The sequence below is a fragment of the Topomyia yanbarensis genome, chromosome 3 (assembly GCF_030247195.1).
Source record: "Topomyia yanbarensis strain Yona2022 chromosome 3, ASM3024719v1, whole genome shotgun sequence".
In the NCBI taxonomy this organism is placed as follows: Eukaryota; Metazoa; Arthropoda; class Insecta; order Diptera; family Culicidae; genus Topomyia; species Topomyia yanbarensis.
In genome coordinates this window covers 5,144,936-5,273,527 of record NC_080672.1, presented here as the reverse complement: position 1 = coordinate 5,273,527, position 128,592 = coordinate 5,144,936, and the positions used below count along the sequence as shown (strand labels likewise).

General features: G+C 38.0%; 4 protein-coding genes across 6 annotated transcripts; 1 reads left to right on the top strand and 3 right to left on the bottom strand.

Annotated features, from left to right (window-relative positions):
- Positions 1 to 7,348: 7,348 nt before the first annotated feature.
- LOC131691957 (uncharacterized) lies at positions 7,349 to 24,886 on the bottom strand. 2 transcript variants are annotated; one of them, XM_058978748.1, is made up of 2 exons: positions 24,630 to 24,886; positions 7,349 to 7,837 (listed from the first exon to the last, which is right to left on the bottom strand). In XM_058978748.1, the coding sequence occupies exon 2, from the start codon at positions 7,801 to 7,803 to the stop codon at positions 7,378 to 7,380; it is 426 nt and encodes a 141-aa protein (XP_058834731.1). In that variant the 5' UTR covers positions 7,804 to 7,837; positions 24,630 to 24,886; the 3' UTR covers positions 7,349 to 7,377. The 2 variants fall into 2 exon arrangements, with proteins under 2 accessions (XP_058834731.1, XP_058834730.1); XM_058978747.1 differs by lacking the exon at positions 24,630 to 24,886 and adding an exon at positions 17,627 to 17,942.
- A 161-nt stretch (positions 24,887 to 25,047) lies between these two features.
- Positions 25,048 to 35,585, bottom strand: LOC131693240 (uncharacterized). The gene is made up of 2 exons (XM_058980901.1): positions 30,263 to 35,585; positions 25,048 to 25,529 (listed from the first exon to the last, which is right to left on the bottom strand). The coding sequence occupies exons 1-2, from the start codon at positions 35,583 to 35,585 to the stop codon at positions 25,048 to 25,050; spliced, it is 5,805 nt and encodes a 1,934-aa protein (XP_058836884.1).
- Positions 35,586 to 50,814: 15,229 nt separating this feature from the next.
- On the bottom strand, positions 50,815 to 94,739 carry LOC131690357 (juvenile hormone esterase-like). Of its 2 annotated transcripts, XM_058976065.1 has the most exons (7): positions 94,723 to 94,739; positions 80,423 to 80,754; positions 70,623 to 70,772; positions 52,780 to 53,325; positions 52,354 to 52,704; positions 51,923 to 52,215; positions 50,815 to 51,259 (listed from the first exon to the last, which is right to left on the bottom strand). In XM_058976065.1, exons 2-7 carry the CDS (start codon positions 80,684 to 80,686, stop codon positions 51,082 to 51,084), a joined length of 1,782 nt encoding a protein of 593 aa, XP_058832048.1. In that variant the 5' UTR covers positions 80,687 to 80,754; positions 94,723 to 94,739; the 3' UTR covers positions 50,815 to 51,081. The 2 variants fall into 2 exon arrangements, with proteins under 2 accessions (XP_058832048.1, XP_058832047.1); XM_058976064.1 differs by lacking the exon at positions 94,723 to 94,739 and having other exon boundaries at positions 80,423 to 80,879.
- A 13,622-nt stretch (positions 94,740 to 108,361) lies between these two features.
- LOC131690069 (juvenile hormone esterase-like) lies at positions 108,362 to 121,166 on the top strand. Its single transcript, XM_058975549.1, has 5 exons — positions 108,362 to 108,599; positions 108,685 to 108,828; positions 119,690 to 120,574; positions 120,633 to 120,925; positions 120,995 to 121,166. The coding sequence occupies exons 1-5, from the start codon at positions 108,363 to 108,365 to the stop codon at positions 121,149 to 121,151; spliced, it is 1,716 nt and encodes a 571-aa protein (XP_058831532.1). The 5' UTR covers position 108,362; the 3' UTR covers positions 121,152 to 121,166.
- Positions 121,167 to 128,592: the final 7,426 nt, after the last annotated feature.

Here is a 128,592-nt window from a genome sequence, read left to right as displayed (position 1 = left end):
TCGAATCGAATCGACCGGAAGTGTAATTCTGCTTGAATAGCAATATGCTTCCGCGACCCACTATAGGTAGCAATGTTTTCCTTTCAATAGCCACCACGAGTAGCGATCTGTGACTCATGCCTACCGGCTATAGATTGATTATGTTTATACTTATGGACACATAGAACTCAGCTCCGATAATATAGACCCCAGCCGGGCCAGTATGTAAAAACGAAGGAAAATAATTGGGCGTGCCGCTAATTCTGGACAAATGTAATTATGTTAGTAGAAGTTTCGGGTAATAGAATACGATGACATATCAGATAATAGTAGGTAGAACATATTAGCAGTATTTTTAATGTATTTACTTTCGGTGGAGCTTCGGAAAAAAGTAGGTGACGGCATGAATCACGTTAGAATGGAGAAGAGGGGTATATTACGAACCGAGGAGTTAGGAGTAATAAGAAGAGAGATAGTTAGTAAGTATAATTTGTGCGGAAGTACGCAAAAATTTTATTATTTAAGCTTCCGAAGATCTAGAATCAGGGCGCTAATGTTTACTTCTTTCCTTTTCAAATTGAGAAATTGACGATCGAGGCTTGGTCCCATGTACTGTGCATACCTCTGGCTGCCAAGTACTTAGATAAATAGTAGTGTCAAGATCGCGAGTTAGGGTAGCTTAGGAAGTGAGATCGTTTAAGAGAAAGTAGGGAAAATACATAGTGTTCATTCTCCACAATCCTATTGTGTCTTCTTTCTGCGCTTTTTTTTAATTTATTGCGTAAGTGTTACGGTGCACGTGGAACACCTTGCAACTCGGTGAATTTACACTGGAACACTCTCTTACCCATTTCGGTGCGTGTCGGAAAGATTTGATTTATTTAGGTACTCGTTCCGCATAAAAGATTAAAATTTTGGCTAATTGATTTGTGCGTATCGAAAATGTTGAGCCCTAGTTAACTCGACCCATATCGTAACACTACCCATTGGGGCCGTACTCAAATGATGTAGCTTTTTTCGCCAAATTTCGACCCGAATTAGCGAGCGTCTAGATGAAAAAAATCCGTTCATAAATTCATGGAAAAAGATCACGATAGCGTGAACTGAACGATTTACGAAAACCGTGACCAAATTCTTGAAATTATAGATTATAAACCTCGTATTCATTTTTTTTTAATAATTAATATATTTATTTAGGCCCAAATGCGGTAGCTCGACGAGGACGATTGTTCGTTTTTTACAATAAATAAAAAAAACAACTAAGTCAAGTTTTTTGTCTCGTTCAGACGCAGCTTTCTGCTGCGTGTTGAGATCCTTTTTCTAGGGGGCAAAAGATTGCCAGTGTTGTCCCCTGCAATTTGAGGTTCGATCCGTTTGTCTTCTTTCGCGTTGTCGTTCATGTCCATGTCCTCATCCGTAGTACTTTCCTGCTGTTCGCGGTCAGATGTTCCAGTTTGTGTCTTACTCTTATCGGTCGTTATTGTATGTTCGTATTTTTCGGCATTCGTTTTGTTGTTGTTGTTGCTTGACCCGGAGATGTTGGTTTTGCAGCTGTTAGTGGGTTAGCGTAAGATGGTTCTGGGCTGATTTCAGTTGGATTGGTTAAGTTGCTAACCTCGTATTCATGAAACTATTTGTGTTTCCAAAAAACTTGTTCGCCGCGAATATATACATAGCGCTACATTCGAATGTTTGGTTGGGTTACTGTTGTTATTCCCTGGATATGTTAGGGTTTTGTTGCGATTCTTGTTCAGAATTTAAGCATATCAGGCCCTTAGCCAGGATGTTGTTTTGGGAGGGGCTAAAAGTATGCAATTTTTAAAATGTTTAAGATTAGAGATGACCGAACAAGTTGCAAACCAAAATAAGGTGCAGGAGACAGTAAACCTAATTGTCATCACAAAACTTCGTGTTCGGAAATGCAGTTACTCTCCCATTCGATATATATTGCGATCGATGACAAAATTTGTGTAAAAATTACTCTTCAGTTTTTTCGTGAACAAGAATATTTCAGCGGGACAATCTAAAAGCATTTCAGAGTAATTTTAGGTGTGGTAAAAGTGGCATTGAATTTTACTTGTCACAACGAATGCAACAGCACTATTTACATTCCTATTACGAGAATAAATCTTGCATTTTTTTTATTTTCCTTGAATTAAAACAAGTAAATATTTGAATTATCGCCTGGACCGATAAACTATCCAACTCAATTCATACGCCAATATCTAAAATGAGGTGGGAAATACTAAAACATAAATGACATGTGGCTTTAGGCGTTCAAATATGTCGTGTGAACTGTTTGGAATTTTTTGTGTCTAACTAGTGCTAATTTGGGTACTAGTTTAGATACATCGTCTAACTAGGCACCCAGATAGTGCTAGTTACTGACGAGATGAATTCGAAACACGAAAAAAGCAAAACTTAATAAATGAAACTACTCTACTCATTAAACTCACGTGATACATATTCGACAAATCTTAATCGCCTTCATGAATTTTTTATTACCACAATCTAGGGGCAAATCATTCTAGGGATGTATAACAAATTTGCATCAAATCAGCAAAAATGCATTTAATTTCCATTTTTGCATCAACTTTACACTCCATCGCAGAAAAATTTGTTTAACAAACGTTCAACGCTGATTCACTTTGTTCGACGTTTTGTTGAGTATAGGGCTAATTTTTATAGGGTTTTGACGTCTTACACGCAACGCAAAATACATGACGAACTTCTATTTTGATGGAAAGAACTGCATTTAATTTCGCTGATTTTTAAAAATGCTTCACAAGTGATCTGCCCCTAGACTACAATACTAACAATGCACAACCACAATTAAAAATAAACGGTTTATTTCTAAATAATATAAACACCAAATTATTAAAAGTATTATAGTCAGATGATTCTGATTCGGTTAGTGCATAAAAGAACACAATCTACCGACAATCTGCAAATTTTAATGTCTCATAGCTCCTAACAGTAATTTTAGACATCTTTAAAGCCAAGTAGCGATGTTTCGCAAAGTGTTAAATATTTGAAAAGTATCGTCGATGCCCATGTATTTGCGAGCCATTTAAAGACCTTACCACTCGTAACATGGCTCAAAGCGCTAGCTTAATGAAGCCCTAGATCTAATATATTTTTTCTAATATGTACAACTTAAAACAAAAAAAAATAAGTGGGTATCCGACAGATCACGCACACGCAACCCACTCTTTTGCGTGGAGATCTTTCATCTGGGAGAAAAAGGGCTCTCGATGCCGTTACGTTAATGCTGTGATGGTGTTTTTGTTCAGATCTTATTCCTTGTTTCAACTCCTGGATCACAACCCGTCTTTGATATTAGCTTCCTGCTGGCAGAGTATTCGGAGGTACCGGGCGCAGCTTTTGACTAACATGTTAGTCTTGGATATGAGCACCGCTGGTTTTAGACTGATTATGTTTTGCTGTCTCTGAGCTGTTTCATTATACATTGCGCATGTGTGTATATATATTAGAGTGGGACATGGTTATATGAAAAAAATAAAATTTCGCTCCGAGTAACTTTTTGGGTCCCATTTAGCTCCCAGAACAACTCTGCAAATCACAATATATACGCGAACGGAGGTCTTAGTGGAATGTACGTAATGTTTCAAAGATTTTCTTCCATTTAATTCCACTATGTTTCAAGTGGAATTAAATGGAAGAAAATCTTTGAAACATTAACTCTGCAAATTTTTAGTTCGATCGGTGAAACTATATTTTTGCGCCCACTGTTTAAAGTTTACATGGGATTTCGTATGGGGAAAACGTCTTTTGCAAATTAATTCTTCCAAGAGTCACCCGTTACCTCCTAAAAATAAATAGATGTATGATTTTTATAGGAAATTTGGAAAGGGAAACAAAGTCGAGAAGACCACGAAACGATCTGATGCTTGTGGAAAAAGTTATTAAGCAAAAACCGATTTATGCCCTGAAGATTGATGAAAAATTTACTTTTCATAGCATCACTGCTTCTGACGGTTTTATTATATAAATTTTTTTAACTTTCTCTTATTATGTACAAAAGAAGCCTCAATTTATCCCTCAAATCCTTGCGAAGTGGCCAAATAGTATAGATAAAAGATTTAGATACGTTAAGAAAGGATTAAAACAAAATTGCGTATAATTGGACAACCAACAACAGTGGTGCTAGAAAAAATGAATATTTTATCAATCGTCAGAGCATCAATTGGTTTCAGCTTAATAACTTTTTTCTCAAGCGTCAGATCGTTTCGTAATTTTCGAGACTTTGTTTCTGTGTTAAATTTCCTACAAAAGCTACATAACGGTTTATTTTTAGGAAGCAATGGGCTACTCCAGGAGGAATTATTTTGTGAAAGTTAATTTTTCCATATAAAATCCCATGTAAACTTTAAATAGTGGGCGCAAAAATATAGTTTCAGGGATCAAGCTAAGAATTTGCACAGATGTTCTAGGATCCAAATGGTACCCAAAAAGTTTCTCGGAGCTGGAATCTATTTTTTGTCCCACCCTAATATATATATAGAGTTAAAAATATTCAAATTCATTGAATGAAAATTGATCATATTCAGCCGCATTCATTTTCAATATTCAGTGACGCAGCTGAAAGCGTCAAACGAACAAACCGTCCATTCATCCATGCACATTTTCATTCGTCTACGATTATTACACGAAGCGACCGTGCAGCAACGAATCAAACGCATCAAAGTAGGCACTGGCAAAATGAAAGCGATGATGATTGTTGTTTTATATGCTTTACCGGCATTTGAAAACATTTTTCTTGATAATTAGTGAAATGAATATATTGTACGATATTCAACTGAATGAATAACATGGATATTTGAATGAATATTTTTTCTATTCACCGCGAGTCGCATCAGGTTCATTTTCAGCCGTCAATAAAGAGCTTCGATTATTTGTAACTCTGATATATACAATCATGTAAAGCGACTAAAATGTTGCTACTGATAGCCACATAAGGTTTCTCATGATAACATTATCTAAGAGCGAATGATGGAAGCAAAAATTGATAAATATTGACGTGACTAATAAATCTACATGTAATCGGCATCCGACCAAAAGAGACGACTGAATCACGTAGCTCACTTTAAGGGGAGGTTTTCATTCAACTGACCAAAAAGTTAGCAAAATTTGAATTTTTATGTGGGCCAATGAAAAATTATAGAAGGAAATAGATTTAGGATTCACTTACATTTTCGTCTTCATTTACAATTTTTTTCAAGACGAAAAAACAAAATCGCGCCCGTGGTGACAATCTGTCTAAGGTTAGGTGCGCGTGGAATACCAAAACTGCGTACAGCCTGCTAGATTTTATGGGTTAATCTTCCAATTAAAAAGGTTTTCTATCGAGGGATCAAAAGATGTAAACTTTAAATTGAACAGTTTTCAAATGAAATTGTAAGCAGTTTTGAAAAATGTTTTGAGATAAACACGTTAAAAGTTATGAGCACACTACATAGAATTATGGGTTTTGGACATCGCTGATTACGAATCTGAAGTGAGCTTTTCAAAATTCAAAATGGCCGAACCAATACGGCGGATTAGTCCTAAAAATAAATGGTATTTTATCCACAATCGTCAAAAGAAGGATTTGTGGTCTATAAACAAGAATTTAAGTTAATATGTATCAAAATTTTAAAAAAGAAAATGGCGATTCCAATATGGCCGACTAAAAAGTGACTTTAAGAATTTTGACCAAATTTTTTCGTTTTTCACCGTTTTCTGTGATAGTTTGATAACTTACGTTTAGTCTGCGTTGCCTCTACAGATCAAGCCGTGAAATACGTTCTCGAGACGTGTACACTATACTCTTCTACCTGTGGAGCGCGTATTGACCCGAGAGCGTTCTATGGCGGCCTGTACGCCGCTTCGGACAATTGCCCGTAGGAGCTTTTTTGATGCGCCGTTTAACACAATATAGTAGACACTAATACCTTTCCAAAAATGGAAAAATGTCAAATTTTTGCAAATTTTGAATGAGAGCCTCCCCTTGAACATTTTGTCTTATACACAATATACGTACTCAATTCTTCCTAACATAAAAACATCACAGGCTCTTATGACTAGATTTGCAAACCGCTTAAGTTTTATTGAATACCTGCATAAATAGTAATCTGTTGTTTATGATTGTAGCAATCAATAACGAACTAGAATTGATTTTAGAATGTTATCGCTAAGTCTTCTATATAATATCTTCTACACATTTTCACGTTAAGATGTTTGAACCAGTTCTTGAGTATTCACTAAACGGAAGTGTATTACAAGTTGTTTAGGATTAGTCAAAATTTCGTAAAAAAATTATTTTATCCGAAAAGTTTCGGGAGGGGCTTCAGCCCCCTAGCCCCCCTCTGGCTACGTGCCTGATACACAACCGATAGTCAAACGATGTTCATGATTTCAGGAGCCTTGTCTCATGTTCCCGTGCTATTTTATTCTAGAGTTTACTATCGGCTTTTTCTGTCAGATTAGCGGGATTTAAGGTCATGATTTGAGGATTTCGCAGTAGCTATTTTCTTAATTTCTATTCATGTCATCGTGATATTTTCGTCATGAGTACAGTGACGTTGATTTGGTAATGACATGGCAGAAACCGTGACTGAAGTTAACAAAACAAAATAAATATTTCCACGTTATGCAGGCGTTACTGAAGGTATATTAAAAATAATTAAAAATATATTTCCGTAACGTAAAAATATGAGTGGTGCAAAATTCGCGATCTTTATTCACGATTCTGGAAAAAAAATTTTATCCATGACCCCACAATATTCCTTGTTTTCTTCAGCACATCCAGTCCAGAGATATAATAAGTAAAGGATACAACTGTCACCAGTTATACCGACTATGTACCGTACCACTAATTATTACTACCAGCAGACCGAGGAAAACCCTGGCATAGCACTTACCTTATTGTCGTGATTACCTGTCCGCCCTCGGTTGCATTTTCTCACGGGTGTGGAATGTGAGGTGCTCTCAAGCGGCCAGAAATGGTGTCAGTGTTTTTCATCCGGGTGGGATTATTAAAACAAAAATCTTCACAGCTCTAATGCTCAACAGATGCAAAATTTTGTGTACAAGCTGAGCAGCAAGATGAACAGAACAAAACTGCGTAGCCGTGTCAGTTTAAATTTAGCACGTTTGTCACAGCACCGTGAGAATTACTCGTGTATGACAGATACAGCCACCGGTTGTTTTATTACCGAGATGAATCAAACAAGGTATTTTTTCGCATGTTTTTATTTCTTATAAAAGATACACATTTTTTATTATAAATAATTTCTAACAGGAAACAGACGAAATCGAAAGTAATGAAAACAAGGGATCTTGTTCGCGATTAAATTATATCTTTATAAAAAAAAATCTCTTAGTAATCAACCAAAGTTAGTTTTTGAAAAATTCATCAATGGCACTGCTGGAGTCGATAGAGGACGATTTAATGCTCGACAGTGATGAAGAGGTGGACGAACTGAATGAGGAGGAAACCACTTTGCTGCTGGTTACAGAGCTGACCACCGACGACGAGGAAAGCAGCGACGATGACAGAGATCCCGTTTCCGACACCTTCTGGGACACGTTCCGCTCGGAGGCAAATGAGGATTCGGATTTCTCCACCGATTTGGAGATGGAATTGTCACTTTCTTCGGTGATTTCCTTTTCACTGCTGGCACCATAGCTCTTGGACTGGGTCACACTCTTCTCGGAAACACCGGCCGAGGACTTTTCCACGACAACTTCCTTCGAGATGACGGGCGTCTGCGACTCAGTGATTGTCATTTCAGTCTTGGTGGTACTTTCGACAAGGGCCATCCTGCTATAAGTGGTTCGACAGACGGTTTTAAAGCTGTACGGGATGAAACAGAGAAAAAGAAATAAGTAAAGGTTAAGTCGTTACCAAGAAAGCGTGGAAATGTTTTTGGTGATTTCACGCGGAACTGCGCGTCATATGTAACCTAGATTCCTAGCCTGAAATAGTAGCAACGGTGATTCAAGTATACTTCTAAAAGTTTCTTTCCACACGAGATGGGTAAAAAAAATTAAAACACGCTGTCTACGGATGTAGTGACGAGGTATTTTTAGTGTTACAACAAAATTTACTTTGTCTTTGGAATTTCTATCGCCACCCGGTGCGTGCAGAACATGAGAAAAACGTAACAGAGACAGTCAGGTAGGGACGAGTTTGAAAGGGAAGAAGCATTTGTGTTGGAATGGCACTTATGAAAGTTAAGCATTCGCAAATTTTATCATAATGATGTCGAGGGAATCGGGAAAGAAATGCAACGCTATGAGCATAATAAAGTTTTAATTGGAGAATCTTCTCTACGCGTTATCATGTGGAGAGCCGCAGTGATAACTTGTTCTGTAACTTTTCTTGTGTGGTGAAAATCCATGATAGTGATTTCATCTTAAAGTTCTTTTGATAGCTTACACACCAACTACTGACAACTATTAAAATTTATTTGAGTTGTGAGCAGCTTTTATGAACTGACAAATATTAAAGGGAATTATGCATCTTTTCCTTAGTGGAGAAAATTTTCGACAAGATCTATTTTTTCTCCATTAAGGAGATAATTGTTAAGGGCACAAAACCTATAACTAAATTAGTTACGGAATTTGCGTCTCGACTTCGTCTCATCAGAATCCGACATTCACTTAGTGACAGGACTAAGCTCCTGAACTCACTTTCTTGCGGGACATCACGTCAATCGGGTGCTAAGACGAATCCAAACGCTAATTCTATAACTAATTTACTGAAGGAATTATTAACAACTAATGTTTAAAAAATAAAGGAACTATTTTCAATTGCTAAAATTTCCGCAAAATATAATTTTGCTGCCACATGAATCAAAATATGTGGCAACGAATAACACCATTTTCGAACAAAAAAAATGTCTCGCGCCATTCACATTAATCCCACTAACACTTTCACTGCCAGTAACTGTCACTGAATGCATTTAAATTTTTATTAATCGTTTTGCATTTTCACCGCATCCAACGCAGCTTGCTGCACCAAACGAGTATTTCCTAGCTGCCACGATCTGCTGCCTGCTGGATGGCGGACGTCCCGAGCAATAATATGAAATGAAGAACGTAGTGGAAAGCCGGATTCAGACGGCATTTCGGATGTCGTCATTGTTAGACCTTCGTCAATTACTGTTACCAATGAGCGACGTGGCTCAGTCGGACAAATGGCACATAAACTGTTTGCTTGACTGAGGTCAATTTGAAGAGTAAATAACCCGTAAATTATTAGCGAGTAGACATGGGCAGGAAAGAAAAAAAAAGTTCGATAAGGACTGCAAGAAATTGTGGTTTGACTTGTTTTTTGCTTGGAGAGCATAATCAATTGAAATGTCGCCTTATCGTACTGGAATAAACGGATTCTTTATTGATATCAATTTTGTTCGAACGAAAAGATAATGTGATGGATGGTCTAACTTAGAGAAAACAGTAGGTTGGGTTCTTGACTAATGGGATGCATCATTCAAACCAGCAAATTCCTAAAAAAATCGAACTCAGTCTATCATTTGAAACCAGGTACGGTGCATTCAAAATTATCGATAAGGTAGGGTGATCATACTTCCTGTTTTTCCAGGACATGGTCTGGTTTTACATCCAGGACATGTCCTGGTCCTACAGAACAGGTAGAATGGAACGTTGCGCTCAAATTGATATTACTCACACCCAAAATGGCAGTTACTAAAGTGGATTGTATTTGTTTCGAACCTTGCTCACAGATTGGGAGGCAATGGTTTTCATTGGAGATTACCAGACATTTATTTTTACAACCCAGGGAGGCTACTTGGGACCGTTGATGTTTCTACTCTACATCAATGACGAGTATTTAGTGCTAAAGACTCCTCGGCGGTCCTTCGCAGACAATTTAAAAATCTTTTATCTCACCCGCTCGCTCAATTGAGAATTGCTGATTTCCCCAACAATAACTTGAAATCGTCGCTGATTGTGGTGTAGCAAGAATCGCGTGTGTATAAATCCGAAATAGTACCCGGGTGGCGAATTCTCACGAAAGACATTCTGACAGAGTATCGCCAAATATGTTCGAGCCAGACGCACAATGTCGCCTGACTGTACAAAACCTCGAAATTTCGTTTTGGATTTTTCCAAATTTGATATTTTTAATGTGAACTAGATGTTAAAATTCTAAACAAAATTGTATTGAAACCACTGTTATTCAAATCAATATATCTTTTAGTTAAGGTTCCGCTTATGCTCCAACCGGTTTCAACTGAAAGGTTATTCCTTTGGTTTATTAGTCTATAAAACCTTTCCTTTTCTCTCAAACATGTACGAGAAAAATAAATCGTGTATTATAAGTCATAATGTTCAAAGTTGTTATTTTTTTAAACAGTGCGGAAAGATTGCTTGTAGTGCAACCTTCTCGAAAATTATTGCACCTGTTCAATGCCAAGAAGGAAATATTTGTGAACTGTGCACGTCTGGTGGATGAATCAGTTTGTGTCTTCACGTGCTATTAGCGGAGATTTTTTGATTTCCGATGGGTGGAAGGTAGCATACAAACACGGAAAAACCGATTATAAATCATCTGACAGAAGCTCGTTCGTGATCGGTTCACGCTAATCTCATGCACCAAGCCGCAAATCTTGAACAGATGGAATTGTGATTAAAGTCGGTTTCAGCAAGTCAACCAATCTTGTCGGGTGACTGTATGTCAACACCAGGAGAGAAGGTGATTATTAGGATTCGCCTCCATGGATTAGTTTGTGCAGCTCCGTGCTAGTTCCCAAGGCCAATAGGAATAAAATCTCCCACCCGAAGAATAATTTCTTTGGCAAACAAAGTAGCCCTTATCAGTGCTATCAAACCACCCAAAATAATTAAATTTGAAAATCGTTTCCTTCACCAACTATTATTTTTATTTTTGATAGGTGGAAAGAAGTATGCATATGAAAAAAAAAACCTTTCCTGTTTACAGTGACAAGTAATATCGAATTGCTTTGTTTTGTTGTGAAATTGTTTCTCGTGTATACCCCAAACGAACACAATACAGCACAATTTATTCCAAAGCGGCTTTATGTAGCAGTACGGCTCGCCAATTCACGATAATTCGAAGGAGTGATTCTCAAAAAATTCCTGTATATCTTGGCTTATTGCTGGTCTTTTCCGCTTGCCAACTAGTGACGATGTAATGCCATTTTATGCGGTTCATGTACCTGTCAATTCCAAAATGAAGAGCTACTAAATCGGTGTTTGTTCTTTTATACAGAAAAAATAAAGACATTACTTGCCCCACACAATGAATAACGGAAATTATTCCAGGGTTACTTTGGATCGTTTACTACTAAACATTCTGCTTTCCGTAATTCATTTCCTATTAAACAATGCTATAAATAATGATTTTCCGTTCCGTTATTTGTAGAACAAGAAACTTTTGCATAGTACCGAAAATACCGGTACTTATCTTTGTTCAGTACCCGTATCTCGGTGCCAAAAATGGGTCGGTATTCGCGGGATTTTTCGTACCGGTATTACCGGTACCACAACCCTAATGCGAGTGTGACATCATTCGTGTGTTACATTCGTGCTGGCTACACCACACATACACTCGATATGTTCGGATGCGGCAACGAGAAAAGGTGAAGATAACACCAAAAACCCGCTCGGTTCGTGTCTGTCTTCAGTTTTCTGTTAGTCGAATCCACCGCCTGATGAGAAAGGGCAACTGTACTGGAGCTGGCAGGAACAAATTGCTCTCCGGTGTTCACATTTCCCAGGGTGGAGTGCTGATCAGCATCACCTTTCTGGCCGAAACAACGAAAAAATGCCCTTGTCAGAGCGACTATTTTTTCCCATAAATAATTCATTGGATTTTATATCCTTCTCTAACTAATCTACAAATCTCTAATTAATCTACATTTCAAGCATTTCACAAGTTATTTTTTAAAATGCCACCCTAAATAGTAAAAAGTCCATCGTCTAATGATCCGTTCAGTGAAATAGTTGCTCATCTACCGGGCTTACTATTAGGATTAAATAAGATTTTTTTTATATTGTTGGGTGTAAAAAATATGGTGAAAAGTGATAAAACGTCCGATCGTAGCTCAATCGTAATTGGTTCCGTGCTAATTTCATGCACCAAGTCGCAAATCTTGAACAGAAAGTTTTGTGATTTTGGTCAGTTTCTGCTATTCAAATTTGTCAGATGGCAGAAGACTACATATAAACATCGAAAGAGTGATTATTAACATTAGATTGGCTCCATGAACTTGCTGTAACAATTAGTTTGTGCAGCTCCGTGCTAGTAACCAAGTAACCAGGACCAATAAGAACAAAAATCTCCCACCCAGAGAACATTTTCTTTGGAAAACAAATTAACCCTTATCAACGCTATCCATCCATCAACCAAGAATTAAATTTTAAACATCTTTCCATTAACCAACTATTATTTCTATTTCCGACGGGCATACACACATGGGACAAACCGATTTTAAATAATTTGATTCTAGCACGTTCCTGATTGCTTCTCGCTAATTTCATGCACCGAGCCGCAAATCTCGAACAGTTATCGAAGCTTAATTTCTTTGGGAAGTCACTTGATTTCATTCGATTGACTTCGAACGTAATCTGAACCGAGTACAAAACAAGAGGTCGTAAGCGAGAGCGGCATCATTCGTGTGTTACATTCGTGCTGCCCATACCACACATGCGCTCGCTATGTATGGATACAGTAAAGGAGGAAAGGTGATAGGAAAACCAAAATTCCGCTCGTTTTGAGCCGGTCTCCAGTTTCCTGTCGGTCGAATACACCGTCTGCTGAGAAAGGGCTACCACGCCAGAGCATCCGTCTAGTTGGCGGCCGTAATAGAATATCTCGCCGTCGAAATATTAGAACTACCAGGAAACGGTTTATTCCCCGTCAGCTGCAGCTGGACATCCGAAATGACGAAAAGTTGAACTATTTGTTGTTCGACTGCGATTGTTTCTGCTATATAGTTGGCTTTCTATGCCTTGTATGTATAAATCAAACGACATGGTTTTGAATTATCCGACGTTTGCGAGAACCAAATGGACGATTAATCCACCCGCCACTCCGCATATGGGTAGTGTGTGGGAGCGGCCTCTTCGATCCATCCCAACAAGTTGCAGACAAGAAGAGGTGGATTAAAGAATACGTTCCATCAGTGAATCAAAGAACGAAGTGGTTTGAGGAGTCGAAGCCATTGAAAACGGTAGATTTGATCTACGTTTTTGAAGGGAAAAACCGGAATTCATGAGCTAGAGAGATAGTTAAGCGGCCAATAGTCTTCGTTGATGAAAGAACACGTGAGACTTGGGTGCACACCAAGAACGGTGTGTTCAAATGCTGAAACTAAATTTTTGCGGCCATTATTTAAAGTTGACATGCAATTTCGTAGGGGAAAATTGCTTTTCACGAAAAATCCTTCAGGAGCGACTCCGCAATCGGCGACCCATTGCCTTCTGAAAATAAATCGTTAGGGGGTTTTTATTTAAAATTTAACAAAGAATCAATGTCTCGAAGACCACGAAACGATCTGACGCTTGTGGACCTAAACCCAAATTTGGAATCAACGGTAGTTTTGCGGTTGTTGGATGGAGAGATAATGATTGTAAATGGAGATCGCCAGGTATTTATTTTTACATCATGAATTGCGTACGGAAGCTACTTGGGACCGTTGATGTTTCTGCTAACAGATATCTTTATTACTGCTGGCTGAAACAAATTAACTACCAAATTTCGAACAATATCAACTTTAATTTCCAACTACTTATTTGAAACCCATAAATTGATTACGAAGCTGTTACGATTGTACTTATTTAACGACTCCTTACCCACATTGACCTGCGCGAATAAACGGGTACCTAGTAGGCTGGGAAAAAAATGGATGATCGAAGTTGGCCTTGATCAAAACTAGACGTGATTTTTGCATCGGTCGTGTTTTTTGCCAGTTTTTTCAGTGGTGAAATTAAAGAAACATAATCATAGTCGAGAAGTGAAGCCGTCAGCCGTTGTCCTCGCCTTGGTAGTAGCAGCAGGTTCTGTCTTCGCGGCAAATGCCTACCAACAATCAATATATGGACGTTGCCGGTCGGAGAAATCGAACGAAAGCCACTGGGTCAATCACGAATATGTGGACGAACATTTGAATTTGGTGAAGTCGTTTTAATATATCATTATTTCTCATATTTTGATATTTTGACTGTATTAAATACATGCCAGAACCATCGCCCCAAAACCATACCCCATTTCCTTCCCTACTAACAAAATCTAACATCCGAAATACCAATGAAGATTGCGTGGATTTTCCGCATCTTCTTAAGTAGGTATATAACTAACATTTCCTTCCCTTTAACCATCGCAAGGACATCTCCGGGTGTCCAGTGAACTATACTATTTTATAAAGGGATTTCACGGTATCAGCCACCTATGATGAGTGCGGTCGTTTTTGCTATGCTATGCTACCTGGTAGGCTGAGAAAAAATGACATCCAGACGAATAGCACTTTTGCTCCAAGCAAGTCATCCATTTTTTCGTGCTTCACGGAAATGTTGCAGTAATTCAAACAGTAGCTTTGTCAGCTTATCGTAAGCTGACCGTTGGTGAACTATTGTACCTGGACAATTTTGTGTGATCCAAGGAATTACCGGAACAGTTCGTACCGTTACTCACGAAAGAAAAAAAAAAAAGGCCAGCAAGCAAGAACTTTTGAAACGATAAGCTGGGTTGCTTCGATTGATTTTTCCGGCTTTGGTGTTTCCCTATCTGTAGCTGCTATTGTTTGAAGTGCGAACGGCACATTCAGTTGAGTATAGCTACCAACTATTTTACATTCTCGTTCTGGTCTCTTCTTTTTATCTTGTACTAGGCCCTAGACCCGTGTAAAAATAACTACCCTTAACAAAGAGTCATCTCAAGATGTGATGGATGTTGAACTAAAATCGACTCCTCGGCTCAAGGTTTATTCATACTCCTCGAGAAATCTGCAATAGATTTAAAAACTTTTTGTCTTTGACCCGGAGAAAAATCAGGTAGGGCCCTGATTTTTCTCCGGGTCAAAGACAAAAGGTTTTTAAATCTATTACAGATTTCTCGAGTTCTAACGGAACGATATTCTGCCGTGAAAGAAATATCGAAAATTTGCCCTGATAAGCTTCGGTTAGTAGTATATAGTTTGAAGCAGGCAAATAATATAGCTGACTATGGGCCCTTTACGAAAAAGTACAGAGTATATGCACCAGCTAATCGGGTTGAAATATGTGGGGTCGTCTCCGATTTTGTACCTTGGGTCATGAACTGCACTAATTGCAAAACAACTGGGACATACAGCCTCCCATTGTAGCAATATAGTTCGTTATGGGAAATGCGGTGGGAATCATGTGGATGATTACTGTGGAATGGATGTTGAAACGTGTCTCTACTGTGGGATAATCTACATGATCTCCCGACATGTTTCGCGTACAAACAGCGTGAAGAGAAACTGAATCGTTCCCTTCAGGGACGCTCTAAGCGATCTTTTGCAGAAATGCTAACGATAGTTGACCGGTGGGGTACGAATATCTATTCTAACTTATGTGGTGACGAATGTGACTCTGATGACCCCAAGGAAGAAGAATCTTCTACTGTGACTAGAAGTAATAGAAAAAGGAGGACTATTTCCTCACCTAATCTTCTTTCTTCTTTGGTCGGCAGGTGTCTTATCTAGGTCCTCCATAAATAACTGCTCTAGGAAATACTGGTGCAAAACCGTAGCTAGTAGCTCCTGGTCTCAGTAACCTGAGTTCAGAAACGGAGTTCCCAGGAAGTCTGTCGGAGAAAGAAATCTACGCTAGCTTAATAAAATTCTCTGATTTTGTTGGCCGTATTTTACAGCTCACTCCTCAAGCTTTGTAACAACTTCAATATGAGCTTTTTGAACACGGGTGAAATGACACGGATTTCGTCTTCCCCAGCGTGCCAACGTGCCTTAGACTTGTCCCTCTGCTCGACAACGCTGCGGCTGCAGCTGGAAGGTAATCTCTGATCCCCACGACAGCGACCATCTGCCAATCATAAAAACTATTGCTAACGGTTCAGGGTCGCTGAATACAATTAATGTTTCGTATGACCTCTCACGAAAAATTGATTGAACGAACAATGCGTCCGCGATATCAAAACAAATCAAGTCCACCCAAGAGCTTCCTCCGGAGGACGAGTACGGGTTCCTGGCTGGCTTGATTCTCGACAGCTCAATTCAAGCTCAGACTAAACGCGTTCCAGATACAAACTCTCGCGGACGGTCTCCCAACTCATGGTAGGACAAAGAGTGCTCAGACGTGTACACGGAGAAGACCTTCCGGGACGACGGGTTAACCGCTAGCTATCGATTGTACGCGATGTTAGAAACGCGAATGAAGAGTTTGATGAATGCCAAGAAACGTAACTAATGGCGCCGGTTCGTTGACAAGCTGACGAGAGAAACATCGATTAGCACTCTTTGGGACACGGCACGGCGGATATTCGATTCGATGGTTTGCCCGGATTCCACCGAGGAACAGAAAATCTACCGCGCCGCGTACCCTCACGATAGCACGAATGGAACACCTTTTTCGATGGTGGAGTTCTCACTTGCTCTCTTATCATGTAACAATAAAGCCCCAGGGCAGGACAGAATCAAATTTAAATTGTTAAAGAAACTGCCAGACTCTGTCAAGAGACGCTTATTGAATTTAAGTTTCTTGAAGGTAACAGTGCTCCTCGTGACTGAAAGCAAATGAAGGTCATCGCCATTCAAAACCTAAGAAAAACCAGCCTCCGACCACAACTCATATCGACCGATTGAAATGCTGTCCTGTATCCGGAAGTTGTTTGAGAAAATGATTCTATACCGCTTCCACGATTGAGTAATTTAGCTTTCGCAAAGCAGTGGTACGAACGATTGTCTTGCGTTGCTCTGAACAAAAATTCAAATGGCCTATGCTAGCAAAGAGCAGATGGTATCAGTTTTCTTGGACATTAAAGAGACTTTCGATTCCGTTTCCATCAACATTCTTTCTGAGAAGAGGCACCAGCGCGGTCTTTCACCGATTCTAAACTACTTAAGTCCATAGTTTACTAAACTGAAACAAAAATGTTCAGCTTACGAACAAAGAGCACTCTAAATTCCATTCACCATAACTACCGCAACGCGGTAAGTTAATGAAAACCCACATGTTTAGATTCAACGTTGTTAAATTGAAAAGGCTGTTGTAACACAAACATAATTCTTTCGGAAAAGAATTTTGAATAGAAAAAAAACTATTTTACTGCTAAGCTCAAGATATTTTAACGACTTAAACAAACATTTATTAAATTCTTTGCCACCGTAGAAAATTCTTTGTTCTACATTCCACTGCGAAACATGACAATCACAAGGCTAATGCACAGAGGTGATACGCTATGAATAGTATAACTGGTGGTAATTTTTCACACCGGCAAAATTATATCTACAACGGCTGAAGTCAATACACTAGATCATAATTGACATGTTTAATTTACCCTAAGATAAACAATCCGTTCTTCACGGATCTATAATTAATCCCTAAAATAATCAAAACGTCGTTCCCTTAATTCACGCCTAACACAATCGGATGCACTTGGATCTTTGTGGAAACTCACCTTTTAGTGGATTAGTTCGAGAACAACTGTTCACTTTCACTGCCCGGATCAGACTAACGCAGCGATGCGTCGGGAGAGTACCGGCTTCTTGGGGCTAAAAGTATTGTTACGATTTAAAAATAACCTCGCGTAGTTACACACTACCGAACCGATAAGCTTTTAAAGTATGAGGAATCTCTTTTTGGCGCGGGCAAGAATCACACGAACACACGCTTTACTTCACACTGCTATTTTGTACTGCTAAAACACACTGATCATTAATACCTTAAGCGTAGTTGAGATCACGACGGTTTGGCAAGTTCTACTATACCCGGTACCGGTTGCAGCTTGCTTTTATTCGAATGAGATTCTCTCGAACCGTTGCAATGGATTGGGTGTGAATGGGACGCCTATACACTAAATGTGATGCATCAGTTCGGAAAACTCTTGTTGTTTTACTTGCATTCGCGACTGATAGAGTCATCGCGTCATCAGACGTTATTTTTGCGTGGGGTGCCGTTTCAGACAGACTTGGCCATTCGTATGTTAGATTATCGTTGGCAAAAGAGACAACAAATTAAAGCATTAGTATGTTTCATGTTTCGATATGTGGATTTACCGGTTTGAAAAATGAAATCCACTGCAGGCGGTGAAACTATCATAACTAGTTTACTTAAATTGCTCTCATTTTCCTGGAAGCTTTCCCTTAGACGGATTTTCGCGATATTTTATCTGATTTTGCACATACTCTCTTGAGTAAAAGTCAATTATAGTTCCGAATTAGCCCACTCCTGTTTCAATTCGGACCTCCGCAGGTCAAATTCGGACCAGACTCTGATCATCGTTTTACATAGTATTGTTGTGCATTGGATTCATTGGATATCTTAATTCGTTTTTGTCTATGTTTTAAATGTAAAAAACATAACTAACGGTGTCACAATGGCTGAAAAACAGCTGGTAGTCCCAATTACTCAATTATTCAAGGATCCTAATTGCTGGTGCTGATCAACTTTACCGGCTACATTTTTCAGTATCTGGTCATAAAATAGCATTTCTAACCATATTACGCTTTTCTTCAGTTTAGTTTTATTGCCAATAGTTTTCGATTGGGTGAGACTGTAGGAAGTTTGGGGAGTTCCTTTCCCGTTTTAATGTCGTCTACGCCATTATCACGATACCACTGTTGCGCATTCAAATTGTAGGGGCAACTGGCCTAATCTGGTCTAAACTTGACGGGGCTCCGGTGGAATCTAATACACGTTATAACTGTCCGTTCATATTATTGACTGAGATGAACATAGAAATCTTTCGGCCGTAGCTACAGATTGCCTGCCAGATCATCAGTTGCATCATCTGTAAGAATGCATCAGTTAAATTTGGTATCCATTAAGACTTTGACCCGAAGATTTTTACTGATATGGAAGTGTAACACATGAGTATGCACTGAAATCAGACAGAATATCGAATCAAAGCGTTTGCTGGATAAAATTTGGGAACACTTTCATCGGTTTCTATTACCTAATGAGTTATAAAGAATCAAGTATGTTCTCTTTTATTTTTTCTATAACCCGGTGGAAATTTCGCTTTTAAGATTATTACGAATTTGGGCGAATGACCATACAATACAATATTTCGAATTGGCGTGACTGATAACAAAAAAAAGTTATTGACTGATTGGAACAAACCTATTCTTTAGAACTGAATTCTATTCTAAGTGAAGTAAACCTATATCTTTGCTGGAATCCGATCCTAAATATTTTTAAAGAACATTATAGTCAAACTTTCAGGCCCAAAAATACAGAATTTGCAGATAATCTTGGAAAAAGTTACAAGTTCACGAATATCTCCAGTTTTTGTAAGTTCGAATCGAAGCTATACTTATGTTAATTGGAAATCTTTGATGTTTCATTGTTTTCAAACAAATTACGAGCTGTACTTTTTTTGTACTGTACTTGAGTTGCGAGTTGTACTTTTCCTGTCAATTATTAATTTGAGCTCTACCCATCCCATTAAAGAAAGTCTAGAGATGAGAAGGTAGACTGCCACCTTCTCATCTCGCTCAGTTGCCTACCCGTCATACAAACAATAAAGTATGGTAGTCCCTCGTTATGTAATGAAAATTAGTTTGACACAAAAGAATAGAGAAAAAAATTAAACAAAGTTTGATTTGAATCGAAGTTTTGTGCTTTACAAATTGTATTAGAAAAATCTAGCAAAAAAAAATTATGCATAAAACGAAATCGTTAAGGTGGAGAAAAATTAATTACGAATAATTCGAACAAAAATTTGGCATTTTTCGGCAATCGTGAACACGAAAAGGCCATTTTTGAAAAAGAAAATATTTCGAGATAATCGTGTTTAAAGATTCTAGCAATCACTGCCCTTGGCAGTCGAGGCGCGCTCAAAACACTATAACTTTCGATATGTTGCTCGGATTTTCATGAAAATTTCGGAAAATATTTCAAACGAGTTGCACTTTCAGATATTTATTTTGAAATATAAAAAGGTAATCCCTTAAAAACGCGTAAATTTACCAGATGGAACAGTTACTCAAAGTGAACGCGGCGCTTGAACTACCGAAAGTATCCTAAATACAAATTCCCCGCGTGCGTGGTGCTGCTTTGGATAAGTTAGATGAGACATAGCTTTACTAGGCAGAACAAGATCGAACATTTCAACGACAGAATCAGGATCCCCGTATATATTGACTATGACTCAGCTAAAGTTCGGCTGCATGATCTTGCACTATGTACCACCGAACATGTCATTACACACCAAATATTGAAAGCTACCACAACAACGAAAAACCTGTTTTAATCCACCTAGCGGAATAATTGTGTGTTTCTCAATCACGAATATATTCACTGTAAACTTTCAAATGTATATATTACATTTTAATTATACTGCCCATGATCGCATATTTGTCGGATTTCTGTGGGTTTTCCTATCTGTATGGGACTGATTTGCGATCACGGGTAGTATACGTGGCAAGAAAACTATATATAAGAAAAGAAATCAATATTCGAGTACTAAAATGTTGTAAAGGGAAAGGGCCAAATCGAAAACTTGAACCATAACAACTAGTAATCAGCGGTCTGAGACTTAGTTTAGTCGTCTTGATCAGCTGGTGGGAGAAGAATGGCAATGTTCGCAAAATGTGTAGGAAGGATCCTATATGCCTAAATGGTCTAAACACCACAAATAGTTTACGAAAAATTTTCGAAGCTGCCACGGTATTATTAAAATGAAAAACCTACTTATTCCACCTATCAGTGAGATGAGACATTTCTTACACATATCACTGTTGCATCATTCATTAGTTTACCGAAGTCATGCGAAGTTTGTAAGCAACTATGTGTGAGATAAGCACAGTTTCGAGTCCTGCATGAATAACACTTCGAATAAACTGAAATTATGGAAAAATAATAAAACACATTCAATTAAAATCATTATGCAAAACAAAATCAAAAATGTTAATCATAAAATGGGTAGAACGATTAAAATAACTCAAATTAGCTCAAATGAAAATTAGATTATATAAAAAACGTTATAAAATTAAGAGAGTAAATTAAATTGTTTCAAGCTGCCAAACTGTCATCCAATAATAAAAAAAGAACTGACTAAACCGAAGAAACTGGGAAAAATAACAATTTAATAAAATAATTAAAACAAATGAAATAAATAATACGAATAAAATCAAAAAATAATAAATTAAGTAATATAAAGTAAGACAAATAATTTGAATAATATAGATAAAATCAACCTTTTCATGCCTAATATACACATATGGTCGGTGTTAAGTCACACCGGACTAAGTGACATTGTGTTGATTTCGAGAAAAACGAGTTTAAAGGTTAGATCGCAGCATCCTCTACTTTATAATTTGAAATTCATTTTTGCCATAACACTTGCTTATTATAACATATTTCAAATCTGGTAAAAGTCGAATATAGCTGAAGAAATTCTTTAACTAGTGCTATCATTATCTCATTTTTCATGAATTTGTGACTTAGTCCGGTCTGACTTGACACCGACCATATAAGGTTGAATGAAATAGAATGAAAAAAAGAGTTACCGTCGAGCTACATAATTACCGGGGGGTTTATTTAGTGGTTTGTGACGAAATGCTACGATGGGGGAGAGGGTGTTAAAAATACTCAAAAAATGCTACGTCATTTATGGATGGTCCCTTTGCCGGAAAAAGATAAAATTCCATAAAATGAAAAAAGTGAATAAAATAAGTTAAATGAATGAAATAAATACAATGCATGAGATAATAAACTGATCGGATTACATACAATGAATGGAATGAATACAATGAGCTCAAATAAACAAAATGAATAAAAAGCATGCTAAATGAAAAAAAATCATTGAAATGAAATGATCATATATTTAAAATTAGTCAAATATTCAAAATGAAAAAATAAGCAAAACGAATATAATCCATGTAATGAATGAACTGGAAAAAAAAGTTATTTAACCGAAGTAAAACGAATTGTACGAATTCCAAAACCATTGTTTTAGAATATTCTAAAGTGTTTGTGAAAATCCCATTATTCTTAGCACGTTTTTGTTCTTCTTTTCTTGACGGCGTTTTTAAGATTATCTACTTTATTAGTGGACCTTAAGGAAATCTAGAAATCAGGAATTTGTTTTGGATTTAAAATATGGGTTTTTGGTCACAGATTTCTGAAAAATGATTTTTGTACAGAATAGAGTTTTTAGGTCTAGTATTTTAACGCGTAATTGGAAATAGTAAACTGAGATAATGTCCTAGCGTATGAAATTTCATACGCAAAAACAACACATTTCTGAACCATTCTTGTTATACAATAAACGCGTCTTCAAACTTCTAGTCTTCGTTGAACGTTAATTAATACCCAATAATTTATAATGTGTATGCTAAATCATCTATTTTTATAAAATTTAATTGTGTTTTTGAATATCAAAGTTGGACAAAATGCGAACCTAAATATGAACAATACATATTATTAAATTTCTCTTATAAATCACCAACTCTTGTTTCTGATTGAGAACAAATGGCCACGAGAAATGTAAAAGATGTGACTCAGTGCGAAAAAATGGAAGAAATTGGCGAAACAATTGCGAAAATTCTGCTGGTAGTTCAAGGTATGAAATTTCATACGCTGGGCTGAACCGATATCTTTTTTTCTAAAGCGAAATTATTTCCTCTTTAGGGGCCGGAGGGAATTTACAACATTCTCGCCGATTTTAACGTTGAATCTGTGCATTCAAAGGTATCAAATTCTTAATACGTTGCAAATTATGCTTGCTTCTAACCAGAATATGTTTTTATGTAAATTCTCGTAAGTAAATGTTCTTTGTCTTAAAATAATCACAAAGTTTAAGGGAAAGATGGTTTGATCCAACGAACCTATCATGAGACGAAACGGTACGAGAGAGGGGGGAAGTGTTAAAATCATTCAAAAAAGCTGATAAATGAATGATCTCGCAAGGTTGAATATATTATTCGATTTCCTGCTAAATAGAAGAGTATTACACGAATTTTCTCTGTAATGATTTTTTGATACCCTATCAGCCCAGCGTATGAAATTTCATACGTTGGTTTTTTCCGCAACAAAACGTTCCGAAGTGATTATTTTATTTTTCCCATACTTATTTGGGCATAATATGACGCTTCACGAAGTATTGTATAAATAACCAAAAGTTTTAACATAGCTGGGTTATAATGGGTTAAGTCGCTCAATAGACTGCCCAGAAAGATAATGAATTTTTAAAAACTCTATCGGGCCACCCCTGAGTCGATTTCTACTCCCACAAGAAGTACTTGCTCCAAATTTGAAGCAAATCGTATTTTCACTGCAAGTGAAAATAAGAAAGAAAATTTAATTGTCTACAACTTTGTCGACTGCTAGTCAATCCGGCTTTTTATAAAAGAAGTTATAACCTTTTAACGAAAAGATGTCTGAGTCAGTTATGCATGGGACCTAGCAGTGCATTATTGTGTATCGGTACTCAATTATACATTTTTGTGAGATAATGGTTAGAATTAACTGAATAGAACGTTCAGAAAAATTGCAGTACATAATACGAATTATGTTTTGGTTAGAAAATTTTAGTTTCACCTGTGATCGCATAGAGGGCGCTAACACTAACTTAGCTAGAATGTAACGCCCACTGGTCTTATCAACAACAGGTGCTTTTAATTTTGAGCATATTTGAACATATGTTTCATTGAAAATTCAGTAGAGATATGAAAAGTTCAAAAATGCACGTGGGATGTCTCTTTTCAAAATTTTCGTCTTCAATCAACCATATTACCCAGTCTGAAATACCCAAGGATTTCCTTATTTATAGTATATACAAACACTCTGTATAGAATTGAATGATATTAGAGTTGATGTAGTTTTCGGTTTTGGGTCACATAATTCTTCTTAGTGCAACGTTTCGAAGGAATAGCCCCTTATCTTCAGAGGAAAGCGAAGTTTGTTATAGTTTTCTTATAATACAAATATTTTGCAAATTTTGTCAGGACTACAAAGATTTTCATTTTCATGTAGAATGTAATGATAAGTTTGTTTCCGCAAGTGGCTCTGTTCTACACTAAAATGGAAAAATATTTGTAGGGAAACAGAAGACAAAAATAGATTTGTCCTGCACAAATATATCGCAATATTAAATTAGCTTGGACACTAACAAATATTTCAGATTAGTTGAAGATCTTATGACACATCTTAGAAATGGATGAAGTGATGTGAATTCATACATTGCTTTGTCTTTGAAGTGAACTTGCGTATTAGTTTTTTAGAAATAGTTAATTATTTATTAAAAAAAATTCGCAAAATGTTTTCGACATCGAATTCCTTGAATCACGCTGTTCGGATCAACAATAACACCTCTTTGGCAATCGACGTTTACTATAAGCCGATCAAAGCTAAAATGTATTTTAAATGTTCACTGTTAGCAAATAAGTTTTACTTGTTTTAACAATGTTAGGTTTAAATTTAGAAATAGGCAAATTTTACTCAATAGTTTTACTCACATTTAGTGTTTCTTTAGTCTGATTTTCTCCTCCTCACTACTTCTCCGTACTATCCAAATTTTAACCGTAGTATAAATTTTATTCTCCGTTCCGAACGAAGCTGATTTTAACCGTAGTATAAGTTTTATTCTCCGTTCCGAACTTTCCGATGCGAGTTGTGCGTACTAATTAATCGCCTTTGTTTTTACTGGTATGACCGCTAACAATCAACGTTCAGCAAATTAATTTTAATTAGTCTTTCCTATCACTCGCTTTAATCTAACCTCCTTTATTTTTATTATTTACCTTTTTCCGTCCACTGACAACTAAATCATTCTATCACTCTCTATCTCACTCATCTATGTCGTTTGACGTCTTCCTTTCCTTCTGTCAACACACCCTTGTGGCGCATATTTATCTCTTCGCAGCGGCACCCATCTTATTGCAGCGGCATGGCAGTGTTCCCAACATATTCCCCGACCCGTAACCCTGATCCGAAGGTATCATTCGGTTCAGAGTTACCATCGTCTAATTCCAACACGGCCAAGTTTGCTGCCGCTCGTCTGTACCGCTTGGTCCTGGTACGGACCCATGCTTGCCGTATACGACCATCGCTCGACACTATAGGTTCCTCCACTATGCCGCGGACCCAGCATTTCCGATTGTTGCCTTCGACGATGTACACCAAATCGCCTGCTTTCAACGGTTTCGTTTCGCCAAACCACCTGGTTCGTTGGTTTATTGATGGAACATATTCCCTGATCCAGCGCTGCCACAACTCACTAGCTAACTGCTGCGTTCGTTTGTACGTATCACGAAGTGCTTCAGCCGGATGCGGTGGTGGACTCGTTACGTTTCGTTGCTTAGATGGAGGACCTCGCAAAAAATGGTTTGGGGTCAACGCATCCACTTCTTCTGAGTCTTGTGACACGTATGTTAGCGGACGTGAATTTATTATGTCCTCTGCTTCTACGATGGACGTCTGAAAAATCTCGTGCGTAAGCCGTCTTCCGTCGTTAATTGCTCTCAATATCTCTTTCACCGATCGTACCAGACGCTCCCATACAGGCACGTAGCCAGAGGGGGGGCTAGGGGGCTAAAGCCCCCCCCGAAAATTTTCAAAAATAAATTTAAGAAACAACATGTTTTTCGGTGACTCTTAAAAAAATTGTATCTTGTTTGGTTTCAACAAATTAATGCGAGAATTGTGAGGAAGATTGCTATTTCGAACCACCGAAGACAGCGGTCAGGATATCTACTCAGTATGCTGAGTGTGATAAAACAGTTCCCTTCATATTGTGTGACTCGTCGGAAGACAAACGAAACTGTTACTTTAATTCTTGCTGTGGGGATCTGTCGAATGATTGAGTCGCAGAAGCAAGAAGTAGTGCTCCAGCCAAATACGGAGGCTATTGACTTCAGGTCTTTTCGCATAAGATCGATCTTATGCGAAAAGACCTGAAGTCAATAGCCTCCGTATTTGGCTGGAGCAACATTAATGATGTGAAATATTTGCTGAAGGTGATTATGGAGGTTATGCTTACGAACATCGCCTTTAACGAGTTTAACCATGTCAGGCGTTCAGTGCTGATGCCATTTAACAAATTAGCCCAGGCGAAACCAGTCATTTTGCATAACAACTTGTAACATGTGGTTGATCCTCATATATATGGACGATGAGAAAATCAATGCTCGGCTACAAGATCTGATACCACTTACTTACACCGTGGCTATTAAAAGATTCCTGTCACATTTGGAAAAAATGGTATTCATTATAAAGGACACATCTAAGAAGTATACTAAATGGTGTTTTTGTGGTGAAAATCTAGGTTAACAGACATATTTCCTCCAACCTGACCCTGCACGTAAAACCTGAATGCGATAGTATTATTTTACACATTATATCTTTGCATATACATAGTCTCCAAAACCATTTCCTGAAAAACAAACATTTGCCAAATTTTGGCTGCTGTTCGGATAATATTGACGGCAAAAACTGCGTCTAGTATCTCAAAATCAACGGTCGGCACCATCATTGAGGAAGTCGACACTCGTGACCCGTCAGAAATTCGCGAACATGGACATGGCAGTAACCACTATGATGATAAGGAAGTGTACGAGATAGAAATGAACACCACCGCGACACTGTTGGTTAGGAAAAATATTTCTCAGCCTAGTAAATAGTTCTCCACATGCAATCGCTAGTTGTTCGCACGAGATCTGTAGGACAACCATTTACGTTTTATCACTTTCATTGTTCACATCATGGAAATATATTGAAGACACAAGGCTTCATTTAGCTAATGCATTGAACCGAATAAAATAAACGAAATATATAATAAAATTGCAGAAGTTTTATAGAAAAGTGAGCTCAAAAACTGTCCCAAAATGAGAACTTTATCGCTAGTGGTTGTGTCTAACAAAACTCAGATATTATGTTATATATTAGCCAGAATAAAGTTAGTTAAAGCATAAGCAGATTGAATTTCTGTAATAGGTTAGTGCACTGTACGCTTAGTAGAAACATCAGGCATCTCACTCAAGCGTGCTAGACAAAAACATTTCCGTTAGTTGATGACAATATAGTCGAGAAGACAGTTTTTGTTTTCGCGTCATTTTAATGCAATAGTATTTCTGTTGACACTCAATTTCATTTTATGCGGAGAATGCGGTCCGTATTTAAACATTATTAGTCCGCAAAGTAGTGATATTTTAAACAATCGAACAATAAGCAAGAAAAATGCCAAAAAATAAACAAGCCAAAAAGTGGTAAAACAGCGGTTTTTCTGAGGTGTTCATCAACCCAAGAATTGTATACCGTCGTATATTACTAATGTTGTTCACATACAGAAACGTACATAGTAGCGGTAGGACTATCTGTTGTGATTTTATCCTTACTTTTCAACGGATGTCAATAGATGCTAAACCACATATTAGTCAATCAATCATAATAAACTTAATGTTGTAAGCAGCAGCATTTCTGTCTCTTTCGATGGTTTCCAATTAATGTCCATGTAAGTCTAAAAACGACGTGACGATACAGTGAACAAACATCAGTATCCTATCACGGAGAGCGACTAAAATGTTGTAACTAGTTGAGTCTACAGTCAATAAATTGGGATTAATGTTTCGATTTCATGTTTTCGTTTTATTTGTGTTCGTTATGGAATAAAATGAGAGAGATGAGCAGAGATCACGAAGAAAAAGAGAGAAAAAATAATAAATAAATTGAAATCGACCCAAGAGCAGCTGTTCTATATTTTCTGGGCACTCAACTACAGAACAACAGAAATCATCAAAGAAAGTTGGCCTTACACCTACGTTACTCTTCGACAGAGGTGAAGTTAGTGCGATGTATACCCGTCCATATGTCGGAATAAAGAGATGCTGAAATTATTGAGCTTGTTCATATTTATAATATTTCTTTTTTTTCAATCTAAAATTTTATTTGAAACGGCTCAATGCGTTAGCACAACTGATCCGTGGGTCTTTTAATTTTTTTTACAATAAGTAAAAATAAAAAAATTCTAAGAATGTCGGTCTGCCAGATCTTGTTGACGCAGTTTGCTGCTGCGTGTTGAGATCTTTTTCCTTGGCGGTGAGGCCGCTTGGTGGTCATTCAGTCTGCCTTCTCTCGTGTTATCGTTCCCGTCTATGTCGTCATCGGTACTGCTTTCTTCCTGTTCACGATCAGAGGTTCTTATTTGTTTCTTGTTCTTATGGGTCGCTGTTGTATATCCGTCTTCATCGGTATTTGCTTCTTTATTGGCGATGCTAGTTGTTGGTTTGGGAGCGGTTGTCGTGGTCGTTGTACCTGTATTATTGGGTAATTGGATCGTTGTTTTAGGTTTATCTGAAGGTATCGGTGGCTGCTTGTTAGAGTAGTAGATGAGTTTTGACTAGTTGCTTCGGCGCATGTTTTTCCGTAGTAGGCTGTATAGTTACAGAATTGACATGTTGGGGTCTGCCCGGGATATGTAATTAGCGTTGTTTGCTTATAGGTCACGCCATCCTTCGGTGATTTGCATTCGATAGTCATGTAAGAAGGTATTGGTTTAGTCACTCGCATTCTCACAATACGAACGCCATTGGGAATGCCGGAGAAAAAATTTCTCCAGGTGTCATTCGTAATAGATTCTACTTCTCCATATTGCGACATGATTTGTTTGATGAAATCCTCCTTCGTGCGCGGGGCCAAATCATGGATACGCACGTCCACCATGTCGTTTTCCATATGCACGGGGATCTTGATTCTGGTGTTATTAAATTCGACCTCGTGTTGCATGTTGTTCTTTGCAATAAAGTTTTCGGCCTGTGCTAAGCTTCTAAACGTGATCAAAATACAGTTTTTACGTGATGTAGCTGAATGTAGGTAACTTCAGCGAGATTAAGGGCAACGATACAATTTGTATGTGCACTGATATAGAACAATAGCTAGCTTGATTCACTGGTGCCTGTAGCCTGCTATAGCGTAGCAATTTTTTTTGCTTCTGCTTTTTGCGACATCAGAAGGTAGACCTTCTAATTCTTTTGGTAATACATTTAACAAATTTCACGTACCATCAAGTCCCCAGTTACCGTGCGTTTAGGTGGATTTGACGTGACTTCAAATCCTGTTTTTTTTATCAAAATGAAAACCGCCCTCATAGTCATCGTAAAAATACCTATCTAAATACGTCACAATTTAGAAATAATATAAAACTATTACCAACAAAACGAGAATAAGTAGTTGAGGACATTTGTTTGGCACCAGTGCACGTTATATGATCAACTTACGGTGTATTTAAAATTTTGATTCAACTTTAGCTGGAATGTTTCAATAAAACGATGAAACGAAAGGATTTGGGATCTGGATCTCTCCGATGGATTTAGGGAGCTAGTTCTTTAAATTTCGTGATTTTGAAACTGCACGGTGAACGACACATGCACGGCGACTGGCGATTTGAAGGAAAATTAGAAGATATTAGTAATCAGTGTTTTCATTCGATTTGTAGACAATTTTCTTTAATCAATTAAATTGTGGGCAGTTTCCTTCAGTTGATTTAATCATTTAAATTTATATTTTGATCCTATTGATTACCAAAAATCCTTCCTAACTGGGGTTCTAATCTACCCGACCAAGGCTAGTCTTGAAAATAGTTTCATTTAAATAGAATATATCAAAAAATTGTGTTAGCATGATGCCTTGGAACTGGTAATACTCGCAGAACACCAGACAAAGAAAATAGAAGTTGAACCGTCTCTGCGCATCTACAAATCGCTTGCTAAATCAGAAGATTTTGTACGAATTTCGACATTCTCTTCGTTCGAACATTTTATGGATATTTTTCTACTCATTTCGGTTTAGCATCTTCTACGCCTTTTAAAGGTGTAGCTTGGAACACCTAGTGTTTTCCAGCACCGTCAAGCATTGTCATATTCGGTTAGCGCATAAATACTGTGAACTCTAGAATATACTTTGTTGTAACGAGAGTAAGTACTATAACCTTTCTTGTGACAATGAACATATTTTTAGGATTGTCTTTGATTTGGAATTGATTTCATTATGAACTTTTCAAAATTTAATTTAGTTTCTAGTGACTATATCAAATTGTCAGAATTAAAAGCTTTATGCAAATTTTTTTAAGCCCCTCCCGAAACAAAATCCTGGCTACGGGCCTGCTCCCATACGCCACCCATATGGGGTGCCGCGGGTGGGTTGAATGTCCACCTCGTTCTCGCGTTTGTGTATTGTTCAGCGCAATCAAACTCAATTCCTTTGAGCTGTGCCAACAACTCTTTGCTAGCCCCTTGGAAATTGGTCCCGTTATCCGAGAGGAACTCAATCGGCCAATCTCGTCGCCCGATGAAGCGACTTATCGCCATCAAACAGGATTGTGTTGTTAGCCCGTGCGCCACCTCTAAATGCACCGCTCGAGTTACTAAACAGGTGAACAATGCGATCCAACGTTTTTCATTCCGGCGTCCAACAGCCACTTCAAAGGGTCCCATGTAGTCAACTCCCACAAAGCTGAAAGGGCGATGATGTGGGGTAAGTCGTTGCAGCGGCAACGGAGCTTCTCGCGGAACACGAGGCCGATTGCGATGAACCTTACACCATATACAAGCCGACGATACTTTCTTCACGACTGCGTCCACGTGAACCACATAAAACAGCTGCTTCAGTTTGTTTTTAACCATGAGTCTATATCCATGTCCACATTCTTCGTGCAGGTTTTGGACGATCATGTAGGTAATTCTGTTGTTATCCGGAAGAATTACAGGAAATCGCAGATCAAATGGTAGTTCATCTGCTCGCTCGCAACGGCCTTCCATGCGAATCATGCCTGCTTCGTCGATCAACGGTGTCAGCTTGCTCAATGGACTAGATTTTTCAACTGCTAACCATTGGTTTACTGGACGATCTTTATTTCGTTTCAGCACCTTTAGTTCATCAACGAAACTCTCCGCCTGCGCCATTTTAAACAGACATTTCTCTGCCTTCTCATACTCGACTTGCTGTAACGGCACGCGGACACAAGCCACATTTTTCGTACACCGAACCTTCGCCTGTCGGTCCGTCGCTTTCAGTGTTTCGATCGGTAGCCCCTTGACCTTTTGTCTACAGTTCGAGATGAAACGGAATACGGACGCCATGGTACGAACAAGCACCGTCCACTTAGATATGCGCGAAGGATCGATGAGAACTGCTTGCACCTTCACATCGTGCAACAAGAGATGAATGCGTAATTCTTCGGTTGTATTAGCCGGAGGTAGTGCCTTCTTTGGCCACTCCTGCTTGTTCGTGTACAGGAATTCCATCCCCTGGACCCACGCGCTATCAGCGTGCATATCCGGATCTTTACCCCATTTAGTAAGTTGGTCCGCTACGTTAAGTCTAGTTGGTATCCACCGGCAGTCGGTCAATTTTGTCAGGCTAAGAATTTCGCCAATTCTAAAGCCAACAAACTGTTTGTATCTGCACTGGTCAGACCGAATCCAGGACAACACAACGCTCGCATCAATCCAGAACACCACTTTTCCAATACCAAAGTTGTGGTTATCGATAACTGTTTTCGACAATCGTGCTCCAAGAACTGCTGCCAGTAGCTCTAGACGCGGTATTGATGTCTGCTTCAGTGGAGCCACCTTGGAACGGCTCATAACTAGGGCGCACCTTACCTCGTCTCGTACGATCGCTCGAAAGTACGCCACACAGCCGTATGCCTTTTCGCTGGCATCAGCGAATATATGTAACTCCAGATCGTCTATTTCGTTCGATTTGGCATTTCCGAAATAACTTCGAGGCAGCTTGAAGGACCCTATGTTTCGCATCATATTTATCCAACGTCGCCATTTATCATGCGACTCCTTATCAATTTTGGAATCCCAGTCGCAGCCGGTTCTCCAGAGATCTTGGATCAGCATCTTCCCGCGTACAGTTAGGGGACCGATGAATCCCATTGGATCAAATTGTGCCATAACGAAACTGAGGACTATTCGTTTCGTTGGACATTCTCCTTCTTCCAGTACCTTCGTGAAATTTGCATTTGACACAGTAGCAAACGAAAAGATATCTTCAGCTGGCTCCCAAACAATACCCAGCACACGCTCGTACTCTGTGCCTTTGTCTCGATTGAAATGCACTGCTCCGTTCGAGCTACGATCACCAAGCTCTTCTAGAAGCTTTACCGAGTTCGACACCCAGTTTCTGATGTGGAAGCCGCCTTGTGCATGTATATACTTCACTTCTTTAGCCCGTTGTATTGCTTCTTCTACTGTGTCTACACTGTCGTAGTAATCATCTACATAGTGTTTCTTAACAATAGCTGCTGCTGCCTCCGGGTACTTTTCCATAAAATGTTCCGCGTTTAGATTTTTTACAAACTGCGCGGAGCAGGGCGAGCACGTGGAACCGAAGGTAGCAACGTCCATAACGTAGACCTGTGGCATTTCCCCTTGGTCAGGCCTAAACAAGAATCGTTGCGCTTGCTTGTCCTCGTCTTTGATTCGAATCTGGTGGTACATTTCCTGTATATCTCCTCCAAACGCGATTGGACGCTCTCGAAAGTGGCAAATGACCCGTGGAAGGGGTATCAACATATCCGGCCCTTTCAATAACTCCGAGTTCAAAGAAATTCCTCCGACCGAAGCGGCTGCGTCCCACACCAGTCGCACTTTTCCTGGCTTGCGCGGGTTCAACACCACGTTAACTGGTAAATACCAGACTGCCGAGTTTGGTGTGTTTGTAATTTCTGCGTTGGTTATTTTGTGTGCGTATCCTTTCGCCAGATAGTCGCTTATCTGCTGACACACAATCTGCTTCAATACTGGATCCTTCTCCAGCTTTCGTTCCAGTGCTTTCATTCTTCGCAATGCCATTGAGTAGCTGTCAGGGAATCGCCGAACGTCATCTCGCCACAGTAGCCCTGTTTCGAACTGTTCGCCTACACGCTTAGTCGTCGCTTGCAGGATTGCCTTTGCTCGTTGCTCCTCCTTCGGCTCCGGTATGGCGAATGATGTAACACCCACATCGTCCAAAACGTACTGGTTCCGCATCAAGTCATGAAGCTTTGACCGCACGGCGATCGGCTCATTCTGTTTACCGACTCGTGACTCCAGCGGCGCAAATAGATGTAGGTTATCCAAGCCGATAAGAATTGTCGCTTGTCCTCCGAGAAGATCCTTTACCGGCAATCCCGCTAAATGCGGATAGTGCTTCGCTACATCTGCAAACCGCATATCTTGTTTAGGAAGCAAGAGCTCGGAAACAGTGCGAACATTCTCTAACGGAACCTTTTCCTTTGATCCTTTCACCGACAGCAATAAGTCGACTTTCCGGGAACCATTCTCGAAACGGTTGATGTCACCTGTCCAGGTTACGATCAGCGGCTCAAGCTCGCCTTCCACTTTCAGTATCTGCGCGATTGCCTCATCCATTAATGTGGTGGACGAACCCTCGTCCATAAACGCTAGTGTTTCGTAACGTTTCTTTCCATAGTGCAACGTCACCGGCGCCATGCGAAATATGACTGAACGATCTGCATCTCTGTGTGCATTACATTCCACCCTCTGTAGCTGTACGGATTCTTCAACGCGATGTAGAAGTGTATGATGATTCCCCTTGCAATTCTTCACCGTACATCGAACCTTAGAGCCACAGGGATTGTCACCGTGCCTATTGAGGCAAATGCCACACAACTTCTGTTTATCTACTGCTTTCAACCGCTCCACGATATTCATCTTCCGAAAATCGTCGCAGAACCTGATCCGATGATCTGTTCGCTTGCAAATCCAACAAGATTTGCTAACCCTTTCCAATTGCACTCCCTCTTCTCGTTTCGATGCCGAATCATGAACGTGTACAAACTCCTTCTTCCTGGCTGGTTTAACCTTGGAGTATCGCGCTACGTCATTTACTGTCGACGAATATGCTGCTGCTTCGGAAGCGACATCACCAATATCTGTTATGTAATCCGTGAACAGTCGCAGTGGTGTTCCTTTCTTGCCGCGCTTGTATTCTATCCATTTCATTTGATATTCTGGGGGCAGTTTTTCGGCGAGCTGCTGCACCAGAAGCGGATTACGAAGATGATCGCGAAGCCGAGCTGCTTCTAGATGGTCGCAGAGCTGTTTGACCGTTATACCAAACCTAACGAAGGTTTTTAGATCTACCGTTGTTGGCGGTGGAGCGTTCTTGACCTTATTAAGCAGCATTTTTAGCAACTTCTCCGGCTGGCCAAATAATCTGCGAAGATCCCGAATAACTTCCGGCACGGAATCAGGAAGTATCAGCATGCTTATCACGGCGTTGAGCGCTTCTCCTCCCAAGCTATTCAGCAAACGATCCAGGTTCTCAATGTTTGAGTAACCACAAGCCCTGGTTGTGTTTTCAAAACTGCTAATAAACAGTGGCCATGTTTCCGGATCTCCGTTGAACTTCGGCAGATTTCCGGATACCACCTTCCTCGTGGCAATCTGCTCTCGGGTTAGCCGAAATACTTGCCCTTCCGATTCATAGCGACTTCTGCCAATTTCACTTGGAACAGCTTGCTCTCTAAAGGCGCTAAATATCTCTGATCCGCGCGTTCCAAAATTTCCGTTCGCAATTCGCGAATGTCTACCCGCGCTCATGTTTTCATCTGGTTCACCTTCAGAACTATCAGAGTTGTCTTCCTCGGAAACCTCATTCACTACCTTTTCGTTGACTGGTGTTAAACTTTTTCCGGAACAGTGACTTCCCGCACCTTTTAGTACCGGGGTAACAATCGGTTTCCCACCCTTATTGTACGCACCGCGAATATCTGCTGCGGGAATTGTTACGTCCTTCTCTTGCTGCTTCAGCCAAGAATCAACTTTCTTGTTCTGCTCCGACGTACCACCGACAGCAGCTTCCTCGTCCATCCACGACTGAACTTTCTGAAGACTGTTGTTCATCTTGCAACGGATGGCATCACGCTGCTTGAAAAACTCTTGCTCAGTTTCCAACTGAGCGTTTAGCAGTTCTTGCTCTTGCTTTAATTTTTCTTCCTGCATCCGACGCTGCACTTCAAGCTCCTTCTTGCGTATATTTCGTTCCATCTCCAGCTGCTTTGCGTTCCATTCCAATTCTCGTTGCAATCTTCTCTCCCGAATCTCAATTTGCTTCGCAAAGGCTCTTTCGCGCGCGAGCTGTTCTTCCTCAAACTGCTGATCAGCTAGTTCTAGAACAGATCCATTGCCGCGAACAGACCCTGAGTCGCTTTTCGATCCGGTCTTATTTTTAGTCGACCGCGTCTTACCTGGTTTGGGGACATTCAGCTGCTGAACGATAAACTGGGCACATCTTGAACAGTCCCAATCTTTCTCCGCAATACTCTCGTTCACGCCAGCGCACGAAAAATGGGCCCACTGCTCGCAAGTTTTACATTGGACCCAGTTTACATCCTCCGACTCATGCTTGTTGCAATACACGCATTTCGATAAAACGGTAGGGGGGGGCCTCGTCATGACCCACATCTTCCCCTTTGGAATTACGAGAAGCCATTATGCGAAGAACAATCCACACCGAAATAAATCTTTGATTTTTTTGTTCGGATCAACAATAACACCTCTTTGGCAATCGACGTTTACTATAAGCCGATCAAAGCTAAAATGTATTTTAAATGTTCACTGTTAGCAAATAAGTTTTACTTGTTTTAACAATGTTAGGTTTAAATTTAGAAATAGGCAAATTTTACTCAATAGTTTTACTCACATTTAGTGTTTCTTTAGTCTGATTTTCTCCTCCTCACTACTTCTCCGTACTATCCAAATTTTAACCGTAGTATAAATTTTATTCTCCGTTCCGAACGAAGCTGATTTTAACCGTAGTATAAGTTTTATTCTCCGTTCCGAACTTTCCGATGCGAGTTGTGCGTACTAATTAATCGCCTTTGTTTTTACTGGTATGACCGCTAACAATCAACGTTCAGCAAATTAATTTTAATTAGTCTTTCCTATCACTCGCTTTAATCTAACCTCCTTTATTTTTATTATTTACCTTTTTCCGTCCACTGACAACTAAATCATTCTATCACTCTTTATCTCACTCATCTATGTCGTTTGACGTCTTCCTTTCCTTCTGTCAACACACCCTTGTGGCGCATATTTATCTCTTCGCAGCGGCACCCATCTTATTGCAGCGGCATGGCAGTGTTCCCAACACACGCTGATGTTTTTTACACCCGGATATTCAAAATTGGATTGTTTTTGCCCCCAAAATACCAGTAAAGCAACACTCCGTAAGTAATGGTTTCATTTTTCGTTAGTGAAAATTTTCAAGCGAGGAATAAAACTACAAAATGTTTAATATTTCTGCCGTTCGTGAACGGATTTTGACAATCTATAGCTTGTTCGAAAGTTATTTTCACAACCTTTCTAATTTTATTTTCGTGGTATGACTACATTGCTTTGTTCGAAAGTTATTTGCTTAAACCATGCTGTGTTTTGACAAAATCATTCATATCTCAGAAAGTAAACAACATCTCGAAAAACAAAAACAATAGTGGGGCTTTCATTTAAAACAAATTTTATTGGGATAATTACATGACATTAGTGTACATACATACAAATCCACACACACATGCATACAGACATTGTCCTAATTTGTCGAGTTGAGGCGATTGGTATATAAGACTCGGCCCTCCAGGCCTCGGAATAAATTTTCAAAGTTTGAGCGAATGCTATATATTTCTTTCTAAAGAAATGTAAAAAGGTGCAAAATCGGCCAAAAAGTCGATTTTTATGAATAATTTTTTTTCGAGATAACATAAAATATCGACGTTTCATGCATTTTAAAGATATTTGGCATCAAAAATTCGATTTCTGAAATTTCATGGGGTCCTCCCCTTGAAAAAATAATTAGTTCCGGCTTATATGGGTATTTCATATGTGACTGGACGGTTAAGTCTATATTTCCGGATTCATATAAGAGATCCGTACAAAATTTTATGGTCATATATGGGGATAATATAGCTATTATGAAAATCGGCCCGAACATTTCCGGGAAACTGATGCGAGTTTATTAATTTTGAAAGATGGCCACTTTTTCCGGGCACTTCAGGAACCGTCAATGGTGGTCAATGTAGTCAACGAAAATTTCGGTTGGCCGCCAGTGAACTAGAACTGCAAATGTAATTTGTTTGCCAGACATTTTAGCGAATTTTTACCTCTTTTTTCCTTCATCGGAGTATCGGTTTGAATCAGAATTTGCTTTCTGAACGCACGCCACAACCCGTAACTCCGGAACCGGAAGTCTGATCGGGATGAAATTTATTAGCCATTTACGGGTATAAAACACCTTTCATTTAAGACTAAGTTTGGTCGAATCGGTCAAGCCATCTCCGATAAACCGATGTGATTATTATTCTGGATTTGCTGCGTGATCGTACTCATCATCCTATAATTCCGGAAGTCGGATCGATTAGAAATTCAATAGCAACCGATGGCCGTTGTACCTTTCATTTGGTACTAAGTTTGTGCAAATCGGTTCAGCCATCTTTGAGAAAAGTGAGTGAGCTTGTGGTCACATACACACACAGACGCACATACGCACAGACATTTGCCAAACTCAACGAACTGAATCGAATGGTATATGTCACTCGGCCCTCCGGGCCTCCGTTAAAAAGTCGATTTTTAGAGCGATAGGCAAAAAGTCAATTGATTTGAAAACCGGTTTCCGCCTGGGCTGTGAGATAACTTTATGGAAGCCGGAATGTTTTAGAATGGGAAGGAAAGGAAGGACTCAAGTAAACCGAGGATCACTTTCTCCCGGCAATTGAATCAATGGGCCCCTATCATTTTACAAGTGTTAATAGATCGTAAACGGCTCTACTATATTTGAGCCAAGTAGGCAAACAAATTATAGTAAAACACAGTCACTCTCGTAAGAAGGAACTTAGCCGATGTCCAATTTTCCAGGATAAGAATAGTCGCACAATTCTTCATCTCCGCATAAAGTGTGATTTTATTTTTTGTTCTAGTGAAAATTAACGAGTGTGACAAAGTAACCACCCCGTTAGCAAGCTAACCAATAACAAAGCAGATTAGACTTAAATTGAGATTGAATTGAAATAAAACTATAGTCACCATTTACTCTAAGTTTGGGTTAGCTCGTTAGGCGTTAGCTAAAAACACATCTGATGTGTAATACTGTCGGAGCAGAGCGTTAGATCTGACACATCTCTTCCTTGGCCGTGCAAATGTTGTGTTGTTCTCTGCATTGAGTATATGCAGTTACGTTCTACTTTAAGATTTTATCAATTTAAAGACTCCTAAATTGATACTTGAGCAGCATTAAATGATAGCATTTGCGTCACTACTGATTGCGCGCGAAAAATCATTTCTAACAGAGTTTGATTCAATATTTGGCAATTATGGCGAACAATGGACGAATTTTCTTTCAAATATATTAACAGTCAGAGTGACTGTACTGAAACAAATATCGGGAGTTGTGAGCTCAGAGAAAAGGTGTCAATATCGCTATTCGTAAGGAAAACCGCAAGTTGCATTTCTCGTTGATTTGTCGTACCATTTTTGTTATAATCAACGACGATAGAGTTAAACAATTTTCTAATATAGAATTGTTCTTTATGGAAATACGAATTTTGAACGAAAACTACTGGAAATTTTTCTCTTTGCAAAAGACGGGTTAGATGCTAAATTTTAATTTTTACTACGAACCCTGCAAGGCTTTTGATGCAGCTGGAGACTGATTTCGTTGCTGTTCGCGGCTGGAGTAGTTTAGTACCTCGTATTCGTTTAGTCTTTGGCACGAAACTACGCATTGACTCACTAGTAGGGATGCCTGCTTCCGTCGCCTTCTACGACATGGGATGCATAATTTCATTTTAGGTATACTTTAACCATCCGGATTCCATAGTTTATTCCAGATTGAAGCAATATGACTTCTGCATGCAAATCATTCTTTCAAGATGCAATACCAACATAACCATTAACATAAAGTTATTTTGGCCGTACATATACCGTATTCAATTTAGTGGAGAGTAAAGGGTATGAAAAAGTCCGCACTTGTCCACAGGGAGGGGTGATGAAATATATGAATTATCCACGTAGACCTTCTTTAGAATTTTTAAAAATCACTATCATAGGCATATCACTTGACTTATCCCGTCAACTTTTTCCAATCCCATGAAAAACTTGTTTATCATAATAATGAAAACAGCGTCGCTTCACAAAATTTTGCTCTCAGAAACACTTGATCTAAAATCTACTGTAACTGTGTCACATCCCATTATTTAGTGGAACCAATCCAAGTTATTCATGTTATTATAAGCAGAGTTTGAAGTTTTGCTACTCGTGAACAGAAATAGGCAATATTTCATCTGCCTCGGCCAGCAACAGGAAATCGAGCATGTGGTTTAATGATTAAAAGGTAGCATTCGACCTCATCTTTTCATGGTAAAAGATGAGATGCAATTTTTTAGTCTTAAGAACAGTAAAATGTCTTCGCAAAAAGTATAGTGAGCAAGATGAACAGAGGAGCTAAGATAAATTAGGGTACAGTTACCCTACCGCAACTCTCACGCATCTTACCGATTATGACAATAATTAGTCAACTAAGCTCTACAGGTGACTCGTATCGTCATGAGAATAAAGAAAACTATAATATACCGTTCATTGCCCCTACCCATTAGCCACCCATCCCGTGATGAATCAGCGTATCAAAAATGTGCCTGTTGCGGAGACATAACTAATAGAATACTCATTTAATTCATAAATATCAGCATGACTCACGGGAAAGCGAATGATCCTGCAGTAGGAAAAGAAGGCAACAACGGGCGGAAAATCGCTGTCCCCGCTGTCGTTGTCTCGTTGTATATTGTAATCGGATTTCAGTTACATTCCCACGAGTGTTGAGTTGTTGACTTTGCCACAAATACACACATCACACAACCGGTGTCGGTGTCTATAGCAAACAGGAGAGAGGCGGGGGCGGATGTGGAAAAGCCGTGAAAATCCATTCGTATCGTTCTCAAAACAAACGATCAATTTCCCGGCTGCTCTGAATTCAAGTGTGTGTTTTTTTCTTGTATCTTCTTGAAGCTAATGGGAATTGTTTGGTGCCGAAGCGAGTATCGATATTTGAGAAAGTGTGGAGATTATGATGGTTAATGTTGGGGATTATGGGAGGAGACAGCTTTTCTCTGGAGTGATATGGATTATTGGAGTTTTCATTGCTATATTAATGGATAATATCGACGATTTTTCCGGTTTTCGATAGAAGGGTGTTGTGTGGTTCGCCTTTCTAATTAAACATTACATTTGACATAATGACGTTGAAATGTGAGAGGTTTCAGAGAATTTCGTTAGTAGCAAACAAAATATTCTCACATGAAGTCAACATACCGTTCGCCGTTCGATTTTTGTATTTTGAAATAGAGAACCCGTGTACGCAAATTGATAGAACAGTTATGATCATCGTTAGAAAATATATGAAAAATAAACGATTTCCATAATTATATCAGAAATCCATCGTCATAAAACCCCCAATCAATTGTACAAAAGATTACCATTAACAACATTGCATTACTTGACTACTGAAAACAAGAATCAATGAATAGGGTTCAAATCGATATAAAATGATGTCCTTGATCTAGAAACAGTGTAACCATATTTTTTAAAAACTTTTTCCGATGCTGTGTAACATAAGTTAATTAGCCTATTCTGGTCCTGTTTCAATTATCAACCATTTGACGCCGCCTCTGCTATCTTTGTTTAACGCATTGGCTCACATGGACGGGCGACAATTGGGCACTAGATTAAAGTTTTCGTTGCGCTCAAACACGAGTTTTAGGCACGTTGTGCTATTATATTGGTTCTTTAAAACGAAGCAAAGCTTTTGATGATAATTTATATGCCTTCCGTCGACCTTAGGCCAAGTAAGTAATGAAATAGTGAGGCACCCTGTATCATACCGCCAAAATAGGCACTTTACTCTACATGGCTTTAACCCTGCTAGCGCATGCGTGGGTGGTCAGCGGAGGGTTAATAACCTTCATTGGTTTTTTGTTTAGTTTCCAATTGGTTTTTATAACATGTTACAGACCAGAAATACTTAGAATACCAAAAAATATAACAAATGCTTTGAGTACGATGAGCAGTTGTTAACATTAACCCGCCGCAGACCACGTGAGATCCCCAAGCATGCGCTAGCCTGCAACCAATAAACATGGGGTCTGCGGAGGGCTAATCAAATATTTTCAGATTAGCATTTCACTAGCATTTCCATTTCCATACAATATAAGAAAATTCTTAATTACTGTATGTTAGTCAGTGCACGCGTTTACGATAAAACATACATGTATATTATTCCTCATATAACTTGTACACCGTTGCGATACAAACTTGAATGCAAAGTAAACATTGAGTAGAAACTTGCAAACGATTTATAACGATCATAAATAGGTAGTCATGTAGCCTGCTGCGCTGGCGTATTCTTGCTGTTTATCCATTTAATGCCCTTCGGAAATTAATTCTGACAATTTTTTCGTTTTACATTAAGTATACAAAGCAGACTCGATCATCGAAAATCACTCCAGATAATCGTATCATCCGGATAAAAGAATCAAAACAATTTTTTTTTTCTTTCGTGAACTACATTTCTATATTTTTATTTTTGGTCAACCTTTTCACATTGGTCTCCTGAGATGTTGATTTTGATGATAAAGTTCCAGTGATTGATACCTTTTAAACCGAGAATTTTCAAACAGTTTTTATAGCATGAGAAACAAGATAAAGTCTTCAGGAATGTAGAAGAACTTAACTAAAACCCAAGTCTTACATTGGCAAATCTGCAAACACTTCAATAAAAGCTCGTCCAGCGTATGGCGACATAAAATAAAAATCGGAAGCGCAGTACCGATTTTTACTATGAACTAGGGTTACCAATAGAGATTCCAGGTACACATATTAATCTATTTTTCTATTTTTCCCTCTCAGATTCTAATGAAACTTTCTGTACATGAAGACTTTATCACGACAAGCCACTTTGCATATTTTGCTTTTCCAAAAATGATCTAGACTGTCTTTTGAAAAGGGCTAAACTTTATTTTTACCATTTTTTTTTTCAAATGGCTATAGCCTAAAAATAACAAATCCTACAAAAAAAATGTTGTAGGAGTAATTTTCACAAAATTAGTCAAATTTTTGAAAAAAAATGTTGAAAAAAATCCTCATTGACTCTTACACTGAAAAAAATCGATTTAAAAAATTTAAAGTCGATTTGCAAAAAAAACCATTTTTGATTTCGATGAAATTTTGTTTCAAGATAGATAATTATGTTTCCTATCTACCGTCAAAAATTCAAGTTGGGTACTTTTAAGGAAAAAAAAGATATTTGGAAAAAACTTTTCCATGTTCAAACTGAATTTTTTTTCTTCAGTGTATTTTTATCGAAAACTAAACCAATAAAAGTCATAATCATCTCAGAATCCAATAAAACTCAATTTGTGAGAAGATATTGTCTAATTTGGCAACTAAGCATATTTTTAAACTACTACTTTTTCATTTTTCATGAAATCGATTTTTTTATTATTTTATCTGAAAGTAGAACTCCTTGAGAATGTTTTCCCAAATTTTTATAAAGATCCGAGAAGTAGATCGAAAGTTGCAGCGCTTCCAAGCGCGCTTCGTCTACCAAGAGCAGTGGTAATTTGAAATTTTAAACACGAATATCTCGAAATGTCTTTTTACTAAAAATGGTTTTTCCGTTCTCACGATTGCCGAAAAACTACTCAATCAATTTTCTTAATTTTTTTCAATCGATTGTAATTAATTTTTCTCGTACTTTACGATTCTTTTTTTATTCGTAAATTTTTGTTTCATGGATAAGAATTTTTAATACAATTTTTAGAGCTTAAAACAGCGATTTATTACTAAAAACGTTCTCGTATGCAGGAAAAAATTATTATTTATTCAACTAATCGTTAAAGTACGAGGAATACTCATATACTAATGGAATTTTTCGAGTTTTGGGATTTTAGATGATCTATTGGTTTCCAATCGTGATCACCGCAAACCTTTTAAATAAAAAAGGGTTTCGGGGAAAAAGCCATAACTCCGCCAATTATCGATTTATGTTTATAAACTTATGCTTGTTTATTTTACTGAAAAATGTACTACCAAAATATTATAAGTTTGATGTAATAAAATCATTGCTTCATTCCTTTACGTAAATTCAAACTTTCTTGACATTTTTATCACTAAAAGGTATGTAACCCCTTAATCAAGAATCCTAATGGAAAGAATTTATGTCGTTAAACAAATATTCCATCATTACTTTTTTGTTTTCTTGTTGTGAGGAAGAATCAGAGAAAAAGATTACCACAACAACATTGTGTATTGAATTTTACATATTTTTTTTATTTATTTCTATTATTCTATTATTTATTCTTAAAACTATCTTCATACATGCTATTTTGTGTTATTTCTATACAAGAAACATATTTTTGGTCCATCTTCTGAATTAGAATACCATTTCGTCTCTACTTTGCCCCCAGGAATAGGCACAAAACTGTGGAATTTTTGAGTTCCGGATATTGTTTTGGCGTTATTATACATATTTTTATCAGTTTGTTCAACTGCCCAGTTATATAACTCTCGGGGACTTGTAATGGTATTTCCGTAGTCACGAGCAAGACTGACTCTTTTTGCCATTCGCTTGAGAAGGCCACCAATAGCATCGCAGGGTCCTTTTCCATGGGATGCTGCAACAAAATGCCATTCTGCGCTTAACTCATACTTTGACTGGAATCTACACAAGCTTGCAAAGTTTTTCTTATTTTTGTATTGTGCTGCTGCTCCATCAGACATAAAATGAATTTTAGAAAAGTTTGTCAATTGTTTCATGAAATTTATCAGTTTTGAGAGGAACAAATGAACTGCAGTCTTCAAGTCTTCCAATCTTCCAGTCTTCCGATCTTCCATTCTTCCAGTCTTCATTCAAGTTTGTTATGAATATATACTAAATTCGTTACTGATACTTACTGCATGTATCACGCAACTAGTAGATGGGAAAATGGATTCTGAGATGATTATGACTTTCATTGATCTAGTTTTCGATAAAAAATACACTGAAAAAAAAATCAGTTTGGACAAGAAGAAGTTTTTTTCAAATAACTTTTTTCCTTAAAAGCGCCCAACTTGAATTTTTGAGGGTAAGTAGGGAACATAATTACCTATCTTGCAACAAAATTTCATCCAAATCAAAAATGGTTTTTTTTTGTAAATGGACTTTAAATTTTTAAAATCGATTATTTTCAGTGTAGAAGTCATTGAAGAATTTTTTCAACATTTTTATTCAAAAATTTGACTAATTTTGTGAAAATCACTCTCACAACATTTTTATGTAGGATTTGTCATTTTAGACTATAGCCATTTGAAAAAAATTGGTAAAAAAGTTTGGCCCTTTTCAAAAGACAGTCAAGATCATTTTTGGAAAAACAAAGTATGCAAAGTGGCTTTTTGTGACAAAGGGTTCATATTCAGAAAGTTTCATTAAAATCTGAATGGGTGCTGCCAACATTTGTTCGAGTTGGCGCGAAATTCGTCAAAAAAAGGTCGCCAGCTCTTGTTTTAAAACAAATTTGTACGTTTTTCTTAACACAGATATGTACAGATTTTTACATACGCTGCACGCAGATTTCAAGAAATATGACCTGGCATCCCTGGTTACCAAATTGGTTGAAAGCAAATTAAGGACATGTGTAATCAAACGATAAATCCTGTTGTACTTAGAATTTGAACACTTTATTAATTCTGTAACAGCACCTCTAGCGGTCGGATTTGGTAAATTCTTGCAGTTATTTGTTTAGAAAATATGTATACGCATTTCGGTGGTGAAAGCTTAAAAGTTGTGATAGACGAGAACTGAAAGTTAATCCGGCACACACCCCCGACAAAAACCCGTTTCTGCAGGCTCCCGGACAAGCGTTTTATCTGGTTCCCAGAAATTTCAATCTGTTTTTCATCGATAAATTTGCCCCGAAACTGATAATCTGGCAAAGAATTTGCGGCTGCAGTCTCAAAACCAGCTTTTCATTCTCAAATTAAAAAAAAGTATGGACTCGAAGTTCTATAGGCGAGAGTTCCTGGAGAAATGTATTATCTCATGAAGGCTTACAAAGGCTCAATGATGCTCTGACTAGCTGCCGAGAGGTACTACAGGTGTACCTAGAGTATGAAGTGTATTTCGAACACAATGATATTTATCCACCCAACTGAGCGAAATACCGCCTAATCGAAATGTATTGTATATGGTCGGTGTTAAGTCAGACCGGACCAACTCGCAAAACATCAAAAAATGAGTTAATGATAGCACTGGATAAAGAATTTCTTCAGCTGCATTCCACTTTTGCCAGATTCAAGATATGAAACAATAAACAAGAATTATGGCAAAAAAAATTTCCAATTATAACGTAAAGGATGCTACGATTCAAACTTTAAACTCGTTTTTCTCGAAATCAATACATTGTCACTTAGTCCGGTCTGACCTAACACCGACCATATTATCAAGCGGATGTTAAAGAAGAGTGGAAAGACGACTCAGTACGCTGTACAAATAGCTCGATGTTAGGACACAATGACGCTGTGGTTGAAGGGCCAGTCTGCAGGATGAATTTTCTTTTCTCGTTTTCCATCTTGTACAACTTTTCTAAGATCGACCGTTTCTAGGCGAAACTTTCTTAAATGGAAAACGTGCATTTTCCGAACAAATTTCTGCTACAGAATAAATGATGTGTCTGAATTCTAAGTGACGCTAACTTTTTTTCAATTTTGAGGATTTTTGAGTCGCGAAGGGTGTACATGTAAGCAAAGTTAAAAAAAAAATCGAAGCATTTTATTGTCGACTGAAAATGAACCTGATGCGACTCATGATGAATAGAAAAAAATTTCATTCAAAAATCCAAGTCATTCAAATTCAACTGGATATCGTACACTAATATGTCACTGTTCATCTAGGTAAATGTTTTCAAATGTTGGTAAAGCACTTTGATCCATTTGACCCATTAGATTCGTTGTTGCACCTTTGCTTCGTGCAATAACCGGACAAATGAAAATCTGCATTGTACGAATGGTCAGTTGGTTCGTTTGACCTTTTCGGTAGCGCCACTGAACGTTGAAAATGAATGTGGCTGATTATGATCAATTTTCATTCAATGATTATTTGTAACTCTGCATGTATGTCACTTTATTGACATTGACGCATTGAATTCAGTCATTTTAAATTTTTTGAATATTTCGAAAGAGTTGTATCAGAAATATGCAACCTTGACAGGTATCTCGATAGTTCGCCCAGATAAGCACGTGATTATGATATTTTGTCTAAAGTAAGCAAATGACATCACTGGCAACAAGCCTTTTATGAACCACTACCGCGTCTACATGCCCGCTCACTAAGTTGAGATCGACGATGTGATCACCATTTCAAGTTTGTCAGGCGGGGAAGAACGGAGGTGGCTGTTTCAAGGGCCCCTTGCTGAGCAAACATTTTGAATGATAATCGCACTGCATGGAACTAAATTGTGTATCACTTCAAACTCAGATGATTTTAGGCGGGACTTCTGTGTGTTTTACTTCGTCTTCTTCGACAAGGATCGTCTGCCTCTTTGGCTATTTTTATATTACGTTATGCATTGTAGAATTGTACGTAAAACAAACAAACGAGTCATTATAGCAATAGAGCTCGGTGTGACAATTGCGTAGAGAACCATGAGTATGATTCTTGCATGGGAATGCTGAAAAGTGCCCCTATTGTGGGGAGAATCTATATGATCTTTTGTCAGACACCGGATAATAGAAATCTAAAGCGTTCCCTTGACATTTACAGTACCAGGTCACAATTTTCTGAAAATTTTATTTATATTTTGTTCTCATTTCCGATAGTAAGTTCAAGACAAAAATTTCACGATAACATATTTAGAATTACAAAAATCGTGACACGAATCATATTACTACTCATGAAAAATTCAAGAGTGAACACCTTATCACAATAACACGAAGGAAATTTCCGAAAATTATGACTAACCTCTTAAAATCACGATCATCGTTGGATGCTCGACTCTTTTAGTCGATAAATGTAATACAAATCAGTGTAACTTCAAATTATTAACTAGAATCATAAGAAAACTTTAGTTACTGTAACCACAAAAAAGTTGAGTCTAACGCCATGCAATTTTGGCGTGAACTAGTCCTGTGAAAATTAAAAAAATGAATGCGAGGTTTATTATTCATGATCTCGAGAGCTTGGCCGCGATTCCGGGAAAATTTTAGGAAATCGTGATATTTTTGTTAAGAAAGTTAATAACAGCTTTTTTGTACGTAAACAATATTTCCCATAGGAATGATCCTAACTTTTCGCAACGCTTGGGCACTAATATGGCGGAACAGAGGGCAAGTCTCTGGTCTCGTTGTCGAACCACATCCAGAAAAGATTACTAGTGTCAGTAGCACCAACCTTGTATGTTGCTAAATGTGTTTCAATAGAAGGCGAACATTCTGGGAAAGAATTGTAGTGCCAAAGCCTTTTTAGCTACATAGGTGTTAATATTCGTCACGCAGATAAACGCTGGACTGTCATCGCCGATAGGTATGAAGAGCGTGACGCTACCAACGCTGCAGCCTCCAGATTAAAATTTCGTCCACGTCCCCGCCGATCAAAAATACAGCAACGCACATATCTTCTTCCGGTTACCACAAAACAGTGAAACCCATTATCAGTGTGAGTGTCATTTTAAAGGGGTAGTCAGAAAAAGACTGAAATGGTTGATTGACACCATTTTGAGAACCACGATGGCGGCTTCCAGTTACCACAAAGCAGTGAAAACTCTCATCAATATCGGAGTCATTTGGAAGGAGGTGGTCAGTAGCAGACAAGAGCTGATGGTGAATCATGCGCTATACCTGATGACTACAGGGGAACACAATTATAACGCAAATGATTTTTGTTCGGGGCCTGTTTTTGTTACGTAAAAATTAATCAGATTAAATTCACGAATCTGGATTTTTTCGTGCGATATCTTCACCATAAATAAAACAGAAGAAGGGCATTAAAGTCACGGGTGCGTTTCGACTTCGTCTAATCAGAAACCGACACTAACTTTTTGTCGGAATAGATTAGCGCCGGTTTGACGCTAGATCCCTAAAACTAAAACACACTTTGTGTTTCAATCGAACGACTGGTCAAACGTGATGTACCGTCCGAGCAGAAGTTCTGTTTATGCCGATAAGACACAGTGAAGCAGCAGGCCTATGCGAAAGCACTATACTATATTTCACCCTACAGAGAAAAAATTGGTGAACACCAAAAATTTTCGCCCTAGTGAGAAATTTTGGTGTTTACCCAATTTTTCTCCTTAGGGTGAAATATAGCATAGAAGAAGAGCAAATAATCCTCGTGGGAAACAAGGCGCACGGCCACCCGCAGTTACCAATGGTTGCCGGTGATGATTTTCACTGTTTTGGGGTAACCGAAAACCGCCTACTCTGGTTTCAAAATGGTGTCATTAATCAATTTCAGTCGTCTACTGACCACTCTTTTTCAATTGACACCCTTATTGATCATGGTTGTCACTGTTTTGTGGAATCGGAAACCGCTTTTCTTGGGTTCCACAATTACATCAATAATCAATTTCTATCGTCTGCTGGCTACCCGCTTTACAATGATACCATTATTGATGGTTTTAACTGTTTTGAGGCAACCGGAAGCCTCCATATTAATTCAATTTTAATTAATCTTGCATCAATCATCAATTTCAATCTTCTACTTACCACTCGCTTTCAAATGACATGTACATTGATGGTGGTCTTCACTGTTTTGTAGTTATCGAAAGCCGCCATATGGGTCTTCAAAATGGCGTCAAAAAGCAATTGCTGTTTTCTACTAACCACCCCTATAAAATGATACTTATTTGATGATGGTTTTAGCGGTTTTGTGGCAACCGTAAGACGCCATCTTCGTTTTCAAAATGGCATCAATCACCAATTTCAGTCTCCCGCTGACCACCCGTTTTACAATTACAATGCATCAAAAACCAATTGCTGTTTTCTACTGAATATAAGTTCGATGAGTTAAAAAAACACTTTAAAAGGACACCCATATTGATGATGGTTTTCAGTGTTTTGTAGTAACCGTAAGCTGCCATCTTGGTTTTCAAAATCATCATTTTCCGGCTTTCTACTTAAATTTATGGAATGTTTCTTCAAAACTCGTCCGTCACCGCACTTGGACTCCGAATAATTCCGAAGTCGGTCTACGGATTCGAGCGCTAATAGGGACACAGAAACTAGTCTAAATTTGAGATCTCTTAAAGCCGGTTCCATCCAAATCGGTCAGAAATTGTTCATAAAATAGGGCCATCGCAGAACTTTGCAGTTGTGCTTGGTGTATGAATCTACATGGTTTCCTCAGACAATTAGAACAATTCAACACATAAGCATTTTTTTTAATAGGGCGTAGAAGTTTTTGCATGCAGCATTTCCCCGAAAAATGTTCGATTGCCGTGTTTTAAATAGCAAAACTATCTGAGAAAAAATGACAGGGACTGAAAATTTCCGAGTGAAAACACTACACTGAAAAAAAAGTTGTGACATTTTTCACAAAATCAAAAATTTTCGTTAAAATATGGAATTACAAGAAACCCATTTTAATTTTTTTTTATATTTACTGATAAAAACCTGAAGAAACTAGATTTTTTTTTAACTTTTAACGTCATTTAATTAGCTAGAGACTACTGAGTACGGAAAGTTACGAAAATTTAGAGCCATAGCACTCAAGTGAGAGCAAGGATGGGAAATATACAGATCAGAAAATTAGAAGTGGCAGGATCATCAGAAACAGGCTTAAAATCTAACTAATCTTTTGTCTTCTACCTGTAGGAGTCCAGCTTAGGCAGCATTATTACGAATCGCTCAAGTCTACCAGCATGTCTCAACGGCAAATCACCTAACTTGGAAAAGTTGCACTTGAATCTTTCGTGTTCCACCCGTCAGTAACTGATACTAACGTACTGCCAGTTAGACGATATATTCAAGCTAACACTAAATTGGCGCCAGTTAAACACTAAATCCAAACAGTTCACACATATGTGAACGCCTAAAGCAACTGGCTGGTATCGAGTGATGTCTCAGTTAACCATGCGCGGAAGCTCTGGGTCGCTGACGAGTACAGTCGTGATTCGCTAGTTGGGCCTCTGTCCAACTAACGAATTTGATTCGCTAGTTGGAACGAAATTCATCTGCACACATATCTAATTAATGTCAGTTTGATTGTCAAAATTAATTTGACAGGATATTTTGACATTCAGATGCTTTTTAGTTGGAAAATGGTCCAACTAGCGGAGGTCCAACTAAAAAGCGGTCCAGTTAAAAAGTAATTAACCATCGAATCACGACTGTATAGGGAAACGGCGTTTAGGCGCTCATACATGTTGCGTGAACTGTTTGAATTTAGTGTCTAACTGGCACCAATTTGGTGTTGGTTTGGATATATCTAGCAGCACGTTGATGTCAGTTACCGACTAGTGAAACACGAAACATTTGAATCCAACTGTTCAATCCTCAACAATTGATAACACACGTCATATAACCTTCTCCATTCTGCTTTACAAAAAAATAATTTCGGATCCACCAAGCTCATTATTTTGCTCTTGTATTTTACTCTTACACATCGCTCGAACTTAAACAAAAGTTTTAAGTATCAGTAAAAAATGTATTTCAAAACAATATTATAGAAAAAACGGTATTCAAGAAAATATGAACGTCCGGAGTACATTTCTAACCATACAATCGAGTCTAAACATAATACATTCCAAACATTCTGAGCTGCTTCTTCTGAAAATGGCATTCCATAATCAGCTCACTTACAATACTTTTGCGCAATTATCACAACGTCTTTTCAACAGATACTACTACAACTAGCAATAAACCAGGTCATCGACCATCCAACAAGTACGTCCTAGTAGAATTTATTCCAGAAAGCAAACAAGTCCTCATTCCGCCCATTGAAAACGCGCACCTCAAAGGGCTTCTCCGGTTCTTCCGAGTTGACAAACTCGAGCACATCGCAGTCCATTGATTGGTAGATTTCGTTGTCGTTGCCGCAGGATCGGTAAGGCTTCAATGCAGTGGCCACTCTGTGTCAAAAGGGAAAATGAAAATAAGTTCACACACCAATAATAATATTGTCTCTTTTCTAATAGCACATGTAGCATTTTCAATAGCTTTGCTCGTAGCAATCCTCAACAATCGATTCTGGCGTCATAAGATTGTTCAATATATTTCAAAGGAGAGAGGTGGGAGCTAAAAAGCGACTGCATGGATGCTAGATAAGTAGTTTCTTTGTACATTGTGAGGACACTCTACCAGACTTTGTAAGAGGGTTCCCAACAAAGTCTTCGAAATAGAATTTTCTCACACTCAGAGTCACATCATCGAAGCTGATCAATAAACCCTATTCCCGCAGGATAACGAAGAATATACACTACCATAAGTCACACAATAGCGCCACGCTTCGTTGTCTTCGCCAAATATAGAAGAAGTAATAAATCTGTCACCTACTCGAGCAAGGCGAAAAAATAACTCCTCTCCGAAACAGAACCACCATTAGCCATAAAGAAAAATCGTTTTCCTTCTATTATTGCCCCCGGAAAGCAAAGATTATGGTATAAGCTAATTTCGAACCAAGCGATATGCCAAAATCTCATTATAAACTTTTTTTCGTTTCATTTAGCCTCGCATTTTCCGGCTTTCTATCTAGCTATAGCATCTAGCTATAGCACTCAAGCATCGAAACCTACCCATTGATTGCGAAATCGATGAAAAACTCGACTAAATTGTGCGACATCCGTGCCTCCTTCGATTTACGCGGAAAGTCCTGGAACAGTGCTGGCGCGCGGAAAAGATAGATCAGATCATCACAGTGAACCACGCCGTAGTCCTGATGCGTGAAGGTGTAGTAGAACGAGTAGGAATAGCGACCTTTGAAGCTGAACTTGTAAATGCTAACCGGCGCCTGCTTGGTGTCGGCGAACGTAACGTGCTGCTTCACGGCTGACTGGATCGGATAGGCAAAGCCCGCTTCGGTGTACAGCTGTTGTAAATGATCAGAATGAATGGTTTTCAGTTAACTATGTTTGTTTGGCATCTTTAAACATGTTTTAGGGAATCAGTATGTATAATAAAGTTGTACATTGAAACATGTACGTATGTCGGTAGGCCGTGTACTTACATCCAGTAGTCGTTGGGCATTTTTTTGATTTATCCATTCCTCCTCTGAGCTTCCATTGAAGTAGCGAGCCTTTAATACCCGCAGCAACTCGGTGGATTGTTCTTTCTCTAGTAGCTTTGGCAGCAGGTAGCTAATATTAGCGTTTAATTCTTTAAGCAATCGTTCGTTTGAGGTGATTGCGATGGCACGAACGGCCCCTTCGTTCGGTACAAAACTAGTCATCCACGGCAGCTGCTGATAGTTACCTTTCTGCCACGAAACTCGGGGGTCTTCTACGAGAAAGGTTTGGTCCGACCAGTTCGGCGATTCTATCACCGGCCGGTAAAGAGTCAAAGGGTCAATAGACCAGAACTAACACGGAGTAACGAAATCGAAACAAGGGCAAATCAATTTACGTTGCTATTTTTGGATCTCAATTAGACTTACCTTCAATTTATCGATACTTTTTGTGAGCGCAATCGCATCTACATTGCGTAGGACGTTTACGATTTGTTTGGAAGAAAGGTTTTTTGCACATGGGATATCAACGGCTTCCGCTTGTTTTACTGCTAGGGCCAGCGGATCTTTCGTTGGAATATTCCAGGGTGCAATCGCATTGCCACTCATCATTATGGCCCTCGAAAATAGACCATCGCTCATCCGACTAATCATGTGCATGTGCACTGAGGCCCCACCAGCACTCTGTCCGAAAATTGTTACCAAATCCGGATTGCCGCCAAATTCGGCGATGTTCTTTTTCACCCACTGTAAAGCCATAACCTGATCCTTGAGGGCATAGTTTCCTGGTGCCGCTCCATCTCCAGTGGACAAAAATCCAAACACTCCCAAACGGTACTGAAATGTTACCAGAAGGCAACGGTTTGCGTTCATAAAATATTCCGGTCCAAGAATCGATGGGCTGGCGCTGCCCGAGAAAAAGCCGCCCCCATGGATGTAGACCATCACCGGGAGGGCTTTGGTGGCATTGTGACTCTGTAAAAAGAAAGCGATATGAAGAGTATGAGTGATAAAGGGATATCATTATTATTTGAGAAATTTTAAATTTGAAGTCGAGTTACAGGTTTCTCCAGCAACTTCAGAGCTTTACTGTCTTATTGAATAATAAACTACGAGTAGTACCAAGAGATTTTGGTGCTCGAACATTCATGCGCAACTTCATAAACTTTTATGAAACTTGAAAGCTGCTTAAAGTTCTCATTGAAGTTCAGATATTCGGATAGATGCTTAAAATGCGAAAATTAAGCAGTTCTTTTGTACAAACTTCTAGTTGTTTGTACAAACTTCTAGGGTTATTATGTAATATTTCATTTCTCACTGAAAGAACATGCTGTAAATCGAGAGATTACTACAAAAAACATAGGAGCAGCGATTGTCTTCTCTGAAAAGCTTTTACAGTTTATAAATTTCAAGATATTCAATCACGAACTTTAAAAATCGTTTTTTCTCGAAAAGTGCTAAATGGCGCTTGTCATAGGATAGCACAACTGCGGCTTACAGCTTAAGCCCAATTTCTCGGGTGCATTTAAAAGCATTGATCCTTTTATTGCAAGTAAGCTATCATTTGATAAATAATCTTCATGATCTATTAGCTACACTGCAACCTCCATTTATGAAGTATCCTTTTTACGTAAAATTCGGTTTATTTTTTTGCGAAGTAAAGTCGAAATAACAAACTCATTTTTCACAAACCACCCTCGTGAAAATACTTCAGTGTGTACAGTACAGTTAGAAGATGTATACAATTTAGCATATTCTTAGCTAATTTTGACTGATAGAAGTTAGGTATTTTCAAAATAGGGTTACGAGTAGATGACAGAAATCGATGTTTGACGCCATTTTAAAACCAACATTTAGACATTTTCTTTATAACCTTCATAATAAGGACATTGTCGGAATTTGTCCATCTTAGATTTAAATAAAGTACCATCGATTTCATTCATGTACTCATTAAGCCCGTTCTGAAAATAGCCATTTTGTTACGGTTATAGAAACTATTACTTCACTGTGGGTTGCCATCTTGGATTTAAAGTCATGTCAAACATCTGTTTCCAACACCTACTTGTTCAGATCAACCAATCAAAACAAAACATCATCATAACATTGGATTATCGGGAGTGCCATCTTTGATTTTAAAATGGCGTTGCACATCGGTTTCCAACATCTACACATTAAGTTTGTGCCGAAAAAAAACCTCTTAAACTACTAACAATTTTGACCTTTCATCGGAATACTGCTAATTCAAATAGCTACTGGCACCACAAACCATACGATAAAAATCTCACAGTCAATCTGCATGTCTCAAAACTGAAGGCAGCGTAGTTTATTTTATCACGAACAGCTTTGTTGAAGGTTGCATAATGACTGGAGTTTATCGAACAAATTTATTTCACTTCGAAAGTTATCAGAGTTTTTTTTTTAAATATCCTAAGCATGTGCGAGAAAGAAGAGACAACACATATCTTTATAATAATCTTGTTATTTTGTACGGATCCATTAGCGATCTTCTGCAATAATGATCCTTACAGCTTAAGCCATATATCTGAGAGTGATAGATCATACTGGAATTATTTACTGAATTTATTGTTTCCCTTGCCGATGTTTGATATATTTTCACCTGAAATTAATTTTTTTTTTTGCAAGTAAACCAGAAGCCAACCAAGAAGTTTATATTTGGCATAAGGATTTTGGAACGGTGTTTCAAAAAAGTTAATTATTGTGCCATTCTACTACCCATAGTATTAAGATTATCAAGAGAAGGGGTCCATCAGAAGTCGCTATCTTGGATTTTAAAATTTTGCCAAACATTGGCTTCCAGCATCTAATAGTACAGCACACTCCAAATACACCAATATTTTTAGGGTTTTAACAAATATGACTAAGCCGGAAGTCGGAAGAACTTTAAAATGGTGTCTGACCCGTTCCAAAAATACCCAATTTTTAGGGTTATCAAAATAATCGGACATCATCATAGTGAATTTTAAAATGGCGCCATACATCGATTTCCGTCATCTACTTACCAAGCCAAGATCCGAGAATATATAAATTTACTTCCCTTTTGATTTATCCATTTTGTTTTCCATTCGTTTCAGTAGCTACGATTGTAGACCTGCGACATCCATTACTATATTGAACTATCATGAACCTCAAGAAGTATGCATAGAAAGTCATCGACATGTTACTTATTACGCATGCAGTGCCTTTGTTCAGTATTTCAGTATTGATAATATAGAGCAATCGATTTTTCGATTATTTGAAACCTCATTCAGTCTAGTTATTAGCACTGATATTGCACAAAAACGCTTTCGGCATTTACATTGCAATCGAGTTCTGCATTAGCAGTATGAATGCATGAAAGCGCAGGCAAAATAAAGCATTAGTGGTAGCTCTAACTTCTTATATAAGACTGATATAACGTATAGAAGCCCCAAGGATCTTTAAAGCATGTATGTTTACATATGCATTTAGAGCTATTATAGTGCTTGTATAAATGTAATGGTCATTACCATTCTGCTGTGGTATTACTCGATACTGCGGATTCATTGCTGAGCTGAAAAGTAATGTGGAGGCTAAATGCTTTCATAGAACTCTTGCACTCAAATAGGAACTCAGTCAGTCGGCCAATTTTCTTTAAGACTATTCGACGGTTTACTTGATTGAAAGCCGGTTTTCATCCTGTATTCATTAAAATTCACCACATTAAACACATATTTCTCATTCCACGAAATGAATTTTGGCGTGAAATTAAAAACATTTGTGTTAATACATCGGAATTGATCTCAGCCTTAATGCTGCGGTCGACATTTTCAGAAAAATTATAAATTAATACTTTAGACAACACACAATGCGAGTTCAAGGTCGAACCAAAGATTAGAATCTTTACATAAACATTGAGGAATTGCAATTTTTTTAATTCTCGAAGTCGTTTATTCTCGAAGTCGACTTCATACTGTGACAAATATCAAGGTAAGCCCAGTTGCCAAATTTCACCTCATTTGGGCAATTTTATGCTGATTTCGTTTTTAAATCAGAGTTGCTCTAGGTTCGCTCGGAACTGTCACTTTTGCACGAAAATTGTAAACATTAGAGCGAACCTAGGGCGGCTCGATTCTAAAACCGAAAACAGCATTAGACCCCGCCCACTTCGCTTGAAGTCTTTAAAATTGGTGCTATGGGAAAACAAGGCGGAAAAATGTATTAAATGCTAAAACTTTTTATGTATTCAGAAAATTACAATTCATAACTCCTTGTAAAGGAAATAATTTTAGTATTTGAATGGATATATTTCCATTTCCCGAAAATACGGGAAAGTGGAAAACTGGATCATTTTGTCCTCAAAACCCTGTATTTCTAAAATTTATTTTGCTCTGTGATGCAAATCATACATATTTTGCAGTTTTTACAATGTGAAAAAATCTCGGAAATTGAACGAAACATGTGTGACCTTTGTCCGAATACGAGAAGTTGGGATTATAGGGCCTTTTGTCATTCATATTAAAATCTAACATTTTCTCGTGCATTTATCTCTATTATTCTTCAATCAATTTGAATAAAATGTACCTTGTTGAACGTGGAAAATCCTTAGGAATAATAAAAATAGATTCGTTACCGATAAAATTCAGAAACATCAGATTTTTTAACATTAAATTTCGATTCCACCTTTATACTATTAAATTGCACATATCAACTCCATGTAACAATAAACTGAGATCAAAGCAGGCTTTGCGCAAAGTTGGACGCAAATTCCTAATGTGTCACGTTTTTTCGACGATTGAAAAATAGTTCTTTGTACTTCAAGTTTAGACTTTTTATTTATTTTTTTTTTAATTTTATTTTTCGAGTGCGCAAAATAGTGAAAACCAATCAGTTTAATGAAAACGTCAGCATCGGTATCGGTTTGTTACTGATTTGCGGTCAGAATCATCACGCAGGTCATCACCGATGCTTCGTCAAGTACATCTCAAGGTTTTCATTGCTGTGGTAACCCAACTAAGCGGAATGCTCGGAGAAGTAGTCTATCGGTGGTGCCATCACCTAAATAAATCTGGTGACATGAGTCCGATTTATAATAATTTGCATTATCCATTTTGTTAACCGTTGTGTGTCCGACGCGGTACCCGGGTACCTTTTTAAGTTTCAATTAATTAAATTCCTATGTTTTATCCATAGCTGGAAATTGAAACATTGTGAAATCTTAGAACTTGACTAAGTCAAGCTTTTGGGTTAATAATATTGTTGATATAGTAAGGGTGGGAGTGAGGAGGGGCTCCTGATTTTTTTTACTACGTAACAGGCCGACGTGGGTACCCGGGTACCCACAAAACTAAAATGCCCGTAACTAAGGTAATATCCAACCGATTTCGATACTTTTGGCCGTTTTGGATTCAGGGACTCATCCACTTTTGGACTTAATAAAAATGAATCGGGTTACTTCATTCGGCTTCCGAGAATCCGGGTTTCCGGAAGCAGGTTCCAGTGCTGGGGTACTATTTGTGAACTTCAATGGAATACTAGCAATATGGGTATCAAAATTCTTGGAATTGCATCAGTAGGCTGCATCTCGTGGTTTTAGAACCATTTGGTGATTTGACCCAGGAACGAACATTCCGGAGCAGGTTCCCGTGGGGCCGTGAGTGGCCATTCCATTCCAATTCCATTTTTCAAATTGCCATAGGGTCCCGTAACAATAAAGAACAGACTTCCGAGACAATTTGATGAGTTTTGATACTCATATTGCTAGTACATTATTAAAATTTACAAATCATATCCTAGTACTGGAACATTACTCCGGAAAATCCGGATTACCAAAAACCAGATCCTTTATTCCGGTTCTATTGTACAGAATCAAAAAGTGGATGAGTTCCTGAATCCAAAATATCTAAAAGTGTCCAAATCGGTTAAAGAAAGCCATAGTTATGAGCATTTCAATTTGTGGGTACCCGGGTACCCTCGTTGGCCTGTTAAAGGTGTTTTTTTTGTTGGACACATAACTGTTAAATATATAAAATCACTCCAAACCCACATCCCATTTTCCTTCCCTACTAACAAAATCAAACATCCGTAATATCTATGGAAATTGCGTGGGTTCCCCGTATCTTCTTAAGTAGGTATTCAACTAACATTCCCTTCTCTTTGGTGGTCACAAGGACATGGACAGTAGAGTGTCAGAAAAAAAATGACCCCCATCGGCCCACCCCTGAGTCGATTCCTAGTCCCACCAGGAGTGTCTGCTCCAAATTTGAGCCAAATCGAACAAGTCTAGCTACCGGACCAACGTGCTTGAAGTTTGTATGGGATTTTTCGACAATTTACATGGAGAAAACCCTCTTGCTCACATTTTCGCCGCTAGGTGGCACTGTATAATCAGATTATCACCAAAAGTGAAACTTAAAAAGATAATTTTATTATCTACAACTTTGTTGAAGACTGCAAAGCGATCCGACTCCAATAGGAAAAGTTATTAAACTTTTAACGAAGTGATGTCTGAGTCAGTTTTGCATGGGGCCTAGCAGTGCATGATAGTGTATCAGTACTAGGTTCTAACAAACTAAACATTTTTATGGAATAATGGTTAGATTTAGCTGAATAGTATGTTCGGAAGAATTGCAGTACATACTACGAGTTATGTTTTGGTTAGAAAATTTTAGTTCAATCTGTGACCGCATAGATGGCGCCAACACTAACTTTTCAACGGAGAGAGATAGAAATTAGGTGTCTTCTACAAAGTTGTAGAACAAGAATATTGCAGTAATTCTTCCAAACATCTCGATATTCTACCCGTAAGGGCAATAAGAAAGGAGGAACATCTGATCGTGAACATGTAATTTCACTTTTGGTGATAATCTGATGTATACAGTGCCACCTAGCGGCGAAAATGTGAGCAAGAGAGTTTTCTCCATGCAAATTGTCGAAAAATCCCATACAAACTTCAAGCACGTTGGTCCGGTAGCTAGACTTGTCCGATTCGCTTCAAATTTGGAGCAAGTACTCCTGGTGGGACTAGGAATCGACTCAGGGGTGGGCCGATTGAGTTTTCAAAAATTCATTATTTTTCTGGGCAGTCTAATGGACAGGTGTGCAGTGAACTATACTATTATATAAAAAGATTTCACTGTATCAGCCACCCATGATGAGTGCGGTCGTTTTTGCTATGTATGCTATGCTATATCAACTCCATTTAACAATAAACTATGATCTAGTTTACTACTTCTAGCTAAAAATACGCTTAGAGGTCACATGAGAAAAGTTTCATTTCTGGAAAAAACAGGAAGTTGGGGTATTAGAATTATGGATTAATTGTTAATTTAAATTTGCTAAAAAATAAACATTTTCCAATTTTCCATCAATTGCTTTTACGTACCTCTATATTATTTGTTCAACAATAGTGCTTCATTCTTTCTATGGTAGAGTACCACGACTTTTCGAACATCGATTTTTTCGGGACAGCCAAGTACACATTTGATTTAAAAGCTATATCCCTAAAATAACCATGTACCCGACTACCCTCAGCTCCCCTACGATTCTGCCTGTGAAGCAACTATTCACAATTGGAAAAATGAATGGCCAGTGTCCAAAAGGGGCTAACCCCTATTTTGCATTTTACAGGAAATGGAAAAAACTTCCGCATTTCCAAATTAACATTGTTTTTAATGTAAACATACACGATTTTATTAGTAGTTCATTGACTCATGTTGTGTAGAAAAAATAAGATCATTACATATACTACTTTTCAATTCATGAGCATTTTCATAATTCGTGGGCTGGTAACCCCGGGGGTACCTAGAGTTCAAAAGGGGGTAACCCACAATTCACACGTCTTTTCCTTATCTTTCGTTTTAGAGTTATGGTGTCTTTGGCAAAATTGTTGCAGCACTAGATGATCGCCTTATTTGATCATTTTATAGTTTCAAACTCAGTCGCTAGGGCGGCGCTGTTATCAACTTTTTAATGAAACTAGACAGAAAGATGGTGTCTATGGCAAAGTTGTATGTCAGGTAACTATAAGTATATCTTCTGAAGATATTAACTTTGTAGCGCCTACAAGTTTTGAAATATGGCGCATTTTTGAAAACATAATCTGCAGGTAAAATTTTAAACCAAAACATGCTCTATCTCGAAACATGTAAGACCTACAAAGTTTGCATCTTCGGACGATATATTCAAAATGGTAGAACCTACAACTTTCTCGAAGACATCACATTTCTATCTAGCTTTATAAAAAGGTTGATAACAGCGCCGCCCCAGCATTTGAATTCGGAACTAATATGATTCAACCAAAATTAGGTCGGTAAAGGCTGGGTAATGCGTAAGACAGAGCCTCTCCCCAGCAACTCCTATCCCTACCCCCTCGTGGTACTGGCCGGGAATTACGAGCAACCTTAGGGAAGATCGGGTAACCAACCCCGGTGGAAACTTTGGTCGTAGGCTGACAGGGAAGGGGGGGGGGGGGGTTTGCTGCTGCAAGCCTGAGCGTCTGATCTCCAGAAGGAGAGGCTCAAAACAGCGTCTGTTCTCCATGTTAGGGGCGGCTGATTATCGTTCGAGTGCCAGTGAAGGACTCTAAGAATCTACTGTGCACTATGCCAGTCGATTTACAACCACCAAAGACACCGGTCACGAAATTCTGCCGCTGTCTGAGCCAGCGCAAAACGAACCACAACACAGTACTGTTATCTTGTGTGCATTGTCTTAAAAACAAAGGAAACCGTTCGATCTACTTTTACATCTGCCAAAGTCCCTCTAAACAAGAGTAACAAACGAGCAAAGTGAACGACAGTTAGTGCGTCTAGATCAAATGAACCATTGTATGTATTCCTGCCATCATGAGTGAATTTGATGAAAAAGCGCTGCTTGACTTGCGATTTTGTTCTACACGACCGAGTCTCCGTGAGCTGGAACATTTTCTGAAGGTGAACATGAAGCTTAGGCTTAAGGACGTCACCTATCTTCAATATCATCATCTGCGCAGTGCAGTATTAATATCATTCACCACATTAGACCAAGCAAAGAAATTCGCTTTACAGAACAACCTGAAACACGTGATTAAAAGTGATAGTGTTGAAATGAAGATCCCAGTGTACATAGAAAATGATTTTATAGATGTGAGACTACATGATTTATCACCGCGTACTCCCCGTGAATCAATTACAAAATACATGTCGCGATTCGGAGAAGTGGAATCCGTTACACCAGATACTTGGAGAAACTTCTTCCCGGGTACTCCTAACGGTGTTCTTGTGGTGAGGATGCGAGTGGAAAGACCTATTCCCTCCCACTTGACTATACAATTCAATTATAATGGAACTAACAATAAACAGACCACGCTATGCACCCACGAAGGGCAGACACCTACATGCAAATACTGCAACCAGACGGCACACCTTGTGCGGAAGATGCTGAGGAGAATGCATCACAGCCAATTTGCCACACATCTTCGGAAAACCAATCTGAAACACAGATTTCAATACCATCACCAGAACCACAAACGGTTACCAATTTTGTGGCAGCAGTTCAGGCCATAATAACAACTATAAAAGCAGCATCTAATGCTTCAGAATCAACTGTTAGCACCATCGACGAGGAGGCCAATACTAATGACAGCAGCTTTACTCTCGTAACCCGTAAGGGCAATAAGAAAGGAGGAACATCTGATCGTGAACATGTAGACACCATAGACGATAATGACATCGACTGAAACAAAAAAAAATAATCGACCCACAAGATGCACTAGGCGAGCAGACAAATGGTACCTTACCACGAAAGAAGAACTCCCCGCGCAATAGAAAGTTGCGTGGACGAGACCCGAAGGATACTTCATAATATTTTTTTATTCATTTTTATTTTTACATATTGAAATAATTTAATAGACCCACGGCTCCGTTAACTTACCACAATGAGCCGTGTCAAATAAACGAAATACAAAAAAAACTGTGCACTATGGTCCTCCGTAAAGTTAGGGGGTTGGTGTCAGGCCCTACGAGCCAGCCGTAAAAAATCAATTGCAGCGAAAAGTCAACAAGATAAGAATACGAACCGATACCAATGGCGACGACCACTGCGACGAAAAGAAACTAGCGATTGGAAGCTCGGAACGTGAAACTGCAGATCTCTTAACTCCATCGGGAGCACCCGCGTACTCGCCGATGTTCTCAAGGACCGCGGGTTCGGAATCGTATCTACCAGAGCTGCGGCAACACATATATTTATTGTGATGGGCGATAAGCAAAGGCGCGTGATCGGTTGGTGGCCGATCGACGAAAAAATGTGCAGGATGAGGATCAAGGGCCTTTTCTTCAACATCAGCATAATAAACGTGCACAGCCCTCACTCCGGAAGCACCGATGATGACAAAGGCGGTTTCTACGCGCAGCTCGAACGAGAATACGACCGCTGCCCAAGCCACGACGTCAATATAATCATTGGGGACGTAAACGCTCAGGTAGGCCAGGAGGAGGAATTCAGACCGACGATTGGAAAGTTCAGCGCTCACCAGCTGACGAATAAGAACGGCCTTCGACTCATTGATTTCGCCGCCTCCAAGAACATGGCCATTTGTAGCACCTTCTTCCAGCACAGCCTCCCTTATCATTACACCTGGAGATCACCGCTTCAGACGGAATCGCAAATCGACCACGTCCTGATCGATGGACGGCACTTCTCCGACATTATCGACGTCAGGACCTATCGTGGCGCTAACATCGACTCTGACCACTACCTGGTGATGGTTAAATTGCGCCCAAAACTATCCGTCATTAATCATGTACGGTACCGAAGGCCGCCTCGGTACGATCTGGAGCGACTGAAGCAACCAGATGTCGCCACTGCATACGCGCAGCACCTCGAGGCAGCGTTGCCGGACGAGGGAGAGCTCGATGTGGCCCCTCTAGAGAATTGCTGGAGAACAGTAAAAGCAGCCATCAACAATGTCGGGTACGAGGAATGGAGACGACGGAACGATTGGTTCGACGAGGAGTGCAGAGCGGTTTTAGGGGAGAAGAATGCAGCGCGAGCGGTCATGCTGCAGCATGAAACCCGACAGAATGTGGAACGATACAAACAGAAGCGAAGGCAGCAGACACGCCTCTTCCGGGAGACAAAACGCCGCCTGGAAAAAGCGGAGGGTGAGGAAATGGAACTGCTGTGCCGGCATAAGGACGGGAGCCTGCTGACGGACAACAGTGAGGTGATCGAACGGTGGAAGCAGCACTTCGACGAGCACCTGAACGGCGAGGAGAATGTAGGTACAGATGACCAAGGCAAAGGAGGATTTGACTACGTCAGTGCAGTTGAGGATGGGAATGAACCAGCTCCCACGTTGAGGGAAGTTAAGGATGCCATCCAACAGCTCAAGAACAACAAAGCAGCTGGCAAAGATGGTATCGCTGCAGAACTCGTCAAGTTGGGCCCGGAAAAGTTGGCCACTTGTCTGCATCGGTTAGTTGTCAGGATCTGGGAAACCGAAAAGCTACCGGAGGAGTGGGAAGAAGGAGTGATCTGCCCCATTCACAAGAAAGGCGACCATTTGGAGTGTGAGAACTTCCGAGCGATCACCATTTTGAATGCCGCCTACAAAGTGCTATCCCAGATCATGTTCCGTCGTCTATCACCTAAAGTAAATGAGGTCGTGGGAAGTTATCAAGCCGGGGACTGAGACAAGGTGATGGACTCTCGTGTCTACTATTCAACATCGCTCTGGAAGGTGTGATGCAACGAGCCGGGCTCAAAAGCCGGGCACGATCTTCACGAAGTCCGGCCAATTTGTATGCTTCGCGGACGACATGGACATTATCGCTCGAACATTTGGAACGGTGGCAAACCTGTACACCCGCCTGAAACGCGAAGCAGCGAAGGTCGGACTGGTGGTAAATGCGTCCAAAACAAAGTATATGCTGGTAGGCGGAACCGAAAACGACAGGATCCGGCTAGGAAACAGCGTTCCGATCGACGGGGATACCTACGAGATAGTGGAGGATTTTGTCTACCTAGGATCCTTATTAACGGCTGACAATAACGTGAGCCGTGAAATCCGAAGACGCATCATCAGTGGAGGTCGGGCCTACTATGGGCTCCAGAAGAAACTGCGGTCAAGAAGGATTCACCCACGCACCAAATGCACCATGTACAAAACGCTTATAAGACCGGTGGTTCTCTACGGGCACCAGACTTGGACCATGCTCGAGGAGGACCTGCAAGCGCTAGCAGTTTTCGAGCGACGGGTGCTAAGGACAATCTTCGGTTGTGTGCAGGAGAACGGTGTGTGGCGGCGAAGGATGAAACACGAGCTCGCTGCGCTCTATGGCGAACCCAAAAGGTGGCCAAAGCTGGAAGGATAGTGGGCAGGGCATGTTGCAAGAATGCCGGACAACAATCCTGTAAAGATGGTGTTCGCTAATGATCCGGTTGGTACAAGAAGGCGAGGAGCGCAGAGAGCACGATGGGCGGACCAGATGGAACGTGATTTGGCGAGTGTTGGGCGTAAACGACGTTGGAGAGCTGCAACTACAAATCGAGTATTGTGTAGGAAAATTGTTGATTCAATGTTATCATGAAATTGATGTTGAACTAATTAAATGAATGAATGATTCAACCAAATAAAGCGTTTGGTGTCATACAGCATATTTTCCGAAGTCACCATAACTCTATAACGAAAGATAATTATCTTAATAATTGAATCAACTTTTTTTTTAATTTTCGGAACACAATGTATCGTTTTTCTCTTTATCCCTTATTGCTCGGTCAACTTTTATTGTAGAGACATGGCACTTTCGCTGGAATTTTCGAAAAAAAAGCTCAACAATATACATTCGTGTATGAAATATATATTAGATAGAAAATAGCCACACATAACAAGTATGTGAGCAGCACCTTCAAGAATTATATCGAGTTCAATGATATATAAGCTACAACATAATATTTGCTGGTGGTGAATCGATAGACTACTTTTTTTAAAACCTCGGAAAACGAACGAGAAAACTAGAATTTCCATATGACACAACGTTGAGGTACTCCCTTTTGGTCGCCAGCTAGTACTGGGGTTACCTCCATAATCAACTTTGAAGAAATCTAAAAATTATTTTCAAATTTATCAAATAACAGTACCTGTGGATTACTTAGAACCATTAAAAGATGCAAAAAATGTAGATTTCGGAAAAAATGTGGGTTAGCCCCTTTTGGACGCCAGTCATCCAAATGCCGTGCAACATCGCTCGGCATCGACGCGTACGGAACCCAATTTTAATCACCCACGGTTTATTTGATCACTCACTTTCGCTAACACTCGGTCAATTCTCCATCAAGTAAGTGCCGCTCTATGACGTCAAAAAGCATCGCTCTTGAAGCATTGAAGCAACCCGTGACATTTGTTTTGTTTATTATTGTACTTGAAGAGTGTTTGAGGCGCCTTGGCCGCAGCTAATTTGACTTGAATGCTGCCATATTGGGTCGAGCATAGCTTACATAAACATACCAGGCTTGCTACTCTGCAAATGACATTTTCCAATGACGTCAATGAAAGCTGCGTTGGGATTACATATCGTTTGAGCTCTTGACACGAAAAATACTAATTTATATCATATTGTTGGTGTAAGTAGGAAATTTTTAATTAGTTTCCAACTCATTTCCACAAAATTTTAGACTGATTTCTATAGGGGTTATAACATATTACAATTGCACAATGTTCATTTCCAATTCAAAATTTCATACCACCCACGAAAAAAAAAATTCTACATCCGATTAGGGAGAGACAAAATGTTGCAAAATAGTAGCTCCCATTCCAGATATAAAACGCTGGCATCCCATGAAAATGTTCAAACCCCATTTGGATTCTTTCATTGTCGACGTCATGAACAAGATTCATCTATTGATAAACGAGTTAGGAAGTGATTTGTGGTTTATATTCGCTGGAATCTCGATACGGTCAGCCGGAATAATTTTATTTGCGGATATGCTTACCACGTACCAGTGAATCGACGGAGAAACCAGAATGAATTATCAAAAAACCACTATTTGACCATATTCGTGTAGTAAATTGTGCTGATTAATTCTATTGAATTACAGTAACGTCATTTATCGAGCTCTGGTGAAATGAAGGTTTGTGGCAATACAAACGAGGAAAATACAACCGGAGAATAATCGCTAGCACGTGAGGCAATCATATTGCACATTTCAAGCTATGGACCAACAAAATCGTCGAGTACAAACACCAAACTCTACATTTACCGAAAAAATTGATGAACTTTTTCAATCTACTCATAAATTGATAAACAGCTTTGTACTGTCTGAAATGACCAGAAAAGAATATCTCGTTTGTGAAGCGAGGGCACGAACAGTGCGAAACGTGTGTGAATGCTGACGAACATAAACGGACCTCCAATCACATGAACACTAAGTGTGACTTATGCTTAAAATATGCCAACTGATGTTATCAGTTGAAACATGTGATCTTAGAAACGCTAGTTCGAATTGTGACGGAATATTTTTTTTATTATATTTCTAGAAGCGAAACTGAAACAGCGAGCATGTTGTCTGGACGTGAGTCGGATGATATGACAACTCAGTTATTGGATTCCCTTTGGGCCCGAGGAAGATCACCTAACACTTCGGTTCGGGATGTAATGTCTTTCCCAAGCAAATAGGCCCCATTTACAAAAATCAACTTGAAACTGTTTTCCCCTATTTAATTAATTGTTTTATAGTATTTAAATGTAACCTTCAAATAATTTCAAAATGTAGCCCGCTTGTTTTTAAATATTTGAGTAAAACCAAGATAAATAAATTGAATTCAATAGTGGAAAATATTGGTGTCGAACCTAATCCTCAAAATAGCAAAACTCTCCACTGATATTTTCCCATGAAGATGACCCAGTGATGGAGTGGAAACACATTTTTGTTTTCACTCTAAGGATTTCTCAATAAAACCTTTAGGAATCTTGCATTGAGGGGGTCTCTTCATCAGTGGCTCATAAAAAGGTGTTTTGTTTTTAGTATATTTTAAGTATGAAAACAACAAGAGAAACAAATTATCTTTTGCGTATTTTTGAACATATTTATTATATATTTATTCAACAAAAAAAAGGTTTTTTGAATGTCAAGAAAAATAAAAATGGCGGGTTTATGAACATTCTCGAACAACTAAAACTCCAAGCAAGATTCAGAACACCATTTCTACCTGAAACAAACAATTGAAATACTTCCTTATTTGAATAGCTTTTCTGAACATGATAGACTATTATAGTTCTTGAAAGTTTAACTTAAAAAAAATTGTCATAATAAGGTACTCGATGTTTTAGCCTATTTAGCAGCAAGTGGATTAATAACATTGCAAAATGAGAATTTTTAACACATTTTTTAGTTCAGTATACAGGGTGTTTGGTTCATGGTTAAGAATCTCTCGGGGGATGATAGACTGCTATATTTGGAGAAAAAAATTGTTCTACACATACCATCAAATCTCAACCGTTATAGAGTTATTGAACATTTTGTGTAAAAAACTTATTTGTCTTAAAATACCTCTAACTTTAAAAATATACTTTGTATTTTAAATATTTCAGTTCCATTCGAAAGGTGAGAAAATTTCCTGTTGAATGGTGTTCTCATATCTTTTAAGTAATTCGTTTTAATTACCTTTTAGCTGTAAAGTAGTTAAAAGTTAGTGTTTTTGGGGAGGTTTTTGCTAATTTTCTCGAAATAATGAAGTATGATTATAGCAATATCCATTATCCAAAAGTTGGGTTTTAGGACGATTCATAATTTATTCTTGTACGTCATATTTCTATCTCTTCTCATTTCTTTGTAATTTCGTTACTATACTTTTCCTGTAAACGACTTGCAAGTGCTTAAAATACTCTAATCTAAAAAATATTCGTTATATCGTTATTTACAAGATTTCATTGGAAAGCTGAGAAAATGTCCTATCAGTGTATGTACAAATATCTTTTAGTTAAGTGTACTAAATGATTTTTTACTAACGAAATAACTCAAAATTTGTATACTATGTTGCGTTTCGGCTTCGCCTCTTCAGAAACCGACACTAACGTATTGTCGGAATAGATTAGCGCCGGCTTGACGCAAATCCCTTAAAACTAAAACACACTATGTGTTTCAATCAAACGACTGATCAAACGTGATGTCCCGTTCGAGCAGAAGTTCTGTTTATGCCGATGAGACACAAGTGAAGCCGAAACTTGTCTTGGCTTAGCAGGCCTATGCGAAAGCACTATGCTATATTTCACCCTAAGGAGGAAAATTTGGTAAAAACCAAAATTTCTCACTAGGGTTTGATTGAAACACATAGTGTGTTTTAGTTTTAAGGGATTTGCGTCAAGCCGGCGCTAATCTATTCCGACAATACGTTAGTGTCGGTTTCTGAAGAGGCGAAGCCGAAACGCAACATAGTATGAAATAAGGATTTGTGCCCTCCTGTACAAAGACTGGTTCTTACCAACAAATTTTCACCCTAGTGAGAAATTTTGGTTTTTACCAAATTTTCCTCCTTAGGGTGAAATATAGCATAGTCAAAATTTGTGCTTTTTGGAGTTTTTTAATTATTCTAATTATTAATCAACAAAACTTATCGTTACTATTGTTCATTTGAATTGATTTGCTCCTTAATGTTCTCTATAACTTTTTATTTGACACTTTGTCCATATCTCTTTTCATTTTGCTGCTATTTAATAGTTAGCACAGCATGAGCTCGCCACAAATGTAGTGGGTTCGAAATCGTTATTTTTGCATATGAAACGATGTGATAAAAACGGTTTTGCGTCGAAACCAAAAGAGATAATTGAATGGAGTCAAAGAAAGAACTGTAGAACTTGCTGAGATTCATTATTTCCATGATAATAATGGTGATGTTTATTATTTACTATTTAAAGAAAATTAACGAAAATGCTAATAATAGCACTAACTTTAAACTAATTTACATTTAAAAGAATACTAAATTCACTTAACTGAAAGGTATTAATACATTTTTCACTGTAAAATTTTCCTGGCTTTCGAATAAAAAGAAAAAAAGTACAATAAGTGCCATAATTTTTCAATTAGAGCTGGTACTAGTGAAAATGAGATAAAAATATCCAAGTTGAATAACCCAAAATCGTGAAAATAAGAAAAGGTAAGTGTATCATGTCAAAGAACGAATTAAGCAGCTCATCAAGACTAACAATCTGAATTATTAAAATGATGAGGTTAACTATTCGGATTTTCAAGAAATGAACGAAAAATCGTTTAAAATTGTTTAATTTTCAACAAATTACTTTGAAAAGGCTACTTAAACTCATTAGCTGAAACATGTGAGGGCATCACTCAATGCGAAACCTTTCGAATGGAACTAAAACATTTAAAATATAAAGTATACTTTTAAAGTTAGAGGTATTTTAAGGCAAATAAGTTTTTTACACAAAAAGTTCAATAACTCTGTAACGGTTGAGATTTGATGGTATGTGTAGAACAATTTTTTTCTCTAAATATGGCAGTCTATCACCCCCCGAGAGATTCTTAACCATGAACCAAACACCCTGTATGTACAATTAAATTATCTAAAAAACAATGTTGTACACAGAACTTCTATAGCTTTTTTGTAATCGAGCACGGAAATTTCAAAAAAGTTTTACGAAGGAAAAAAATCAAATTAATGGAAACTTACAGGCGATGATAATCATCTAAACTCCAAAACTTTGTAAGAATATTCTTTGATAATAATTCTAACGATTGAAGTAAAAGAAATCGATTTTTTGAAATGGACTGATGAGGAGACCCTTAACTAAATTACTGTCATTTGCACAACACTTCTTGTTATAGATTTCCTTTGCAAGTGGGATAGTTAACCATATCGAGGCAGTAAACCCGTAAGTAAAGCAATCGTAATAACTGTTTCAAAGTACCATACATCTATCGGAATCATGATTTATTACCCAGAGAGCGCGTGCACTATTATCATCATGGAAGATTAATTAGGACTATCCCTTAGCAATCACGTTCCCCGAACAATCAAAGTTGTAACTCAGATTGAAAGCCGTTATCCAATTCTGTGCATTAGTTTACAAAGGGACAATGAAACAGGCACATGTCAAGGTCTCGAATGTCAGTAATTAACAGGTGGCGGGGGGCTTCGTACGCTCAACGCTTATCGGCGTCAAGTTTGCATGCGGCGTGTGTTTATTATCGGCGCGTGGCAGTGACTTAGTAGAATGGCTAGACACAAAAACAAAAAGTTTCGGCTAAGATAATATACGTCTCTATGTAATCAAGCTTCTTTCGAAGATACAAATGCTCACCTTTGGTCGATACACATTCAAATATAGACAGTCTTCACTTCCTTCGACCTGGGCGTTCGGAATCAGGTCATTTTTTTGAATGCACATGGCTTTTTCCTCCGTAGCGGCGTAGATCGTTCCTTTTTCCCAAGGGTCATTCCGAACTGGGTTCTGTAGAATAAATGTGAAACAAAGATTCAACCATCAGTCTAGTAGTCTAGCGTTTCCATGGAAATGTTTATCAACGACGAATCGGTAGCTGTGATTAAGGCCACACGCGCTACCATTTGTCCTGTCTACACTGACTCGTCAAGATAAAAACAAAAACAAATGATATGTAATGTAAGCTGAAAAAAAAATTCTCTACGCTATCATAGACATGAACAATAATAACTTTATCGTACCGGGCACATGTTCATGAATTTCTAATTTATTAGCGTGAGAAATTGCTATATGACTGTGCAGTGTAATTCGAAATTGATCAGATACATACAAAGTCTTTGTGAAATGGGTAATTGAATAACCAACTTTTTGACGTTTTCATTAATACAACTCGCAGTTTCCCCATTAAATAGCAGAGAAGTGCTTCTCAACTTTGCCGAAGGATTTACGTTCGTGTGATGCAGTACCTACTTCTACATAATAAGTTGTATACTTTAGGAAAGCTGTGGTCTCTAGAAACGAAAATGTAAACAAAAAATATTCCCATACTAATTTTCATGTAAATTTCGCTTACCCAAGATAAAAATTAATTCGTTACCTTAGTTTACAATGCACCTAATTAGTCCATGCAATATATTCGCAAACTTAATTCTGATTCCCGAACAATTATTGCCGATGCAGACAACCTGCATATTTTCAGCAGAAACATTGGTTTGTTAATTAAAACAAACATCCCCGTGCATACCGACGGACCTGATCATAGTAGCCGTCGCATCGGACGCAAAATACGCGTGTTTTGAAATAGCGATTAAAGCGATTCGTAGAAAAGTGTCAAACGTTTGCTATAGAAATCCGAAACAGCGAGGACCTATAAGACCGCATCTACCGGGTAGCACCCGATTTCTATTAATTTGCATATCCATTTTCCTACATACACCAAACGCCACCGACAGTGAAAAGTGACGGTAGAGTAGAGATAACCCGTGAGCGAGCAGTTGTGTTTCATCGCGTATCGTTTGGTGTGTTTAGCGAGGAGGGCAAAGGTGACAGTCGTTGTGTCGACTCGATCTCAGCTCACTGGCTGCATCTAGTAGAACGGATTTTTGCAGTGCATAGCTGTGATGGGTGTAAATACGATATTCTAGAGAATATTATGATGCCCGCCGGAGAAGATTATATCCATGGCGTAGCGTAGGTTGTAGTTTGAAGTCCATCCAAATATCCACATGTAGATAATCCGACGGTATATTGGCATGGGACAGCAGGTAACGTACGTAATCGGTAGGATGTCTGTCATATAAAGTGAATTTCAAGGCTTCCCGATATATTGTTGTTGTTCTTGAAGTTAGTAAATCGAATACCTTGAACACAGTTCATCTGAATCTGATTGCCGGCTCACGCATGTTGAAACAATATTTGCCAGTAGTATAACTTTGTTCCTTGAACAAGTTTATCGTATTGAATGTTCGATTCTTTTATTTAGGAGGTTTCATTGTGATAAAATAAACACTTTTTGGGGATTTTTTAGAAATTTGGGTGAAGCGAATTGATCAAAACTTGATTACTTTATAATGTATCATTTCAATAACATTCTATAATTTTTCTATGCAAAAATATCAACAAGCGACTTGGTGACGAAGCTTTTTGTAGAACATCTCTGGAAAAAACACAATTTGCGGTGTTAACTCCCAGTCAAAAACTACTTAATCGATTTATTTCAAACTTTGCATACACATTTTATGTATAAAATTGCTAAGCTAAGGTTTTTTGTTACTCACTTGAAATAAATATTGCTATTTTTCACTAAAAAGATCGTATAATGAGAAATAGTTTGAAATCTTCAACGCAGGAAAATTTGAATCCAGCCGGAATAACAAAGCAAACGTCATTGAAGAACAGTAAAGGCCCCAGATTGCTGCCTTGCGGAAATCCCGGAAATTTGGACAAGGTATATGACTCATTGTTTCCTAATTTCACAGAGAGGGAATAATTTATGATGTATGAATAAATCCATTTGATGAAATTGGCGATGGTCCTAACCGCTCAATTTTTGCCAACAACAGAGAATGATCTACACAATAAAAAGTCGCTTTTCAATCAGTAAATACGAAGTCTACCTACGCTCCATTTTCTATAATTTAAAAGCAATACGAAGTGAACTGCGCTAAATTAGTAGTTGTTGGCCTTCCAAGAAAAAAAAACCTTATTCAGCAATCAGTAGCGACTGGCTCAAACGGCACGTTCCCCATGTTGATCAGAGATTTGCGCCTTGCCATGAATCGTCTTTTAATCATTTCCCTGATGGGAAGGGGGAAGGATAGAGGTAAGAAAAATAACGACACAGAACCAGAGTAAAAAATAATCGAAGCTCTTGTTTGACGACTGAAAATACAATAATATTCATGTCACTAATTATCTAGGTAAACGTTTTTAAATCCCGGTAAAGCATATAAAACAAGAATTATCATCATTTACAATGTGCCAGGGCCTACTTTGATGCATTTGATTCTCCGCTGCACGTTCGCTTCGTGCAATAATCGGAAACGAATGAAAATCTGCTCGGATGAATGGGCGGTTTGTTCGTTTGACGTTTTCGGCTGCGTCACTGAATATTGAAAATGAATGCGGCTGATTATGATCAATCTTCATTCAATGAATTTGAACATTTGTAACTCTGCACAGAACAATTAAAACAGAGCATTCTGCACCCCCAGAAGGATGCTGAACGCTCTACAAGTGCTACAATAGCAGGAATAAAACTTCCAACCGCCGGAGGGATTTAGAAGCCCCACGGGAATAAGATAACCTCCGAAGAGATATTGTCATTCAAATACCACACTGGGTTAGAAACAATATACTATTGTTTCTCCTTGATTCCTTGAGGTTTATCTCTCTGTAGAATCTATGTATGGAGAACCAAAAATCCAGATACGCAATTGCATTACAACAGGGCAGTTACATATCAAATGATATGATGTTCCGTAATCAGATTCACAAAGATCACATGAATAATACTCAGCGCGCTAATAGTAACCATGTGACAATTGAGTTTGCAATGTCCAGTCAGTGCCCTGACTAGGATACTGCAACTGTGCTTGGAAAAAGTGCAACAAATTCTGTGGCATTTTCGGACTCATATCCAATAGAAAAGTTTTTGTTTAAACGCAAGTTTGCAAGCTACGCCAATGGTTGGCATGTTCAGATGCAGTCCAAGAGCGAATCTAGTGCTTTATCCAACTTATCGAAAGTAGTAGAACTGATTCTGAACCAAACGAAGTCAGTCTCAGCCTCCGCTCTAGTCAATTCGTCCGCCCAGATTTCTGCTTGGAATACGGTACAGTATCTACCAAGCGAATGAGGTTGGCTCAATCTCATTTCATGATAATAGACATCAGCACCGGCTCGGCCGTCCAACAAAGAACCTTCAGTGTAACAAACTACGTATTCTTCAAGTTATCGCTCCATCCAGCCAGACAGCCATTCCTCGTGAAGAGGAATTCTCTCATTGAAAGTTCTAAAAGGAAAACTACAAGTAAGTGTATGGTCACTAGGAGCAAGTGTATACTCTTCCCAGGTAACCATTCGGGCCACAGTCTTCTGTGGCAAGTTGCATCATCTATTGGGTTACTGTTCCAGAGCCCAATAACCTTAAGACGGTATGCACAAGAGAGTGCTTCTTGTTTCAGAAACACATACAGTGGTTTCAGGTTCAAGAGTGCCTCTAGAGCAGCAGTAGGTGTAGTCGAGAACGCACCAGTCATCGCCATCAAAACCATCCTCTGAAGACGGTTTAACTTTGATTGGATTGTCATGACTTCCATTCAAGGCACCCGTATGCCAGTATTGGCCTAACAATTGTTGTGTAGATCCACTGAATGTACTTGTGTTTGAGTCCCCAAGATTTGCCGAAAGCTTTCTAGATCCTGAAATTGATGTGAGCTGTCCAATTAAGTTTTGAGTTAGGAATTACCAACGTACTTAACTTGATCTGCGATAATAATTTCAGCATCAAAAAACTGCAATGGACGAGCTCCGGTTGTAATCCTTCGTTGCTTGAAAAGCACCATTGATGTTTTATTTGGATTAACTGGTAGTCCAACATGAAGACATCACTGCTCAACAACACATAAGGCTCGTTGCTTCAAATCAAAAGGTGTGTTAATGCAAATACCGGTGTTCATTATATGATAATCATCGGCGAAATCATACGTCGGAAACCCAAGCTCATTAAGTTTCCTCAACATGCCATCGACGACAAGGTACCATAGAAATGGTGACAGCACACCACCTTGAGGACATCCCCTGACACTCAGGGTCGGTTGCTAAGTATTGCGTGTATCCAGTTCGTGATATATGAAGGTATTCCATGACCTCGGGCTGCTTCCAAAATGGCTTCGAAAGACACGTTTTCAAAAATACCTTCAATATCGAGAAAAACTCCTAAACTTCATTGATTTTGTGGAAAGACTTTTTCAATGTTGTAGACAACGTTGTGTAACAGGGTGGTAGTAGACTTCCCCCGCTAAAATGCATGCTGCATTACATACAGCGGATGATCGCCCAAGCTAACACCCCGAATGAAGTGGTCGATTAAACGTTCCACCGATTTGAGAAGGAAGGAGGTTAAACTGATCGGTCAAATCGGTGATCGGCCCTCCACATAACTGACGCGGCCACCTTTTAGAATGAAATTTTACCGTTATTTACCGCCACGCTAATGGAATATATCCTCTTGCAAGACTACAAGTAAGTATTTTTTTCAAATTCAAAATTTCAAATTCAGTAGAACTGGAATGATTTCATCTTATCCCAGAGACTTATACGGAGCAAACTTTTCGCCCCTTTGATCGATTCGTTTGTCATAATTCTACGAGCAAATGCCAAAGAATCAGAACTATCTGAAAGGAACTCAGAGGCTGTCGTCAGTGATGGCTCCGTACAGCGTGGAAAGTGTGTATCAAAAAGACAGTTGAGTACTACATCTTCGCCAGACAACTATTCACCATTAGCAGTTCTAATAGAGTCTTTCGATTTCGAAAGTAACTTATTTAATCTACCAATCTCGTTTAGACTTTAGACATTTGTGCAGAGGCTTTTCCAACCACTTCGCTCAGAGGATCGAAGGGCACGTCTGTATGCGTTGTTAGTCAACTTTAATGCCTGCGACCCATCCCTGCGTTAGCGATTCCAAGCTCTTCTTCATAGCTTTTTGAGTCAAACAAGTTCGGTATTCCACCAAGGCGGACAAGCCTCTTGGTATGCTGCTACTATGCCTGAGCTTGTTTTATTCACGACCTCATCCAAGTCACTTGGAGGTTCAATAGTCGCAAGATACCCATGAAACCTAGTCGCCAAGCCCTCTTCGTAGAGGTCCTAGTTCGCAGACTTGGGACTCCGATATGTAATGATATCTAGCGAGATGTTTAAATGATCAAAGGCGATGTACTTATGACCAGGTAACGACGGTTGGAGCTCGTTTGGTACGAGGCAGTTTGCCAGCTCATGCGTAATACCGTCAGCACAGAGAGTTACATCTAACACCTCTTCTCTGCCAGCTCGTGCAAATGCTGGGCGGTTTCCTGCATTATGCATGTGCAGATTTGTACTACTTAAGTATTCCATGAATTCGATATCCGAGCTGCCCCAAATTAGATGATGGACATTTGCATCACTACCTATTTTGAGGGGAAACCCATTTCTGCCACAGTGTGATACAACCGTTTTGAAATTATTAGAAGGTGATGGTTTATTATGCGGCAAATATGCCGAACAATAGACGTATTGACGTATATTAACCGTGACAGCACAAATATCGCGAGTTGTGACGTCGCATATAAGACAAGCGTCAATAGCACTATTCGCAACTATACATGCACGAGGCATTTCACGTGGATTTGTCATGTCATTTCATCATCAGCACTTGTTGTACAGCAGATAGAAGATACCAAACACGTTGGCTTATAATCGCCTATAGCGAACCCCGATGTGGGTATTAGGGACATGACCATCATTTGAATCCCACGATTTACGAAGAAACAGACGTCCACTGTATCAGAGATTCGCTAAACAGAACAAGAGCAAGACCCACGACATTCCGTGCGCGACTGGCATATTTTAGTCCTGCCCGCCATTCAGTGCTCGGTACGGAGAACCACCTTGACTTGAGGACTCCTGTTTTCAGTCGCCTCTTACGACATGGGAACAGGAACCCAGTGGGTCAATTCTACCTTCAACCCGCCGGATGGCACACGGCTTTTAGGCTGGTTTTATCCAAAGAAAGTTATCAACCTCCTAGTGGACAACAGCCGGTAAGAGCTCCGTTCGCAATTGAGAATATTTTAAACCCCCTCAATAATTTTAACCATAGCACGGGTCGCATGTTGGGGTTCCCTATGTGGAGGGTTTTTACCACCGGAACAGGTAGTCCGCAGTGTAATTCTTAGCCGGTTGAAACGACCACTATTGAAACTACACGGCTTATCTAGGCTGTTCAGAGAAGGAAGCTGACATTGAAGGACAGCTTCCATAGATATCCGAACAGCCGCCGAATGACGACTGTAATTTCGGCTTTTACCATGGATCAGCTGTATTAGTTACGACGTCATTTATGTTTTCGCGTATTGTTCTGCGATTTCGCATTGTCTTTCGTCCTCTGTACAGTACATCTAATCAATGTAAAAATGTCTACGTTAAGTGAGTTTTATCTTACGTAAAAATTAATGCTGAACACGAGAGTTGAAAAAAATACGGACATCAACATCAAACACACGCTTGGGAGTACGATAGGTCAACCGTTTGGGGGCACAATAGGCCACTACTGAATCGTAGGGCACAACTTCAATTCCACACTCTGGTGACGACGAGGACACCGAAGAAGTCATTCACAAGTAGAAAACCAGACGCAGCTGCCGAAAGAACATGTTTTTTCAATATTTCCTTTCGCTGTTTCTTGATTTTTCACATCATTTGCCACTTCTCATTTTCTTACCCCAATGATGTCAATTTAATTTTTAATAATCTGCATTTATTAATACTCTTCAAATGAATATTGAACCGGGTATTTTCAAGGCGTGTACATTGTTTAATTTAACCCCGAATATAGTGACCTATCGTACCCCCAGATTTTAAAAACATAGAAAAAAGTACCTTTGCTCAATTGGATTTAGCTTGAAAAATATTTAGCCAGGCATAAAACTATTATTGCCAAAACGTTGCCAGATGTATAACCTTTCCAACGTGTGCTTGTTTGTCAAAATCAGTGCAAAAATACCAAATACACGAGCTTGTCAAAGAAAACCGACCTACTTGACACCACTCTACTCTACTATTAAACAATATTTAAAAATTTTATATGCAGTAGAATCATTGAAATGACTTGAGCATAGATTCTATATTTTATCATTATAGACCCTTGAATGAGACCAAATTTAAATACCGACTGACCCTTGATATTATTTAACCATTGAAATTGTTTTAGTAAACAATCATTCGATTAAAACTAAATTCGGAGAAACGACCCTGCTGCCGAAGCTGCCTCCGGCGAAATGATTCAGACCCCCTACTAACCTCTATCCATTTCACGTAAGGTTTATGAAGCATGAGATAGTATATACGGTAGAGTGATATGAAAACAATCAAAGTATAATACAAAATTTGTGCAAAATTTGATTGAAGCTTATTATCACGTGTTCATAGTCGGTTGAAATTAGAACAAACAAACAAAAAATAAACGAGAAACAAAATACGAAATATTTGTGTATTTTAAGAAAAATCAACTCTTTTACAAATTGTTTTCAAAAACTAAAAAAGATATTTTTGAAACTTTATGCTGGAATTCTACCAAGTTTTAAAATATTTCAAGCATCCTGGAAAAACTACGTATTTTCAAATAAAACATATGAAGAAATGCATTTATTTATCATATTAAACTTCCGCTTCATCTATCTATTACATGTGTTTAACATTCCTTCCGCCCGAAATTTATGGTCGATGTTAATATAAAACATTTAATATTTTGGGATCACTAAGGTTTGGACATTGAAAGAAGTTTTCCTACTCCCAGAGATTATTAGTTATATGAGGCGAATGACGCATGAGGTTAAAGCCTTCAATTAAATAAACAAACAAACAAACGGCGTAGCGTAGTTGTTAAATCGATTGCCTTGTACGTAGCGCACCTGGGTTCGAGTCCCGACCACGCACATAGGGTTAGCAATTTTTCATAAGAGATTTTTCTAACCCGAAGAGGCGACCTTTAGGTTAAAACCTCTATAATCGAAATAAAAAAACCATGAACATTATTAGCTATAGATACCCTGTAAAATTCCAGTTGGTCCTGAACAATATCGGAGTATTCACCAAGGCTGATCTTCCTATTTATTAGTTCATTTACCTTATAAGGTACGGAGTATTTTTCCTATATTTCGTGATCATACTGAAAATTTTTAAATTGCTAGAACCGAGAACAAGAATACAACGTTTTTGATTTTCTAGTATTTCGGATTCTTCTCGTCAGTAACTAACACCAACTTAATGCTAGTTAGATAAGTCCAAACCAGCACCAAATTGGCGCTAGTAAGACATTAGAATCCAAAAAGTCACACGTATTGTGTGAACGCTAAACAACTGGGTGTTACCGAGTGATGTCTCTGTAGAAAGCACAGAGGTTCGGTTTGCCAACGTGGCATGTGAACCGAAACCATCTTTTGGTCGTTCACGTAAGACGTGTACTTTTTGGTTTTTATTGTCAATTGGCGCCAATTTGGTGCTGGGTTTGGGAATTTTGCATTGCTTAAGGACACAACCTTATTTCATATAATTACTGTTATGTCTCTTCGCAGTCATAAATCAATAATCTGGAAAATTGTACAATCCTCAGAATTCTGAAATCAACTGAATTGAATCTTACTTGGCGAAATAATACCAGGAATACATAAGCTGCCAAAATGATTCTCACAACGCAACGCCTTGACGATCAGTCGTAATCCTAATTCAGCATCCATACACTCATGCTATTGAGAAAATCGTTTTGTGTACATTAGGCGTTTGGTTCGTAGCATTACTAATAGCTGTGCGGTTTCAGAATAAATTTGCTTCAATTAAAATGAAAAAAAATGTCTTAAAAATATTTAATCTTTGGTATGATAAATGGTCACAATCGTAAATGAGTTTTCAAAGTACATTAAATGCTCATAATAATCCTTCAATTGGTTGCAAAAACTATGTGTGTATCCAATGAATTTCACACCACTGTGCACGATATATTTATTTCGGCTAGCAGACTAGATGCATACTCATACGAAATACGTGTATCAATAACTCGGAGTGTACTTTTAAGCCGTTACTAGAAACGACTAATAGGTACACAACAGTAGCAGGATTATTTTTATATCAAACTCTTCCGGGTGTAAAGGAAATACAATAATATCGGGTATCAAGTAGGTTTAGTAGTCTTTGTAACACAATTTGTTATACCTTAGAGGGATTGAATGGTTGATGAACCTTTCCATTTCATTCGATCGGTTCCAAGTTTGATGGAGTCGCTTGGTACACCATAAGAAATGTTCATCAAAAATTAAATACCTTAATCAACCTATTTGTTTAATCGAAACATAAACATGATGAGCAAAATCACCAACTATTTCAATCCGATCACTTACCGCAAATCGTAGCTCTCCCACTGGTGGCTTAGCAAACGGTATCCCAATGAAAGCATCGAATGGTTCCGCCAGCATGCCTTCCATACTCTTGCCACGCAAACAGCCATCCTCGATGCACACCAACAGGGACCTGGTATCCTTCGCGTTTCCCGGTTTCACCGAGTGACCGGTAGTATCCTTTGTCGAATGTCGATCAGCCTGATTTTCGCAAGCATACACAACACAACAGCACAGCACAATCACCGTGGACAATATTTTCCACATTGTTGTAGGGGCGAATTAACTCTCCACTTGAATTTCAAATCAGTTGAGCACAACCTGTGATTCCTAGCCTACCGGTTGGGAACTAGATTTATCTATCTATTTTATCAATAGTCACGGGCGGTTCAACCATTTAATTGACGACCGGGTGACTTCGAAGCGCAACCTGCTTAAACTACTTGCGGACATAACTCGCGACGCACTGAACATGCTTCGCGAATAAACGCCGGGTCTTATGAATGAAAAGCGTCGCGACATTTTTCTCTTACTCTCTCGATTTCTCTCTAATTCCCACGAGCGCACGCAACTACTTACGGGTCGTAAGCTCACTGTAGATTGGGTTCTGATAAACGACTCCAATCTAGGCTGTAAGCAGTGGCGTAGCCAGAAATTTGGTTTGCATTTCCTAATACAATAATCCTTGACTTTGAAGGTTTGACAACTTCGGGAAGTTATCAGCATAAAACAGCGCCTGCTTTGATATAGAAATTTTAGTGATTAACTCTCATAGAGGTAATTATGGTGAATTAATTTTTCAAAAATATTAAGAAACATGGTGCCTTCAGCAAAGTTTTTGATAATGTCATTTCAAACAATTTTGTTGAAAATATGAAGGCTACATGAATTCAACATATAGGGATTTAAATGGACTGGGCCTGCTATATTTATTCTTAGTGAAGAAAAAATTAGGTGAAAACTACTTGTTTCTGCGCTACGGATAAAATTGTTTGAAACACTCATTGCGAGTTGAGAACACAAAACCTATAACTAAATTATGGATGGATGGAACTGAAACTTGCGTTTCGACTTCATCTCATCAGAATCCGACGCTAACTTGGTGGGCGGACTAAGCTAGCGCCGAATTGATGCTAGCTCCTGAAAATGGAATCACTCTTTGTGTTTTTGAGTCCTTTTAATATCTGTTTTAAATCCAGTTCCCTTATTTTTTTGTAAGCTTCAAAGGCACCTTGAACGGAATGTGAATTTATTATTTAATTACCGCAGAAGAGATTTATCAAATACAGTAATTTCAGAATAGCTTGTTGTAAAGGTTTTCTACTACTATATTTCGATACTCTGAATATGTGGGATATTTATGTCTTTGACAAAGTTGTTTGAAATAGCACTTTCGAAAACTTTGCTGGAGACATTAAATCTCGATCCAAATTTGGTTGAAGACTAATTCTTGTCTATAATTACTTCTAGGAGGATTAACCGTCTAAATTATTCTATCAGCAGATGAACAGTTTTACGTTTTGAAATTCTTCAATCGTTACAATAACATCGAAATTTGGTAATTTCGAATGAATGTGATCGTGACCGTTAAAAATTTATCGAGCATTAATTTTACTTTTCTTCAATAGTCAACCTCACAACTTGCAGTACTAGTACGTAGCACACAGAATCTTAGTACGCCATTCATTGCATCCTGCAAAGAGGCTATTCATATAGTTGATAATACAACAAAAATCCAATGCTCATAAAACCGATCCTGACCTGCTAGAGACAAAATTACATCAGCTTTCAACTAGTTTCTGAAATGTTATTCTTGTTGTTAACCAATCTAAAAAAATACATTTTCAGCAAATGTTGAAATGTACGTAAGTTTTCGGTAAACAAGCTTATGTTTTATATGCAATCAACCTATTCAAATTTAGATTCCCATTCGAAAAATTGTCTCTAATCCATATTTTGAAGCATCTTTCCAAAAATGAGCTCATAATAATTCAGACAGTTATTTTATATTACATTGAAGTAATTTGACAACTATGGGATTTTGGCTAAGAGATAAGTTACAAGATCCCCTTCCCACAATTTTCCAAAAGTTCTCATGACGCTTTAAACACAGTTCTCAATGTAGTGATCAGAGAATATTTTTCCAAAAATATTTTGTGGAATATTAAATTAAATTCGTCAGCATCAATTTTTTTTCAATCCAATTAATTTTGGTTTGGGGGGGGGGTTTAACCCCCAAACCCCCCCTGGCTACGCCACTGGCTGTAAGTCAACGCAAGTGATAAGGTATCAGACTCTAGGAAATGCAAATGTTTGGGTTCAAAAAACAGAATTTGTGAACTAGCGAAACTGAAACTGAACACAGCGTCGTAGTAACAAATCGCATATTCAAGTAACTATCAGTTTTAAATGAAAGTAAGTGTGCGTATAATACATTATAAAACTTGATCATGAAACTGATTACATTTATAAGAATATCCCAAAAAAAATCATTTTTCGAAAGTAACAAGTATATTTTCAAAATTATTGCACAAAAGCTCTTTTCTAAATTATATTTTATGGAATAGAATATTTGTCCACCATTTGTGCTGATATGACAAGACACGTGTGCTGATAAGACATATTGAAATCGTATCTTGTTTTTAGCCTTCAATCCTTGGTCAAGTGCCAGATTCTGAGTAGACGAAATCGTTTATCCAAAATAACTAAAAATCTCATATCTGATGGTAGTGAAATTTAATACCTCATTATATCAAATTAATTAGCTTTGGAGTGTTTGAAAATTGTCAGAATACAAAGAACTCTTTTGAATAAATCATATTTGCAGTTATTTAAATTTTCAGATGATGTTTGTTTTGTAACCTAAACATATTATTCTGTTTCAATATTTTCTATTCGAAGAATAATGTATTCCAAAACCCTGATTTGTAACTACAGTGACATTGTAAAGGGGAGATTTTTTACTTATGCTGATTAATGATTACAGTTTTTGCCTTTCTCATATAAAGAAAGGCTATGCAATCACTGTAAAAATTGACTTTTTAACCGAGGCCCGGAGGGCCGAGTATCATACACCATTCGATTCAGTTCGTCGAGATCGGCAAATGTCTGTGTGTGTGTATGTATGTGTGTGTGTATGTGTGTGTGTATGTGTGTGTGTCATTTAAACTCACACAATTTTCTGAGAGATGACTGAACCGATTTTCGCAAACTTAGTTTCATCTGAAAGGTATAACGCTCCCATAAGCTGCTATTGAATTTTTAGTTGATCCGACTTCCGGTTCCGGAGTTACGGGTTGAAGAGTGCGGTCACACAGCAAATTCCCATATAAACTGGTACCACCATAATGTTCAAATGATGTAAAACATATTAAAATTGATGTAACATTACTCTAGTTTGCGGATCTGGATCACTAATGATCAATCAAAGCAGCTTTGACCACATTGGCCACCTATGACGGTTCATGACGCCCTCGGGGAACCCGCCAAGTTCCTAAGCTAATATCACACCCATTCCACAACGAATTCTCTACCGATTTTTACGAACTTAATTTCAAATGAAAGATACAGTAATGCCATTGACTGCTGCTGAATTTCATTCGGTTCTGACTCTTGCTTCCGGAGTTACAGGGGTGTTAGTAAGGATACACTGGAATTTCCCATATAAATCGGTACAATCGTAATACCTCAGAGGCTAAAAACTATTGAAATGGTCACCAAATTACTTCTAATCGTAGATCTAGATCACTGATTGCCAATCAAACATTCTTTGAATATATTGTCCACTATCGGCGATTCCGGAAGTCCGGAATTCCGGGCATATTCCACAATTAAAGTCACATCGGTTCATCGGTGATGACTGAACCGATTTTCTCAAACCAAGTCTCAAATGGGAGGCAAAATATGCAGTTGAGTATTGCGTAGCCGCCCCTTCCCCCCCTCCCCACCTTGGCCTTACACCTCCCTCCTTCATCACTCCCCTCTTCTTGGATCACCCTCACGCCCAGATTTCCTTCATCCACCCCGTATACCGCAATAAGATGAAGGATTTCTGACGCATCCTCCACACCCACTCTACTAAACCCCCATTCCCTACACTTTCAAACGCATCCCACCAACCTTTGCAAATTATAATCACATGAAGATAACATTGAACTCATGCTTATTAAGCTAATTAAATATTATTCTTTTGCCTTTCTTATATAGAAAGGTTATGCAATTGCTCCAAAAACCGACTTTCTAACCGAGGCCCGGAGGGCCGAGTCTCATATAACATTCGACTCAGTTCGCCGAGATCGCAAAATATCTGTGTGTATGTATGTGTGTATGTATGTATGTGTGTATGTGTATGTGTGTATGTATGTGTGTATGTGCGGATTTGTTAACAAAATGTCCACATCGGTTACTCGGAGATGGCTGAACCGATTTTTACAAACTAAGATTCAAATGAAAGGTATAATATTCCCATAGGTTACTATTGAATTTCATTTTCAACCGACATCTTGTTCCGAATTACGAATTGAAGAGTATGGTTATAAAACAAAATTTGTTGATTTTTCCAAATCAGTTTCTCGGAATTTTCTGAACCGATTTTGACAAACTTAATTTTAAATGAAAGGTCCATCAGCTGCTGTTGAATTTTGTGTGGATCCGAGTTCTGGTTCCTGAATTACAGCGTGATACGTACGATCACGCAGCAAATCCCGATTCTAACGAATTCTGCGATGAATGTAAAAAGGTGATTTTTTTTCCAAAATGTAAACACAACTGTTGAATTTGTAGATCTAGGTCCCCAACAGTCATTCAAAGTCTCTTTGGCCACACTGGCCACCATCGACGGATCCGGAAGCATCCAAAGCCAGAATAACGGTTATATTGGTTTCTCGAAAATGGCTAGATTTGCTCAACTTAGTCTCAAATGAAAGGTGTTGCGTCCCCAGAAACTGATATTAAATTCCATCTCCATCCGACTTCCAGCACCGGAGTTACGGGTTGTGGAGGTCGATCACATAGAAAACTCCGATTCAAACCGATACCGCGATGAATGCAAAAAGGTGCTCTTATATATACTTACCAAGTGTAACAAGAATGAAAGACATTTCCATAAAGTTATATTGTACGAAACAGCTATTAAATCATAGTTTGGAGAAATGAGAAAGGCACAATTGCACCTTTAGGTGGATTAAAACAGGTTTTATTTTTTAAGAATCTTTTCTTATACCAAATTTGGTAACCCAAAATTTATAGCATTGCAAAACTTTAAAAGACTTGTGGGAACATATTGCTTACGAATCAGTAATCAGGAAATAACAGCGATTGGCTCAAATAGCACGCCCGCCATGTTTATCGGAGATTTGTGCCTTGTCATGATTTGACTTTTCATCGTTTTCCTGATGAAACACAGTAGTATTCTTCAATAAAAGGCGTTTTTCGATTAACAGACAAATCAAAACTCCCGAAGTGATGATGAGATAACAGAATAATGGGGGTGTTATCATAGTGCATAAACTGTTGTTGCTGAAAGCCATAGTTTAGTTTATAACCCTTTTTTCGCCAGAAATTTCAAAATTTCAAGTCAATGCTGCAAAAATACTGTTGTATTTTCGGTTAATCGATTAGGTTCTCAGGACTTCCAAGCAAACTACCCGCGAACATTTTTCAAACATTCATTGGGATTTCACGGAAATTTTCAGTCAGGTACCATACCTTAAACCAAACTCACTGAAACTGGGGATGAACGAATTGAAATTGAGGTATTGAAAAGAGATACCCGTGAATATATTTTAACAAATCATTCTTCAGCGCACTCGAAAGGCGACATTACTCAAACCCTTGTTTACACTGCATAAGTATTGAAACACAACTTTGTACTACAATTTATTCAAAATTTAGTTTTTACGTAGTAGAACTGCAAGAGGGTGCAACATATGATCAGATAACGACTGTTTAATTTTATATCTTATCTGTCAGATCATGTAAATGTTGGCCGATTTCCTACATTAAGAGTTTATACAGATTTGCGCTGCTCAAGTATTCCATTAATTCGGTGCCTCTCAAATTGATAATTGAAAGTCCCCAAATTGCGGCGAATATGAGTGGAAGCCTATTTTTACACAGTATGATACAACTCTTCTGAAATCATCAGATGGTGATGATTTATTATGCTACAAAGATGCCGAATAATTGTCGTATTTCTTGTATATGTTATCAACAGTCATATTGACTGCAACAGCACAAATATCGCGAGTTGTGAGGTCGGATATAAGACATGGAATCCCACGATCTGCGAAGAAACACCTCGACTTGAGGTGTTTTTAGTCGCCTCTTTCGAGTAAGACCCAGTGAATCAATTCCTGGCTAAGATACTTCAACCTGCCGGATGCCACATGGCCGGTGAAAAATAATAGACTGCTCTCAATCTCCTAGTGAACCACAACTTCAACTTGGGCTTCTGTGAAGACCAAGTTTCTGCCTCACGAAGAGTCAGGCAGTTGAATTATTCGACGAACTATTCGATCAAAGTCCTTCTTCAAATTGGTGTGAACTCCATTTCACTGATTTTCCTTTTTCCAAGAAACACAGATTTCCGTTGGCTTTTATTACCATGATGCGTTCTCCGGAGCGGATATTTGAATATCGATAAGACACAGGAAACCAAATCAGGTGAATAATGTGATCTTCATAACCAAAATGTTGTGATCATAAACCAATGAATGGTGATTTTATCCATAAACTTAGGAACATTGTTTATGTCATTCAGCATGCCTCGTGCACCAGTTCATGATTGCTAGTATACAAGTCACGATTTATCATTCGTGCTCGTGCTATAATTCACAAAATCATAAAATACCACTTCACTTTCATGATACAGCTCATGAAATGTGCAATAACGCGCATGATTTGATTTGTTTCATGTGAACAATTTCACAAAAATTAGAATATAATTCATGTATTCGTTAACTTATCCATTATTCCCAGTTATATGTCACGGCTGATTCGATTTTCGTGAAATAGTTCCCAATATCATAGAATATTATTCTTGGATTCGTGAACAGGTTCTTGGTTCATCGTTTATTTTTAAAGATCTATCTTATGCGCATCTGAAATTTAAAGGATATCCCTATTCATTTTCACTTTCATACAACTCTACTCATAATATTGAAATTTTCACGTGAAATATTTCACAAAATCGAGCTGGGCGAGTTGTGTATTTGTCCCATTTTCTTTGGGATTTCCTACCTTTATGGGACTGACTTACGATCAGATGCAGTGTACAAGGCAATAAAATTTGAAATATTATTCAAAGATTCAAATTTCACTATGCTATATTTCTCCTTAGCGGAGAACAATTTTGGTAAAAGCTATTTTTTCTCCATTAAGGAGAAAATTGTTTAAAACCATTCTTGCGCGTGAAGATCACAAAACCTATAACTAAATTAGTAATGGAATTTGCGTTAATCCGGCGCTAGCTTAGTCCATCAACGAAGCTAGTGTCGGATTCTGATGAGACGAAGTCGAAACGCAAATTTTATTACTGATTCAGTTTGGTTCCGTGAATTGTTTCATGAAATATAACATAGTCGGGTCCAGCTGCTAGCAACCAGTCCTAGGCACGAGCAGCAGTTATAGGAATCCTACTGTAAGGACCCGAATATCGTTACTCGTTTTATCAGTTCTCATGTTAAAGAGGGACAAGTCTTTCTTTACCGGGGCACACGCATTTGTGGCAAGTAATCGAAAGTTTGTTGTAATACAGTGAAGACCCGATTTTATCAGCACCCGATTTTATCAGCTACATATGAAAATTGATAGTTGGTAGTTTGATAGGCTCTAGCAGACTAACCAAGTTGAATTCGAGTAAATCCTTTCTTGTGGCCATCATGTTCCTCAGACTTTTTTACAAAAACAACACTTACAATCTCAATATAATTTGAGCGTATCCTGAAATACGTTTTGATGGGAAAAACTCGCATTTTCTCATACAGGGTGTTTGGTTCATGAATAAGCATCTGTCGAGGGGTGATTTACTGTCATATTTGGAGCAAAAAATCGTTCTACACATACCATCGAATCTCAACCGTTACAGAGTTATTGAACTTTTTGTGTAAAAAACTTGTTTATCTTAAAGCACCTCTAGCTCAAAAAGTATACCTCGTATTTTAAATCTTTAGTCCCATTGGAAAGGTGAGAAAATTTTCTATTGAATAATGATATCATATCTTTTAGATAATTAGTCTTAATTACCTTTTAGTTGTAAAGTAGGTAAAAGTTAGTGTTTTGATGAGGTTTTTGTTAATTTTCTCAAAATAATGAATTCTGATTATAGTAATATCTATTATCCCAAAGTTGGGTTTGAGGACGATTCATAATTTGTTCTTCAACATAATATTCCTATCTCTTCTCATTTCTTTGTAATTTCATTACTATACTTTTCCTGTAACCGACTTGCAAGTGCTTAAAAGACTCTAATCTGAAAAATATGCTTTATATCGTTATTTACAAGATTTTATTGGAAAGCTGAGAAAAAGTCCTATCAGTTTACGTACAAATATCTTTTGGTACTAAATGATTTTTTACTAACGAAATAACTCAAAATTTGTGTTCTTTGGAGAGTTTTTTAAATTATTCTAATTATTAATCAACAAAATTTATCTTTACTATTGTTCATTTGATGCCCCTTAATGTTCTCTATAACTTTTTATTTGACACTTTGTCTATATCTCTTTTCATTTTGCTGCTATTTAATAGTTAACACAGCATGACCTCGCCACAAATGTAGTGTGTTCGAAATCGTTATTTTTGCATATGAAACGATATGATAAAAACGATTTTGCGTCGAAACCAAAAGAGATAATTGAATGGAGTCAAAGAAAGAACTGTAGAACTTGCTGAGATGCATTATTTTCATGATAATAATGGTGATGTTTATTATTTACTATTTTAAGAAAATTAACGAAAATGCTAATAATAGCACTAACTTTAAACTAATTTACTTCTAAAAGAATACTAAATTCACTTAACTGAAAGGTATTAATACATTTTTCTCTGTAAAATTTTCCTGGTTTTCGAATAAAAAGAAAAAAAAGTACAATAAGTGCCATACTTTTTCAATTAGAGCTGGTATTAGTGAAAATGAGATAAAAATATCCAAGTTGAATAACCCAAACTCATGCAAATAAGAAAAGATAAGTGTATTATGTCAAAGAACGAATTATGCAGCTCTTCAAGACAATAACAATCTGGATTATTAAAATGATGAGGTTAACTATTAGGATTTTCAAGAAATGAACGAAAAATCGATTAAAATTGCTCAATTTTCAATAAATTACTTTGAAAAGGCTACTCAAACTCATTAGCTGAAACATGTGAGGGCATCACTCAATGTGAAATTTTCTCACCTTCCCAGTGGACCTAAAATATTTGAAATACAAAGTATAATTTTTGAGTTAGAGGTATTTTAAGACAAATAAGTTTTTTACACATAAAGTTCAATAACTCTGTAACGGTTGAGATTTGATGGTATGTGTAGAACAATTTTTTTCTCCAAATATGACAGTCTATCATCCCCCGAGAGGTTCTTAACCATGAACCAAACACCCTGTATATAGAAAGGCTATGAAATCACTGTAAAAATCGACTTTTTAACCTAGGCCCGGAGGGCCGAGTGTCATATACCATTCGATTCAGTTCGTCGAGATCGGCAAATGTCTGTGTGTGTATGAATGTGTGTGTGTCATTTAAACTCACACAATTTTCTCAGAGATGGCCGAACCGATTTTCACAAACTAAATTTCAAATGAAAAGTATAACGCTCCGATAAGCTGCTATTGAATTTGTAGTTGATCCGACTTCCGATTCCGGAGTTACGGATTGAAGAGTGCGGTCACACAGCAAATTCTCATATAAACTGGTATCACTTTGATGTACAAATGGTGTAATACGTATTAAAATGGGTCCGACATTACTTGAATTTGCTGGTCTAGATCACTAATGATCATTCAAAGCAGCTTCGACCAAAAACCTATGACGGATCTTGAGGCCCCCGGGGAACTCGCCAAGTTCCTAAACTAGTATCACACCTATTTCCCAGCGAATTCTTGATCGATTTTTACAAACTTGATTTCAAATTTAAAATACAGTAATCCCATTAACTGCTATTAAATTTCATTCGGCTCTGACTTTCGGTTCCGAAGTTTCAGGTTGGTTGGTAAGGTTACACTGGAATTTCCTATATAAACCGTTATAATCGTAATACCTCAGAGGCCAAAAACTATTGAAATCGCCACCAAATTACATCCATTCGCAGGTCTAGATCACTGAATGGAAACCAAACATTCTTTGAATATATTGTCCACTATCGACAATTCCGGAAATCCCGGTATCCGGGTGTATTCCACAATTTAAGTCACATCTATTCTTAGGTGATGACTGAACCGATTTTCTCAAACTAATCTCAAATGGATGGTATAATATGCACCCAGTTGCATCGTTCGCCCCTTTCCCCCTTACAATTGCGCCTCACCCCTTCATCACCCCCTCGGACCACTCTCACACTAGCATTCTCTTCATTGACCCCGCATACCGGAAGTGTATGTGCGTCATTTAAACTTACACATTTTTCTCAGAAATGGCTGAACCAATTTACACAAATTTAGTTTGAAATGAAAGGTATAGCGCTCCCATAAGCTGCTATTGAATTTTTAGTTCATCCGACTTTCAGTTCCAAAGTTACGGATTGGAGAGTGCGGTTACACAGCAAGTTCTCATATAAACTGGTAACACCATGAGGTCTAAATTATTAAAATGGGTACAACATTGTTTGGATTTGCAGGTCTAGATCACTTATGACCAATCAAAGTTGATTTGACGACATTGGCCACCTATGACGGTTCTTAATGCCTCCGGGGAACTCGCCTAGTCTCTAAATTATTAGCACATCTAGATCCCTGGTGGCTAATAAAGAATTTTTTAAATATATTGTCCACTATCGGCGGTTCCGGGTATATACCAGAATCAGTTCTTCGGTGATGACTGAACCAATTTTCACTACCTTAGTCACAAATGCAAGATATAATATGGGGTTGGATGTTTCTCCTACCCTTGATCCCCTCCCTCATACCCTTCCACTCCACCGGCCCTCTCGACAAAACGATTCGAGCCAATATATTCCCATGGGATTTATTTTATAAGAATGTAAATAGTGCTTTCGCATAGGCCTGCTAAGCCAAGACAAGTTTCGGCTTCACTTGTGTCTCATCGGCATAAACAGAACTTCTGCTCGAACGGGACATCACGTTTGATCAGTCGTTTGATTGAAACACATAGTGTGTTTTAGTTTTAAGGGATTTGCGTCAAGCCGGCGCTAATCTATTCCGACAATATGTTAGTGTCGGTTTCTGATGAGGCGAAGCCGAAACGCAACATAGTATGTAAATACTGTTTTTCCAATAATGTAATAAAGCATATAAACATTCATCGTCGGTGTAGTTTCAAAAAATGCAACAACGTCATGCGTGGTATTGATGCGATGAAATAACTTCGTGCAATTCGTTAATAATGCTGCATGTTCAATGTGACTGCGGTCGCGTCTTGTACACTACCCTTTAATTTTTCACTTTTTATTTTGTTCAAACCAATTTATGTATCATTCATTCAATAAATTCCTCACTTTCACACACAGCTGTTTTCGATATTTAAAAACGAAGAAAGTGATGTATTATACATTGTTTGCATTTTTACCTGCGAAAAATGCTATCAAACGCGTGGGGTACATTTATACCCCAGTGCAACATTCTAGGGTGGAAAACGCAAGTGCAACGTTCTGGGGTTAAGAATGAAATAGACATTTCCACAATTATATTGAACATAATCGGTCATGGTCATAGTTTGAAGAAATGGTAGTGGTAATGGACATAGTTTGAAGAAATGAGAAAGGCACAATTGCACCGTTAGGTGGATTAAAACAGGTTTTATATATTGGCCCTAGATGAACAATTCCCCTAAATTTGGCTCAAATCCGTGAAGGTCAATTTCAAGTTTGCATCTTTTTTTTAAACCCTTCGCGTGGAATGACCTATATGTATATTGCGGTATAATGTGTCAAGTATTAATAAATTAATTAAAACAAGCTAACTGAGTACTTTGTTGATCACTCCAGAAAGACTGACATATTAACCAAGAAATCACAAAAAGTCTGAGAGAAAGGAGAGAAAAACAAATTACTTTACTGCACCTTTAACCGAAATGGCTTCAATCGTTCAACGATGCTTTCCCATTTAATCAGAATTAATAGCCCAACTGGAAACGGTTGATCCACTGTGTAATTACATTACATCTTTTTACAATCAATGTTACTACCTTTCATAAGTTCCACGTGGATAGTAACTGATGTGTGATTGAAATACGAACATTTAGGGTGACTTCCTGCAACTATTGAAGTTCAAATAAACATAAACAGTCGGCGGACACCCTATCACAGATATTGCCAACAAATCACGAATAATAATTACTTCTCGAACGCATGGTTTAAACAAAACGCAGTTATCGAAGATTAAACAAAGAAATGATGTTCGTGCCGCTTGTACTAGTAAAATATTTTCCCACGCACTACAATGTAAACACTGATACAATGTAACCTGAGATAATGTAACATTATGCAGGTCGAACGCATATATTTAAATTTCACCCCCCGTGGGTCTGGGTTCAATACCAGCCGAGGTTGTTCAGATATTCTTAGATGACAGGGCTGTGGTCATGTCTTCCCTAAAGCATGTCTAGGGTTCAGATGATGGAGTTACCTCTCTGGCGTCTAGGGTTCAGATGATGGAGTTACCTCGGCATTGTTTCAAGTTTAGTGATACCGTGAACGACAAATTGCATTAGAATTGTTCTATTTGAATCGAAGTAGACAAATGTTATATTACAATCGAGAGCTTCAGAGAACGATTCAACTACTTACTAGCTGAATAATTACTAAGATTTTCCAACGACATGCGAGCGTATTATGCAGTATTCTCACAGTTAACTTCTCATTCTAAGTATAGCATAACATAAGGAATCGAACCCATGTTTACTGTACTCCAATCAACCTGCCCTAATCAACCCGTTGATTAGGGCAGCGTTTGCTATATCTGTTCCTATGTTAGCGCCGTTCAATTGAAAATTTCGCTATGCATAAACTCAAGCATTTTACATATCGTACTGTATCTTAGCCGATACATATCAAAACTGCACATTTATGCCTAATCCATTATATTGTTTACAGTCCGACTAATTAACGAATTATTGCCTTTATAATCGATCTTTGCAAGCAGCAAATGGGCGGGAAACTCATAATTAAAGTAGAAACGCAATAATACTTTGAAATTCATTTCACAAAATTCGGGAAAGATGATTTGTGCCTTTAAGGATTAAGTATGTTTGTGTATTGTGCATCCTAATTACGGGCAAACGTGTCACATTATCAGATCTTTTGAAATATCACCGTTTTTTAACTATTTTTGGTCACACATCCCCTGTCACAGATGCTATAGTTTTGGCATTTTTCAAACCGATTTTTGTGAATTTTTAGAAATTTCTTATATTTTATCGATATTTAACGCAGAGGTTCACAATTTTATCAATTTTATGAATCACAGATGCTGAAAAGATTTTTTGAATGGAGCACAGCTTTCAAGCGAGTCACTGATCTTTGGGTATTTTTATTTATGATTCTTCTTTGTCAGCCTCTGATCGTACTGAGTGCTATCACTGATGCCAAAAATGTTATTCCACCATCTGGACCCGAGGTATCGGCCCTTCAACACATGACAAACGACATTACTTCCCGAAGGAAGGTGTGACATCAGATTTTTCAAATGTTTGTAAATATTTTCGTTAGACAAAAAATACTAAAATAGTAAACTTTAGATGGACAAAACAAATTGTATTGAATTTTGTAAGTGCTAGTTCATCCAACGGTGTGACACAGGTAATAATCTTTCTCCGGATCTAGAACATTATGGCACAACGTTGTTTTGGAAGACTTCACAAAAGCGCTTGTATATCTCTTTGTACATCCGAAGCTCTTTGTAGCTCATATGATTATAATTGTTATCAATGTATTTTACACAAAAAACACACCCTAATAAGTTTAGTAGTTTGCATAAATTTTGAACATAGAAATTGATGCAATAAATGCAATTAAGAACGAAATCTTCCTATCCTCCCACAAAATAAGCACAAACAATTCGGCGATATTCCTGTACTAATTTTAAAAGCACTATTCTAACGACATCAATATTTGTCCCAAAAAAAACACACACGCGCTCTCCTTTCGATCACCGTATTTCTGCGCCACCCTTAAACAAGCCACCACTTTCACTTTCAGCCTTGAACGTAATAGATACAGTGCAAGGCTCAATCACGTTTTGCACCAAAATGCATCCCGCCGAGCGTCTTTTATATGGTAACGACATTCCTGGACTTTAGTGCATTGCGTTATGTAAATCGCTTTTTTAAGACTCCTCCCTTCGCGTTTTGGTTCCTGGCTGTTCCAACCAGTACCGATCAGCGACGACACCAATATTTTGAATGGACACTTTGTATGGAAAAGGAGGAAGGGCGGCTGAAAAAATACATACTGGTAATTCGAGCTGTACCTAAGGAAATAAAAAAAGGTAACAAAAAGCCAAATAACTCCGTTTGGCTTCGAGGATATTATACACAATCTCTATCTATTTCAAATTGATCTTTTTTTTAACACCACTGGATCTATTCGCAAAAATATATATTCTATTCTCATCGATACAATAACCTCATCGAATTCTTCCCATATGGTAATATACGAGAAAAAATGTGAGGTTGGTAAAGGAGGGTCAAAGTGCATTGTCCCCAAAATGTTGGGTTGAAGTATTTCTTGTAGTTTAACAAATAGTAAACACGCTTTGTCCGATCAACAATAGACTACCGATACTAATAATCTCAACTATTTTTAATTACTACTGCTCTTCGCGAACACTATTCAGCAATGCTCAGTTGCTTGACCTTTTCAAGGAAAACGGGGTGTTTATACCTACCTACGATTATCACCTAACGAGTACACGATCGTGATCATTGTTTTTATTCCTTACACGTGTTGATAATACTGTTGGCTTGTTGAAAAATCCACTACCGCGCCTTTAAAAGTTCGACAAACATCAAACCCATATTATATTGTGGAATAATGAACTGTACATATTGTTTCCAACAGCTCCAGCTGTTAGGGTAGATGCATCGATTATAGACTGAATGTAACCATCATCATAATTATAAAAAACACTATAGTTTAGAGAAAGCTGCATTGATTTGAAAAGTTGAATATTTGAATTTTCCCTAATTTTCTTACCAATTACATCATGGGACACATGTGAAAAATGTTATAAAGCCACTTTCAAAATTTTAAGTAATAAAGCGTTGGTGCTTCGCAGCCTGCGCAGCCTTACATGACTTTCATTAATGACAGACTTTGATGATAAGCATATTAGGATAAGGTAATTTTGGCAATGATGGTGCATCGGATGAGATGCCGCACTCTCTATATCTCGGATATAGAATAATTTTAGTGCGTTAATATGATATGTGGAGTTTGTCTTTCGAAGCATCACAACACTGGAGTTGTAAAAGAATCCTTATTATTAATCCACAACAATATTATAAGTAATTATGCGAGCCTAGTTGCATTGCGAAGTATCTTAAATTTTGAGAACCGCGTTAAAATTTCGTTTTTTTTTTAAATTGTTAGACATCGCTCCCCTGCTATTGAGGATCATCCAAATCGCTTCAAAATTGCGGGTGAGATACCGCACTCGATGGTGGAGGATGCGTAACTAAAATGTATTTATTCACATCGGAATGTCGTTAAAAGAATATTTGCGTCAGATATAGATTCCTAATAAGGTATATCCACAAACTAACTGGCTTCACACAGTGACATGATATGTATATGGATTCCTATTAGTCTCTTTTTTGAAAAACAGGTATTCATTTTGTCACAAAGGTTTGCAAACCAACTGCTAGGAACTTCTTAAAAAACGGCTTCGCATAACCCACTAAGACGCCCAAAAAATTGTTTCAAAATCGTTCAACACGGGTCCAACGATGGACGTTCGTTGAACGGTTATTTGGACGTTGTCCAAATTGGTCCAACGAACGTCCTTCATTGGACGATTTTGAAACCAACCGTTCTTAGAGGGAATCTATAACTACTACACGGAAAAAAATCCGTTCCTAAGTTCATGAACAAAAAATCGCGATTTCGTGAACTAAACAATTTACAATAATCATGACCAAGTTCCTGAAATTAGAGATAAAAAGCCTTGTATTTATGAAACAATTTGTGTATTAAAAAAAAAACTAACTAGCGCCAAAAATATACATGGTCTTACATTCCAACGTTTGGTTTGGTTACTGTGGCTGTTCTCTGGACATGCTCAGTTTTTTATGATCCTTGTTCATAATTTGAGGATGCATTGCTATGTATAAAGTACATCAACGAAAAACCGACATTTAACCCTTTCATACCAAACTTTTTTCTAGTGCATGTAGGGTTTCAAAATTATTTTTCCTTGAAAACGGTAAGATCAAGAAACACAAAAAGTCTTATTTCATAAAGATAGGTGCTTCCCTTGCAGTGCTAGAAGCTGCTCAATTTTTACCTTCCAATGCTCAATACAATTCTCCTAGAATATTTACAATAGTCCAATTGCATGGAAAACGTAGCCAAAGACAGACTAAATTGATAAGTTTTATCAGTTTTCAAAAATATTTCATCATTTCAAAGAAAAATTGAAAAAAAATGAAAAATTCATTTTCCGTCGTCAACGTAAACTGTACCTGGCAGCACTGCTCCACCAGAATCCAATCAGACTAATTGCAATAACTTCAGTTCTAGAGCTGATCCGTGTAACTGTTAATGCTCAAATGAAAGGTAATAGTCACATTTAAAAGCCTTACTTCTTTTTGCGAGCAAATCTTGCCTCAATCAAAAGTTATAGCTGTTTACAAACGTTGTTGTCCACAAACAACATGGGCATGAATGGGTTAAACGATGTTCATTATTTCGGGAGCTTTGTCTCGATTTTCGTAATTTCACATCACGTTACCGTGATATTTTATTCATTCGGATTACTCTGGAAGAATAGCGCGATTTATGTTCATGATTTCAGGACCATGGCCATGAGTTTCGTAATTTATATTCACGTTATCGTGATATTTTTCAACGAATGTCGTGTCGGATTTTCCTGGCAGAGTATTTATAATTTATGTTCATGATTTCAGGAGTAATGGTACTGATGTTCATATTTATTTACCATCGGATTTTGTACTCGGAGTAACGTGACAATATGAACTGGATCATAAATATGTGACTAATACGCGGTATCCTGTTTTGTGAACTATATCACGAATACGATTTTTGGTTTTTTAGTATATTTTGGGTGCTTAGCGCAGTTTTCATTTTCTTTCCAGGTATCACCTTATCAAATGAATAACAATGTTCGATGCCCTAAAAGTTTTCTTATATCTGGCACTCACACCTATTACTAGACGCTAGAAGCTGGGAATAACTATACGGATAACTTCTAAATATCACAAGCACTCAAGAAAGATCGCTACTAGGAATCATTAACCTGTTCACGTTTATATGAATAATATTTTATCATTTTGTGAACTACTTCACTAGTACGAATGGTCAGTCGTGACCATTCGTGCTCATGACTAGGACTCATGAACTAGTTCCCGAATACATGAAAATTATTGTGAACTAGTTCACGAGCACGAGTGGTGAGTCGTGACTGATTAACTAGGAATCATGGATCAGTTCACGCATACATGAAAAATATTTTAGGATTTTGTGAACTAATTCACGAGCACGGATATTTAATCGTGAATAATATACAGAATATTTGATTCATGAATTTTCGGTAAATCCGCCCTACTTTATTCTTGCACCTTGTTAGTCAAGAAACTCTTCATACTAAAACAACGCAGTGCACCTAAGGAGGTCGAATTACGATTGTTTATTCTGTTAGTATACTGCTAACTGCGCATTCAGTTACACGGATGCTATTAAGAGAAACGAACGCATATTTCTAGCCAATTCAATTGTTTTCCTACCTTTTCAATTGACATTACAAAATGTCTCATTTTGGAACCTTCGAAGTAAAATACGATATGCTGATATCATTTTTGTGATGTGACGCCTAATCATATTCATCGAATGTTACTCTTAATCTCTTTACGGCTGTTCAGCCCAGGAGACCCGAGTGGTCTTAAGACGGCCCTGTGTGTAGACTCAGACTTACAGTATCAGTTATTTTAATCACGATGGCGAAATAGGGGTGAAACTGAATTGATAGTAAAGTAGGAGAAGTTTGCAAAATGAAGTTTTTAAATGGAGATACATACATAGATAAATGACATTTTTGAACGATAACGGCTTGCCAATACAAGCCATATCCAGGCCCGATGAGAGGGGGGGTCAGCCGGGGCAATTGCCCCGGGGCCCGGATCGTATTTAGGGGCCCGCGGTTTTACCCGGAAGATGGGCGAAAATGTATTCACAAAAGAGCAATAAAAATGGTGATTTCTTTGTAATTATTCATTTTATTAAATAGTCATATAATGAAAGCGGAAAAAATCGAAAGACATTTTAATTTAATAACTTGAGAATTCGAACTCCTGTTGTGGATACCAGAACTTTATTTGATATTTGACTTTTTTTTAAAAAACAAACTTTCGTAAGGGAGTTGTCTACTTTATGTACTAGATCAAAAAAGCCGAGTTTTATTGTTTGAATCAACGGAATACGCGCCGAACAGGAATGCAAGCGCACGGACGTATCCGTCCTCTTCTGCGTTCGATTCTTTGTTGGTGGTACCGGTTGTTGATTTGGAGATACTGAGAACGATTTTTATTGAATGAATTTTTGTTCCTGTAAGACCCGTAAATCTTGGTTTTGAAGCTTTTTGTAGGTTGCCACAAGGAAAGTATCTATTGTTTACGGTTATAGTGGGCGGACTTTTCTAAGCTACTTCTGTGCAATGTTTTCCGTGGTGCAGTGTCTTTTTGCAGAATTTGCGCATATGAATTTGCCCTGTGTTCATAACCAATGTTGTCTGATGAGAGGTTACATTTTTTTTTATTAATAGCCCGCCTCTTACCCCCACACCAAAAAGCTCACAAACGGAGCCCCCTGGTAGTGGACACATCAGTTCTCAGCGTACAAAAAAGGTCAGCACAACAAAACAAAGTTACGAATCGCGGAAACGCTGAGAACAAACAAAAAACAATACGAGACCGACAAAACACAAAATTTGACAAGAAGCTACGGCGAGTACCCAGCGGAAAAGAATCCTTTTAAGGGTCCCATCGTAGCTTTGCAGGAAGCTCATAATAATTTAAATTTATTTATTACTAATTGCTAGAAAAAATGCATTTATCAATTGTTTTTATTAAAAAATGTTAACCAATTATAGCTAAAGGAATAAGCTCGATTGGTGGTGAACGAAGTTTATATTAAAAATTCTCCTATTTTATTTTTTTAAATTAGTTTCAATTTTGCTTGGAAACGAGTGCGACATGTTATTTGCTTTAAATTAGTAGGAAGCTGGTTGAATAACTTAGGTCCGATGAAAGAAATGCGTCTTTGACCAAGGTTCGTGTATACTCTGGAGTATAATAAATGATTGGCTTGTCTAGTGCTGTGAGCTCGAATGCCTGTTGTAAATTCTAGATTATTATGAGCAATAGTATTATGCAAAGCATTGTGGATGTATGTTATTGTTTGGTGGTTAGTCAACCCAAGCAAAGGTAAAATGTTATGGGCATTATTATTGTATAACAAAATAGTAGGGTACATAAATGTTTTTTTATAAATAATTTTAAGACATCTGTTTTGAAGCGTTTGTAGCTTTTTCAGATTCGAGATACTGGCACGGCCCCACACAGATACAAGGTAGTTCAGCAATGAGTGGATGTGCGCATAATAAAATTTTAGAAGTACATGCTGGGGAACAAAAGAGCATACTTTACGCATAGCACCACATAACGATGCAACTTTTCTCTCTATAGATGTTATATGCTCAATCTAGGAGAGTGTGGGGTCTAAGTGAAGTCCTAAATATTTGAAGCAGTTAGATTCCTGAATTACAGACTGTCCCATTCTTGGGTCTGGATGCACGCCTATAGCTCTTCTAGATGAACGAAACAGCATATATTTAGTTTTTGATAGGTTCAAGGAAAGAAGGTTTTCGTTGAAATACGTCGTTAGTGTTTTTAAATCCGATTCAATGTCGCGTACAATATCATGGCAGTTGTTGTTAGGGTAGAACAACGCTGTGTCATCCGCGAAAAGACGAGGAGTCCCTTTTAACCCGAGTCTACCTAGGTCATTGATATACAATAAAAATAACAGTGGCCCAATATTACTGCCTTGAGATTGAGCACCTTCTGTACTTTACGCAAGTTGTTCAATTTCTCGAATAGCTGGTCTTATACAACTTGTCTAGAAACCAATAGCAGTACAACTCGGCTACAGTGTGGCTCTAATTTTTGACGTGTATCTATAGCGGAACGATTTTTAGCTTCGACTATGAGTGAGATGAGAAGGTAGACTGACCTTAATTAACCGGTAATTGAAATGAATATTTTTTGTATATTTGTGTTTTTATAGCACTTTAAAGTATTTTTTTAAAATGCATTGCGTTAAGATAGAACAATAATTTTGGGCCTTGCTAAAGATGTTTATGATATCTATAAGAACCCAATTGTTATGTGCGAAATAAAGAAATCAAATCAGTTCAATACAGCCACCAGCACCAGCAGTCGGTTGACCGATGTACTCGCATTTGTTTTATTTGTGTCTGATTCTTTATTACTGCGTTCTGTATCTTTATTTTGGTCAGTTACTACATATTCCAACAGTGTATCAAAACCGGCTCTTACACTAACACATCCATTGCTTTCCAAAAAAATAAAATGAAAATTCTGATTAGAAAATTTTCTCGACAAACTTATATAAATATAAAATCTTTTCGATTTTATATTTTTAAACGAGAATGACGAGCTATATCTGCTACCTTCTCATCTTATTTACAACAAAAGCTAAAAACTGATCCACCGCTACCAGTAGATAAATCTACCCGTGTATCGCTTTGTCTAAACCGCAGAAGCAAAATATCCTGCCCCAACCTACTATGTTGAACATGAACAATAATGAGTCTCGATCAAAGTAGAAAGTGTGTCAAACTATATTCTTGTTTACTTTTCGAGATATGTCCTTAAAATTCACGTGTTGGAGAAGTGGAAAAAATATCAAGTTTACAAATGTAGCTAAAGATGATCAATATCTACACCCTACAATTTCACCATGTTAGACAGCATATTGATTATTCTTTAGACTATTAACCAAGCAGAAGCGTTAGTTCCGCGAAACGAAATATATCGTTGAATGTGGCAACAAGAATTCAGTACCTCTAGCGATAACACAATAGAAGTGCTAATACACGAGTTAGATCCGTGTACCTCTAATAACGTTGTTAACCATTGTGTGCATTTTTAACAGGCCGAAAGGGTATCCGCGTACCCGTAACCATAGCAAGTTTAGCAGAAACAGTTTGATTTGAACAGTTGAATGTATACAATTCCTCTAACCAAAATTCAAATAAATAAGTTTAGAAGGGCCCATCAGTAAATCTAACCTTGGGGCCCGCCGCGGCTCTCGACGGCCCTGGCCATATCGAAACATTGCGTTGTTTTCTTCGAGTATATACAAAAGTAATTCTATACAAAAGACCTGTTGTTACAATAGCAGGTGTATGACCAAGCATGTCCGTGACCATGGTAACCGTAAACAGAATCGCGGAATTTACACGAAATCCCGACTTACTTTCATGCCCTCGGATCACGGTTTGGTCGACACCATTGCGATAATAGAGTGTAGTCCTTCAAGTTTCCTATTATACCATGAGATTTTCGCGAGTTTTTTTCTTGATCGATCATAACCAAATGGTTCAGCTTACGACTAACGAGTCTGCACACAAGTTGTGTTACACTTTTGAGTGCTAAATCGGTGTCAGATACTGATGACACACAATCCATAAATTAGCAACTTACAGAGATACTGTGTCATTCACGTGCAAAAACAGGTTCTACCAAATTATCTCCTTCAAGAGTAATGTTTTTCGACATCGTTCACTAATTATTGCCCAACTTATTTTTCATGCGCAGTACAAATTAAGCTTTTCGGTCGAAAAAATTAAAAAAATATATATTTTTGTTCACAAATCGGCTAACATAATAGGGAACAACTGGTGAAAGCCAGTAGGATTGCAGCACTCCTGCAATTGTTTCTATTCATTATTAGGACTCCGTTGTGAAGTCTGCCGAATCGAAACATAGAACGGAAAATGTGTCCTAGATAGACCCATATCAACATGATATGGGAAGTTATCCGTTTCGTTTCTTTTAGTAATCAATTTGCCGAAAAAGCCAACAAAATTGATTCTGCAGAACTTCGCCAGAATTAAAACATTGTAACATCTTGACCTAATGCTCGAAAGCAATTCGATGTTTAATCTACCTAGGTCCGATGTAATATAGAAATACGATTTTTTTATCTTTTATGCACGAAAAATAAATTTACCCTTTCATTCACGAAAAATTAGACATCGATGATAACTTTTATGCACCGTACGGGCCAATCAACGTCAGATTTACAAATAAAATTTTAGTTCATTACAATTTTTTTTCTTGCATTCTTTAGCTAAAAATATTTGACAGGTATTTTTGTTATGGCTGAATATAATATTTACTTCAACTTTTGAAGTTATAAAAATTGAGCATTGTTCAATCGCTGATAGCTCGGAAAGTATTTAATGCATGGAAAAAATATTAAATTTAAAAAGTTGCATTTTCACATGAGCTTGCCGGAAAAATTGAGAATTTTGTTGGATTATTTTTTTTGCTTATTTTTTCTTCAAATAATCATATTAAAAATATTGTGTAACAATTTTGAGGTGGATCTCAAAATATTTTGCGAGACTTTACAATTATAACATTAAAAAGGGCAATTTTACATTAAATGCTATGTTATGGGCCAGCTTTAATTGAAATATCTCATAAAGTAATAAGGTTCTCAATATAATTATAAATGTTTTCATAGAATAAAAAACTTAATCCAAGCTTGTTTTTTCAATATGTTTCTAACATTTGCAGAATTCATAACATAAATAACAAAAAAACTACATCAGATTTTTATTGGTGAGCTCATTCGAAAACGCCCTTTTTATTATTAATAAATTTTTCCGTACAACTACGAGTTTCCAAGTTATCAGTGGTTGAAAAATGGTCCAATTCATAAAATTCAAAAACTCATAACTTAAAAAAAAATCTATCGTGTTCAGCCAAAATGAAAATAGATGCCAATTATTTTGTGCTAAGAATGCAAGAAATTTTTTTGGTAGGAATCAAAATTATGGTTGTAAATTTGACGTGGAATAACCCGTACATTAAATATGTAAAACTGCTCAACTTTTCGTTCATCAAGATGCCATTTTTTCAGTTCGTGAATTAGACGAAACGAACTATTTACAATGCACGAAAATGCTTCGTTGCAGATAACGAGAAATGATTTTGTTCATCGTATGAGAATTTTAATTCCACCTTTTTTCAGTGTAAACAAAATTGCAGTTTGTTTTGTTTTCTTCCGATGAGCGTCAAATTCACAGAATAAAAATAGTGATAGTGGTAAACAAATTGACCCAAACATGTTCGTAATTTGTTCACATCACTCACCCTCACCACCTTTTTTCAATGCTTGGACATTATTTTAGTTTGATATAACTGTTTTCTTAAACTTCTCACCACAAAATTTTAATATATCTCGCTGTTTAAGTTGAAGCACCGAAACATCGTAATGCCTAGCTGGTAGTGTCTCTTATTCGGACCTCAGTCGCATGATGGAATGTATTATCTGCAGAATCCGCTTTTATGAAATCTTTTGGAAAATAATCATAGCGAGCAAACTGCCCCTTTCAATGAAAATGGCTAATATTGCATTAAAATTTTGGTTTTCAAGAGTTTTTTTCAGGAACCTGATAGCTTCCAAAAGCAACAATTTGTTTCAGCAATTAATGACGCAAAAATTTAAAAACTAGTTCGTTAAAATAAAAAAAAAATCCTTACCAAAAAGAACACCAATAGGCAACCAAACGAAAAAGTTTCGCCAAATATCAACTATAAAGGATTATACTTCTCCGTATTGTGACATGCGATTAGCTCAGTAGGGGTACGCGATGATAAGTCATGTAGCCTTACCTCTATATTGTCGTTATTAATACACAATATATTAATATATAGGCTACGTGACCTATCACCTCGTACCCCTTCTTAGCCAATTGCAAAATGCAGGTCGCAATACGGAGAAGTAGAATCCGTTACATCTGATACTTGGAGAAACTTCTTCCCAGATACTCTTTTGTAGTGAGGATGCGGGTTGAAACCCTTCTACTCGACAATAAAACTCAAAGCTCACGGATCTACAATTGAACAAACTACTATATGCACTCATGAGGGGCAATCTTCTACGTACAAGTATTGTAATCAGACAACACATCATAGACAACCTTACGCGGAAAATGGAGATGACAATGCATCTCAACCGAATGCCAACTCATCTACGGCAAACCAACCTAAAACGGAGTTTTCAATACCAATTCCTGAATCACAAAATGTGGCCATATTTATAGCACCTGTTCAGACCATAATGACAACCGCAAAAAAAGCATCCAGCACCCCAAAATCAACTGTAAGCAACATCGGCAAGCAAGGTAGTAACAATGACGACGGATTTACACTGGTCAACAATAAGTGCAAGAAGCAGGAAAGAACATCTGATCGCGAACACCAAACCAGTTTCGACCTGGACGTGAAAAACATGAAAGATTTAAATAACCCCCCTGACGCTGTATGCCAACAGACCCCGCGAAAGAAAGTCTCCGGTCGCAATAACAAGTTGGGCGCACGAGATCCAATAATACTATAATAATTCTTGTTTGTATTTTAAATTTTACATATTGTAAACATATAAAAGATCCATGGCTCCGTTAAGCTATGAGCCGTATCAAATAAACGAAATTTAAAAAATAATCATGTGCTTCTTGATGTCGGGCGTATCTTTCAAAAATTCTCACACGCGGAGACCTACGGAATCACGTGTGCCTGTTTTTTTTTACAATCGCGTAGCTCATCTAATAATTACTTGAAATAATCAGTCATTTTGTGCTTTTCAAGGGACCTAATATAAGTTGTAGATCTCGCCAAATGCAACACAAGACAATGTTTGAAAAATGTTGCATACCCTCAAAATTTGGTTTATGGCAAAAAAAACTATTTTTCGGAGCCTTCGACATTACGAAAAACTCTACATGGTCATTTTTCAACCGATTTTAAATGTTTTGAGTGTTTTGGAAAGCAGAAGAAATGACCTTTCCAACGGTACGTTGTGTTATGTTTCTTTTGATACTTTGCGGTTTTGGGTCAACAATATGAAAACAACCATAACTTTACGATTTTTCCATGAAAATCATGAAAATTACTGAACATTCTTCTAAAGAGGCGTTTTTGCTTTAATAAAATTTTAGAGAGTGCATTCAATTTCGCATCCAACGACCTATTTATCATCAAAATCGGTTGAAAAATTGCAGTATTATTAATTTTTTTTCCAAATTGAAAACTTGCTCGCGTGAACTTATAAGGGGTTAGTGAGGTATTGTCTCTCATTATAATATGTTATAATTATATCTTCCGTTATTTTTTTCCAATTTCAAGCTCAAAGTTCACACACAAACTTTTGAATGTGTGCATATTCGAGCAAAAAAAATCTTAATTTGTGAAAATTTTCTATAAGACTGTCCCCTTAAAAGTTCATGCGAGCAAGCTTCTAATTTGGAAAAAATAATAACTCTGCCATTCTTCAACCGATTTTGATCATAAATAGATCGTTGGATGCGAAATTAAATGTTTTCTCTAAATTTCTATTTAAACAAAGACGCTTCCTAATAAAAATTTAGAGCAATTTTCATATTTTTAATAAAAAAAAAGTCGCAAAATTTTGGTTACTTTCATATTATTGTCCCAAAACCGCATAGTTCTTTTAACAATAGTACATAACATAGCATACCGTTTGAAAGGCAATGTCTTCTTATTTCCAAAACACTTAGAGAATTGAAAATCTGATGAAAAGTGACCGCGCAAAAAATGTTAGTTCTGAAAATCCTGAAAAAAGTTGTTTTTTGCTATAAATCAAGATTTTAAGGGTATATTAAATTGATCAAACGTGGTTTTGTGTTGTATTTGACGAGATCTACAACCTTTAACAGACCACTTTAAAAGTACATTCATTTTTTTAAATATTTTGTGGCACCGTGTAATTGTTTCTGATGGACCTGAATATAGTTCATATTGATTCTTGCCCTAAGATCATAAAAATTTCCGACCATTTTCCAGTACCTTTTTTACAATTTTAATCTACTTTTACGTCTGAAAAAAATCTTCACAGTGAAATGATTTTTGATGTTATTATTGGACAATTTGCAAGTCTCCTAATAGTCCTTGCCGTAAACCGTAAACAATCTACCATTACTACCGTCTAACGATACTTGTGGATCATCAAAAACTTCTGAAACTATTTAAATTATTTCCATAAAATAATTCAACAATCACATCAAAAATCAATGAAAATGAAAGTTTTAAAAAATAATTTACACACTCCGGATGAATCTTACGCAACCCCATTTTGCGATTCCATTACCAACATCATAACCACGCAGTAGTAAAAAGCGCGAGCAACACGAAAACCAGAACAGAGCACAGAATTCGACGGTATGATGAAGCAATATTGCGTTTGGTTTATTTTAAGTGCACTTTCGTACTATAACTCGAGGGTCTGTCTCATGTAAACAAGCTACCCCGTTGAATATGAGACAAATATGCGGTTACACGAGAAGATGCAAGAAAATGCAATATGCATAAAAACTTTCGCTTGCATTTTAAGCAAGTTTCTCTTTCATTTCGCCTTGCCAACACAGAGGATGCTGTCACAGGAGCCAATCCCATCGATTCTTTCTGTTTCCCAATCCCTTCCGGTTGGCGTTATGCATGCATGCAATTGATGCAGTTTTTTTTTATTGAACCGAATGTGTCGCTGACACAGTGACTTATTTTCGCACACTCCTTTAATAATTTTGGAACTTTTGTGTCATCTCGTCTAGACGTTGACCTAAAATTGCGATATCGGTGCATGACAGAGCCCCAGTTTGTGTGTGTGTACATTCCGTCTGGCACGTGTATCTCACACATTTAATTCATGTCTGAAACCCGATTGACTGGGGGATGCTTTGAAGCGCATTTATTAACAGTGTTATCATATCTTTATTTTGGCCAATTTTAATCCCTAGAAGACTTTCTTGAACGCTCTTATCTGTCGTTCCTTTTGAATGATGATTACATCAGTGATAAATAGTAAACATTCTATTTGGTGTTTGGAGTGTTGATTCTGATTAAATAAAATAATTCAGCTCCTTTGAATGGTTGTCAGGCTGATATTCACGTAACTAGAATGTTCATATGCGTCAAAATATGTGCCTGATTGATCTATTGACTGCCGTACCATGTCTAGACACAACTGGCCTACATTCCATCAAATGAAATGATACGATAGGTACGATTCCTACAACAAGAACAATTGTTTACAGGTTAGAAAAGGCGCTCAACGAAGCTACGAAAAAACCTTAGTCGGGGGCTATTCGGATTGGACTTACAGCGTAACCAACGACGTGGAACAAGTACACTCTGCGCCTACTTCAATAAAAACCGAGTGTACCCCGGCGCTGCCCCTAACTTATTGATTAGTCTACGCGCGGTGAAGATGTTCCATGAATCGGTGCAACACGTGGTTGCTGTTGCGTTAATCTGTTTAGTGTTTAGTGTGTCTATCGTGATCAGCCAATTTCCTGAGTATGCCAAGTTCTTGCCATCGCCTTTGGTTTGCATTAGCGATGGTTGCATTATCGGGACAACTCGAAACGGGCTGGAAGGTAGTCAGTATGAAGCTTTTCTCGGTTTACCGTACGCCAAGCCACCCCTCGGGAAGCTGAGGTTCAGAGTGAGTTTCCAGTGAAAGTGAGCAATGAAAAGAAATTTAAATTGATATATCAATGCTAATTCTGGTGTTCGGCATTGATCAACAGGATACTGTTCCAGTGGAACCGTGGAGCGGAAATTACGATGGCACTTACGAGCGTAGTAAATGTGTTCAGAAAAACGATGCACGGCCACACTCGCAGGTGGAAGGAAGCGAGGATTGTCTATATCTGAATCTGTACCGACCGAAGGTTAGTGAATATGGTGTTAAGTTGTTTTAATGTCAGTGTTACGACACACAGTGAGATGGATAAATCGTGCAAAGTAGCACGAAGTTGTTGTGGGGTAACTTTTGAGTGATTAATTCAAATGAGTGTAAAAATGAGTGTGAAATAAATCAATAAACTCTAAATACAAGACTATATCATGCAAGTTGTCACCCCGAACTGTTAAAAAAGGTCCACTTATTTGAATATCAAGAATTTTAGCTTCAAGATGTGAATAAATAGATTTTTCCCTTTAATTTGCGAGTAAAAGTAAAATAATCGGTCGAGGGATCCAGAGCAACTTTAAGGCGGTGGCCACAACTTCATTTGTCAACGCTAACAGCGCAAATGATGCGGTTAATATGAATCTAAGAGTCTGTAAGCACAGTGACAAGTAAGTCAGAGAGATATCCTGAAACGTCCAACCATACGACTTTCCGTTTAAAAACATTGATTTAACTCTCTATCTGAGCTTTTTTCGGATCAAAGATAATCAAACTGACGCAGACATTCAACAGTAACAGATATCCCGAAAGTCCGTCCAGATATGCTCAGAATTGTGATATTCAGTCTAAAGCAACCAAATGATGTTAGTGGTGACAAAGCTTGTGTGAAGCACAACCGCGTCTAAATGTCCGCTCACAAAGTTGAGATCGACAGTGGGGTCACCGATTCGAGTTTGTGCGTGGATCTATTGAAGCACGGGGTTGACTCTTTCAAGGCTCTTTTGCTTCATTGAGCGAAGATTTTTGAATGGGAATCGCACTGGATGGGACAAAATTATGTGTCCCTTCAACCTCGTATCAGGTGACCTTCGGTGTTTAATTACGTCATCTTCGACAAGAATCGTTTGCCTCTTCGGCTGTTTGTACCGCTCATGTATTGCAGCATTAAACTAAACACAAACAAATGGGCCATTGTAGTAATAAAGCACGGTGTGAGAATTGCGCAGAGAATCATGAGGATGAGTCTTGTAGTGGAACCCCGTGTAAACACAGCGCCAGAGGAATCTATAACGTTCTCTTAAAAATAACAACAAGTAACGAAAACTAATTATCTTTTACAAACTGTGAACACTTGTGATTAACGGTTAATTAGGGATTCCCCCTTAAACCATATATTTACGGTAGAAAAAAAATGGTGAACGTATGATCCTACGTGCAGGATTCTTTTTCGTTTACTATTGTGATCCGTGTACGGTGTTACGATTTCGGAATGAGAATTCTCTTTACCTTAGATTATAAAAAATACGTTCTACAACAAAATACATACAAAATGCGTATTTAAGTACCAAAAGTCCTCGAATCTATCGCAAAAGATAGCCATGATCATAAACCTCATGAACTCAATTTTTTTTATCTCGGTCCTTCATCTTTTATTTATGTTTGAGAAAGAATATCAGGATTCTCAATCATAAGTTGCAATTAAATCCGCCAATTATTTCTTTGACTCGAAATGTCCAAACGAGTTTCTTCTCAATAAAGTTATGGGTGCGTTTCGACTTCGTCTCATCAGATACCGACACTAATTGTTGGAGTAGATTAGCGCCGGCTAGACGCTAAATCCCTAATACGGAAACACACTTTGTGTTTCAATCAAATGACTGGTTAAACATGATGTCCCGTCCGAGCAGAAGTTCTGTTTATGCCGATGAGACACAGTTCACTTTCGCAGTTCTTTCGATGTATTCTGAATTGTGATTAATGAACCTAAAAGTGAGATAGTAAATTTACTTCTACTAACTTTCGAGATAGTCATTATGTCAATGATAAAGTTGTAGAAAATTTGATTACGAGAAAACTTACTAAACATATAAACTCTCCAAAATGTAACGGTGGTGAGATTTAGTGCGTTTTTGTGGAAAGCACCCAAAGAACCATGTTTTCATTACAACATTTCCCTAAAAAAATGCAATTCTTTAAATATTCTAAGAAGTTGTTGGAGTAGATATTTGTTGAAGACTTCAACATTTTTTAGTTGAAAGCTTAAGAGTTATTGAAAAAGTAGGTTAAAAATTCCGCCATTTTGAACGTCAATTACTAGAAGATGTGGAAAAATGTAGAAGACATTTCGATTCTATGAGAAAGACAGTGAAGAGTACTGCAAGAAAAAAATACTAGTCACAACGGGCATCTACTGGCCTTCATGAAAAAATTACTTTCCAGCAGTGCATGTTTAGTATTTTGTAACAAAATAAATAGGACTTTTTCAACATAACTTTTTTGGTGATTTCTACATTCGTCAAATGTTCTAAAAATCATTTGAAGTATCAAAGTTCACATATGAATCCAGAACTTTCAGTTTCTGTAATCTTAAACTATCTGAAGTTTCTCAATTCCAACAACTTCGTAGAACATTTGAAGAATTGAAAAAAAATGCAAAAAATAATGAATAATAAAAAAATGATTTTTTGGGTGCCTTCCACGAAGAACGCGCTTTACGCAACACCATTACATTTTGGAGAGTTTTACATGTTTAGCAAATTTTCTCTTAGTAGAATTTTCTACAACTTTGTCGTTTTCAACGTGACCCTATCTCGAAAGTTGGTAGAAATAATTTTTCTTTCTCACTTTTAGGTGGATTAATTACAATTCAGTAAACATCAAAGGAACGGGGCTTACATTCCAAAAATGTATTCCCAACATACCAAATCGCTAAAATCAACTGCTAGAGCACAATTAATTAAACGTACGTTTTGGTACCATTGCTATTACCATTGTGCTAAGGAGAAAACCTGTTTTAATCCACCTAGCGGTGCCATTGTGCCTTTCTCATTTCTACAAACTATGGCACGGAGGCTTTTTATGTTCAACATAATTGTGGAAATGTCCATTACATTCTTAGTACATTTTGCACTTATACACAATGGCATGCCAGCCACGAACTTGATGAGCTACGGGTCGACGGTGAAACACTTGAAACAAAAAAATATCATACTCCATTAGCCTAATCAGCATTAGATCAATGTTATCTGCTTGCTAACTCATTTTGTCATGCGGGGGTGGGTATGTGAGGAGGGCGAAAGTCCCATGAACGAACGACTCCCCAGCTTAACTTGGTATGCTTTGTGATATAGTGGTGGTTTAAAGATGATGGGGTTGAAAGGGAGGGGTATGAGGGCTGGATGGGGTGGTGGTCTGAGGGGTGATTTAAGGAGATTTTTAAAGGAGGGGAGTGAACAGTAGAGGGGGGGGGGGGTGTAACCCCTCTCCGTAAACCATCAACTACGCCCCTGTTAAAAACCAGAAACCTTATGCGAGTCGAAAAAAAAATTTGGCCGGGATTAGGTTGACGTTTTTCAGAGTGATTGCATAACCTTTCTATAAGAGAAAGTCAAAAATGTGCCAAAATCCAAAAAAGTGAATCGTCGTCAAATTTTTTTTTCGAGTTTGCATCAAATCTCGACGTTTCATGCACCTTGAACACATTTAGCATCAAAAATAAAAATTTTATTTTTAATTTTTCCTATAGTTTATATGAGAAATTTCTGTGTGGCCGCCTCTTAAACCCGTAATTCCAGAACCAGAATACCGATCGATCCAAAATTCTATAGCAGCCGATGGGAAGGTTGCACCTTTCATTTGAGACTAAGTTTGGGCAAATCGGTCCAGCCATCTCTGAGAAAAATGAGTGACATTAGTTGACACATACGCACATACATACACACACATACACACACATACATACACACATACACACACACATACAGACTTTTTCCGATCTCGACGAACTGAGTCGAATGCGATATGACACTCGGCCCTCCGGGCCGGGATTAGGTTGACGTTTTTCAGAGTGATTGCATAACCTTTCTATATGAGAAAGGCAAAAATTGTGTAAACACCAAAATTTCTCCCCAGGGGAAAAATAACAAAGTCATGGGAGCGTTTCGACTTCGTCTCATCAGCAACCGACACTAACTTTCCGTTACGATGTTAGTTATTCCCCTTGAAAAAAGCTAAGTAGCATGGCATGACCTCCTACCCCCCCTGTCGTCACACATCATCACAAAATACAAAACTCCCCCCTCCCCCATATAATGCTACGTCATTTATGGATGGTCCCTTTAGGGATTTAGCGTCAAGCCGGCACTAATCTATTCCGACAATAAGGTAGTGTCGGTTTCTGATGAGACGAAGTTGAAACGCACCCATTAGTTTGTTAAGTTAGGATTTGTACCCCTTACGTACAAAGAGTGGTTTCACCGAAAATTTTACCCCTGGAAAGAAATTTTGGTGTTTTTTTTTTATTCGTTTATTTGACACGGCTCATAGCGGTAGCTTAACGGAGCCGTGGATCTTTTATACGTTTACAATACATGTAAAAATAAAAAGACAAACAAGAATTAATTAGTTGGATCTCGTGCGCGCAACTTTTTATTGCGAGCGGAGACCTTTTTTCGCGAGGTCTGTTGGCAAACAGCGTCAGAGGGGTCATTTAATTCTGTCATGATTTTCACGTCCCGGTCGAAGCTGGCTTGGTGTCCGGGATCAGATGTTCTCCCTTGCTTCTTGCACTTATTGTTGATCACTGTAAATCCGTCGTCATTGTTACTGTATTCGTTGCCGATGTTGCTTACAGTTGCTTTTGGGGTGCTGGATGATTCTTTTGCGGTTGTCATTATGGTCTGAACAGCTGCCACAAATTTGGCCACCGTTTGTGGTTCAGGCATTGGTATTGAAAACTCTGTTTTAGGTTGGTTTGCCGTAGATGAGTTGGCAATCGGTTGAGATGCATTTTCCTCTGCATCTTCCGCGCAAGGTTGTCCATGATGTGCTGTCAGATTACAATACTTGCACGTAGGAGTTTGCCCCTCATGGGTGCATAGCGTAGTTTGCATAATTGTAGTTCCGTGAGTATTGAGTTTTATTGCCAAGTAGGAGGGTATAGGCCTTTCAACCCGCATCCTCACTACAAAAACGCCGTTTGGAGTACCCGGGAAAAAGTTTCTCCAAGTATCAGGTGTAACGGATTCTACTTCTCCGTATTGCGACATGCATTTTGCAATTGGCTCAGGAGGGGTACGAGGTGATAGGTCATATAACCTTACATCTATATAATCATTCTCAATGTATACGGGAATCTTAATTCCAACGTTGTCACTTTCAACCACGTGTTTTAAGTTGTTCTTCAAAACGAAACGCTCGGCATGTGATAACGTGTTGAATGATATTAACACTACATTGCGAAGATGATGATACTGAAGGTACAAGACATCCGCAAGCCTAAGTTGCATTTTTACCTTCAGAAGGTATTCCACTTCACTAAAACTCGGTCGTTTTAAACAAAATTTAAAGTCAACGACCGCTGCGTTGGGTCGGAGTAGAGCTTTTTCGTCAACTTTACTCATGATAACAAGAATAATCCGATATTTCCTTTGTTCTCGAGACAATGCACACTAGATCGAGAGGCGTGTTGTTCACTTGGCTGGATTGTACGTCTGACTGCGGCAGAAGTAGAAAGTAGACTGAGATTTTGGTGTTTGCCTAATTCTTCCTTCTTAGGGAAGAATATAGCATAGAGCAATGGTTTTCAACCGGGGGTAAATTTACCGCCAAGGGTAAATTAGACTATCGTACGGGGTGAATTATGCGGGATAAATTTAAACTTGTTATCCTAACATTGCCGTCGGAATTTTGTCTTTATATATTATTTTATATTATTTCAGTGTGTCAAGAATTGAGATGCTTACTAAGAGTGGAACAGGAACAGATATCTAATTGGAAAATTATGGTTTTTATTCAATTGAAAATCATTTTTTTCTGAGAGAGTAATGAGGGTAAACAATTTTCAGAAAGGGGTGCATCATAAGGATCAATATTCGGACAGCGGTACATGTGGAACGAAAAAGGTTTAAAACCACTGGCATAAAGTTTCTTCTAGTGAAATGGTTTGGAATTAAGCACAATCTATTTTCCAAGTCGGGAACTGAGACTATTGGCATCCAAAAACCGCTGGACTCTGGAGCGTTAAATTGAAGAGACTATTTCCCTGCCAGTTGCTACTACCTCCAGAGTTCGGCAGGGTAGCCTCCTGGGACCAATAATCTTCCTGTTATAAATGAACGGTGTCCACTATTGTCTCAAACTATTCACCATCGTAAAACATCTTGATGATACAAGATTTTCTCAATGCGATCTAAAAACTTCCTCCAATTAGTGTAGCAACAATCAGAGGGTTTTGAATGCATCTAAGTGATCCGAGAAACTTCCGTTAAAGATCTATACTCTCAGTTAACATTTAGGATCCATCGAAAGCTTCAGGAACACTTGGCTTCATCTTTCGCGCATCCAAAATTTTCAGAAATGCGTACTATTCAAATTTTCTCTATTGCTCTCTAGAATGCTTTTTCATATTAGAATATGCATCGGTGCACAGTGCTTAGAACAACAGGTTGACTACTTTGTCAAAACTTTGTCATTTCGGTTCAAATAAGATGTTTTTCTATGATTTTGGTACGCTGAATTCGTTTTTGATATTAAAACATTGAAAATAAACATTTACTATTTATTGCGGTGTGGGTGTGGGTGTGCATACAATCCATTTCCCACTGTCCGACAGTGCTTTTATGGAAGAAACTTGTCTGCATCAATGTAATGATATATTTTTTATCGATAGATGTACACATGTTTGGCCCTGGAAATGAAAGGCGATAGCTCTCTTCCAACGACCCATTTCAAGAATGCCTGATCCTACACGTACATTCTGAGGCCGCCTTCCTATACAATAAGCCCCGAGCGAATACATCCACGTATCAATAGGATATTTGCAATATATTCGCGCTTCCAGAATGAAAAATATTTTTGATTCTGGCACGTATTTACAAAAAGGAAATTTTTTTATGAAGGTAGACAAGCATTGAAAAATGACATGAAGCGATCTCACCAGCTCTGAATAAATAAATTTATGAGATTTCTATGAAGAATTCTCCTCCATTCGTGAAATTGTTGCATCAGCTACTCAGGTCCAGGCGGCGCTGCAGGCACTAAGCGGAACGAACGGGCGTATTTTTTCGCGTCTTGCTTCACATACTTCAATGGCAAAGTTGTGACGACAAATTTCTATGCAAAATCACACTTTTCTCGCGATATTTCAACTCACTAACACGTAACTAAACATGAAAAACTACCTACTAAACGATTGACTTATTTTCCTATTGAATATATTGTATATCACTGAAAAACTTTGAAAAATGTTGGACATTAACGACAACACGTCCGGGCGATTCGCCAGTGCTACCGCTTTAACATTTACTATTTATTAGGGTGGCTGAAAAATATTTTTTCGAGATTTTTCTTGAAATTTTTGTTTATAAATTTTCGTGCGAGGAAAAGTTTTTGATATTAAAATCTACTAGAGAAAGCATTTTATATTCAATAGGATGCTACGGAAAAAAATCATTTCACTCTAAGGAGGAAAATTGGGTAAACATCATTTTTTTTGGTAAAACCAGTCTTTGCACTTGAAAGGCACAAATCCTTATTTGTTACACAGGGTGCGTTTCGGCTTCGCCTCATCAGAAACCGACGCTAACTTTTTGTCGGAATAGATTAGCGGCGGCTTTGACCTATACAGATGTACAATGTAATATGTAAATTTGGCAGTCAAACGTTTGAAAATAGCGTTCAGATGTCTTTAAACTATACCGTTGTGGAAAATCCCGGGAATGCAACAAAAGCCAGTACCGATATTTTCGGTACCATACATTTTTTTATGAAAAATATGTAGACTCTATAGCAGGACTTGTTTCCAAATATCGGTCTGCAAGGTGGCTTTTAATTATATTTAATTATCTTCTAGATAAATCGTTCAGCTTACGCCTTTATGGGGAAATGAGGTGGGGTTGTTTAAATTCCTGCACTGTTTGGTCGAAATAAAATTTTAATTATCTTCTACTAAATTTCAAAATATTCGCATCTAGCATAAAAGTAAAAATTTGTTTTGATTTTTTCATGATGAACATTCTGTTTGGTTCCAATTATTTACTGGGTGGCGCATAAAAAGGCTGTGGCCTAGGTCATGCCTGTGTTTGGTTTGCGCTTAAATCTTTTTCTGTAAAATAACTAACAGCGATTTAGTAGCTTATAATTTTAGAGTTGGTGAACTGCTTCGAATGGAGCGGTTCGTAATTTTTGGTGATCGGGGAGGAGCTTTGGTGTGCCTCGAAGTCGAAATTTACAGAAAAGCGATAATGTCGAGAGGAAATGTGACCAAAGTACCCGTATTTACATTCACCCTTCGATCTACTGTTAATAATAGGGTTTTTCACATTTACTGTCAGTTGAAGTTTTTTAACTCAAAGTGGCCTAGATCTCGAAAGAAAAGAAGATGCCTCCTTCTAAAAATACCTTTTGCTGCAATGAGGCATCAGTTTGAGCATTCAATTTCACTTTGAAGCTTTTCTCGAATCCTTTGGAAAAAAATTTCGAGTACCGGTACTGGGGGCTTCAGTACCGCAGTACCGGTTCTCGCCAAAATTGGTCGGTACTGCGGTACAATCAGATCAAAACTCGGTAGACATAGGTTTCTTACAGACACAATTGAATATACTTTCTAACTGCTGCAATGTTAATAGGATGGTATTGAACGCTTCAAAGTATTCCGTCATACATTACACTCGTGAGCGATCGTTACATACAACTTCCTCAACTTTGAAACCCGCGCTATTCTTGATGTAGAACCAACTATGCGTGTTTACAATTTTTAAATTTAAAAATAATCAGATTCAGCTAGGTTTTGAAATTACTGAAGAGCCGCGTCAAAAAAGAATACGAAACAAACCGAAGGATAAAAAACTGTTTCAAGCTACGAAATCATTTGAAAACACTAACCTCCAAGATTACATTACATCAATTGCTTTATTTATTAAGCAATAGATATATTTATTTTATACTTTTACTTTGTTATACTTATTTTATCTTATATGTTAATATTAAACAAACCATGATCATGAAATTTACTAGAAAAAAAAATTAAATTATGAAATATAACAATTTTAATTTTTATTGTTTTTCCTTCTTTATAACATGAGCTGTTCTTTATATGATGATTGATCTGCAAACTACATTCCTTTCTCAATGATGATTTATGATTTGGGGTACAGCACATTACATTTGTATCGCCTGTCGCAAACAATTATACAGAAAATAAAATTGAAATATCCAATAGACCAAAAAAATTTGCCAGACACAAAATATGCTCGGAACTGCTTTAAAGTTGACCGCATAGTCAGCGTAATGCGGTATAACCGCATAACCAAGGCCAAGGAATCGAAGTGATGCCAAGCCGCTGAGGATCCGATGGACGAGGTGGCCGTCGATCTGCCATCAGAAGCGGCGGCCCCTCGCAAGTAAACCTGTGATTCACTCGTTTGTCCGGAATCGTGAAACAATTTTTTTTGTTGCAGTATAATATTCAGAGGAAACGATAATTCTAAATATATTAAAAACTTTTTCTCTAGACATAAATGATATTTTCAAAAATACAAATTCACCTTTGATTGAACGTTGCCAATCTTTTAAAGTTCTATCTGTCAATATGTTATGATATTTGATTTTTCGTTCCTTGAGGGGTATTTTTTCCAACAAATGAAAGCTAAAAATTGTGCTTCGACTTTAAATTTATCCGACCTTTTGTCTTTCGATCTTTTATACTTTTAACCCTCTGAATTTTCGATCTTTTGTACTTTCGACCTTTTCTCCTTCGACCCTTCGTCCTTTCGACTTTTTGTCTTTCGGCATTTTGTCATTAGACCTTTTGTCTTTTCGAATTTTCGTTATTCGACCTTTTGTCATAGATTCGCCCAGAGGTCGTGTGGCATCCGGCCAAGAATTGAGTCACTGGGTTCCTGCTCCTTTGTCGTAGGAAGCGACTGAAAGCAGGAGTCCCTAGGTGTAGTTCGGTGTCAAGAACTTGGTGGCTGGAGAATCTAAAATGTGCCAGTTGCGCACGGAGCATTTTTAATTTTGCCCTTACTGTGTTATGCGAATCTCTGACACAGTGGACCATTATTTTCTTCGTAAATCGTGGGAATCGAGTGATCGTGTCCCATTTAAACCTGATATGGCTCGCTATATGCGTTAACAACCCAACTTGCTTCGTGTTCTCTAGTTGCAATACATGTTGGAAATGAAATGTACAGTTTTCTGATCAACAATGGTTAGAATAACACAAATCAATCTCCAGCATAAACGTACTGTAACTATGAATCGGATTTTATGGAAATGGAATGAATTGGAAAATATTTAACACTGCCTTCATTTCTTACAAGACGGGCATGATGAACCCACGTGAAATACCTCGTGCATTCATTTTTCACCCGATCATTTCTCATTACAATGGCTTCTTCGTAAACGAAGGAAATTTTATTTTAAGTATCATCTATTTTTAGGTAAGTACCGATTTCTTTATCCCCGCTACACTTTCAAATCAGGCTTATTGGTGTGCTAAACATGGTTTGAAAGTTAAGCGAGGGTGAAGAAATCGGCCCTACGTCATTCACAATCAACAATTTCAGAAAAATGATCACAATTTTGTAACGAAACAGAATTTGTCCAAAAACTTAGTTCACGAAGGGCGTCCAGGCATGGACTAGTGCAAAATGATTGGTTTTCCATTACAGATAAGCCATTCTTGATTTATCATGTTCACCGCGTGAGGTAAAAAATGAGCTGATCCGTGGCACCAGTCATTTTGCGAGCTGTAAAATTGTATTACAAAAGAATACTATAATTATAGAATTAAAAATCGCGAATTTTCCCATTTGTTAAAACCCAAGGAGATATAACTCCTTAATCGATAAAAAATGACACACAGTACCCCATATCATTTTCACTTTTCTTCATTCCAGTACACAACCGATCCGCTTCCGGTGATCTTCTTCATCCACGGTGGCAGGTATGCATCCGGATCAGCGTCAATGGCCGAATACGGTCCGGAACGATTAATGGACACACGAAAGGTGATCGTGGTCGTGATTCAGTACCGTCTCGGAGTGTTTGGTTTTCTGTCCACCGAAGATAGCAATTCCCCGGGAAATTATGGACTCAAAGATCAGAGTATGGCCCTACGGTGGGTTCAGAAAAACATCAAACGATTCGGTGGAGATACTAAGCGAGTTATGATAGTAGGTCACGATGCGGGAGCAGCTTCGGTGCAACTGCACATGATGTCACCTTTAAGCAGGGGTACGTTCTGGAAGGCGGTTAGCATGAGTGGTAGCGCATTGTCATATTGGAACTATAACATTGACCAGGAGCGGGTGGCTCGTCGACAAGCTGCGGTACTAGGCATCCCTGAAGCATACAAAATTTCAACCGATAAGTTAGTCAATGAGCTTCGCTCTGTAGATGCTCACGAGTTAGGAAGAAGCATTGATCGAATGAAATATTTTCACGTGCATCCAACGGGACTGTACCAACCGGTCGCAGAACGTTACGTGACAAATGGCACATTCCTGAGCAAAGAACCCCGTGCTCTGTGGGTCTCTGGTAAATATGAATCAGTTCCATGGGTCACCGGGTTTGTCCCGAATGATGGTGCAGCAGATACACTTAGTATTATCACCAACACCACGCTGCTGCAGCAGCTTAATCAAAATTCCAGAAAGTTCATTCCTCGCTTAGCTGGGGGAGATTCTAACCCTCGAACGGTTCAGATGTTGAAGGAACGTTTCTTCAACGAAAGTTCGCAGGATCGCTGGTTGACAAAAGACAACTTCTTTCGATTGCAAAATGTAAGTATTAATTCCATAGAGAAAAACAATTCAATGTTTAATTTGACTTAACTTTCAGCTAGTGACGGAATCCGCGATAATTTACCCTCTTGCCTTGAGCGTGAAACAGCATGTGGCAAAGAAAAACCCTCGTAAAGCACCGGTTAACGTGTACTATTTCAATTTCAAGGGCCGGTTCTCACATTCGTACCTTTACTCCTACACGAGAGAGGATTTCGGCGTTTGCCATTCGGATGAGCTGTTGTATCTGTTCCGCAACTCAGCAGTGGCCACCGATTTCCCCAATGGATCGCCGGAATGGATTATGGCGAAGGGTTTCGTGGACTACATTAGCAAAACGGCTCATGAAGAGTAAGTGCTATCTTGACTATTGTTCGCATATCGGGAGATTTAAGAGTTGTTCTTTCCATCATCCAATAGAACCGTTGGTCCAACGTGCGAGCGTGACGATTGTCAACTATTAGAGTTTGCGAATTCGAGCAACGCAAAGGTCCCAGTTGAGCTCAATTTGTTCAATGGTTTCGACGAGGATTTGTTCCAGTTCTGGCGGACGTTTTACCGATTACAAGGAATTTAGTAATTATTTGTTGCATTAAACTATTGACATGGTATCATAATGATCACAACGTTGTTTTATGTAACTAACAACATCACATCCAATACAAAACAGGAAGTTGGCCATCGGTGGCTGGAAAGTTCTCATTTCCATAAACATACAGTTTAAGGTAGAACAGCAAATAAACATACGATACATGCCATCTTGCACAAACAGCAGTCAGGCGAACATTGCACTAGAGAGTAGCAATCGAATTGGAATTTGTATGCATACTAATGAAGTTAGTTGAAATGTGTTTTACCGATCAGCTGATTACATGATTGCCACTCGATGCGTTAATAGGTGAAATTATTGTGCGATTTCATGCATGGTGGATGATAAGTAATAGTTCCAATTACTTATCGAAGGTGCTGTAAACAGTTCTTTGAGGTGCGATATAAACTCGAGAAAGAATGAACACAACTATTATGGACAAAGGATGCCACAAGTCCTGAGAATATGAAAAACTCAAGATGCAATACTCAGACTTGTCCGGTTCTCAGCAACTAATTCCAATGCATAGAAAATTATTGCTCTTAGGGCCGATTTCTTCACCCTCGCTTAATGTGTAAACCAGGTTTAACGCATTGGTAAGACTGGTTTTAAAATTATACGTGAATGAATTAATTGGCCTCTATTATACCATCGTAGATTAAAAATTGCTTAGAGCTTCGAAAACATTTAGCAAGAACAGTAGTTTTGGATGCTAATTTTGCTGGTATTTCAGCTTTGGGATATAACTCAATAGCTTAACGGGACTTATTACATCTCTGGGAAAGATTTGCCTATTGAGAGACCTTTCTTTTTGTTTTAACAACAGAGTGGTTTTATTTTGCCAAACTTGAAAATTGACCTGTAAGATGTTTTCACCTTATCAATTTTGGTACTCCATTGGCTTAAGTTTTTGCAATCCGGTGATACCTGAATACGTTTTTTCAAGTGCTTTTATATATTTACAATGTGTAAACAATAAAAAATAAAACCAGTAAAATAAATTACTGCCTGTAGGGTTTAGCAGAAGCAGCGCGCTGAGTTCCTTTTCCTTGGCGGGGAAACATGGGTTGCGTTGTGCACCGGTACCTATATGCAGGGGAGGGGTGGGGTCATAAGGGGCAACCATTCTGGTTAAATCACACCACGTACTAAAGCTCTCCAGTACCCACTGAAGAAGCTCAGCATCGGTTTTATCCCGTATTTGTTGAAAAATTTTCATGTCTTCGGCGAAAAAAGGCGGAGTCCTTGTAATGTGATGGTGACGTAATTAAAGTAGAGGAGGAATATTACTGGACCGAGACGGTTTCCTTGTGGGATGCCGGATGTAGCGTAGAATGGTGCAGATAGACAGTCCTGAATGCTTATTAGGAGTTGCCTTCCATCGAGGCAAGAACGAAACCAGCGCCGAAGTTGTGCATGAATACCGAGTTTGTCCAGCATCGCTTTTGCGATATCATGGTTGATTTTTTTATTTTGTCGAAGGCCGCAGAATTTATCTCAATAACTTAACGTAGGGGTTAGGTATTTTTACATTTCTTATAAAAGAAATGTATAGAATTCGCTCAAACTTTCAAGATTTTTTCCGAGGCCCGGAGGGCCGAGTCTTATATACCAATCGACTCAGCTCGACGATTTGGGACAATGTCTGTGTGTGTATGTAACGGACAAACTCTCATTCGTGTTTCTCAGCAATGGCTGAACCGATCTTATCCAAACCAGCCAGACAGAACGCTATTAATTTGTTTTTTATTCTGATGTTTAGTTTCCAAGATATGAAAGTTTGAATGTGTAAAAATGGCGTTTTTTTGCAGTTTTTTTTTAATTATCTGCCGAAATTGACAAAATAGTTTAACATTTTATATATTTTTAGACAGCTTATACAAATACCTTTCGAACAAGCTATAGGTTGTTGAAATTGGACTATTATCAAAGGAGATATTTAACATTAAATACAGACGAAAGATTTTTATCATTTCCCATTGCAGAAATATGACCAAAAACATGTAATCTATTATTAACGCCAAAACGGCTAATTTTAGGTCAATAGTATCTTCGGAGAATTTAATGGAGACAATATGCCCTTTCTTTTGGTATTATGCTTTTGCTGATTAATCCGCCTACGAGTGAGATATTTTCATAAATTTTCTTGGAAGTGATTGTATTGAAATGATGCCTTCAGCAAATTTGTAGCTCTTACTTTTGCGAATAATTTTACTCAAGACATGAAATATATATCTTGAATACATTCACAGTTATGGCTTGTTGTTTGTTGGTTACCCTTTGTCGCCTATTTATTGTTCAATATAGTAATAATCCATTTAAATAAGCCAAACATTATTTCGATAAAACGAATTTTGTATTTCATTTTTCTATCTACAATCGCTAGAAATAATCACCGAACAATTTCACGTTAACTGGAAGGAACTTGATAACTTATCAGCGCAAAAATGTTCATTTGCGCGAACCTTCTGACTGCGATTTTTCTAACTTATAACCATCGGATCGATCTGAAACATATCTCGAAAATGAAAACCGAAATAAATAACTCCAAGCAACGGCGTAGCCAAGAGAAGGCTTTGGGGTTTAACACCATACACCCCTTCCCTCGAGTTCAGACGAAAACGTAATATGATTAATAACGAGGATAAAACTTTCCGAATGTAGAGAAAAATTTATGAAAAATGGCATTTTCCATTCGACTCTAGCAGGTCCTGATCGATTTTGATGAGCATTTGATTTTTGTTGTATGACCAATTATATGAATAGGTCAAATGTTCAAAAACAGTAATTTAAGGTCAAGATAACATCATTTTGAAGCCGCCAATTTCGGAGGTTTAGTATCTTTGATGAGTTTTATAAACGTTAAACTGCACATAATTTGATAAAATAATTTTGACGTTATATCGTCCAAGAAGTATTTATGCCGAATTTACTCAGGTTAATATTCATGACTACAATAAAGTCTCAACAAATTCGCTAAAGACGTGAATTCTGTTACTATTTTCTGAAAAATTAATTCTGCATAATTTTAAAACTTCAAAAATTACGGTTTTGGAATTATGCCGTTTGGACAGTAAGATCGATTTTCCCCAAACCCCTACCAAACCGAATATCTGGCTACGCCGCTGACTTCAAGTAAGTAGAAACAAAGTCGTTCACAAGAATTTCCTTCTAATACTGAATATCTATTATAATACATTGAAAACCTGATTTTATCAGCCACATATATATGGAAATATGCAAAAATAATAAGTTAATATTTTTTTAAATTTTACGCTACAAATAGTTATCAGACTACACCAAGGGACGGGAAAAATATTTCAACAGTTTCAGTGTATTATAAAGAAAAAGAAAATTGCCCGATTTAGTCAATATCCCCATTTTGTCAGCATAAAATACACCATGAGACTGATAAAAACGGGTCTTTATTATACGTATTATTCACTGTGTCCCTCATTAATAGGTACATTCCATTTTTGGGAATTTTTTTATTGCATCGAACTACAACAATTTTTAGGAAGTTTTCAAGGGGTTATTTTATAGACTTCTTCCAAAATTTGGCGAACTCATTCCAATTCGTATATTCGTATTAATTGCTATACTTAAGGGTTTATATGTTGCAGATAGATAAAATACTGAAATTTTCAGCTTTTTTCCTACACAATATTTTAAAAGCTTATTAAACATTTTACCCTCATAAATTTGTGAAAATTATAAACTATCTGAAATTTGTAATAGTTTTATTTTTTTATTAAACCGTGATTTTTTAATAAATAGTGACCTCGCTTCACAACGCAGTTCATTTTTCATGTTTTGTTGTGAGCACAATCTCTCGAATTGCTGAGCTGAAAATTATGGAATAGAAGTTAATTTTTAGTATTCTTTACAGATTTAACTCGCCGGGCAAATGGCTCTGAATGAGACCCGCTGGTTCCTTAAGACGATTTCGCTAGATTTTCGCAAGTGACGGAAGGTTACCGAAAAGCTTCGTGAAAATGAAAATTCTACAAATGATGATGATCCTCCCGAACAGTTCTGTTTCGAGAGGTTTTTATTTGTTCTTTGGCATTAGGATTAGCGATAATAATTCAAGTCAAGGATACTACTGGGAAGTCACTTTAGATCAATTAACTTCACCCAAATTGCTAGAAAAATAATCATCAATCAATCAATATTTTTTTTTCCTTTTTTTTTGAGCTAGCGTCAATCCGGCGCTAGTTTAATCCTGCACTGAATTAGTGTCAGATTCTGGTGATATGGAGTCGAAAAGCAAATTCTATAACTAATTTAACAGATCCCTTGGTAAACTGTAATTCTTTTTCGTGAAAGCAAACTTGAATCTGCTAGGAAACTTGCCACTAGAAAGATTTGTTAAAAATCGTCTTTCGCAAATGATTCATCGTCGACCAAACGGTTGATGATAAACGGTTTCACTCTGAAGTTTCAATTGCACTTTGCGGAGAGAAAGTTCCTTCTATTTTTTAGTAGAAGTTTCCTTCTACTTTTTAATCACTCGAATCCTCCTAAAATGATCCAATAGTTTCTTTTCTTCCTCACTCGAAAATGTACGGGACACTTTCATTACTCACAAGCAAGGGAAAATTGCATCGCGAACTATTTCAAGACAGCTTTCTTCACTTATGAAGCATTCTGCTTGCACTGATAATGAAGCAAACCATCTTGGCGATAGCAACAGAACCAAAGCTTCAACAACTAATGAAGAAGAAGCGGTTTCTTTTTTGTTCCATTCTTTCTCATGGCTCTTTTCGAATGGGTCGTAGTTTTTGTCAGATTTTTATTTCATTCTATTTTGATATCATTTCCCCACAATATAATCAATACTTAGGTTATCATCTGTCGTTTGTTGGACATCCGATAATCAGAGAGAGGGCGTGAACAGAGGTTGATATCACTATCAGGACCTAAAATTTTCATATTCATTGAATGAACGATGAAACTCAAAAGATTCACCGTCGTCATTCCATTGCCTTCTTCGTTACACAGTCCCCTCCCCTCTTGATGCTACGTAAACGAATAGCAGAAGTAGTGACTTTCGTTTCCCTATGACAATCCGTATATGCAATCTTGTTTCAATTCACACGAAACAGTTTTTGATTCTCATTTTTTTCATAAAATTAAATTAAAGAAATGAGCATCATACAATACAATTAAAATGCAATAAACACGGGAAATATACCCACCTATCATGCCAATACTAACTCATTAATTCACAGAATCTAACAAAGACAAATACCTATCATCAGTAGTGTATTTTCGTTTCCCCAGCACAAAGCTCAATATCGAAGGTACCAATATCATTCTCAATCTCAAAGCGATAACGAGTATGGGGATAAAATAATGAAAACGCTCTCTATTGAATATACCCGCAAGCTTTGTCTTAGGCCGTTGTTTCATTTTCGGTTTCGCAAAATTCTGGTTACATGTAATTTTTATTTTAGGCCGCTCAAAATTCTTTCATATTCTCGATAAGCCGATATGTGCATTGCTTTCCAGCTGGAAGGGAATGTTCCAATAGTGAGTGATAGCACGAAGACTCACCGGAGTAGTTCAAGAATCCCACTGATGCACTTTTTGATAAAAATCGAGGGAAGGCCATCTTGGCCCGGGGACAAGATACTTTCAACTTGGAATTTGCTGCAAGAATGGCAGCACTATCGACGCAAATTCGGTTGATGGTTCGTCCTAGAGAAGGAGTAAGATTGGCAACAGCAGCGACTTGTTGTGGTGAAATGATCTTGTCTGAAAAAAAGTCTGAAAATTTGTCGGAGAACAGTTGGCAAATTTCCTTAGTTTCAGAGCCTAACCTAGGAGTGAACTTTGAAGACGTCACAAGCTCTATCGTCCACAATTTAAAAAACTCTGGCCTCGACAGCATCGTTAGCCCTCTTTTCGATATAAACTGATAACTGATAACTGAAGATAAAAAATCATCGAAACATAAGACACTTGCATTATGAAACCACTACTTCCAATTCAACCACGAATACAAACAGCAAAGCAGACGTGCCTTTTTCAGACACCAGCGAAACGTCGAGCGTCAACTGCAATTTAAGCCCAAGTCGTGGAAATATGTGAACGAGCAGCGAAAAGAATCCGGCTTACCATCTTGTATGCCATTTAATGGAGTTTTAGGTTCCGATACTAAGGAAGCATTTTTTCCGATACGATTGTCGAGCAACGTCTCGGTCATAACAGCAGCCCGTGGTCGCGAACGCGCTGTCTGTTAATGATTTTAAGCCAACAACATTCTGGTAATAAACCTCGATGTAATTGGATGATGGATCAGGATCAGCAGAGAGCGAAACCATCTTGCCGTTTTGAGCGTGTATGAAGATATTTTCGTCACGGTCACTTGGTCGACTGTGATGGGGGACTCGAATGAATTGCGTCGCGCCCCAGAACACGACGATCGTCGTGGACGAGAAAAATGGTTGACATCTGGTCACAAGATGCCGGGGCAAAAGGCAAATTACTGGAAGCGAAAAATACATTAGCGCTTGAAGCGTTTGGATCAAGACTCTTTCACCCATCTCACACACAGGACCGGGAGGACTGATGATCGCTGGCTGCAATTGCTCGACTATGGCGGGGGAATCGAGGACTTCCATAGCACCAACTGAGGTGCGTCCCAGTATGCAACCAACATCGACACAGCTTCACAATGGTGGTTTTTCTTGGTATAGTGGCATTTCAAAATCGTTGCGGAGTCTTCTGCAGGGTCGTTGATGGGCCGAGTTGCATTAGCGGAGTACATGATGCTCCTGGAGGCGGAGAAGAATCAGCCGTTGGGCACCAAATGGGTACGGGTAATCCTCAAATTCCCTGAACAGTATGTCTTGCGGTCATGTGGCGGGATTAAGAACTGCAACACGGTACTTTGGGTGAACTCCAAATTTGAAGGATATGAAATTCAAAGCACTGACGTCCATGCCTTTTTTGGCAAGCGTAATAACCTTTATCTCCTCGTTGCAATTTAGTCCTTCTTTGGACATTTTTTCGACAGTCTCCTTGCGAACGCTGGGTTGAAAGCGGGAATGATACAACCAGAGTAACGGCGTGGCCGATTTGACGCACAGTGATCGCATGCAATTATTATAATGCGTGCCGATCTGAGAATGCAGACAATGAAATATAGATGGCGCTGCGTTCGGTGGAAAACTTTGGTGGTTAAGTCGCAGAAGTTCACTCGATTGCGTTCTTCGCTGGTTTTTTTATAACACAAAAGCAAACAGTCTCAGTCGATTGGTGCGATAAACAACAATAAAACTCCACAAATATCGTCAAAAATTAAAAATAACTGGAGCGATTGATGTAAACAACTAATCGGTAAGATTACACTGGACCAAAAAAGCTCTACCGTTTTGAGTTCTGTGCGTCTGTTCACGACCCTCAAGTGTTCTGTGCAGAA

Excerpts from the sequence above, each read along its gene's own strand:
- LOC131691957 (XM_058978748.1), bottom strand. The coding sequence starts at position 7,803 with ATGGCCCTTGTCGAAAGTACCACCAAGACTGAAATGACAATCACTGAG.
- LOC131690069 (XM_058975549.1), top strand. The coding sequence starts at position 108,363 with ATGTTCCATGAATCGGTGCAACACGTGGTTGCTGTTGCGTTAATCTGT. Across the intron at positions 108,600-108,684 it reads TCGGGAAGCTGAGGTTCAGA|GATACTGTTCCAGTGGAACC; the intron begins GTGAGTTTCCAG and ends ATTGATCAACAG. Across the intron at positions 120,926-120,994 it reads AGCAAAACGGCTCATGAAGA|AACCGTTGGTCCAACGTGCG; the intron begins GTAAGTGCTATC and ends ATCATCCAATAG.
- LOC131693240 (XM_058980901.1), bottom strand. The coding sequence starts at position 35,585 with ATGTGGGTCATGACGAGGCCCCCCCCTACCGTTTTATCGAAATGCGTG. Across the intron at positions 25,530-30,262 it reads TGGCGTATGGGAGCAGGCCC|ACTCAGAAGAAGTGGATGCG; the intron begins GTAGCCAGGATT and ends ACGTGTCACAAG.
- LOC131690357 (XM_058976065.1), bottom strand. The coding sequence starts at position 80,686 with ATGTGGAAAATATTGTCCACGGTGATTGTGCTGTGCTGTTGTGTTGTG. Across the intron at positions 70,773-80,422 it reads TGGGAGAGCTACGATTTGCG|AACCCAGTTCGGAATGACCC; the intron begins GTAAGTGATCGG and ends TTTATTCTACAG. Across the intron at positions 53,326-70,622 it reads TGAATGTGTATCGACCAAAG|AGTCACAATGCCACCAAAGC; the intron begins GTGAGCATTTGT and ends TTCTTTTTACAG.